This window comes from Chiloscyllium punctatum, chromosome 1 (genome assembly GCF_047496795.1).
Source record: "Chiloscyllium punctatum isolate Juve2018m chromosome 1, sChiPun1.3, whole genome shotgun sequence".
Taxonomy (NCBI): domain Eukaryota; kingdom Metazoa; phylum Chordata; class Chondrichthyes; order Orectolobiformes; family Hemiscylliidae; genus Chiloscyllium; species Chiloscyllium punctatum.
The window spans coordinates 72,290,790-72,434,968 of NC_092739.1; positions in this window are offsets into that span (position 1 = coordinate 72,290,790).

The following is a 144,179-nucleotide window of genomic DNA, read 5'->3' on the forward strand; positions in this document are numbered from 1 at the left end:
GAGAGGGGGCAGCCTTACCGACTATTCCTACCAATCCTAAAATTCACAGATTTCACCCCGTTGGTGATGACTGCGGCCAGAGAGTGGCGATGATAAAACCACCCGGGATACGGCCATTCCACCCGGGATACCGCCATTCCACCCGAGATACGGCCATTCCACCCGGGATACGGCCATTCCACCCGGGATACCGCCATTCCACCCGGGATACGGCCATTCCACCCAGGATACCGCCATTCCACCCGGGATACCGCCATTCCACCCGGGATATGGCCATTCCACCCGGGATACGGCCATTCCACCCGAGATATGGCCATTCCACCCAGGATACGGCCATTCCACCCGGGATACCGCCATTCCACCCGGGATACGGCCATTCCACCCGGGATATGGCCATTCCACCCGGGATACGGCCATTCCACCCGGGATATGGCCATTCCACCCGGGATACGGCCATTCCACCCGGGATACCGCCATTCCACCCGGGATACGGCCATTCCACCCGGGATACCGCCATTCCACCCGGGATACGGCCATTCCACCCGGGATACCGCCATTCCACCCGGGATACCGCCATTCCACCCGGGATACGGCCATTCCACCCGGGATACCGCCATTCCACCCGGGATACGGCCATTCCACCCGGGATACCGCCATTCTACCCGGGATATGGCCATTCCACCCGGGATACGGCCATTCCACCCGGGATACCGCCATTCCACCCGGGATACGGCCATTCCACCCGGTCAAATACTTTCTCTGCATCTAAGGAAATCACCAACCCCTGAAGCGATCGTTGCTGACAAATGTGGACCATATTCAGCAACCTTCTAATATTATTAGAGGACCTACTGTCCCTTATAAAGACTGTCTGGTCCTCTTTAACAATATGGGGCAACACCTTTTCCAATCTCAGCGCCAGAATCTTCGACAGAATCTTGAAATCTGAATTTAATAGACAATGGGCCTGTATGAGGCACAATCCTCAGGAACCTTCCCCTTCTTAAGAATTAAGGAAATATTAGCTTCTCTCAAAGATGGGGGGAGGCATGCATGCATATAAGAGTGATTGTACATCTCCAACATCAGCCTGACAGAATCCCGATAAACTCCTTATAAAACTCACCTGGAAGACCATCAGGGCCAGGCTGCATTCCTACCCTGAAGTTGCCTCGCTGCATCCTGTATTTCCTGAACTGTCAAGTGGGCATTTAGGAGAGAGGCCTGTTCCAAGGTTACCCCTGGGAGGTCCAAGTTCTTAAAAAAGGTCTCCATTTTAGCCCTCCTGCCCTTGCCATCTTCAAACCGATACAATTCAGAGTAAAAGCTCCGAAAAGCTTCATTAATCTTTTTAGCATCGTATGTAAGGACCCTAGCGCTGTCTCTGATTGCAGTAATGGATTGGGGAGCACGCTTTTCCTAGTCAGGGACACTAAGTACTTCCATGGCCTATCCCCATATTCGAACAGCCTCTGTCGAGCAAAAGCAAGCTCTTTCTTTGCGTTTTGTGTCAGTATTGAATTCAAGGCAGACCGGATGGCCGTGATCAGCTGCAGCATAGTCACCGAAGGCCGCACAAAATGTGCCACCTCAGTGGCTTTCAACCACGTCTCAAGTAGACGCTGCTGTTCCTCCTTCTGTCATTTCCGGTAGCCAAATGGGAAATAGCCAATCCCCTAACAAAGGCCTTAGCGGTCTCCCATAGCATAGATGGACTACTAGCCATGCCTGAGTTGATAGGAGAAAGTGAGGACTGCAGATGCTGGAGATCAGAGCTGAAAATGTGTTGCTGGAAAAGAGCAGCAGGTCAGGCAGCATTAAAGGAACAGGAGAATCGACGTTTCGGGCATGAGCCCTTCTTCAGGAATGAGGAGAGTGTGCCAAGCAGGCTAAGATAAAAGGTAGGGAGGAGGGACTTCGAGGAGGGGCGTTGGAAATGCGATAGGTGGAAGGAGGTTAAGGTGAGGGTGATAGGCCGGAGTGGGGGTGGAGGTGGAGAGGTCAGGAAGAAGATTGCAGGTTAGGAAGGTGGTGCTGAGTTCAAGGGTTGGGACTGAGACAAGATGGGGGGAGGGGAAATGAGGAAACTGGAGAAATCTGAGTTCACCCCTTGTGGTTGGAGGGTTCCTAGGTGGAAGATGAGGCGCTCTTCCTCCAGTCGTCGTGTTGTGATGGTCTGGCGATGGAGGAGTCCAAGGACCTGCATGTCCTTGGTGGAGTCGGAGGGGGAGTTGAAGTGTTGAGCCACGGGGTGGTTGGGTTGGTTGGTCCGGGTGTCCCAGAGATGTTTTCTGAAACCCCTACTCCGGCCTATCACCCTCACCTTAACCTCCTTCCACCTATCGCATTTCCAACGCCCCTCCCCCAAGTCCCTCCTCCCTACCTTTTATCTTAGCCTGCTGGGCACACTCTCTTCATTCCTGAAGAAGGGCTTATGCCCGAAACGTCAATTCTCTTGCTCCTTGGATGCTGCCTGACCTGCTGCGCTTTTCCAGCAACACATTTTCATGCCTGAGTTGATAGTCAAGAATTCCTGAAATTCCTTCAAAAAGTATTCCACAAATTTGGAATCCTTAAAGAGAAAAGGATCCAAATGCCAGTGCCGCAAACCTAACCCTTCACTCTTGGCCTTAACCTTCAAATATACCACTGCATGATCAGAGATAGCTATATTCACAATTCTACAACCCATAATTGAATCCACGAGGGCCAAGGGAGCCAGAAAGAGGTCAATTGTCGTGTGACATTTATGTGGGTATGAAAGCCCCTGCCGGTAGAGTGAAGACATTTCCAAATATCCACCAGCCCCAACTCCTCACATAAGTCAACCACCTGCTTGCCCTGCGAAGAAATAGTTGGGGGCCCACAAGGCATCCTGTCCACTGTCGGATCCAAAAGACAATTAAAATCCCCCCCCCTATAATAATGTACCGTGTTCCAAAAGCACTCAACTTAGAGAAAGCACTAATCAAAAATTTGTGGGGTTGCGCCAGAGGACAGTAGACGTTTAAAATGCTATATTCCTCCCCATGTATCAGAACTGTAAGAATCACAACCCGTCCCTGCTCATCTTTCATCTGCTCTAATAATGTGAACAAAAGGTTTTTCTGGATAAGTATCGCCACTCCCCTACTTTTAGTAGTAAAGGATGAAAAGAATACCCAGTCATAACCCCCCTGCTGGAATTTCAGGTATTCCCCATCATCAAGATGGATTTCCTGCAACAAAGCGATATCAGCCCTTTCCCTCTTAAGGCTAGAACGGACTTTTTTCCTTTTAATAGGCGAATGACTTCCCTTAATGTTCCAGATGCACCATTTAATAAGACACTTAGCCATATCCCCTTTCAGAGATCCTTGAACCCCTCGGAGGGAGAACCCTGCTTACAAAGCGCTGAGCTAAAATAAAGACTCATAGAGTCGAAGAACTATGTATACAAAAACTACTCTATCGTAGCTATAAACGACAATTACTACCAAAAAACAACAAAGAAAACCAACTATAAAACCTTGAATGGAACACTCTTCCCCCTGCCCATAGGGGGCACTCACCCTACCCATCTCCTCCTTCACACCTCCTTCAAACCCGTACTGTGCCCCAGCCTTAGGCCAGGGGAAAAAAAGATGATCCTTAGATCAACAGAAAAAAGACAAAGTCAGGATGAGCACTCCACGCGTCCCTGGCTTCATGTCACCCCTACTTGTGACTAAAAGATAAACAGAACAAACACAAAAAGGGGGCAAACAACAAAGAACATCCACAGCATTTCCCATCGGAAAATCCAGTTATTAATAAAAAAGGAACAACTTATTCCAAGGTCTTTACCCCCTTTCGAAAAAAAGAAATTATAAGGGAGAAAGAAAGGAAGAAAAACAAGGAAGGGAAAACATGGGGAAAGAAGGAAAAGAGAACAAACATTAACCGTATTCTTCAGGCCAAACCATCTATTTTAAAGGGTCTACAAAGTTTTTAGCTTTATCTGCTGTGTCAAATGTATAAACTGAGTCCTCGGGGCTGAAATGGAGTACTGCGGGGTATCTCATGGCGTACTGGATGCCCAGGTTCCTCAGCCTCTTTTTAACTTCATCGAAGGACTTCCTCTTTTGAATTAAAGCTGCTGAGAAATCCTGGAAAAACATGATTTTTGACCCCTTGTACAGCAGTGCCTGTGGATCTTTTCCCAGGGATCTGTGAGCTTCTATGACTTTTTGCTTGTCCTTATATGAGTGGAAGTGCACTAGGACCAAGCGGGGGCATTGCACCAGCCCTGACCTGTGCACTGTAAACCGATAGGCCTTTCAATCTGCAGCCTGCTGGACTCGATGTGAAGGCTCAAAAACTTTGGCAGCCAGCTTTCAAAGAAGCTGACTGGCTGCTCACCTTCCTCACCTTCAGGGAGACGACAGGTTGGAGATTTATCCTCCAGTCTCAATTTTCGAGGTCGTCGATATGGTCTCGCAAAACCTGCACCTCTTGCTCCAGCACCTGGATCTGACTGGATGAGGACTCCATCGCAGCTTCCGAGGCCTTAGTTTGACCCTCCACCTGCTCCAACCTCTCCCTGAGGCCCTGGATCTCCTGCTCATGCTTCTGCAGCATGGATGTGATAGGTTGGACCCGGGCACGAATCTCCCCACAGATCTCCTCAATTGCAGCCCCAATGTTCAAGGTAAGTCTCTCCATTGCTGCAGCCAATCCCAGTGAGTATGTCAGGTCCCTGGGGGAGTACGATAGGCAATAGACAATGGACAATTGGTGCAGGAGTAGGCTATTCTGCCCTTCGAGCCTGCACCACCATTCAATATGATCATGGCTGATCATCCTTAATCAGTATCCTGTTCTTGCCTTATCTCCATAACCCTTGATTCCACAATCCTTGAGAGCTCTATCCAACTCTTTCTTAAATGAATCCAGAGACTGGGCCTCCACTGCCCTCTGGGGCAGAGCATTCCATACAGCCACCGCTCTCTGGGTGAAGACATTTCTCCTCATCTCTGTCCTAAATGGTCTACCCCGTATTTTTAAGCTGTGTCCTCTGGTTTGGCACTTACCCATCAGCGGAAACATGTTTCCTGACTCCAGAGTGTCCAATCCTTTCATAATCCTATACGTTTCAATCAGATCCCCTCTCAGTCTTCTAAACTCAAGGGTATACAAGCCCAGTCGCTCTAGTCTTTCAGCGTAAGGTAATCCCGCCATTCCAGGAATTGACCTCGTGAACCTATGCCGCACTCCCTCAATAGCCAGAATGTCTTTCCTCAAATTTGGAGACCAGAACTGCACACGGTACTCCAGCTGTGGTCTCACCAGGGCCCTGTATAGCTGCAGAAGAACCTCTTTGCTTCTATACTCAATCCCCCTTGTTATGAAGGCCAGCATGCTATTAGCCTTCTTCAATACCTGCTGTACCTGCATGCTTACCTTCATTGACTGGTGTACAAGAACACCCAGATCTCTCTGTACTGCCCCTTTACCTAAATTGATTCCACTGAGGTAGTAATCTGCCTTCCTGTTCTTGCCACCAAAGTGGAGAACCATACATTTATCCACATTAAACTGCATCTGCCATGCATCTGACCACTCACCTAACTTGTCCAGGTCACCCTGTAATCTCCTAACATCCTCATCACATTTCACCCTGCCACCCAGCAAGTATCATCAGCAAATTTGCTAATATTATTACTAATACCATCTTCTATATCATTAACATATATTGTAAAAAGCTGCGGTCCCAGTACTGATCCCTGCGGTACCCCACTGGTCACTGCCTGCCATTCTGAAATGGAGCCGTTTATCACTACTCTTTGTTTCCTATCAGCCAACCAACTTTCAATCCAAGTTAGTACTTCGCCCCCAATATCATGTGCCCTAATTTTGCTCACTAACCTTCTATGTGGGACTTTATCAAAAGCTTTCTGAAAGTCCAGGTACACTACATCTACTGGATCTCCCTCGTCCATCTTCAGAGTTACATCCTCAAAAAATTCCAGAAGATTAGTCAAGCATGATTTCCCCTTCATAAATCCATGCTGACTCTGACCAATCCTGTTACTACTATCCAGATGTGTCGTAATTTCATCCTTTATAATAGACTCCAGCATCTTTCCCACCACTGAGGTCAGACTAACTGGTCTATAATTTTCTGCTTTCTCTCTCCCACCTTTCTTAAGAATTGGAACAACATTAGCCACCCTCCAATCTGCAGGAACTGATCCCGAATCTATCGAACTCTGGAAAATAATCACCCACATATCCACGATTTCTCGAGCACCTCCTTCAGTACCCTGGGATTTCGACCATCATGCCCCAGGAACTTATCAACCTTCAGACCTAACAGTCACTCCAACACCAATTCCTGGCAAATATAAATTCCCTTAAGTTCATGTCCTTCAGCCACTGTTACCTCAGGGAGATTGCTTGTGTCTTCCCCAGTGAACACAGATCTGAAGTACCAATTCAATTCTTCTGCCATTTCTTTGTTCCCCGTAATATATTCCCCTGTTTCTGACTTCAAGGGCTTAATTTTAGTTTTAACCATTTTTTTGCCTTTCACATACCTAAAAAGCCTTTTACTCTCCTCCTTTATATTATTGGCCAGTTTACCTTCGTACCTAATTTTTTCTCTGCGTATTTCCTTCGTAGTAATCCTCTGTTGTTCTTTAAAAGCTTCCCAGTCCTCTGTTTTCCCACTTATCTTTGCTATGTTATACTTTTTCTCTTTTAACTTTATATGTTTCTTAACTTCCCTCGTCAGCCACAGCTACCCATGCCTCCTCCTAGCATCTTTCTTCCTTTTTGGAATGAACTGATCCTGCAACTTCTGCATTATACACAGAAATATCTGCCATTGTTCCTCCATTGTCATCCCTGCTAAGGTATTGCACCATTGAACTTTGGCCAGCTCCTCCCTCACAGCTCCATAGTTCCCTTTATTCAACAGAAATATTGTCACTTCCGATTGTACCCTCTCCCTCTCAAATTGCAGATTGAAGCTTATTGTATTATGGTCACTACTTCCCAATGGCTCCTTCACTTTGAGGTCCCTGACCAATTCTGGTTCGTTGCACAATACCAGATCCAGAATTGCCTTCTCCCTAGTTGGCTCCAGCACCAGCTGTTCTAAGAATCCATCTCTGAGGCACTCCACAAAGTCTCTTTCTTGAGGTCCAATACCATCCTGATTCTCCCAGTCTACCTGCATGTTGAATTCCCCCTTAACAACTGTAGTAACATCTTTGCGACAGGCCAATTTCAGCTCCTGATTTAACTTACATCCGACATCCAGACTACCGGTTGGGGGCCTGTAGATAACTCTCAAGAGGGTCTTTTTACCCTTAGTATTTCTGAGCTCTATCCACACTGACTCTACATCCCCTGATTCGAGGACCCCCCGCGCAAGGGACTGAATATCCTCCCTTACCAACATGGCCACCCCACCCATTCTGCCTGTCAGTCTGTCCTTACGATAGCACGTGTAGCCTTGAATATTAATTTCCCAGGCCCTGTCCACTTGAAGCCACGTCTCAGTTATCCCCACAATATCGTATCTGCCAATTTCCAAAAGAGTCTCAAGCTCATCCATCTTATTTCTAATGCTTCGTGCATTCATGTATAGTATTTTTAATTTGTTACTGCCCTCACCCTTCCCACCAACTCCTATTTCACTCAACCTTATGGCATGATCCCTTCCTGAGTTTTCTGTTTCATTGATACTTGTCTTTCTTGACTTCCCTTGTTCTAACTTTCCCTCCAAATTCCCTCTTAAACATCCAGTTTGTCCCCTCCCTCCCCCCGTTACTTAGTTTAAATGTAGCTGTGTTGCAGTAGCAAACCTGCCTGCCAGAATACTGGTCCCGAACCTATTAAGGTGCAAACTGTCTCTCTTATAGAATTTATGCTTACCATAAAACATATCCCAGTGATCCAAGAATTTAAATCCTTGCTTCCTGCACCAGTTTCCCATTCACACGTTCAAGTCCATTATCTCCCTGTTTCTGGCCTCACCAGCCTGAGGAACTGGAAGCAAACCGGAGATAACCACCCTGGACGTCCTGCTTTTCAGCCTTCTTCCTAGTTCTCCAAAGTCCCACTGTAGTATGTTCCTCCTCTTCTTCCCGACATCATTTGTGCCGACATGTATCACCACCTCGGGCTCTTTACCTTCGCCCGTGAGGATTTCCTGCACTCTGTCTGTGATGTCTTTAACCCTGGCACCAGGAAGGCAACATACCATCCTTAAATCCAGCCTGTTGCCACAAAAGCCCCGGTCAGTTCCTTTCACTATGGAGTCCCCTATCACCACGGCTCTGTGCGATGTCCAACTCTTCCGCTCTGTCTCCACGCCAACTTTTGATTGACAGACCTGGCCGCCTTGCAGACTGACAGTGTCATCTGTCTCTACTGTTTCCAAAAGATTCAACTTGTTCCTGACAGGTACTTCCCCCGGGGTCTCTTGCACCTGTCTCCTCTCTGCCTTCCTCATTGTCTGCTGTCTTCTGGTATGGTCGGTGTAATAACCTCACTGAAGGTCTTGTCCAGAAAGATCTCGTTCTCTCGGATGAGCCTAAGGTCCTCGAGTTCTTTCATCAGTGCTGCGATATGCACTGTCAGTAGCTGAATGTGCACACACTTTCCACACTTATACGAGCCAGATACACCAGAGTCATTGACCTCCCACATCATGCATGTAGCACACTGAACCAGCTGGGCAGTCATGTCTTCACCCTCTTCAACTGTGGCATAATCACTTCACTCAACCTCCTTGTCAAAGACTCCTGAGCTAAAGCCTCACTCTTCAATCCACAGGAACTTCCTTGGACCCTCTTTTTGGGGCAAGTCTGTGGACTTTTAATTTAGGTTAGAGGATTAGATTCCCTACTGTGTGGAAACAGGCCCTTCGGCCCAACAAGTTCACATCGACCCGCTGAAGCGTAACCCACCCAGACCCATTCTCCTACATTTATCCCTTCACCTAACACTACAGGCAATTTAGCATGGCCAATTCACCTGACCTGCACATTTTTTTGGATTGTGGGAGGAAACCAGAGCACCCGGAGGAAACCCACGCAGACACGGGGAGAATGTGCAAACTCCACACAGAGAGTCGCCTGAGGCGGGAATTGAACCCGGGTCTCTGGCGCTGTAAGGCAGCAGTGCTAACCACTGTGTCACTGTGCCGCCCAGGAGGAGGGAAGGAGGGAGGCCCTACTTTGTAGGACCTGGGATCTAGAACACACCCACTCAAATAACAATCACTTATCTTCCCGACCGGCTCTGCGTTCCGACTTCACTTCCACCCAGCTCCTGCCGCTCTCTGATGTGAAAAGGAGAGGCTGCTGCTGCTGTAGTCTCTGGTGTGGTGGGTTCTGCAGGGGAGTGAGGTAAAAACAATAACTGCAGATGCTAGAAACCAGATTCTGGATTAGTGGTGCTGGAAGAGCACAGCAGTTCAGGCAGCATCCAAATAGCTTCGAAATCGACGTTTCGGGCAAAAGCCCTTCATCAGGAATAAAGGCAGTGAGCCTGAAGCGTGGAGAGATAAGCTAGAGGAGGTAACTTCTTGGGGGTAGGGAGAAAGCAGCATAGAGTACAATGGGTGAGTGGGGGAGGGGATGAAGGTGATAGGTCAAGGAGGAGAAGGTGGAGTGGATAGGTGGAAAAGAAGCTAGGCAGGTAGGACAAGTCCGCGCAAGTCAAGGGGACAGTTACTGAGCTGGAAGTTTAGAACTAGGGTGAGGTGGGGGAAGGGGAAATGAGGAAACTGTTGAAGTCCACATTGATGCCCTGGGGTTGAAGTGTTCCGAGGCGGAAGATGAGGCGTTCTTCCTCCAGGCGTCTGGTGGTGAGGGAGCGGCGGTGAAGGAGGCCCACGACCTCCATGTCCTCGGCAGAGTGGGAGGGGGAGTTGAAATGTTGGCCACGGGGTGGTTTGGTTGATTGGTGCGGGTGTCCCGGAGATGTTCCCTAAAGCGCTCCCCCACTCACCCATTGTACTCTATGCTGCTTTCTCCCACCCCCACCCTCCTCTAGCTTATCTCTCCATGCTTCAGGCTCACTGCCTTTATTCCTGATGAAGGGCTTTTGCCCGAAACGTCGATTTCGAAGCGATTTGGATGCTGCCTGAACTGCTGTGCTCTTCCAGCACCACTAATCCAGAATCTGCAGGGGAGTGTCCTTCCTGCTTCTGTTTGCTCACTGCCTTTCCCTTTGGCATCCTTCCCACTCCCAAATATTAACAAATATGTGTTCTGTAAGGTTTTAAACTAATAATTCCACCACATAAGTTGACCAGGAATGGCAAAAAACGCCAGTGTGCCTTGGCTGTTAGGCAGAGCTGTCCACAGCAGTTCCATAATATCGCCCTGAGTCCCAGCTCTGAATATCTTACTATGATCATTTTACATTTCCCTACCTTGCACTCTATTTGTTATTTTCTTATCAATGCACCTAAGCTGCCCAAATCTTTTTGATGTCTTTTTGTGGTGTCCTCACAATTACTTTCCCATTTAATTTAATATCATCAGTAAACCTGGACATATTACACTCAGTCTCTATTGTGAAAGTCATTAACCATAAATTGAAAATAACTGAGGTGCAACATTGGTTTTTGCAGCATTTCATTAACTACACCCTACCATTCCAATAAGGAAGTATTTATTCTCATGTTCTGTTTTATAGAACATACAACATAGAAGAATACAGCGCAGTACAGGCCCTTCGGCCCTCGATGTTGCGCCGATCAAAGCCCACCTAACCTACACTAACCCACTATCCTCCATATACCTATCCAATGCCCGCTTAAATACCCATAAAGAGGGAGAGTCCACTACTGCTACTGGCAGGGCATTCCATGAACTTACGACTCGCTGAGTGAAGAACCTACCCCTAACATCAGTCCTATATCTACCCCCCCTTAATTTAAAGCTATGCCCCCTTGTAATAGCTGACTCCATACGTGGAAAAAGGTTCTCACTGTCAACCCTATCTAACCCCCTAATCATCTTGTACACCTCTATCAAATCACCCCTAAACCTTCTTTTCTCCAATGAAAACAACCCCAAGTGCCTCAGCCTTTCCTCATAGGATCTTCCTACCATACCAGGCAACATCCTGGTAAACTTCCTCTGCACCCGTTCCAGTGCCTCCACATCCTTCCTATAGTATGGCGACCAAAACTGCACACAATATTCCAGATGCGGCCGCACCAGAGTCTTATACAACTGCAGCATGACCTCAGGACTCCGGAACTCAATTCCTCTACCAATAAAAGCCAGTACGCCATATGCCTTCTTCACTGCACTATTTACCTGGGTGGCAACTTTCAGAGATCTGTGTACATGGACACCAAGATCCCTCTGCTCATCCACACTACCAAGTAGTCTACCATTAGCCCAGTAATCCATCTTTTTATTACTCTTACCAAAGTGAATCACTTCACACTTAGCTACATTGAACTCCATTTGCCACCTTTCTGCCCAGCTCTGCAGCTTCTCTATATCCCGCTGTAACCTGCCATATCCTTCCTCACTGTCTACAACTCCTCCGACTTTCGTATCATCCGCAAACTTGCTCACCCAACCTTCTAACCCTTCCTCCAGGTCATTTATAAAAATGACAAACAGCAATGGTCCCAAAACAGATCCTTGCGGAACACCGCTAGTGACGGCACTCCAAGATGAACCTTTGCCATCAACTACTACCCTCTGTCTTCTTCCAGAGAGCCAATTCCTAATCCAAACCTCCAACTCACCCTCAATGCCATATCTCTGTATTTTCTGCAGTAGCCTACCATGGGGGACCTTATCAAACGCCTTACTAAAATCCATATATACCACATCTACCGCTTTCCCCTCATCTACCTCCTTAGTCACCTTCTCAAAGAATTCAATAAGGTTTGTGAGGCACGACCTGCCCTTCACAAAACCATGCTGACTATCCTTGATCACATCATTCTTATCCAGATGTGCATAAATCCTATCCCTTACAATTCTCTCTAAGACTTTGCCCACAACAGAAGTGAGACTCACTGGCCTATAGTTACTAGGATTATCCCTACTCCCCTTCTTGAACAAGGGAACCACGTTTGCTAGCCTCCAGTCCTCTGGCACTACTCCTGTCGACAAAGAGGACACAAAAATCAAGGCCAATGGCTCTGCAATCTCCTCCCTTGCTTCCCAGAGAATCCTAGGATAAATGCCATCAGGCCCAGGGGACTTATCTATTTTCACCCTTGCCTGAATTTCCAACACCTCTTCTCTACATATCTCAAAGCCATCCATTCTACTTATTCATGCCTCAGTATTCATGTCGACAACAATGTCCTGTTCCTGAGTGAATACTGACGAAAAGTATTCATTCAGCGCCTTCCCAATCTCTTCAGCCTCCACACGCAACTTCCCATTACTATCCTTGATTGGACCTATTCCTACCCTAGTCATTCTTTTATTCCTAACATACCTATAGAAAGCCTTAGGGTTTTCCCTAATCCTACCCACTAAGGACCTTTCATGTCCCCTCCTTGCTGCTCTTAGCTCTCTCTTCAGGTCCTTCTGGGCTACCTTATAACTCTCAATCGCCCCTATTGAACCTTCACGCCTCATCTTTACAAAGGCCGCCCTCTTCCATTTAACAAGGGATTCCAACTCCTTATTAAACCACGGCTCCCTCACACGACCCTTTCCTCCCTGCCTGATAAGTACGTACTTATCAAGGACACTCAATAGTTGCTCCTTGAACAAGTTCCACATATCAATTACGCTCTTGCCTTGGAATCTACTTTTCCAATCCACACATCCTAAATCATGCCTCAACGCATCATAATTTCCCTGCCCCCAGCTATAACTCTTGCCCTGTAGTACACACTTATCCCTCTCCATCACTAGAGTAAAAATCACCGAATTGTGGTCACTGTCCCCAAAGTGCTCACCTACCTCTAGTTCTAATACCTGGCCTGGTTCGTTACCCAGAACCAAATCCAGTATGGCCTCACCTCTTGTTGGCTTTTCTACATATTGTGTCAGGAAACTCTCCTGCACACATTGCACAAACACTGACCCATCTAACGAACTTGAGCTATAGCTTTCCCAATCAATATCAGGAAAGTTAAAGTCTCCCATAACAATCACCCTATTACTGTCACTCTTCTCCTGAATCATCTTCGCAATCCTTTCTTCAACGTTTCTAGGACTATTAGGAGGCCTGTAAAAGACTCCTAACAGGGTGACCTCACCTCTCCTATTCCTAACCTCAACCCAAACTTCCTCAGATGGCAAATCTTCGTCCATCTTCCTTTCCACCGCTGTAATACTATCTTTGACAAGCAAAGCCACACCCCCCCCTCTTTTACCCCCACCTCTGACCCTACTAAAACATTTAAACCCTGGAACCTGCAACAGCCAATCCTGTCCCTGATCTAGCCACGTCTCCGTAATAGCCACAACATCGAAGTCCCAGGTACCAACCCAAGCTGCGAGTTCACCTACCTTATTTCGTATGCTTCTGGCATTAAAGTATACACACTTCAAGCCACTCTTCTGTTTACAGGCACCCTCCTTTAAGATTGATGCCATATTCCTCACCTCCCTACACTCCAGGTCCTGCACCCTAAAGCTACAGTCTGGGTTCCCATGCCCCTGCAGAGTTAGTTTAAACCCCCCCCACGAGCACTAGCAAACCTCCCCCCAAGGATACTGGTGCCCCTCAGGTTCAGGTGCAGACCATCGTGTTTATAGAGGTCCCACCTTCCCCAGAAAGAACCCCAGTTATCCAAGTACCGAAATCCCTCCCTCCTGCACCATCCCTGTAGCCACACATTTAACTGTTCTCTCTCCCTATCCCTCGACTCTCTATCACGTGGCATGGGTAACAAACCAGAGACAACAACTCTGTTCGTTCTAACTCTGAGCTTCCAACCTAGCTCCCTAAAAGCCTGTCTAACATCCTCAGCACTCCTCCTACCTATGTCATTGGTGCCAATATGGACCACGACTTCAGACTGCTCCCCCTCCCCCTTAAGGACCCGGAAAACACGATCAGAGACATTATGTTCATTAACCAATCCTCACCTGATGAAGGAGCGTCATTCTGAAAGCTAGTGTGCTTCCAATTAAACCTGTTGGACTATAACCTGGTGTTGTGTGATTTTTAACTAAGTCTACTACATCTACCTTTTGCTTAGTTAACCTGCGAGATGCACCTTCAAAAACTCTAATAAATCTGCTTGATATGATAATGTGTTTGTAATGACTCTGCTCAGCTGTATTTTTGAAGTGCCCTGTTTTCTTGACTCAAACGATAGATCCTTGCATCTTCTTCACAACTAATTGCCATTCATGGCCTGTTTCCTTTCCTTAATTCTTGAACAACAGGATTACATTTGGCACCTTGCAATCCGTGGCAACTATTTTAGAGTTTAACGAATTTCTGAAGATTAAAAGAAAGCAAACAATGAGCTATCTCTCTGTTAACTTTCATGTCAATAGCCCTAGGTTATAAACTAATAGATCATGAAATCGATCAATGTTTTGACCCATTACGTCCTTAGTATTTCTTGTTGGATATTAAATAATTTGGTTCCTCAAACTCATTAGATTCTTAGTTCTCCATTGCTTCCGTCTTTTTTGGCTTCTTCTGTAAACACAGATCCAAGTATTTGTTTAGTGTTGCCAAAAGCCCTGAAATCATTCTCAAGAGGATACAATATCAGAAGTGAGTGGCAGCAATCAAGAAAGGGAGAGAGAAACAGAGATTCAGAAAGGATAAAGTGGTCAGTAACTTTTTAATATATTAATTCTTTCATGGGATATGGGCAGTGCTGGTTAGGCCAGCATTTACTGCCCATCCCTAATTGCCATGGCGAAGCTGCCTTGGATCACAAATTGTATCTAAACGGTTCTTCAGATTTGGCTAAATGTAATTAACAGAAGGCTCAACAACATAAATTTAGTTAAATATGAACATTTATTAAGTAGATAAAACTTGAAAAAGAAAAGAAAAAAAGTCTTACATCCTTCTGTCCATCAGGGACGGCTGGTCTGGAGGCTTAGTCCATTCCTGTCATTGCTCGTGGTCCCAGTCCAAGGGGAAGTCCAACAATTTGGAACAAAGTTCTGTCTCTTGTATCATGTAATGAGCCACAAGTACAGAAAAAACAAGTTGATTGTGCCATCTTCGGCACATCCAGGAATGTGAGTCACCTGTCACAGGACCTAGACAAGGTCAGGCAGCTGCCAAATATAATCAACCCCTGATGATATTTGACAGTGCATGTTACAATTGCAAATGCAGACACACTGGTGAGGACCAGTGGGGTTCTGTCCTGGTGACGATTGGAGTGGTGGGGCTCAAGGGCGGAGGAGCGGGAAGTGGAGGAGATGTGGTGGAGAGCATCGTCGATCACGTCTGGGGGGAAATTGCGGTCTTTGAAGAAGGAGGCCATCTGGGTTGTTCGGTATTGGAACTGGTCCTCCTGGGAGCAGATGCGGCAGAGACGAAGGAATTGGGAATATGGGACGGCATTTTTACAGGGGGCAGGATGGGAGGAGGTGTATTCTAGGTAGATGTGGGAGTCGGTCGGTTTATAGTAAATGTCTGTGTTGATTTGGTCGCCCGAGATAGAAATGGAGATGTCTAGGAAGGGGAGGGAGGGGTCTGAGATGGTCTAGGTAAATTTGAGGTCGGGGAGGAAGGTATTGGTAAAGTGGATGAACTGTTCAACCTTCAACCTCCTCTATATTGGGGAGAGAGGCCGCCTACTTGCGAAACGTTTCAGAGAACACCTCTGGGACACCCGGACCAACCAACTCAACCACTCCGTGGCTCAACACTTCAACTCCCCCTCCCACTCCACCAAGGACATGCAGGTCCTTGGACTCCTCCATTGCCAGACCATAGCAACGTGACGGCTGGAGTAAGAGCGCCTCATCTTCCACCTAGGAACCCTCCAACCACAAGGGATGAACTCATATTTCTCCAGTTTCCTCATTTTCCCTCTGCCAACCTTGTCTCAGTCCCAACCCTCAAACGCAGCACCACCTTCCTAACCTGCAATCTTCTTCCTGACCTCTCTACCCCCACCCCCACTCCAGCCTATCACCCTCACCTTATCACCCTCACCTTAACCTCCTTCCACCTATCGCATTTCCAATGCCCCTCCCCCAAGTCCCTCCTCCCTACCTTTTATCTTAGCCTGCTTGGCACACTTTCCTCATTCCTGAAGTAGGGCTCATGCCCAAAACGTTGACACTCCTGCTCCTTGGATGCTGCCTAACCTGCTGAGCTTTTCCAGCAACACATTTTCAGCTCTGATCTCCAGCAGCTGCAGTCCTTACTTTCTCCTATAAGATAGGCGGTCTATACATTGTAAATATCATTAATTTTGGGGATTTTGAATTGTGAACTAGTGGCATATGGGCTTTCTGTATATCTGAAGAATTTTAATGATTAATTGGTAAATATTTCCATAGCCATGGTGTTTTGTTTTAAATATATTCTTCGAGACAGACTTCCTGTAGAGTATTGCCATTTTACTTACATTGAAAGAGTAACAAATGTACAGAATAAACACTATAATAGAATTACGCTTTCAGTTAGGATATTCTGAAATTGTTTTCTTATGTTTAGGGAAAGCACCCATAGCTTGGACAAGAAGACTTTTGGTTTCAGTTTGGGGTAATCTTGATTAAATCTTATCTGACATTGAATGTACAAAAAAAACTGTGCCTGAGAAAGGGAGGTAGTTTTAGGATTGTTCAAAAATGAATCATTGCCACATAAGAAATTTAGTTTAAAAGGTCCAGACCAGAGGTGTTTAGCTACAACTCTGAAGGATTTATTTGAAGCTAAAAAAGACTAAGCTCAGTTGCATGCAAGCTTCAGAAAAAGTCTATCAGACTCTCAAGATGGGGAATTGAATGTACAGTTAAATTAAGCCTTTCAGATATGAAAGAGGAAGAAATTCTCTCTGATATGTGCACATTAAAGGAGGGTTATTACAATCACTGGGTTTGTATTTTACCATGTGCTTCAACATTTTTAAGTTTGTGCTACATGGCTGGTTTGGTTTATACTATTTCATCTTCATTTCTTTTTTGTTTTATTCTTGAACCCTGAATTTACAGCATTGCTTATTTGTGTTTTTGTGAAAGATTACCTTTGTTGAAACCAAAAAATAAACAAAATAAGATCTATCAAACCAGATTTCTGTCTGGGATCTAATTATTCCAGTATTAACATCTACTGGGATGATACAATACTGACTATATTGCAAATGCATTGAATAGGAGATGTGAAACAAATACTTTAATCTCAGGATCAATGGCAAACATGATGATGTGAGAGGCTCCATGTTATTAAAACCGATCTGACAAGACTTTCAAACCACTCTTGACATCTTTAATTTTGCATGCAAATTATTTTGGAATACAATGAATATTGCCAAAACCAGACTCACAAATCAATCAAGATCTGGTGAGATAAATATTCCATATGTTAAGCATTCCAACATTCTTTGTTGAAGGAGAGATTCTGGAATATGTTGAGCACTTTCTACACTTTGACAGCCACCTCTCTCAAAAAAGTCATCACTACTCAGGAGATCCAATGTTGAATCAGTTGTACAAGCTCAGCCTTCTACAAACTATAGCAGTGACTGCTTTATAACAAAGACCTTCATAAATCAACAGTGCACAGAGGAGCTGCTGTGACTACATTCCTGTACTTCAGCGAGACTAAGAATGTGTATCAATGACACACAAGCGCACTGGAGAAATTCCATTAGCAATGCCTCTGATGCATCCTTCAGATTAAGTGGGATGGTTATTGAACAAACACAATCTGCCCTTCTTGAAGCCAGTTCCACAAGCATTCAGAAAAAAAACTCCTGCAAAATCAACTATGATAGTCTGACACTGCTGACACTGAAAAGAATCTCACCCAGCAAGTCCTGTTTCCTCAGCTCTCTACTGGCCAGTAGCACAGGGAAATCCAAAGAATATGCTTCAAAAATGTTCTCAAATTCATCTTGAAATGTGACAGCATTGACATTAATGACAGGGAGGAGCTGGAAGTTGTTCAGACTGACAATAATTTATCCATCCAGCTTTTGTTTTTGTCCCGATTTGTTAACAAGGGTAGAGTGAAAGCAGAGAAGGTAAAAAGAAAAGGGTTTAAATCCTATACTCTGGATCATACTACATGTGGAACATTTTCCCTCATGTATTCAAAGATGAAGGGGGGCTAGAAACAACCTGTTAAGTAAGATGAAGACATGTAAAAAGCAAATGATCTTGTGTAGATATTTTCTTTGAATTGAAAGACCGTAGACAATACAATATATAACATTCAGCTTAGATTAGCTGAAGCATTTTACACCACAGAAAATTTGTCAACTCTAGTTTAATTGAAGCACTTTATCTTCCTCCATTAAAAGGTGTATGTTCAAGTCTGACCCCAAAAGTATGAGTGCAAAAACTTAAGCTGGCACTCCAGTGTCATTTGAGGAAGTGATACACTGTGATCCTTTGGAAGTTAAAAATCACACAACACAAGGTTATAGTCCAACAGGTTTAATTGGAAGCACTAGCTTTTGAAGCGCCGCTCCTTCATCAGGTGGTTCCTTTGGTAAAGATGCTAAACTGTGGTCCCATCTCCTTTCTCTGATAGATCGGATAGTTCTATTTTCAACATAATCAGGGAAGCCACCACTTGTGTCCTGGGTAGTATTTGCTGTGACCAAGCCCACCTGTACCATCTATAATGCTTTGGGTACATTCACTTCTACCAATCCTTCTCATTGGTTTTAGTCTTGTTTACTGACAGCAAATGGGGAAGGATCCTACAGGAAATTTTGGCAGAAGAGATGTTTGGTCTTGTTGAACAGAACATGTTTATTTTCAATATTTAATAGCGAGTTACATCACAATGCAGTTACATGAGAGCCCTTTTGGGACCTCATGTTAGACTTTAGAGTAGATCATTTTATTATTTCACAACATAAACTTAGTATTGAATGTACAACTTGAACCAGTGCTGCTCTTCAATCTGAGAACTAGTTAAGTCCTCCCTGGAACAGTGCTTTGTATCCTAATGTGTGTAGTGTATTCCATTATATGAACTAACCCTTTCTGGCACTAACTTCTTTTACAACACTGGCCAACAATTAACTCTTTATCACTAAAGCAAGTCACCAGTACATTGCAGAGTGCAAACTGGCGCTCACCTTCCCTAGTAACAGTAACTACATGCCAAATTTAGATCAACATCTTTAGAATGCTCTGGGATGTCCTGAGGTTGTGAAAGTTATTGCACAATCATTTTTGTTCCTTTCAAAAATGTCTTTATCACCTCCTTTTCCTATTTCTCTCTTCCTTGCACTCATTCTTTATTTCACTTCCTCTTTCTCTCTCTCTCTAGTTTTACTTGTTCTCTTCCTTTCACGTTCTTTCTCTCTTTATTGGATCACATTTTCTTTATCTTGCAAACTTTCTCTATTCTTTCTTCTATTTTCTTTCTTTATATCTTTCCCTCTCCATTTCCCTTTCTCTCCCTTTCTCTAGTTCTGTCTTTTTTTCTAACTCTTTCTCTTCCTTACTTTCTTTCCCTCTCTTATTTCCTCATTTTCACTCTCTTTCTTTCTTTCTCTCAGCAGAAATTTGTTTTTAGTCTCAGTGTATGCCACATGCAGAAAAATTCTTTTATGAACACATTTACAACATTGCCACACATAATGGCCAGAATGATATCTTTCTACCTATATGTTTGAAATTATTTCAATTTTTAAAGAAATACATGCCTTCAGACTAGAAAGGGGAAAGATGTCTTCAGATTCCCATTGTCATCCAGCTACCTCAACCAAAAAATGGTAACTAAAGTGAGAGTTATGTTATGTGCAGAAGAGAAAAATTACATGCTAAAGAAACTTAGTTAAATATTGAAAGATTCTAAATGTCAACATCATTCTAAATGTCACCATATTATTGCAAAGGTATTAAACCATGTGACAATATATTGATAGTGTTAAAATTTAGTAACTGTAAACATGTATAATTTTTTAAAAAGCTAACATGCTTAGCACTGCAATGTAATTCAAGCATTCCAGATGTCTTAGACCAGCCTATTAATAATGCCTGCCTTTGTTTTGAGCAGCAGAATTAGCCATAGTAATTATCATCACTGTGCATAATAAAAAATGATCCTCATCACACTGACCAGTATTAAATTATCACCCAGAGTGAGTATGGCAAAAGAATTCAAGGTCCTCTGCATAATGAGTTGGCAAGTTTTATATCTGCCTAATGTTAATTGGATCCACCCTCACTCCAGTAATTGCCTTGTCTGAAGATCTTCACCTCCCAGCTTTAAAATTCTCTTTCCAAGTTAAGTAAATACGGCAAAATGAAAATGCTCATTTTAATTACCAGACAATACACAAATTCAGGTTTCACCTACAAGATGCCAGTCGTTGGTTAATAACTATTACAAGATTTGTATGCCTGAAGTATTTATTATTAACATTAATGAATATTTATAAAATTGTATTGACTTATTTAACTGTACAGGGTTGTATTGACACACTGAGAAACTCCTAAGTACTTATCTTAACAAAGAGCAAATATCTACAGTAGAATGTTCAGTAACTAAATGTTCGACTGAAGTCTTATCATTTCAATGTATATTTAGCAAAAGAAAATAAATGAAAAGTGGTGACAGCCGTTTCTTTGAAAATTGAATGTTTATCAAAGTGATTTCCTCTTACTTTTGTATTAATGCCATATGGACCATCTATGATATATAGAACAGTTGACCTTTTTCTAGCATGACATTGCTGTGATTCTAAATTCAACATCTGGTGGACTTGGTGGGAGTGACTTTTCATGACACAAGTGGTATAAAATGTTGCTCTTAAACTTGCTTACTACTACTGCACCAGCTAACTTTGTTTCTGAAGTTATTGAGTCAACAAATTCCTCAAATAATTTTATATAATCTATGTGTCACATAATGATCATTGTTCTTTCATCTAGAAACTTTGTTGCATGGCAAATTGGAATTGGATTTGTTTCTGACATGTTGTTGTAGCTCACACATCTGGACATTGACTGAACACTAAAATTAAAACTTACAGCAACAGTTTCTTGTACTGTATATAAATAAGGAGCTGATTGTCCGAGGATGGACAATATTTGTAAACTGACTCATCAGGAAACTGTGTACAAGCTTTCTCAACTAGTTCACAATTAAAAGGCACCAAAATAGCACTGAATATTAATATGGAATTCTTCCTTCAACCTCATTAAAACTGGGGATGCTGCAGACCACTGTTGGTTCCTCCCCTGAGTGCTTCCTTCTTCCTTTCATCTTTTCCCAGATGTACCACAGTTTCTTAGCCAGTGTTTCTGTAGAGTGACTTTGCTAACTGCCTACTTGATTTCACTAATAACTAGGTGAAAGTGAGGACCGCAGATGCTAGAGATTATAGTCGAGAGTGTGGTGCTGGAAAAGCACAGCAGGTCAGGCAGCATCCGAGGAGCAGGAAAATCAACATTTTGGACTAAAGCCCTTCACTAATAACTATACAAATTTAGCTTAAATATTTCATACAATGAGTTACCAAAATCCACAAGAACATTCTGAGGGATAAGATATACTTGTGTTTGGAATGGCAGGGTTTGATTAGGAGTAGTCAGCATGGCTATGTGACTCAGGGAAAATGAGGTGAGGCAGAATAAGCTGCAGAATGATGGGAAAACAATGGGGGGAGGAAAATGGACAGGGAAGCAGCTGAATACTTCCTTTCCTTATGTAAGCAGGCTCTGGTTTTAAAGTCTGAAGTAGAACTAAAAGAAGCCAAGTGGATGAAATACTTGCTTTCTGCGGTTTGGTCTCTCCTGAGGCCTCTGTCACTCTCAGTGGAATGTGTCTGTGTGTTTCCCACTGTTGGTGAAAATAAGATTCAGTTCCCCGAGAGGGCGTGAACAAATTTAACCATCTCAAACTTTCATTCATTACGTCATTTGAGATTAAAACATTGCAGGGGAAAATCTCATTAAGATGAACACTTCAAAAGTCAGACTACAGGCCAAGTGTTGGAAACTGGGAATTAGAATTGAGGGATGTTTGATGACTGGCACTGAAACAATGTGTCTTTCTGTGCTGTAAAAAATCAATGAATCAACCATTTGGGATAAAAAACCTAGCTCCAGTGAAAAAAAACCTGTGTCATTAAGAAAGGTTGCAAACCCACATTGCATTATATATGGTGAGCCAGTGATTAGGATTCAGTGTCTCGCAAATCTTTTAGAATCCTTTGATGAAGTGACCAGGAAGGTTGATGAAGCAGGGTGGTAGTCTATATGGATTTCAGTAAGGCCTTTGATATGATTCCACATGGTTAGCTACTCTGGAAGATTAGACTGCATGGAATTCAGGGTGAGCTAGCAAATTGGACACATAATTGGCTTGATGGTAGGAAACATTTAGTTATAGTGGAAAGATGCCTGTCAGAGTGGAGGCCTGTGATGAGTGGAGTGCCTCAGAGGTCAGTGCTGGAGCCATTACTGTTTGTTATCTATATCAATGATTTGGATGAGAATGTCCAAGTGAGAATGGTTATCAGAAATTGCAGCAGGACCTTGATCAGCTGGGGAAGTGGGCCGAGAAATGGCAAATGGAGTTTAATATAGATAAGTGTGAGAACTTGCATTTTGGAAAGACAAATCAAAGTAGGAGTTTCATGGTGAATGGTAGGGCCTTAAGGGGCATGGTGGAATAGAGAGATCTTGGAATTCAAATGCATGGTTCTCAGAAAGTGGAGTCACAGGTAGACAGGGCAGTGAAGAAGGCTTTTGGCACACTGGCCTTCATTAGTCAGGGCATTGAGTTTAGTAGTTGGGAAGTTATGTTGCAGTTTTACAGGGCATTGGTGAGGCTGCACTTGAAGTATTGTGTTCAGTTTTGGTCACTTTATTATATGAAGAATGTTATTAAACTGGAAAGAGTGCAAAAGAAATTTACAAGGATGTTGCCAAGACTCAGTGGCCTGAATTATAGGGAGAAGTTGCACAAACCAGGACTTCTTTTCTTTAGAGCACAGCAGACTGAGGGGGGATCTTTCATAGATGTATATAAGAGGCATGGATAGGGTAAATGCACTCAGTCTTTTTCCCACAGTTGGGGAATTGATGACTAGAAGGCATCAGTTTAAGGTGAGAGGGAAAAGAATAAAAGGGAACCTGAGGGGCATTTGTTTTTACACAGAAGGTGATACACATATGAAATGAGCTGCCAGCAGAAGTGGCTGAGTTGGGTACATCAACAACATTCAAGAGGCATTTGGACAAATACATGAATAGGAAATGACTAGAAGCATATGGGCCAAGTGCAGGGAAATGAGATGAGTTTGGACAGACATTTTGGTTGGCATGGACCAGTTTGGGCTAAAGGGCCTGTCTCCATGTTGTAGGACTCTATAACTCTGTGGCTCGAACAGCATGAGGGGCCTCCAAGGATTTGTCCTTAACCCTCTCTTCTGCCATAAAAGGTCAGTTAAAAGGAATACAGTTAAGAAAGAGCATGGAGCTCGGAAAATTGGTGAGTGAGGGGATTTGGTGCAGTACATATAGCTGCTCCAGTGCAGTATATAGTCATTCAGCAGAAGCCTGGATTTTGTCTGTGTCTTGAAACATATGGACATGGGCAGCTTCAGAATCTGATGTGCTGTAAATGGTGATAAATATTGTGCAATCATCGATGAATATCTCCACTTCTGACTGGCATTGGAGTGGCAAGTCATTAGTGAAAAATCTGAAGATATTTGAATCTAGGGCACTAGCCTGGGAACAGTGATGACCTGGTCTAAGATAATTTGCCTCTTCAAACCCCAATATTCTTCCTTTGTGCAAGGAATGACTCCAGTCAGCAGAGAGTTTTCCCCCTGACTCCCAATGACTCCACCTTTTAGGGCCCCTTGATGCCACAACCACTTTAATACTGCACTGATGTCAATGCAGTCACTTTCACTTCAGCCTCTTTAATCCCTGTTTTAACCAAGACTGTAAAGATCAGGAGCTCAGTAGCCCTTGTGGAATCCAATCTGAGAATCAGTGAACAGGTTATTACTAAGTAAGTGCTGCTTGATAATGGTCTCAACAGCTCTTTCTATCATTTTGCCAATCATTGTAAGTAGGCTGAAAAAACAGCAATTGCCTGAGTCAGATTTGTTGTGACTTTTGAGCACATACATAGTTGGTTAATGTTCCACATTGCTGGGTGGATGAAAGTGTTGTAATTGTACTGGAACAGCTTGGGTAAGGGCATACGAGGGGGCACAGCTTTAAATTATGGGGTGGTAGGTATAGGACAGATGTTAGGGGTAGATTCTTTACTCAGCGAGTCGTGAGTTCATGGAATGCCCTGCCAGTAGCAGAGGTGGACTCTCCCTCTTTATGGGAATTTAAACGGGCATTGGATAGGAATATGGAGGATAGTGGGCTAGTGTAGGTTAGGTGGGCTTGGATCGGCGCAACATCGAGGGCCAAAGGGCCTGTACTGCGCTGTATTGTTCTATGTTCTATATCTTTTCCCAGACTTACCTTAGCTTCTTAGCCAATGTTTCTGGAGCACAAGCCTTCAGTACTATTGTCAGAATGTTCACGGGGTCCAGAGACGTTGTAGTATCCAGTGTGTTCAGGCGTTTCTTGATATCGTGTGTAACAAATCAAATTGGATGAAGTCTAACAGTTGTGCTGAAAGGTACTACTGGAGGAGGCTGAGATGGATCATTCCTTCACTGCTTTCACTGAAGATTGATGAAAATGTCTCAATCTTGAATTTTGCGTGATTGTGCTGGGCTCTTCCATTTTTGAGGATGAGGATATTTGTGGAGCCTTCTCCTCCAGAATATTGTTACATTTTTCACTACCATTCATGATTGAATATGCCAGGACTGCAGAGCTCATAACTGCCCTGTTGGTTGTTAAATTACTTAGCCCAAGTATCATTTGCTGCTTTGCTGTTTGACACACAAGCAGTCTTGTGTTATAGCTTCACCAAGCTAACACCTTAATTTTAGGTTTCTCTGATGCTGCTCCTGACATGCCCTCCTGCACTCTTCATTGTACCAGCTTCATCCATTTGCATGGCAGAACGGTCGATATGACAGGCTGTGCAAGTATTGGCGGAATTTTAATGCAATTCTGATCACTCACTTTTCTCTGTGCTGCTGACTGAACTCACCTGCTCCTTTGAATTTAAGTTCTTAAACCTTCACCCCTCATCACTTGTCACCCCACCAACCTAAGTAGACCTCCAATGCCACCTTCATTCCCCACCTATACTGTCCCATGCTATCCATGTATCCTCCATTATCTAGTATCCAATATGGATACCTCAGGAGCTATGGATTTGAAATAGACATTAAAAAATAAAGTGCTGTATACTACTAGAGCCATTATTCAAAAACACTTCATATGGAACAAACTCTTTGATTCAACAAAGTGAAATCCCCTCAAGTAGTGAATTTGTTGTAAATACAGACAACATCTATTATGCTAACCACATAAAAGACAGATAAAGGTCTAATAGCATCTTAAAAATGCCTGCTGATATAAATAATTATTTAGCCATTGGAACTCAGCTATGAGGTCATAATGGACTTAGGTGGAATAACACTCACAGACAATGAAGCCTCTTGAAACTGCAAACAGAGATGGCTATGATTTGTTTTCTACGCTACTCCAAGTGAAATGTCAATCAATGTAATCAAATAAAAGATGTATGATTTTTTTCCTCCAAATGAAAAGCTTATAGCAGTCTATAGCTTAGTTTATATTTTAAAGAAATGTTGGTTTAAACCACCAGATCATAGTACCAGAGATCCCGGGTAGTGCTTGCTTCGGTTTTGCATGTGTAATGATATTTTTCACATTATAATTCACATTCTAATTGTCAACACTTACACAATGCTGGCAAATACAGTGGTCAGATTTTCTCTGACGCTGAGAGCCCAATAATGAATCAATGTTGTAAAAATGCCTTGCAACACATTATGAAATTATTTTTAAAATTAAAAATACAATTTTTTTTGGAATTTTGAATCTTGTAAGTGAAAAAATTAAAGCAATAGTTTTGCTTATACACCATAGATGAGTTTTCCTGCGCTTATAACATTTTTAGATGCCAGGCACAAATCGTTTTTGGGGCCTCCCCCAAAAGGTAAAGGGGTTTAAACCATCCATTTCTAACATGGAGTCTGAAAGAGCACAAACACAGTTTTCAGGTTTGCTGTCTGTCCTTTATACCACACTGCCAAAAATTGTCAGAAACTAGAATGGGAATGAAATCCTGAAATTTGGTTTTCATCCACCATTTTACTGTGATAACTCAACTTATTAAAACTCCAGGCTGGCTAAGAGAAAGCTATCCAGCCTAGCCCACCTACGTGATTTCGTTTCACAGCTTGGAAGGTTACATTATGTCATGCGGTGGCAGGAGGAGAATTAATGTCTCATTTCCAAAGTGACTTGAAACTTTAAAATCACTTGAAGAACAAGGATAGGCAGACAAGCCAACTAATGATACCAGATGAAGTGTCAATATTAAAGGAGTGAATGCTGCTGAGCAAATTTTGGAACATTTTGGACCAGTTCCTCTTCTGCCATTTTTGGAGTTCCTGCTGAAGACAGGGAGAGATAGAAATACCACCCATCCCATCTGCGGACTGATTTATAAAGGAACTGGTAAATCATTCCCTCTTGCCTTTTTTAGTTGGTAGACCTGGCGTACTACCAGTGTCTTTAACAGCTCCTTCAGAACTGGAGTCAGAATAACTTTGCATGCTTAACTTGTGGAGTGGAATGTAAACTCACAATCTTTTGACTTTTTAATAAGAGTACTGGCAAATGGGTTAAGTTGACACTGCTTACAAATAGGCGAAAGTGAGGACTGCAGATGCTGGAGATTAGGGTCAAGATTAGAGTGGTGCTGAAAAAGTACAGCAGGTCAGGCAGCATCCGAGGAGCAGGAAAATTGATTTTTGACCTGATGAAGGGCTTTTGCCCAAAACTTCGATTTTCCTGCACCTCGGATGCTGCCTGATCTGCTGTGCTTTTCCAGCACCACTCTAATTTTGACTGCCTACTAATAGATCACCAGAATATTGTTATGAACATGAAATGTGCAAGTGACATAAATATTGCTGTTGCACTTGTTGCTTTCATTCAATGATATGTGCATTCTTAACAAGGTCAGTACTTATCATTTATCCCAAATTGTCCTAAGAAGGTGGTGGTCAGCTGCATTCTTGAATATAACTGAACAGCTTGAGAGGTTATTTCAAATGGAGAAAGTGAGGACTGCAGATGCTGGAGATCAGAGCTGAAAATGTGTTGCTGCAAAAGCACAGCAGGTCAGGCAGCATCCAAGGAGCAGGAGAATCGATGTTTCGGGCATGAGCCCTTCTTCAGGAATGAGGAGAGTGTGCCAAGCAGGTTAAGATAAAAGGTAGGGAGGAGGGACTTGGGGGAGGGGCGTTGGAAATGCGATAGGTGGAAAGAGGTTAAGGTGAGGGTGATAGGCTGGAGTGGGGGTGGGGGCGGAGAGGTCAGGAAGAAGATTGCAGGTTAGGAAGGTGGTGCTGAAGGGCTCATGCCTGAAACGTCGATTCTCCTGCTCCTTGGATGCTGCCTGACCTGCTGCGTTTTTCCAGCAACACATTTTCAGCTCTGATCTCCAGCATCTGCAGTCCTCACTTTCTCCATTTGAAATAACCTTTCAAGCTGCCCGACCTGCTGCGCTTTTCCAGCAACACTTTTTCAGCTCAGGTTATTTCCAATGCCACTTAAGAATCAACAACATTTACGGTTGGTTTGAAGATATACACTCAGATCCAGTGTGGAAAGAGAATTCCTTCCCTCAGAAGCATTAATGAAGCCTGAGGGCTATTTTAACAATCTTGTAGATTTGTGGTCATTGTTAATAACATTAGCTTTTTTTAATTCCAGATTAATTTAATTTGAATTCCCTAGTTGCAATGAAAGATTTGAACTCTTGTTGCTGGATCATTAGTCTGTTATATAACAATCATGCTACAGTACCCATTGCATGAACAAAAATTATTTTGAAGATGAATACCAATAGGTTTCAGGTCACAATTATGAATGTTTTTACAGTGTTTATTGCGTGTTACATTGGAAGGTTATTGTAAACAAATTGACTTTTATTGAATTAGCATGAATTTCCACCTAAGAAACAAATAAAGTTTATATGTTGCACAAAAGTCACATGAAAGTTTACAAAACAATTTTTTTTTATCAATTCACAGCTCACTGGTTCTGCATTTTAAACATAAAGCTGACTGAACAAACCTATTAACAGTACACTCAACATGATTTAACATAGCAGCTCAAGTATGCAACTCTGATTAGTACAGCCAACGTTTCGGGCTGAGAGATATGTTCATCATTGTCAAAATGCTTAATATCAAACCAATATTATTTTCCTGAAGAATTTACAATTTAACAATTCTGCATTTCATTGCATATTAACAATAATGTTAAGGTTTTGTTTCTTATATTCTGTGGGTTCATGGGTGATGGTGGAAGTGAGGTGGGGTTCACCAAAGAAACAAAATAAAAGGTTTGGACTTTGATCACTGTGAAAGAAATATGGTTAGTGAATATGATAAAATCACTTTTAGAATCACAACAGAAGATAGCCTGACAATGTTTAGTCATTTAGAGGTAGTTTAAAAAAATGCAATGCATGTAAGAGTTGTTAAGTGTCATGATTAGCATGAGTTAATGGGAGGTGGTATTTTCTGGCCATGTCAGTGGCCGAGTATTCTATCAGCCCCAGGCTGGTGTTCTCAAGTCATGAACTTGAATTCGATAAAATCTGGAATTAAAAACTAGTTTAATGGTAAGCGTTAATCTGATTCACAAATGTTTTTAAGGGCAGGATATTTGCTTTCCTTACCTGGTCTGGCTACTTGTGAATTCAGGTCCACAGCAATGTGGTTGACTCTGAAGTGGTTTAGAGACCTAATCAATTCGAGTGCAACTAAGGGTGAGTGTACCAGCAATACCCAACTCCCATACAAGAATTAACAATAAGTTCATCTTGATTTGTGCACAAGCTATACAAGTAAATTTTAAAGTGGACAATTATAAATTGTTTTTTAATTTATACACTTACTACTCAGATGATAAAATATATGTGGAATTTCAAAAAACATAAATAAACACTCCATGTGAATAATTTATGCTTTTCTGACTTTCTTACCAGCCCTGTCAGCATTTATTTTCATTCTCTAGCCTCCTTGTTAAGGTGATGGCAAGTTTTCTTCTCAAACTGCTGGAATGCATGTTGTGAAAGCTCTTCCGCTGTATTACTGATGTGGGAATTCCAGGATTTTGACATGAAAGGAACTAACATGTTCCCATGCACTTACCTGCCAGAACCATTTCCATGTTACTGCTCTTTAGAAAGATATATATCATAAAAGTATTTCTGAAAATAGAAGCTAACTCATAGTAACATAAACTTAAAATCCAATGTTAGCATGAATGAATAATGGAACGTTGTCTTACGTGTATCATAGGTTTTTTTTAAACTAATTTAGTTTCTATCTCTTTTGGCACTCAAGAAGTTCTTGTTTGTTGTCCTATTTTGCCCTTTTGAAGGAATACATCTTGACTGTGCTCATACCATCTGCTCTTAGAAGGTAGTTCATTGTTCAGCTATGGTTTCATCCACACCAACCTTTGTTTTAATCAACACAGCCCAGCTCTATTCTTATCCTACTGAATTGGTTCTCTGCCAGTTGATATTAGAATTGTTATTTTCTACCATCATTTTAACTGTTATGATATGATGATTATTGTCCTCTGGTATTATGCAGCCTATTTTCCTGTGATGACAAGCAGCAGAGGGATAAAATACATTCGGAGAAAGTGAGGACTGCAGATGTTGGAGATCAGAGCTGACAATGTGTTGCTGGAAAAGCGCAGCAGGTCAGGCAGCATCCTGAAGAAGGGCTAATGCCCGAAATGTCGATTCTCCTGCTCCTTGGATGCTGCCTGACCTGCTGTCACAGATTGTAGCTACCAAACTAAGAACCATAGATAAATAGCATATAGGAAAAGGCAAAAGAGGAACATAGGCAGTAATTTAGAGAGAATGAAGCTAAAAGTCACACAAAACCAGGAATTAGCCCAACAGGTTTATTTGTAAGCACTAGTTGTCCATCAGTCCACAACCACCTGATGAAGGAGCTGCACTCTGAAAGCTAGTGATTCCAAATAAACCTGTTGGACTATAACCTGGTGTTGTGTGATTTTTAACTTTATACATCCCAGTCCAACACCGGCATCTCCAAAACATGACTACCATCGACACAGAGAGAATGAAAGTATTAATTGCAGGAGTGATGGAGCAGTTAAAGAAGTCAAAAATGTTGAGTGGGGCAAGAGGAGTTTGACAATGAATTTGGGAAGAAACTGGTTGAGATTTTCTGGAAACAAATAGTAAGAGAGAAGAATTCCACAGGTAAATGAGATATGGGGGCATGAATGGAGATGAACAAAAGCTACAAAGTTGACATCTTACATGAAATAGTGAAGAAAAAGGATGTGACTATGGGGCAATATATCGCATTTGCAGGTGATGCTGTTTCAGTAACACCTCATAAACGCATGTTGTCTATCTAGAAGGATCAGGACAGTAGGTACCTGAACCAATATCGCACATAGGATTTCCTGAAAATCACATCTGATTTGGATATTACCAATCCTTCCTTGCTGCTGAATAAATAAAAATGCCCAGGAACCCCTTAACTAATAACATTATGAAAGTGCCTTCCACCATGTTTGCACCATGTTTGCAAGGGTAATGAGACTGGAGAAAGGATGGGCAATAAATGCTGGTTTTGCCAGTGACACTCATATTCCAAAGTAAGTTCAGTAAGTAAGGTCTCAAAGGTGGTTTTGGGACATTTAAGTAAACATTAATTGATCATATGCAACAAAATATTTTGAGTTCAGTAATAGATAAAAACTGAGTGAATACCAAAGCTGTAGTCAGCCTTCAAAAACTGCTTCCTTTCTCCAGTTAGTTTATGCAGGAATCTGATGTACATTATTTATTTTTAAAATTCTGTAGGGTAGACAGAAATTAATCAGCCTCTGAGTGAAACACAATTGTGTTTTTAAATTCTTGGGAAGTTTTTATTAAATGTGTCACATTTGCTTCTTTTCATGATTATTCTTAAAACACAAAATGAGTAACTATGGGGAATGAATCTCTCAAACAAGAAAGAAAAGCTATATCTCCTGAGAACCTCTTAGATGTAGAGATGCACGAGAACTGATTATAGCATCTGTTCACTTTGTTTCTGCAGCTAATTAATTTTATATCGGTGCGATTCAGCTTATCCTTTTCACCATATGCTTTGAGATCGCCTAACTGGAGGAGAGATCATGAAGTGTCTTTGGACCCTGCACGAAATCAACTAATTTTAAGGCATTTATTTGCACTAAATTAACTATGAATAAAATATTACGAATTGAAATGTTTTAACCATTTGTTGCTGTGTGTGGTCAACATTGAGTTAATAACTACTTGGCAGAGCTAACAATAAAATATATGGCTCTGTAGTCAGTCAACTGAACCACAAAGGAATGGCTTTTGGCCAACATCTAATCATACTCTAAGTATGTTCAAAGCATGCATAGTTACAGTCAAACTCTGTCAGACGGTGCTGTAAAAAGAATGAAGTGGTAATGACATAATCCATTTAAAAAGTGCAAATTTGCTGGCAGGTTCAGGAGACTGAAAAATATAATGTGAGGGGTGAATCTCCAGAGCTTGCTGGCTGATTTTCAGCCCTACACAAATAGTAACTCAGCCCTTGTCTCCTCGTTATTTTTAAGAATTTGTACGTAACTTGCCCATTAAATGAATCTCAGAAAGTAGTTAACTGACCACATTGCTGCATTGTGCAGATACTTGGTAGGATCGAAGTCAAGTATCACTAGTGAGTTGTGGCTATGTTCAGCAGTCACATGGGCCATGGAAGCTTCTTTGTTGGATAATCTGAACACTGATAATGAAATGCAAATTAGTATCTCTTGCTCATTAAAGAGATATTTTATATCATTTGTTTGATCGCATTGTTGCATGCTGTCAATTGTCTGAGATTTTTCAAAAGAGAATAATTGCAATTTTTTTCTTACTTTTCCTTCCTGAATCTTTTTCTTCCCCACGCTATTAAACCAATCTTTCTTTTCCTATCTTGGATTTTACTTTCTATTCTGATTTTACACTAAACTGTTGAGTTTCTTTGTCACCATTCAATCTCTTTCCCAATTTTTAATTTTAATTGGGTCAAGGAGGTACACGGTTTGTTCCTGAGTTCACTGAGGTTCCAGTTGCCTCATTGCTCTGATTTATTTTTCACAGCTAATTTTCTTAGCAGGTTCTAGCACAAAATAATTTCAAGCTGAATGACAGAGAAGAAAAACTTGATTGGCATCCACCATAAGCTGCCTCAATGCCTACAGATATACAGTACTGCTCAACCACAGGATATGTATCGTGAATGCGTGTTGCGTGTAGGCAGCTTAGATTTTCTTGCTTTTTCCAATCTACTAGCTATAACACTGTGTGGATTCTGCCATAATCCCACTGAAGTAATGACAAAATAACAGAAGAATCTTGAATCCCCTTGGAAATTCAGACTATGAATCCTGAAATCTTCCAAGAAGTCAACTGCTGAAAAGAAAACCTTTAGTTACATTATCCAAAGCAAATTCTAGCAGGAATCTCAAATCTCGATGTTTCAAATTACCCGGGATAAACACAAATTTCAATGCCCAAAGTCTGTATGCCACATTGTGTTCTATTCAATCTGGAGCCATTTTGTGCTTCTGTTTAGTACATAAGGTCCTCATCCCAGGGCAGAGATTATTTCACTAAAATGGCACCACTCAGATCTTCACACCATTCTTACTGTTGAACATGTGCTTGGCACCCAGGGTCAGCCACATAAGAAATAATGGATGGATAGGAGCAGCAGTTAGTAATAGTTTAGATTAGATTAAATTCCTTACAGTGTGGAAACAGGCCCTTCGGCCCAACAAGTCCACACTGACCCTTCAAAGAGTAACCCACCCAGACCCATTTCCCTCTGACTAATGCACCAAAACACTACGGGCAATTTAACATGGCCAATTCACCTGACCTGCACATCTTTGGACTGTGGGAGGAAACCAGAGCACCTGGAGGAAACCCACACAGACACGGGGACAATGTGCAAACTCCACACAGACAGTCGTCTGAGGCTGGAATTGATCTGGGGTTCTTTGGGAAATTTACGGAATGGGTCAAAACAGCTGATGCTGCCTGACACTCTGAGTCTTTTCGGCAATTTCTGTTTTTATTTTTGCTTCCCAGCACCCACAGTGTTTTGCTTTAGCAGTTGAAGAGGGCATGGAGATGTTAAAAAAAATCTAGAAGTGAAAAAAAATTGGCTAAGAGAGTGGAGTGATTAAAAAAAAAGCCTTGTTGATGGAAAGAATGTTAGATTGGAACCTCAGCTCCTGGTTAACTAATTTCTTTAGGTTACATGACATCTATGTGAACATTTAGAGACTAGATGCTAAGGATTTTATCACAATTCAGAGGCATCTGATTTTTGTGGAAATTTAATTCTTCTTCAGCTTCAATTTGAAGAATTCTACTTCTTCATCTATAAAGTGAAATGCTTGGAAGTGAACCATGAAGAGCAAAGGTAGGAGAGAACTAACCAATTAATCAATCAAGTTGTGGAGAGGTCAGAAACAGCAAACAGGAATGAAATGATGTGGTTGTAAACTCATTGTGAAACCCACTCCAAGATTTCGACAGTTAGGACATTGACAGGAGCAGGGTAGAAATCAGTATACTGTGATTTTCAAATTGTAAGTACCCTGTTCCTATCAAAAAGCACACTCAAAACCTGCCCTCCAATATTCTGGGATGATTTGATTGTATATTTGGAGATAAAGTTGTACAGTTGAGAATGTTATAATTGTTCACTTCAGCTCCATGTTTTTGACATAAAAAGTCTGCAGGTCCAATGAGACTTCAGGCAATATGTTCATTCCTGTCACTATCCAAATTTATTCTACATTGACATGACAGAGACAACTTAACCTCACCAACAGTTTCTCACTGATGCAGTGAGAGAGCGTGCCATCTGCTCTGACCTGCTTTGTAGTCAGCAGTAATGCCTCGCAGCCTCTAAACAGAACAACCAGCATAGGTCTCCAAGGTCAGCAGTTCATAACTGTACAGAACTAACAATTAACAAAATGGGGGCATTTTTTTCAGTTAATATTATGGTGTAAATGAACAATTTGCTCATTACTTAGAGCCCACTTGTTATACACATTCATCTTATTGTACACAAGCTGCTCATTATGGACATGACTTTGTTATATACACATTTCACTTTATATGCACTATGTTCTCTATAGACCCACAGCACTTTACATAGACTCTGATTTCCTTACCGTTTATACACATCTGCACTTTACAAGCAGCCATCTCTTTATATACTGTCTCCCATTTCTGAGTAAAATGAAATTTTTCTTCTTAACAATGACAGTGTCATCCTTCAATGCTGGAAACAAGATCTTGAACAATTCCAACATAGTGACAGTGATACTTTACAGGCTATCCCTGAGTACCTGAGTATCCAATTGCCTTTAGAAATTTCAGATACTTTTCTGTACAGTCTAAAGATACCTTGTCTCTGGAAGGATTTCCTTAGCTTCATTGCTTTGTTGGTATTTCAGCTGTAGTCATCACATCTGGTGGTATCTTGCTTACATCAAAAGACTCATCCTATTGATTTAGCAGGACAAACATCCACCCAACCCACCCAAACCTCCCTCCGCACCACCCCCGCCCCCCCACCCCCACCACCACCACCACCACCAATTTCCAATTTCAGCAAAGCAACAAATATAACTAACTGCCAAACTATCTTCAAGAAGGGAGATATAATGCATGTTGTGGAAATAGAGGAACACAGGACTTATGAGCAGAAGTTTGGGTCTTCTTCATCATTGAATAAAAGCTGGACGATCTGGTTATGCTGTCATCACCACCTTCCTGTGCACAGTCCATAATCCTTTTCCTATTAAAATATCAAGGTCTTTTCTTCTTATCCTGGAATATGTTCTTCTGAAGCAACTACTTCTTGAAGCCAAGAAACTCCTCTCAGAGACAATGTATTTTTAGACCTTCCACAGAGATATCTGACAATTGTGAAGGTCATCTTGAGAACATTACCAGGAGCTGTTCATTGTATTTAATGACCTGACCAAAGCACATGGCTCAGTAAATTGTAAAGCTCTGGGCTTCAAAGATTTGAAAGCCCAAAGTCTTTTCCCTATCCTGTAATCATTTCACAATTATATCACAACTGTCATAGAGTCATCAAGTCATAGAAATGTACAGCATGGAAACAGACCCTTTGGTCCAATCCGTCCAGGCCGACTAGATATCCCAACCCAATCTAGTCCCACCTGCCAGCACCCGGCCCATATCCCTCCAAACCCCTCCTATTCATATACCCATCCAAATGCCTCTTAAATGATGCAATTGTACCAACATCCACCACATCCTCTGGCAGCTCATTCCCTACACGTATGACCCCCTGCGTGAAAAAGTTGCCCTTTAGGTCTCTTTCATATCTTTCCCCCTCACCCTAAACCTATGCCCTCTAGTTCTGGACTCCCCAACCCTGGGAAAAGACTTGTCTATTTACCTTATCCATGCACCTCATAATTTTGTAAACCTCTATAAGGTCACCCCTCAGCCTCCGATGCTCCAGGGAAAACAGCCCCAGTCCGTTAAGCTGCTCCCTGTAGCTCAAATCCTCCAACCCTGGCAACATCCTTGTAAATCTTTTCTGAACCATTTCAAGTTTCACAACATCTTTTCAGTAGGAAGGAGACCAGAATTGCACATAATATTCCAACAGTGGCCGAACCAATGTCCTGTATAGCCGCAACATGACCTCCCAACTCCTGTACTCAATACTCTGACCAATAAAGGAAAGCATACCAAACGCCTTCTTCACTATCCTATCTACCTGCGACTCCACTTTCAAGGAGCTATGAACCTGCACTCCAAAGTTTCTTTGTTCAGCAACACTCCCTAGGACCTTACCATTAAGTGTATAAGTTCTGCTAAGGTTTGCTTTCCCAAAATGCAGCACCTCGCATTTATCTGAATTAAACTCCATCTGCCACTTCTCAGCCCATTGGCCCATCTGGTCCAGATCCTGTTGTAATCTGAGGTAACCCTCTTCGCTGTCCACTACACCTCCAGTTTTGGTGTCACCTGCAAACTTACTAACTGTACCTCTTAGGCTCGCATCCAAATAATTTATGTAAATGACAAAACGTAGTGGGCCTAGCACCGATCCTTGTGGCACTCCACTGGTCACAGGACTCCAGTCTGAAAAACAACCCTCCACCACCACCCTCTGTCTTCTACCTTTGAGCCAGTTCTGTATCTAAATGGCTAGTTCTCCGCATATTCCATGAGAATCAGTCTCCCATGTGGAACCTTGTTGAACGCCTTACTGAAGTCCATATAGATCACATCTACTGTTCTGCCCTCATCAATGCTCTTTGTTACTTCTTCAAAAAACTCAATCAAGTTTGTGAGACATGATTTCCCACGCACAAAGCCATGTTGACTATCCCTAATCAGTGTTGAAAAGTGTGGTGCTGGAAAAGCACAGCAGGCCAGGCAGTATCCGAGGGGCAGGAGAATCGACTTTTCGGGCATAAACCCTTCTTCAGTCCTTGCCTTTCCAAATACATGTACATCCTGTCCCTCAGGATACCGTCCAACAACTTGCCCACCACTGAGGTCAGGCTCACCAGTCTATAGTTCCCTGGCTTGTCTTTACCGCCCTTCTTAAACAGTGGTACTACGTTTGCCAACCTCCAGTCTTCCGGCACCTCGCCTGTGACTATCGATGATACAAATATCTCAGCAATAAGCCCTCACTTCTCTAGCTTCCCACAGAGTTCTTGGGTACACCTGATCAGGTCCTGGGGATTTATCCACCTTTAACCGTTTCAAGACATCCAGCACTTCCTCCTCTGTAATCTGGACATTTTGCAAGATGTCACCATCTATTTCCCTACAGTCTATATCTTCCATATCCTTTTCCACAGTAAATATTGATACAAAATATTCATTTTGTATCTCCCCCATTTTCTGTGGCTCCACACAAAGGCCGCCTTGCTGATCTTTGAGGTGCCCTATTCTCTCCCTAGTTACCCTTTTGTCCTTAATATATTTGTAAAAACCCTTTGGATTCTCCTTAATTCTATTTGCCAAAGCTATCTCATATCCCTGTTTTGCCCTCCTGATTTCCCTCTTTAGTATACTCCTACTTCCTTTATACTCTTCTAAGGATTCACTCGATCTGTCCTGTCTATACCTGACATATGCTTCCTTCTTTTTCTTAACAAAACCCTCAATTTTTTAGTCATCTAGCATTCCCTATACCTACCAGTCTTCCCTTTCACCCTGACAGGAATATATTTTCTCTGGATTCTTGTTATCTCATTTTTGAAGGCTTTCCATTTTCCAGGCATTCCTTTACCTGCAAACATCTGCATCCAATCAGCTTTCGAAAGTTCTTGCCTAATACTGTCAAAATTGGCCTTTCTCCAATTTAGAACTTCAACTTTTAGATCTGGTCTAAATGGGCACGTCCTGAATGGGAAATCTGAAACATGTAGTGAAAGTCTGGACTGGGGTCAGATAAAGCCATTTGATAAATCCCATACTATTTACAATCTCTTTCATAATGGCTAGTCACCTCAAAAAACAACTGCCCTCCAGTTTCAGTGTTAACCTCAGTCACCTCCATACCAAGACTAAACTAATTGCCATTGAGTTAAGATTAGAGTGGTGCTGGAAAAGCACAGCAGGTCAGGCAGCATCCGAGGAGCAGGAAAATTGACGTTTCGGGCAAAGCCCTTCATCAGAAATCTCCACTGATGTCATGAGCTACACTTTGCAGATGGCTGCAGTGTCACTGTCCACTCTGCACTAGATTTCCAAATTCTTGATTGTTTTCAGTGCTGTACACAAGAAAAATGGTCATTGAATCCTGTAAATTAAGGTCATTCTTCAACACACACCTCCTTAGACATTTATATGCATTGAGCCCTTTAACATAGGATATATGACACAAAGGAACAGGACATTCAGCCCAACCTTCCAGTGTTCTTGCATCTTTCCACACCTAATCATACCATGTATTCTCTCCTTCCTCAAATGATTGCTTAGCTCTCCCTCAGTCACATCTACACTTTATATACAAACTGCCTTTAAATGCACTCCATCTAAAGCTGAACTCAAGGTAAAGAATAGACAGGCAGAGTGAAAAAGAACAGTGAAGCTGTTACTGTCTACCTTCCATCAACACTGAATGTGAAATCTATCCTCACAATTTCCAAAGAAAAAAAGTGCTTCGTCATTTTCCAATAGAAAAGAATCACAAGCTGAAAAAATATGACTAACCAGTAGGTTTCCCTGGAATCCCTGACATTTTAAATGTGACATATGATGCAATCCAGCCTCCCCATTATTACTAATGCTTATGTGTGAGTGAATTAAGCTGTAAGGGCAAAATAGGGATACACTAAAGAGAATGTAGATGAACATTGAGCCCCCCCCCCCCCCCCCACCGAGAGGTTACTGTCAGCAGGAATCTGTATAAACAACAGTTATTGTAAACAAAATATTCCAAAGGAGGTCAGAAGAGATTTGCAGACAGGGAGGTGACAGATTCTAATAAGGAATGGGGCAAAACAGTGTCAGAGCCTATTATCCTTGAACAGGTAAGACATTCATCACATTAACCCAAAACCTAGAATGGATATCCGTTTCTTACTGTTAAAGAAGCAAGTTTGGAATTTGGATAATGAGATGCCCACGTGGCCAAAAAAATCCTATAAAGATGTCCTTTTCTGTATCTCTCAGAATTATTTTAGCTCGTTCTAGAATACACTCTCCCTGCAGTTCACTTGAACAAACAATCATAAACTTGTAGTCAGTTATTAAAAACAACCACAAAACTTACATGAATTAAAAAAACGATAAGTGGGTACTGGAAATCAGAGACAAAAATGGAAATTACTAGAAAGGAAAACCTCACCAGCACGTGAAGAGAAAACAGATTTAACATTTCAATTCTGAAGAAGGGTCAATGGACCCAAAATGTTAACTCTGCTTTCTCTCCAGATGCTGCCAGGCCTCCTGAGTTTTTCCAGCAATTCCCATTTTTATCACTTACACTCAGTGAATCACTCAGAACATTTATTGAGTATGGTATTGCACATTACATATGCTGGCCATTGGGTCAATCTGTTGCAACATAGCTCAACATCTCAGACAGATATGGCAAGTCTCACTTTTCTATCTTTATGTTCTGATAAAGGGTCACTGATCTCCAATATTAATTCTGCTTCTCTCCTTGCAGATGTTGCCAGACCTGCTGAGTTTCTAGAGCGCATCATGCTGGTGTTCTAGATTTCCAGCATCTGCAATTGTTTGTTTTTATTTTCTCTCTTTGTACTGTACAGGCATGTGGTACTCCAGTCAAACTTTCCAAAATCAACACAATCTACTACATGCTGCGCAATGTTTTCATGCAACAATGCATTCGAGTGCAACCAAATGATGAGAAAAACAATGATATTTTAGACCGAAAGGAAAAGGGCAAAGAAGTGGAAGTGAATGAAGGCAGTGGGAGTGAACAGTTACACGGGGAGGGAGATTGGTGTTCCATAAAAAGTATTTGCAGAAAGAAACACATCCTGCCACTGAAAAGCCGTACATAATTCCTCCCAAGAATATGGCATGTAGCTGGACTATCATTTTTCTGATCTCTCAAAGCATTTACTGGAGTCTATTTTCCTGGATGTAACATCCTAGGAGCATTGAACTGGAAGTTGCAACCAAGTGGAACTTGGGCTAGAAATCCCATAAATGCTGCTCATTGTTCAAACTGGCCTTCCTACAGATCCTGCACTGCTGAATATGAAGAGAACACCGTTACTTACATTGCAGAAAGGCCTGTGTTTATGCGTCAGAATTATCTACAATTAGATTTCCTGTAGCACTACCATTTGCAGGTTTTGAATTTCCTGTGAGCATCAGAGTGAGTGCCAACAGAAAAGGAGTTTTTTGTACACTATCAACTCTCTCAACAGAAAATTAAGATTTCATAAAATGCCATTGATTTGATGCAATTTTAGACCATGAAGAGATAATTTGGAAACTTTCCTTGCTTTGTTTTGGCAAATTAGCAATCTCTAAACAGACAATTCTCCAAAGCATGAAAATCAGCTGGAAATTATTTTCATGGTGTGCATGATTTTAAAATGTTAAGGAGATATGTTGATGTCATAGTAATGCCATGATACACGTAATCGTAGAGCTCCTGTGATGCAATGCCAGTGCCTATGTCTCTAACGGTGAATCAGGAGACCCTGGTTCAAGTCCCTCCTGCTTCAAAGATGGGTAATAATGTCTCTGAACACGGAAAAATATCAGTAGTTAATCTGTTATCTCTTAGTTTTCTCATACTTTCTGAGCTTTCCCAGGTTCTGTCTGCCTAATTACCACTGACCTCATTCACAAACAACAGGTTGCGATCTGGTGAAGTTGCATCTGGGAGTTTCTGGTGTTTGCACTGACAATGCTCTTTGTGTAGGTTTGACTGCAATTTATAATTTATATTGGCAGCCAAGATCGCCAGGTCAAAGGAAGGACAAGAAATTTGTAGGTCTGAGAATCTGGAGAGATTAAACATTGATTTCCACAGATTGGAAATAATGTTGTGTCACACAGAGTTAGCCACCAGATGGCTATCAGATACCTCCTTACATATTAGATGGTCAGCACAGTCAGTCAGTAACATGAGTAGGTAAGGATTCTAGATGCTTGTTTTTGAAATAGCCTATGCGAAGAATTAGGGGCTCGCACATGTCAAGGTCTGATATTCAGGATTTGTCATCCTGCCTTCACCTTTTATATTTCACCTCTCCATGACCTTATCTGGAAAGTGGAACAGATAGGTGAATGCATAAACAAATTTCTTACAATCATCATTTACATCCTTGAGCATTTCCCAAGTAATAATGAAACTGCACTTCACAATGCTCTGGAAAATTAACAGTAAATTGTGCAGCTTGACAAACAGAAATTTTGTTCTGTTCTCTGAGCCATTGAAAGGCTTGAAATCAAATGTATTTATCCATGAGCATAGAAACCACTGGAGGGCAGTAATGGCTCTCATCTTCCTGTTGTTTTTATAGTTACATTCTGGAATAAATAACTCCAAGGATTGAGTGGAAACAACATCCATTCTCCTCCCTCTGCCATACTTCACCACGTTGCCAATGTGTTACTAAATATAATCTAACTGTGTTTTATTATTTGAACGCATAGTTATATATAGTACATTGCTCTGGTTTTCTGGAGCTTTAGGCATCTTCCCTCCTTTACTGATGTTTTGTTGTTTCCTGTCTTCATTGATGCTATACTCTTTGTTCCTAGATGTTAAAGCCAATTTGCTTCTTTCCCTGCCATATCTAACTATTGTGTCCCCAAGGCAGTAATGCCACAGCAATATTTGTTTTGACAGCAATCCTCAGTGAGACTGGTATCTGTATTTCTTTAGCACAGATCAAACTCAGGGCAGACTCGCAATATTATTTGTGATTTGCAGTGTGTGACCACCATACAGTTTCCATCAGTAGACATCTTCATAGCTTGCAAAATGTTCTCCCATACATCCGCTATATTCACCTAACCCTGTCACCCAGATTAAATGGGGTGAAACATGTCCTGTGAATACATTTAAGTTCTTTAATTGAGAACTGCAGAAAAATACCTTTCAGCTGATCAAAGTTGTTTGTAATTGACTGTGATGACCTTTCTCACTCCATGACCAATACATTTATGATCTAAGGAGCCTGAAGGAAGATGGCTGAAGCTTTTCTGGCATACATAGAAAATGTGCACCAGAATCATTGGAAGCCCTTTTGAATCCAAACACAAGAAGTTGTGAACCTAGTTCTAAATTTCTTGGATGGCCAGTGGGACACCAAACAAAACACTTAACATTGTAAAAGTAGAGCAGAAATCAATGACCAGGACACTAGACTACCAGAAATTCTGTTCCCTAGAAAGCAACAGAGAGTGGGTCATTGACTTTATTGTTGATAGACAAGGGAGTTAAAGATATGAGGGACATGTATGAGAGCGGACATGAGACCACAACCATGATCTTATTGAATGGCAGAGCAGTCATGAAGGTCTGAATAGGCTATTCATGATTGTAAGTCCTAGCTTCCTACATTTCAGAAACCCCTTACCTCAATCCTTCATTAGAATCCAAAATACGGTCAGCACAAATTTGACAGCTGAGGCAAAGCATTATAATTCTGACTGGATTTGGGGACTGTCTGGAAATTTATTCCATGATGATGAACTGGAGGTGACTTGTCATCAAATAAAGGCCATTCCTGATGAAGGGCTTTTGCCCGAAACGTCGATTTTCCTGCTCCTCGGATGCTGCCTGACCTGCTGTGCTTTTCCAGCACCACTCTGATCTAAAATCAAATAATCTTTGCTTAATTTTTAAAGTGAATATCTGTTAAAGAAGGGCTGCAGATTGATTCGTAGAGTTGTACAGCATGAAATGGACCCTTCAGTGCAACTTGTCCATGCTGACCAGATATCCTAAATTAATCTAGTCCCATTTGCTAACATTTGGCCCATATCCCTCTAAATCCTTCCTATTTATATGTCCATCCAAATGCCTTTTAAATGTTGTGATTGTACCAGCCTCCACCACTTCTTCTGGCAGCTCATTTCATACATGCACCACCCTCTGTATGAAAAAGTTCTCCCTTAGACCGATCACCTTAAACCTATGCCCTCTAATTCTGGACTCCTCCACCCAGGGAAAAGACTTTGTCTATTTATCCTATTCGTGCCCCGCACGATTTTATAAACTTCTAAAAGATCACTCCTCAACCTCCAATACCCCAGGGAAAACAGCTGCAGCCTAATCAGCTCTTCCCTGTAGCTCAACCCCCCCAATCCTGGCAACATCCTTGTAAGTATTTTATGAACCCTGTCAAGTTTCACAACATTCTTCCTATAGCAGGGAGATGCAAATTGCCTGTAGCATTCCAAAAGTAGCTGAACCAATGTCTTGTACAGCCAGAACATGACGTCCCAACTCCTATACTCAATGCACTGACCAATAAAGGAAAACATACCAAATGCTTTCTGCACTATCCTGTCTACTTGAGATTCTACTTTCAAGGAATTATGAACCTGCACTCCAAGGCCTCTGTTCAACATGTAGCGACTAAACTTTCTTTTGGGGGTGGATTTCAAATTTCCATCCACAGAGCAGTTTTTTTAAAGCATTCACAGGATGAGAGTGTTGCTGGCTAGACCAGCATTTATAGCCCATTCTTAACTGCTTTAAGGCAGTTAAGAGTCAACCATATTGATATGGGTCTGGAGTCAAATGTAGGCCAGACCAGGTAAGAATGGCAGTTTCCTTCCTTAAAGGACATTAGTGAACCAGATGGTTTTTTTTCTAACAATTGACAATGGCTTCATGGTCGTCATTACATTCTTAATTCCAGATTTGTATTGAATTTAAATTCCACCATCTGCTCTGTCAGGATTCAAACCCAGGTGCCCAGAATGTTCTGTGGGTCCCTGGATTAACAGGCCAGTAATGATCTCACTAGGCCATCACCTCCCCATTTACGTTACATTATCAAGCCTTGCTTCAATGGTGAGTGATCAAATGACATCAAATGTCCATCAATGATAATGAATGTAGGAACCTTCTTTGATTCTCTCATCTCACAAACCTTGTTGGAATGTCTCTGCTATCCATGTATATTTGAAATACAAAGGAGAGAAAGAAACAAAACACTGGCACACAGATTATTATTCTGTCCAGTTATGTTGCCCTGTAACTTTCTGTTTTAGTAAGGTGGGGGTGAATTGGGTGGCTGAGGGTATTTGCTTTCAACAGCTGTAGATTCTGCAGTAATGTCAATGATGGGATCACATGGCACCTCTTCCTTCATTTTACCTGCAGCAATTCCAGTCAAATAACTATTGGCTGTGACTGTTGAAAGAATACCTAGGGGCTGGATGAATTACGGATCATCCAGGAGGCTGAGGGAAAGATTGAGAGGATATACAGGGAGGTGGTCACTCCTTAGACACAGGATAAGGACAGCTGGGTTACAGTCAGGAGGAGGAAAGGGAACTGACGGTCAGAGCAGGGATCCCCTGTGGCCGTTTCCCTCAGCAATAAGTATACTGTTTTGGAAACTGCTGGTGGGGACGACCTACCAGGAAAAACCATACTTGTCAGGGCTCTGGCACTGAATCTGGCACTGTGGCTCAGAAGGGAAGGGGGGAGAATAGAAAAGTGCTAGTGGTAGGGGACTCAATAGTCAGACAGACTGACAGGAGATTTTGTGGTCAGGAACGGGACTCCCGGAGGTATGTTGCCTCCCCAGTGCCAGGGTCCGGGATGTCACCAATCGCGTTTACAGGATTCTGAAGGGGGAGGGAGAGCAGCCAGAAATCGTGGTACATATTGGCACCAATGATATAGCCAGGAAAGGGATTGAGGATCTGAAAAGTGACTACAGAGAGTTAGGTTGGAAGCTGAAGAGCAGGATGGCTAGAGTAGTGATCTCAGGTTTGCTACTGGTGCCACGAGATAGTGAGATGGGGAACAGGCAGCGAATGCTGCTTAACACGTGTCTGTGAGGCTTATGCAGGAGGGAGGGCTTCAGATACCTAGACCATTGGGATATCTTGATACCTTCTGGGGAAGGTGGGACTTGTACATGAAGGACGGGTTGCACCTGAACTGGAGGGGCACAAATATCCTGGATGGGAGATTTGCTCGTGTGGTTCGGGAGGGTTTAAACTAGGTTGGCAGGGGGGTGGGAATCAGAGCCACATATCAGAGAGGAGGACAGTTGCAGATAGGGCAGTGACAGTATGTAGTGAATCTGTTGGGAAGGTATCTCAGGCGATGAAACAAAGGGATCGGTTAAAGTGTGTCTGCTTTAACGCAAGGAGTGTCCGAAATAAGAGTGACGAACTTAGAGCATGGATCAGTACTTGGGGCTATGATGTTGTGGCCATAACGGAGACGTGGGTTTCACAGGGACAGGAATAGTTGCTTGATGTTCCAGGGTTTAGAACGTTTAAAAAGAACAGGAAGGGTGGAAAAAGAGGAGGGGGCGTAGCATTGCTAATCAGAGAGTGCATCACAGCTACAGAAACAAAGGTTGTTGAGGAAGGTCTGTTTACTGAGTCAGTCTGGGTGGAAGTTAGGAACAGCAAGGGAACAGCCACCACATTGGGGGTTTTCTACAGACCACCTAATAGCAGTAGAGAGATTGAAGAACTCATAGGCAGGTAGATTCTGGAAAAAATGCAGAAGTAGCAGGATTGTTGTTATGGGTGATTTCAACTTTCCCAATATCGACTGGAACCTCCTAAGTGCAGATGGCTTAAATGAAGCCATTTTTATCAGGTGTGTTTAGGAGGGTTTCCTTCTTCAGTATGTAGACAGACCGACAAGGGGAGAGGCCATTTTGGATTTGGTGCTCGGCAATGAGCCAGGACAGGTGTCAGATCTCGTGGTGGGAGAACACTTTGGTGACAGTGATCACAACTGCCTTACATTTACCATAGACTTGGAGAGGGGAAGGCGCAGTTACCGAGGGAAGATATTTAATTCAGGAAAAGGAAATTATGACACTGTCAGACAGGAGTTGGGAAGTACAGACCGGGAGCAATTGTTCCACAGGAAGGGCACAGCAGACATGTGGAAACTATTTAAGGAGCAGTTGTTGCAAATGATGCACAAATTTGTTCCTCTGAGACAGGTAAGAAGGGGTAAGATTAAGGAACCTTGGATGACAAGAACAGAGGAGTTTCTCATCAAAAGGAAGAAAGCAGCTTACGTAAGGTGGACGAAGCAAGCATCTAGCACAGCTTTCGAGGATTACAGGCTTACTAGAAAGGAGCTCAGAAATGGACTGAGGAAAGCCAGGAGGAAGCATGATAAAGACTTGGCAAGAAGGATTATGGAGAATCCAAAGAATTATATGTGAGGAATAAGAGAATGATCAGGGAGAAGTTAGGGACGATCAGGGATAGCGGAGAGAACTTGTGCATGGAGTCTGAGCAGATATGGGGAAGTCCTAAATGAGTCTTTTGCTTTGGCTTTAACGAAGGAAAGGGACCTTGTTGTGAATGAGAACTTTGAGGAGCTGGGATACAGGCTTGAACAGATCAACATTGATAAGGTTGATGACCTGGAATTTTTGGCAAACATTCAGATTGATAAGTTCCCAGGGCCTGACCAGATGTATCCTAGGCTGCTCCGGGAAGCAAGAAAGGAGGTTGCTAAGCTACTGGCAAAGTTCTATGCCTCCTCACTCTCCACGCAAGTTGTACCGGAGGATTGGAAGGAGGGGAATGATGTTCCTCTTTTCAAGAAGGGTAATAGGGAAATCCCTGGCATTTACAGACCAGTCAGTCTCATGTCTGTGGTCAGCAAAGTTTTGGAAAGAATTCTGAGGGATAGGATTTATGACTATTTGGCAAAGCATAGTGTGATTAAAGACAGTCAGCATGGCTTTGTGAGGGGCAGGTCATGCCTCGCAAATCTGATTGAGTTCTTTGAGGAGGTGACAAGACAGGTTGATGAAGGTCGAGCAGTGCATGTGGTGTACGTGGACTTCAGCAAGGCATTCGATCAGGTTCCCCATGGTAAGCTCATTCATGAAATCAGGATGTATGGGATACAGGGAGATAGAGTCATAGAGTCATAGGGATGTACCGCATGGAAACAGACCCTTCGGTCCAACCCGTCCATGCTGACCAGATATCCCAACCCAATCTAGTCCCACCTGCCAGCATCCAGCCCATATCCCACCAAACCCTTCCTATTCATATACCCATTCAAATGCCTCTTAAATGTTGCAATTGTGCCAGCCTCCACCAGAGCCTCTGGCAGCTCATTCTATACACGTACCACCCTCTGCGTGAAAAAGTTGCCCCTTAGGTGTCTTTTATATCTTTCCCCTCTCACCCTAAACCTATGCCGTCTAGTTCTGGAGTTCCTGACCCCAGGGAAAAGACTTTATCTATTTATCCTATCCATCCCCCTCATAATTTTGTAAACCTCTATAAAGTCACCCCTCAGCATCCGACGCTCCAGGGAAAACAGCCCCAGCCCGTTCAGCTTCTCCCTGTAGCTCAAATCCTCCAACGCTGGTAACATCCTTGTAAATCTTTTCTGAACCCTTTCAAGTTTCACAACATCTTTCCAATACGGAGGACACCAGAATTGCACACAATCTTCCAACAGTGGCCTAACCAATGTCCTGTACAGCTGCAACATGACCTCCCAACTCCTGTACTCAATACTCTAACCAATAAAGGAAAGCATACCAAACGCCTTCTTCACTATCCTATCTACCTGCAACTCCACTTTCAAGGAGCTATGAACCTGCACTCCAAGGTCTCTTTGTTCAGCAACACTCCCTAGGACCTTACCATTAAGTCTATAAGTCCTGCTAAGATTTGCTTTCCCAAAATGCAACACCTCACATTTATCTGAATTAAACTCCATCTGCCACTTCTCAGCCCATTGGCCCATCTGGTCCAGATCCTGTTGTAATCTGAGGTAACGCTCTTTGCTGTCCACTACACCTCCAATTTTGGTCTCATCTGCAAACTTACTAACTATACCTCTTATGCTCGCATCCAAATCATTTATGTAAATGACAAAAAGTAGAGGACCCAGCACCGATCCTTGTGGCACTCCACTGATCACAGGCCTCCAGTCTGAAAAGCAAACCTCCACCACCACCCTCTGTCTTCTATCTTTGAGCCAGTTCTGTATCCAAATGGCTAGTTCTCCCTGTATTCCATGAGATCTAACCTTACTAATCAGTCTCCCATGGGGAACCTTGTTAAACGTCTTACTGAAGTCCATATAGATCACATCTACTGCTCTGCCATCACCAATCTTCTTTGTTACTTCTTCAAAAAACTCAATCAAGTTTGTGAGACATGTGTTCTCACGCACAAAGCCATGTTGACTATCTCTAATCAGTCCTTGCCTTTCTAAATACATGTACATCCTGTCCCTCAGGATTCCCTCCAACAACTTGCCCACCACTGAGGTCAGGCTCACTGGTCTATAGTTCCCTGGCTTGTCTTTACCACCTTTCTTAAACAGTGGCACCATGTTTGCCAATCTCCAGTCTTCCGGCACCTCACCTGTGACTATCGATGATACAAATATCTCAGCAAGAGGCCCAGCAATCACTTCTCTAGCTTCCCACAGAGTTCTTGGGTACACCTGATCAGGTCTTGGGGATTTATCCACCTTTAACCGTTTCAAGACATCCAGCACTTCCTCCTCTGCAATCTGGACATTTTGCAAGATGTCACCATCTATTTCCCTACAGTCCATATCCTTTTCCACAGTAAATACTGATGCAAAATATTCATTTAGTATCTCCCCCATTTTCTGTGGCTCCACACAAAGGCCGCCTTGCTGATCTTTGAGGCGCCCTATTCTCTCCCTAGTTACCCTTTTGTCCATAATATATTTGTATAAACGCTTTGGATTCTCCTTAATTCTATTTGCCAAAGCTATCTCATGTCCCCATTTTACCCTCCTGATTTCCCTGTTAAGTATACTCCGACTGCCTTTATACTCTTCTAAGATATGGCTATCTAGATTCAGAATTGGCTGGCTGACAGAAGGCAGAGAGTGGTTGTAGATGGAAAATATTCTGCCTGGAGGTCAGTGTTTAATGGGGTCCCTCAGGGCTCTGTTCTTGGGCCTCCGCTCTTTGTAGTTTTTATAAATGACTTGGATGAGGAGGTTATGGGGTGGTTAGTAAATTTGCAGATGACACAAAGATTGGAGGTGTCGTCGATAAAACGAGAGCTATTGCAGTCTGCAGTGCAACATAGACAGGATGCAGAGCTGGGCTGAGAAATGGCAGATGGAGTTCAACCTGGATAAATGCGAAGTGATGCATTTTGGAAGGTCGAACTCAAATGCTGAATATAGGATTAAAGACAGGATTCTTGGCAGTGTGGAGGAACAGAGGGATTTGGATGTGCAAGTACATAGATCTCTCAAAGTTGCCACCCAAGTGGATAGGGTTGTTAAGAAAGCATATGGTGTTTTGGCTTTCATTAACAGGGGAATCAAGTTTAAGAGCTGCGAGGTTTTGAAACTGCTCTACAAGACCCTGGTGAGACCACACTTTGAATATTGTGTCCACGTCTGGTCACCCTACTATCGGAAAGATACAGAGGCTTTGGAGGGGGTGCAAAGAAGGTTTACCAGGATGTTGCCTGGACTGGAGGGCTTGCCTTATGAAGAGAAGTTGACGAAGCTCGGACCTTTCTGTCTAGAGAGGGGGAAGAGAGGTGACCTCATTGAGGTATACAAAATCATGAGAGGCATGGATAGAGTCAATAGCCAGAGACTTTTCCCCGGGATAGGATTGACTGGCACAAGGGGTCATAGTTTTAAGATATTAGGAGAAAGATATAGAGGGGAAGTCAGAAGAAGGTTCTTTATGCAGAGAGTTGTGAATGCATGAAATGCATTGCCAGCGGTGGTGGTGGAAGCAGAGTCATTGGGGACATTTAAGCGACTGCTGGAGATGCACATGGATAGCAGTGATTTGAGGGGTGTGTTATTTTATCTTACATTAGGATTAATCCTCGTCACAACATCATGGGCCAAAGGGCCTGTTCTGTACTGTACTTTTCTATGTTCTATGTTCTAATATGCATTTGACTTTGCAGCAGAAAAGAAAGGATGACTGACTACACATGCAGAGCAATTTTATGTGGAAATTGGAGGTGTGCAATACATGCTAATTATGTCAGTTGTTGCTAATTGGAATGATACTACTGAATGGAACAGAACAATTTGCATTGAAATAGCACAGTTTATTGCAGCAAACTGGCATAAGTCGGGTGAGTGCAAGACCTGTTAACTACATTGATATTTCAATATCATTGCTGAACTAAAACAGCAAGACCTATTGAAATAGAACAGTTAATCACATTAAATAATCAAAGTTAATTGCAGTTAAAAAGTCAAATTTACAACACAGTAAACTAACCAAAAGTACAAATATTTGTTTGTATCCTTTTTGTGTTATCAACAACCTACAGTCATGAAACATAGCCAAGTTATGCAGATTAAGAGAAGTGTGTGGACAACCCTTCCAGCTCTGCTATCTGAGGTAAACATTGGTAATCTCCTCTCAAGACAGAGTTCTGAATATCATTATGTACCTGCTGCAAGATGCCCAGCATATTGCCCCCCTCTTAGCCAATGGAACCTGTTGGCTGGGTCATGTGAGTCAAATGGATGACAGCCACTTCCCCAAAGACATGCTCTGCAGTGAGTTTGCTATCATAATGTGTTCAACAGATTGCCTATGTCTATGGTACACTGTCATTTGAAAGTAAGACCTTAAATTGAACAGGATTAGAGTTGATGCACAGAGAGTGTTTGTTGCTGGATAGAGTGACCAGAGAGAAACCATCACTCAGAAGGGCATGGAAACTGCATTAGATAAAAGGAATGACCCGATGGTGGAAAAAAGAGCCCAATGGAAGGGAAAAACATCAATCAACCCCACTGTACATCTGTGTCAGTTGTGGGAAGAACTACCATTCATGAATCATCCTGTACAGCTACACAGACAACTTGCAGTCCAGAAATGACAAACATCTTGGACAAAGTCTATCATCTCCTGAGATAGATGGATATCATCACAGAATCGCAACAAACTAATCTAAACGAGACATGCTATCACAGTGGGGCAGGAAGAAATCCGTGCATGGCTAAGCCAATAGAAAATAAATTAAGAATGCGGTTGTTAATGTTTTCCAGATGACCGCTACAGATAAATTGTGACATTTGCCACCTTTACCAGTATTCAAGTATTAATTCTCCAAACAATGCCACAAATCCACCATTGCCCACCTAGGGCAGCACGGTGGCACAGTGGTTAGCACTGCTGCCTTACAGCGCCAGAAACCCGGGTTCAATTCCCGCCTCAGGCGACTGACTGTGTAGAGTTTGCACATTCTCCCCGTGTCTGCGTGGGTTTCCTCCCACAGTCCAAAAACGTGCTATTCAGGTGAATTGGCCATGCTAAATTGTCCATAGTGTTAGGTAAGGGGTAAATGTAGTGGTATGGGTGGGTAATGTGTTGGTGTGGACCTGTTGGGCCAAAGGGCCCGTTTCCACACTGTAATCTAATCTAATCTAGTCTTTGCTCCTTCTCATTCTCAGTGGTAGAGAAAGCACCAACATACAGTAACTACAGAAGAGCCGCTGCTTGTAGATAACAAGCACATTCTTGCAATATAGCAAAACCGTAATATATTTAGTCATACATACTTATTAGGATCTTAGAACATGGTGGAGATACATCTGCTTCTTCCAAAAGCTTGAGTAGAATTCCTTGCTTCCACTTATGGGTTGTGCGATCTGAGCAGAATGGGTGGAGCCAGTGTAAATATGAAAATTAACCCTTTCAGAAGAATTCTCTGCAAGAAAAACTCTAATTAACCAACACCAATCTTGTGTCCAACTGATTAATTACGTTCAGAAGAGATAGTTCATGATTTTTTAATATATAACTGGGTTTTGAGTATAAAACCCTGAAAAAGATCTTCACAGCAGAGGCTGGAGGAAAAAAATAGAAGTTATACATCAACAGGAAGAAGACAGATGATATGTAATGACAGAAACAATCCCAATGAATTAAGCAAGGAAACTTTGATCTTCATTGTGTTGTGTGGCATTACTACCATGTTAAATGGGAAAGACTTTGAACTGATTTAACATCTCAAAATTGGACATTCGTGAGTCCCTTGGACCATAAACAGCAGAAGTGCATTCAACTGCAGCCGTCAACTTTCTGGCCCACCACAGATATCCAAAGATGTTATGGTTGGTGGATTGGCCAAAGATGTGCATGTTAGGTAGATTTACCATGCTAAATTGTCCCATAGTGTCCAGGGATGTGCAGGCGAGGTGAATTAGCCATGGGAAATGCGAGGTTATGGAGATAGGGTAGGGGTTGGGGCTGGGTACGATAGTCTTTGGAGTGCCAGTGCAGATTCTATGGGCTGAATGGCCTCTTTCCACACTGTGGGGATTCTATGATTCTGTACTTCCAACTTTACCATTAATATGAAGATCGGTAATCAACCCTAGTTCAATGAAGGGTGTATTAGGCCAAACATGCAGCAAGATAAGATGTCAACCTGGTGAAGATACAAAATGGGACTACTTGTGTGCTAGACAGTGGAAGCAGGTTTTACCAATTAGCTATGAAAGTCTTCAACCAAGAGATCAGATTTAAGCTCTGCATTTTTTAGATTAGTGGTGCTAGAAGAGCACAGCAGTTCAGGCAGCATCCGAGGAGCAGCAAAATCGACGTTTCGGGCAAAAGCCCTTCATCAGGAATAAAGGCAGAGAGCCTGAAGCGTGGAGAGATAAGCTAGAAGAGGGTGGGGGTGGGGAGAGAGTAGCATGGAGTACAATAGGTGAGTGGGGGAGGGGATGAAGGTGATAGGTCAGGGAGGAGGGTGGAGTGGATAGGTGGAAAAAAAGATAGGCAAGTAGGACAAGTCATGGGGACAGTGCTGAGCTGGAAGTTTGGAACATGGGTGAGGCGGAGGAAGGAGAAATGAGGAAACTGTTGAAGTCCACATTGATGCTTTGGGGTTGAAGTGTTCCGAGGCGGAAGATGAGGCGTTCTTCCTCCAGGCGTCTGGTGGTGAGGGAGCGGCGGTGAAGAAAGCCCAGAACCTCCATGTCCTCGGCAGAGTTGGAGGGGCAGTTGAAATGTTGCGCCACGGAGCGGTGTGGTTGATTGGTGCGGGTGTTCCGGAGATGTTCCCTAAAGCGCTCTGCTAGGAGGTGTCCAGTCTCCCCAATGTAGAGGAGACCGCATTGGGAGCAACGGATGCAGTAAATAATATTAGTGGAAGTGCAGATAAAGTTTTGAAGGATGTGGAACGCTCCTTTAGGGCTTTGGATGGAGGTGAGGAAGCAGGTGTGGGCGCAGGTTTTGCAGTTCCTGTGGTGGCAGGGGAAGGTGCCAGGATGGGAGGGTGGATTGTAGAGGGGCGTGGTAGTCACGGAGAGAATGGTCTATGCGGAAGGTGGAAAGGGGTGGGGAGGGAAATATATCCCTGGTGGTGGGGTCTTTTTAGAGGTGGCGGAAATGTCGGCAGATGATTTGGTTTATGCGAAGGTTGGTAGGGTGGAGGGTGAGCACCGGGGCGTTCTGTCCTTGTTACGGTTGGAGGGGTGGGGTCTGAGGGCGGAGGTGCGGGATGTGGACGAGATGCATTGGAGGGCATCTTTAACCACGTGGTAAGGGAAATTGCGGTCTCTAAAGAAGGAGGCCATCTGGTGTGTTCTGTGGGAGTAGGTGGGTTTGTAAAAAATTCAGTGTCAAGTCGGTCGTCAATAATGGAGATGGAGAGGTCCAGGAAGGGGAGGGAGGTGTTAGAGGTGGCCCAGGTAAATTTAAGGTCAGGGTGGAATGTGTTGGTGAAGTTGATGAATTGCTCAACCTCCTCACGGGAGCACGAGGTGGCGCCAATGCAGTCATCAATGTAGCAGAGGAAGAGGTGGGGAGTGGTGCCAGTGTAATTACAGAAGATCAACTGTTCTATGTAGCTAACAAAGAGACAAAGAGACAGGCATAGCTGGGGCCCATATGTGAGCCCATGGCTACCCCTTTGGTCTGTAGGAAGTGGGAGGATTCAAAGGAGAAATTGTTGAGGGTGAGGACCAGATCGGCCAGATGAATGAGAGTGTCAGTGGAAGGGTACTGTTGGGGACGTCGGGAGAGGAAAAAACGGAGGGCTTGGAAGCTCTGGTCAAGGCGGATGGCGGTATAGAGGGATTGGATATCCATGGTGAAGATGAAGTGTTGGGGGCCGGGGAAACGGAGGTCTTGGAGGAGGTGGAGGGCGTGGGTGGTGTCTCGAACGTATGTGGGGAGTTCCTTCACTGGGGGGATAGGACAGTTTCAAGATAGGTAGAGATGAGTTCAGTGGGGCAGGAGCATGCTGAGACAATGGGTTGGCCAGGATGGTCAGACTTGTGGATCTTGGGAAGGAAGTAGAACCGGGCAGTGCGGGGTTCCCGGACTATGAGGTTAGAAGCTGTGGGTGGGAGATCTCCTGAGGTGATGAGATTCTGTATGGGTCTGGGAGATGATGGTTTGGTGATGGGGGTGGGGTCATGGTCAAGGGGGCGATAGGAAGAGGTGTCCTCGAGTTGGCGTTTGGCTTCAGCAGTGTGAAGGTCAGTGCGCCAGACTACCACTGCGCCCCCTTTATCCGCTGGCTTGATGGTGAGGTTGGGATTGGAGCAGAGGGATTGGAGGGCTGCGCATTGTGAGGGTGAGAGGTTGGAGTGGGGGAGGGGGATCGACAGGTTGAGGCGGTTAATGTCCCGGCGGCAGTTGGAAATGAAGAGGTCGAGGGCAGGTAATAGGCCAGCGTGGGGTGTCCAGGTGGATGCAGTGTGTTGAAGGTGGGCGAAGGGGTCCTCGGAAGGTGGGCGGGAGTCCTGATTGTGAAAGTAAGCTCGGAGGCGGAGGCGCGGAAGAAGTGTTTGACGTCACGGCGTGTATTAAATTCATTAATGCGTGAACGGAGGTGGATGAAGGTGAGTCCTTTGCTGAGGACTGCAGTCTTGCCATATCCAGTTTCAAGTGATAGTTGACAATTAACTATCTAACAGGAGGTGAAGCCTCCACAAACATCCACATTCACAATCATGGGGGAATGGGGGAACCAATCACATCAGTGCAAAAGATAAGGCTGACGCTTTTGTAATCATCTTCAACCAGAAGTGGTAAGTGGATGATTAAGCTCGGTTCATCCGAAGATCCCCAGCATCACAGGTGTCGGTCTTCAACCAATTTGACTCGGTCTACGTGACATTAGGAAATGACTACGATAGTGGACAGTGCAAAGGCTCTGGGCTCTGACCATATTCCAGCAATAGTAGTAAAGACTTGTTCTCCCAAACTCACTAAATCCCTAACCAAGCTGTTCTAGCATTGTTGCAACTATGGCAGCCACATGAAACCATGAAAAATTGCCCGGGTATGTCATGTGCATAAAATAGGCAAATTCATCATGATGTTATTACTGCTTAATCAGTCTACTCTCAATCATCAGCATAGTGACAGGAGGGGTGGTAAATAGCTTTACCAAGTAAGAATGAGCAAAATTAATACATTGGTCATTGACATCAGTTGGTTTCATTACAGCTGATTTCCAGAGGAGAAGTAGCTACCCTTGACATCAATATAATGTTTCTCTGTGTGTGCACTCAAAGAGCCCTAGCAAAACGAGAGACAATGGGAAGACTTTGATATCGTTGGGAAGGTTGGCCTCCAATATAGTTGAACACAGGCATCATCTGTAGATACTGGTTCAATACAGAGGATGAGATAACCTTGAACTGGCCTGCAGCTGATGGATGTTGAACATCTTTCTGTTCATTCTGTGGTAAGTTCCATTTCAGGAGAGTGAGGTAAATGATTGAGAAGAAAGTTGGAGCAATGTCATAGATGTGGACTCAATGGGTTGAATGGCCTATAGGGATTCTATGATTCTATGATATATTTTTGTACCTTCAATGCATCCTTTTCACAAACTTCTGTCTTACCTATCTTTTTTGTGTTCAGCATATTTGGCAGCCATGCCTTCTGCCCCTTCATCTTAGTCCTTTGTATAAATTGTAAAATGTTGAGATCCAGCCAAACACTCTGTGGTACATCATTCAGTGCATCTTGCCAACCTGAAAAAGTTGCATTTATCCCTACTTTACACTTCCTGTTTACCAGTCAATATGCTACTCCCTACATCATGAGGTTTTATTTATGCAGTAACTTTAGATCTAGCATGTCAATGAAACACCTTCTGGAAATATAATTATGGCACATCCACTTCCCCACCACCCACACCCCTCCCCCATGCCACACCACTCTTATTCACAGTCCAAAATTCTTCCTCAAAGATATCCAAAAGATTGGTCAAACGTTATTTCCCTTGACAAACTACATTAGCTCTACATGATTGTTTTGTACTTACCCAAGTCCCCTACTATAAATGGGGAAGCCGATGGTCTAGTGATATGCTCACTCAATCTCAAGTATCAAGCTGATGTCCTTGGGCATGAATTCTAACCCCACCATGGCAGATGACACAAAAGTCTGAATTCAATAAAATTAAACAAATGGGACTAATGATAACAATGTAATTATTGTTAAAAACTCATCCATTTCACTTTCGGAAAAAATCCTGCCATTTTTCATGGTCTGGCCGATATGTAACTCTGGACCCACAGAAATGTGTTTGAGTCTGGGCAATTAGCGATGGACTAATTGTTCCCTAGCCAGCAATGATTACATCCTCGAAAGAATATTTTGTACTTCCAATGTTTTTCCTACAAGAGATATTAATCAAACTGGCCTGTAGTTTACTTTACCTATCCAAACCCATTTTTTTAGAACAAAGGGATTATTTTTGTGTTTTCTAATCTAATAAATCCTTCTCAAAATCTCAGGAGGTCTGTAAAGTTTAACCAAACCCATAAACTATCTCATTAGTCACTTATTCTAACACACTAGGCTGTCATGACTGAATAGCTAAAATAGCCGTGTGTCCAAGACATGAGTACTATACTCCAACAATGCAGTCTGTGAAGGTGAGGTGATGCACATGATTTGAATTCTTGAACACTGATTGAATGGGATTGCTGAGAGATGGATGATGGGATTGCTGAGAGATGGATGATGGGATTGAATGGGATTGCTGAGAGATGGATGATGGGATGCTGTGAATTGAACAGACTATCGAGCAAAGAGTAGAGTTGGCATGATGTACCATTCGAAGTTTGAAATCATTCCCTTTGGCAACTATTGTGAGATCTTTGACCTCCTTTCTGCACTGCATTCATGTCCTTGGAGTAATGTTCCTGTTATCGATCTACCCGACTACTTCTTACTACAGCATCCTGAACATAGGTCTCGAAGGCTTCCCTTCCACTTTTCTCTAGCTATTCCAATAAGAGCCAGTTACCAGCTCTGCCCCCACTCCCAGCTCCAAACCCACACCAGATCCCAGCTCCCAGCCCCCAACCCTGCCGAGTTTTCACCATCCCTCCAGACCTCCCACTCACTGAGGACGAACGATCAGTCCTCAGCAAAGGACTCACCTTCATCCCCCTCCGTCCACGCATCAATGAATTTAATACACTCCGTGACGTCAAACACTTCTTCCGGCGCCTCCGCCTCCGAGCTTACTTTCACAATCAGGACTCCCGCCCACCTTCCGAGGACCCCTTCGTCCACCTCCAACACACTGCATCTACCTGGACACCCCGCGCTGGCCTATTACCTGCCCTCGACCTCTTCATTTCCAACTGCCACTGGGACATTAACCGCCTCAACCTGTCGACACCCCTCCCCCACTCCAACCTCTCACCCTCACAACGCGCAGCCCTCCAAACCCTCTGCTTCAATCCCGACCTCACCATTAAGCCAGCAGATAAAGGGGGCGCAGTGGTAGTCTGGCGCACCGACCTCTACACCGCTGAAGCCAAACACCAACTCGAGGACACCTCTTCCTACTGCCCCCTTGACCATGACCCCACCCCCATCACCAAACCATCATCTCCCAGACCATACAGAATCTCATCACCTCAGGAGATCTCCCACCCACAGCTTCTAACCTCATAGTCCGGGAAACCCGCACTGCCCGGTTCTACCTCCTTCCCAAGATCCACAAGTCTGACCACCCTGGCCGACCCATTGTCTCAGCATGCTCCTGCCCCACTGAACTCATCTCTACCTACCTCGACACTGTCCTATCCCCCCCAGTCCAGGAACTCCCCACATATGTTCGAGACACCACCCACACCCTCCACCTCCTCCAAGACCTCCGTTTCCCCGGCCCCCAACGCCCCATCTTCACCATGGATATCCAATCCCTCTACAACTCCATTCGTCATGACCAGGGCCTCCAATCCCTCCGTTTTTTCCTCTCCCGACGTCCCCAACAGTATCCTTCCACCGACACTCTCATTCGTCTGGCCGAACTGGTCCTTACCCTTAACAATTTCTCCTTCAAATCCTCCCACTTCCTCCAGACCAAAGGGGTAGCCATGGGCTCACATATGGGCCCCAGTTATGCCTGTCTCTTTGTTGGCTACATAGAACAGTTGATCTTCCGTAATTACACCAGCACCACTCCCCACCTCTTCCTCTGCTACATTGATGACTGCATTGGCGCCACCTCATGCTCCCGCGAGGAGGTTAAGCAATTCATCAACTTCACCAACACATTCCACCCTGACCTTAAATTTACCTTGACCATCTCTGACACCTCCCTCCCCTTCCTGGACCTCTCCATCTCCATTAGACGACCGACTTGACACTGACATTTTTTACAAACTCACTGACTCCCACAGCTACCTGGATTACACCTCTTCCCACCATACCTCTTGCAAAAATGCCATCCTGTATTCCCAATTCCTCCGCCTCCGCCATATCTGCTCCCAGGAGGACCAGTTCCACCACAGAACACACCAGATGGCCATCTTCTTTAGAGACCACAATTTCCCTTACCACGTGGTTAAAGATGCCCTCGAACGCATCCCGTCCACATCCCGCACCTCCGCCCTCAGACCCCACCCCTCCAACCGTAACAAGGACAGAACGCCCCTGGTACTCACCTTCCACCCGACCAACCTTCGCAGAAACCAAATCATCTGCCGACATTTCCGCCACCTCTAAAAAGACCCCACCACCAGGAATATATTTCCCTCCCCACCCCTTTCCGCCTTCCGCAAAGACCGTTCCCTCCGTGACTACCTGGTCAAGTCCACGCCCCCCTACAATCCACCCTCCCATCCTGGCACCTTCCCCTGCCACCACAGGAATTGCAAAACCTGCGCCCACACCTCCTCCCTCACCTCTATCCAAGGCCCTAAAGGAGCCTTCCACATCCATCAAAGTATTACCTGCACATCCACCAATATCATTTATTGTATCCATTGGTCCTGATGCGGTCTCCTCTACATTGGGGAAATGGATGCCTCCTAGCAGAGCACTTTAGGGAACATCTCCGGGACACCTGCACCAATCAACTACACCGCCCTGTGGTCCAACATTTCAACTCCCCCTCCCACTCTGCCAAGGACATTGAGGTCCTGGGCCTCCTTCACCGCCGCTCCCTCACCACCAGACGCCTGGAGGAAGAACGCCTCATCTTCTACCTCGGAACACTTCAACCCCAGGGCATCAATGTGGACTTCAACAGTTTCCTCATTTCCCCTTCCCCCACCTCACCCCAGTTCCAAACTTTCAACTCAGCACTGTCCCCATGACTTATCCTACCTGCCTATCTCCTTTTCCACCTATCCACTCCACCCTCCTCCCTGACCTATCACCTTCATCCCCTCCCCCACTCACCTATTGTACTCTGTGCTACTTTCTCCCCACCCCCACCCTCCTCGAACTTATCTCTCCACCCTTCAGGCTCTCTGCCTTTATTCCTGATGAAGGGCTTTTGCCCAAATCGTCGATTTTACTGCTCCTCCGATGCTGCCTGAACTGCTGTGCTCTTCCAGCACCACTCATCCACAATAAGAGAGGCAGTCCAGTGTTACCAAACCTTCATGCTGTCTCTCTTACCAGAATGCGCTCTTGTTGAATGGTCTGTCGCAAACTTTAAAATTACCCTTTATTGTTCCAGAAGTCACAAACCCCTCCAGTTTAAAAGGCTCATGTTGGTCTTGTTGTGGAGAAAATCACTAGTCTTGGAGTCAGAATCAGGTTTCAACGATAGAGTTTGTTGTACATAGAAACCGGAGCTCCTGGGAGAGAGAGACGTCCGGCAGCACGGCTGTCAGCTGCCAGCCTTCTTTCACCCTTGGAGCACGTCACAATATTTTATACATTTCATGGTATAACGGTCCAAGTATCTAGTCGTTGTTTGCGTAGCATGATTTGTTTACAGAAAACATTACAGAGTCATTGTCAGTTTTAGAGGAATATCACAGAGTTATTGCCAGTTTCAGAGGAATATTATAGAGTCGTTGTCGGTTTCGGTAGCTATGTGGAAGTCCATTGCTGCAGTAATTGATTGTGATCGTTCTTCCTGAGAAGGAAGATAGTTTTCCAATTCTACAAATCTAAGGTATTAATGCTTGTATAAAAGCAGTCTCAGGTAGTTAACATTTCTATTGAAGGTGGTGGCTAGATTAAGACACTTCGGCGGGCAGTAGACGTTACTGATGTGTATTCTCTCCCCAACCTGCCTTAAACTAATTATCTATGCTTTGTGTCTATTGTGCTGGTATCCTGTTGGCCTCAGGCAGTATCTGTGTTTGCTTTGCTATACTTTTCCATGTAATGGCTCAGTGGCCATCTTGTGTGCTAAGTGACTAACTTATGGCTCCCCGGCCATCTTGTGTCTGTATATCCTGTGTCAGCATGCCCTGTGTCAACTCCCACATCATCTTTAAGTAGTGCTCAGCACACATTATAATGGACTCCCTGCTGACATTAAGTGTCAATCAATAGAAAGGGGCGCATGGACTATATGCAGCAATCTTCTGAAACAACAGACAACACAATCTCTTTATTCTTTTTTGTCCTCAAACACCCACACTACCGCCTAACTGCGGTAGTGCTTATTTTCACAATCTCTTTATGCTGGCTGCCTTGCACAGCTAATAGCTGATTACCATCATTGCCGTCACCTCACTCTGTTTAATTGACAATGGTTGAAGGATATTTGTTGACCAAGACACTTGACACACTCTGTGGCAAATGGAGTATGTTTTTACCTTCACCTGAGAGTGTGAGTAGAACCTCGGGTTAATGTCTTATCCAAAAAACAGCATCTCTGAGAGTACAGAAGTCAATCAGGACAGAAACGAAATGTCAGACTTGAGTAGATTTTGAACTCTGAGGTAAGAGTGCCACTACTAAATCAAGACTGAGACCTGATGCTTAAAAATGATAAATGGTCACTGATTTCATGGGGCGGGTAGTAAATTACTGAATCAACAAAGTGAAATAAATAACATTTCCTTAGTCCACATATTTACACAATCAATGAATTCAGCTCACATATTGTACTAATAAAGCTATTGAATTAGTTGATGCTCAAACCTCAAGTCAATTAGTGAGCACTTTACGAACAGGTATTGCTCCATGTGTGGGACTTACCATTAATTTGTTTTCTCTCTGTCTGTCACCATATAATTGTTCATTTATTTTACTGTTTACCCTAAAGCAGTTTACTTGTGTTTGTCCAGCTAAAGTGATTTTTCTCATTAGGAAAATGACAAGACAAAGTCACTTTTTTTTTGTCTAACTGAATGAGTTCTGCACAGAATTAGAAACTTATTCAATCACGTTTCTCAGTTGCCTCCTTGACCAATTCTGCACTGATGGGAGGCCCTTTTCCATCCCATTATTTCTCCTTTCCATCACTGTCTGTTTTACTGTACATCAAACCAATTCTTTTGATAGCTCATTAGCTACTTCAGGAGTGGTTCAATCAGAAAGCTTGACCTTTAGGCCCGCTTGCTCTCACAATAATTTGCGGCAAGTTCACTCAAGTGTAATATTCTCAAAGTTATTTTCTGTCTAGTTGCCTATTTTAGCTTGAACAAGAATAAAGCACAGGAACAGGCCTTTTGCCCTCCAAGTATGCACTGACACACGATACCTTTCGAAACCAAAAACCTTTTGTCTCTAACAATCTATATCCTTCTATTCCCTGCCTATTCGTATATCTGTCAAGATGCCTCTACCGCCACCTCCAGGCACTTGCCACACTCTGTTTAAAAAAAAAGCCTGCCTCTCATATCTCCTTTAAATTGACTCCCATTCAACTAAATCCTATATCCCATTGTAATTGACATTTCTACCTGGGAAAAGACTCCAACTACCCATCCTCTCCATGCTTCTCTTAATTTTGTAAACTTCTATCAACATTCTTCAATATTCAAGTGAAAACAAATCAAGTTTTTCCAATGTCTCCTCATAGCTAATACTCTCCAAACTAGGCAAGATCTTGGTGAGCTATTTATGTATCCTCTCCAAAGCCTATTCCAAATGTAGCCTAACTGCAACTGTGTACAACTTTAATGTGATTTGGCAATTTATATATTCCATGCCTGACTGATAAAGGCAAGTATACCATATTCCTTCTCAACCACCCTATCTATTTGTGTTGCCACTTTTAGGGAACTACAGACCTGTATACCTGGATCCCTCTGTATATTGATTCTTCTAAGGACTTGACCATCCACTGTACGCTTCCCTCCTCCATGAGATCTTGCAAAAGACATCACCTTGCATTTGTCCAGATTAATCTCCATCTACCATTTCTCTGACCAAGTCTCCAACCTGTTTAAATCCTGCTGTACTCTTTGACAATCCTCTTCACTTTCTATAGCAACACCAATCTTTGTGCGTTCACAAACTTACATATCAGGCCACCTACATTCTCTTCTAAATCATTTACATGGAGTCCCAGCCATGATCCCTGCAGAACACCACTAGCCACTGATCCAGACAGAAAAGCACCCTTCTGCTGTTACTCTGTCTTCTGTGACTAAGCCAGTTCTGTATCCATCTTATCAGCTCCCTGCGGATCCCATGTGACTTCATCTTTTGTGTCAGCTTGCCATCAGGGACCTTGTCAAAGGTCTTGCTAAAATCCAAATAAACAGCATCTGCTGCTTTGTCCTCATCAATCATCTTTGTCACTTCCTCAAAAATCTCATTCAAGTTTATGATCTACCCTGCACAAAGACATGCAACCTGTCACAATAAATCCATATTTTTTCAAATGTAAATTAATCCTATCTCTAAGAATTTTCTCCAACAATTTCCCTACCACTATTGTAATGTTCATTAGCCTGTGAAAGGCAATTTTCCCCCAATGTTCCTATTGGTCTTCTTAAACAAAGGAACACATTGGCTATTCACTACTCCTCTAGGACCTCCCCGGCGACTAAACAAGATATCAAGGTTTTAGATAAGGCCCCAGCTCTCTCAGCATTTTGGGATAGATCCCATTGGATCCTGAGGTCTTGCCTACCTTAATGTTTTTTTCAAAACATCCAACACCTCCTCATTTTCTATATTGACACCCCAGAATACCAACATAACCCTCTCTGACTCACTATCCATCATGTCCATCTCCTTCGTGAATATCGACGCAAAGTGTCCATTAAGTATCTCAACCATTTCCTCTGGTTCCATGTATAAATTTCCTCATTGGTCCTTCAGAGGACCCACCCTTTCCTTAGTTACTCTCTTGCTCTTTATTTATATGAAAACACCTTGGGATTTTCCTTAATCCTGTTTGTCAAAGACATTTTATGACCCTTTTTAGCCTTCCTAATTCCTTGTTTAGTTCATTACTGCCACCTTTGTATTTTTCAAGAGCTCTGTCTTCTTTAGTTTCCTAAAGCTTACATATGCCTCCTCCTTCTTTTGACTGGGCTCTCAATTTCGCTTGCCATTCAAGGTTCCTGAATGTTGCCATCTTTAACCTTCATTTGCAATATGCTGATCCTGAACTTGAATCAACAGGTCTTTCAAAGATTCCTACACTCCAGATGTGGATTTACACTGAAACAGCCATTCCCAAATCGATGTTCCCCTGCTCCTGCCTAATATTATGGTAGTTAGCCTTCCCCCAGTTTCGTACTTTCACCTGAGGACTACTCTTATCCTTATCCATAATTAACTTAAACCTTATAGAATTATGGTCACTATTTCCAAAATGATCCCCCCCACTAAAACTTTGATCACTTCGCCAGTACCAGATCTAATATGGCCCCCTTCCCTACTTAGAGTATTTACATATTGCTTCAAGAAAGCTTCTAACAAATTCTCCCTCCCCATCCAAACCCCTGGCACTAGATGAGTCCCAGTTAACATTCCGGGATGTTAACCTTTCCCACAATAAAAGCCCTGTCATCCTTACCTGTTCCTGTGATCTGTCCATATACCTGATCCTTTATTACACAGTACTGTTGGGGGCCTGTGGTACAACCCCATCAAAGCGATTACACCCTTAGTATTCCTGAGCTCTACCCTTATGGTCTTGCTGGATCAGCCGTCCAAGGTATCATCCCTCAGTATAGCTTTGATACTATCCTTTATCTGAAACACAACTCTTCTGTTTCTTTTACATCCCTCTCTATCTCACCTAAGCATATAAATCTGAAAACATCAAACTGCCAGTCTTGTCTGTCTGTCTCTCTCTCTCAATCAAGTCTCTGTAAAAGCTATAACATCATAGTTATATGTATTAATCCAAGCTCTAAGTTCATCTGCCCTACCTGTCATTCTCCTTTCATTATAATGAATACACCTCAAACTGCCAATCCTGCCATGTTCAGTAACCTCCCCTTGCCTGTTCTTCCTCTTAGTCTTGCTGGCCTTGGTCTCTGGCCCTTCCTGGTCATTTCACTTGCTGACTTGCTGCTCTGGTTCCCACTCCACTGCCACATTAGTTTCAACCCTTCTGCATGACGCTATCAAACCTCCCTGCCAAAATATTGGTGTCCCTCCAGCTTAGGGGCAACAAATCTTTTCTTTTCTCAACTGCCCTAGGCAACACCCTAATGAAGTCCTCCATTCTATACCGGCTCTTTAGCCAGTACATTTAACTTTACTATCTTCCCATTTCTAGCCTCATTGGCACATGGCACATGGCACATGGAAGGAATCCTGTAATTACAATCCAAGACGTCCTGATTTTCAAATTCCTACTTAACTCCCTTTGAAGGAACTCTTCTTTTTCTGCCTATGTCATCAATACCAAAATGGACCATAACTTCTCATTGCTCACCCTTCAACATATTCTGTACCCACTCAGCAACATCCTTGACCCTGGCACCAGGGAGGCAACACCCTGTCTTGGAGTCTCACATGTGGAGACAGAAATGCCTACCTGAGCCTCTTTCTATAGAGTGCCCTATCATCACCACTCGCCTATATTTTGAACCTCCCAGGTGTACAATAATGCTAGTTGTAGTGTCATTTCTTTCGCTTGAAAGGCCATTCCCCACGATCTAAAATAGTAGATTAGATTCCCCACAGTGTGAAAACAGTCCAACAAGTCCACGCCATCCCTCCGAAGAGTACCCACTCAGGTTCATTTCCCTACATTTTATTCTGAGTAATGCACTTAGCACTATGGGCAATTTACCATGGCCAATTCACCTAACTTACACAGCTTTGGACTGTGGGAGCAAACCGGAGCACACCCATGCCGACACAGGGAGAATGTGCAAACTCCACACAGACAGTCGCCCAAGGCAGGAATCAAGCCCAAGTCCATGGCACTGTGAGGCAGCAGTGCTAACCACTGAGCCACCATGCCATCCTCTAAGTATATCCGTTTGAGAGGGGAAATGGCCACAGGCGACTCCTGCCCACATTTATGTCTTCCTGGTGGTCACTCAACTCTTCTCTGCCTGTGTAGCCCTTACTGGTTGGGTGACCAGCTTGCGTAAACATGCTGTTCATGATGTTCCCAGCCTCACGGATGTTCCATTGTGGATCCATCTACAACTCCAAGTGCTCCATGTGAAAAATCAGGAGCTGCAGCTGAATACCTTCCTGGATATATCACCATGAAGACTGGAAATGCCCCTGGTTTCTCACATATTGCAGAGCAGCATTCCAAGAGGCCAGGTTTTCCTGCTGTTTCCAAACTTATTGACTAAAGCAACTTCATTAACGACGGACAACAATCCAAGAACTGATGACACAACCACTCATCCATTTGCCGCTAAGCTCAGCTCTCTCATTCCCAGTCTCCATTCCTAGCAGGCTCCAGCTACTGAAAGTAAGTACTTTACCTCTGTTCAGAAACTGTTCACTCAGTTTGCAAATCTGGTTGCTGAGCAGCCAAGTCTCGGTCACTTTTTGAGTTGTGATATCACCTCTGTCCTGTGATTCATCCTCAGGTTCGATCTGACTGACCCTGTTCCTCAGGTATTTATTCTGCTGCTGCTGCTCACTCCCAGGTTCACTCTCGTTTGCTCTCTCATTGGTGCTGCCACTGCTAATACTGACTTCCATTCAGGTCCCACTCCTCAGATACTTATCCCACTGACTCTGCTGCTATCCACTGCCATGGTTTACTTTGAATAGAAGTTATTTTATCAAATTGCCTTAACAGCAAATTTTATCCTCCACCTGTACTTAACACATGATCAGGTCAATCTTGGTGTGCACTTCACCTGCATCTCAGGTCCAGGACAGGCACTACCAAGTTTAATTTTGCAGAATGGCAGCTCATGCAGAAACAATAGAATATGTGATAGTATGTTGGTTAGAGTGTCATTGGTTGAAATGCTTGTCACATGTTTGACTGCAAACACAGACATAATTAAAACATGCTAATAAAATCTGTACTTCCCTCAATCATGATCCTTTCAGAAGTTGTTGTCTGTGAACACATAAAGCATCTCTACATGAACCTACCATTAAATCATGGTAGGATCAGTTAGGAAACAATCCTTTTAGTTACTACTTGAAGAGATTCTCACTGCCATTAGGTTTCTGACTCTGGAGCTCATTCATCGGGTATTTCAGCATGTCTTTAAATCTAACAACCTATTGATAGCTGTCATAATCATACGAAATAAATGAAACTTACATGTATAGGCATAGAGAACTCTAAAGATTTACCATCCTCTGACAAAACAATTCACCACTTCTCAATTTTCCACTCTCATTTGAGATGGTGTCTTCTGGTTTGGCCAGAAACAGCTTTCCTGCCTCAATCCTGTCATGCCCTGGAATGTTTTTGTATGTTTCTTTTAAGTTACCTCTAATTCTTCTACGGCAATGTTTGCTGCCATCTGCAACTGCAGACAACTACATATGTACACTGGACCAAAAAGCATGTGTGCACGATTCCTGACACAACACATCATCACGTAGGATTTACAAGCAGCGATGCTTTTTAACATACATCCTGAACCAGGGAGTGGTGAGCGCCCAGGCACTCTCACCATCTTCCCTCCCTCCTCCTGTGTTTCTCCCTCCTCCCCTCTCTGTACCACCACACCCTCCCCCCTCTGGGCTCCCTCCTCTCGTTGATCCCCGGCAGTACCCCCTAAAACTGGTGAATGCTCATGCGCTAGTGTCAGCAAATGTAGCTTTCTTCGAAACTCTAAAACCCTGAGGGGGAATTGTTCCACTTCACAGAAAAATAACACAGTCGTGGACAACTAAAGGGAAAAGGGACCGCATAAAACTAAAAGAAAGGGCTTATAAAAATGCCAAAAAAAGCGCAGGTCCTGCCAAATAGGAAAGATACAATGACCAGAAAAAGGCCACAAGAGCAGTTTATAAGAGATACTAAAAGGGATTATGAAAGGAAACTTGGTGATCACCAAGATCACCAAGAAGAAAATTTATAGTTACACTAAAGGAAAGCAGAGAGTCAGGAGTAATATTGGCCCACTAAAGACTGAAAGTGGGGCTATTGTCAATGACCATCGGGAAATGGCAAATATGTTGAATAATTACTTTGCCTTAATATTTGCTGTAGGAAAGGAAGATAGATTGCTGGAGCTCTGAGGAAATTAATAGTGGATCGGGGACAGGGACTGAATAAAATTAAGTAAAACATCAGTAATAAGGAAATTAATTAACTAAAGAGTGACAAATCCCCAAGGCCTGACCATTTCTATCCAACTTTTTAAAGGAAATTGGGGGAGCACATTGTAGATGCCCAAACTACCATCTGATTTCAGAGTTATCTAGACACATGGGTCGTTCTTCTGGACAAAAGAGGATAACCAGAGAATCACAAACCACATAGCTGTGGTGGGGAAACTGTTGGAATCTATAATCAAGGATGGGGTAAATGAACACCTCAAATTTTTTCATTTAGTCAGTAAGATCCAACATGGATTCATGACTGGTAGGTCATGTCTGATAAACCTCATTGCATTTTGATGTAATAAATAACACAGTAGACGGGGAAATGTCTATGGGTGTCGTTTATATGGACTTCGAGAAGGCATTTGATGAGAAAGCCATATATGAGACTTAATTCAGGTAGAAACCTATCGGTTTGAAGACACATTACTGACATGGCTGGCAAATTAGTTTAGTGGCAGGCAGTAGAAAGTAGGAATGACAAGTAGCTACTCAAATTAGCAGAATGTGATCAGTGGTGTCCCATGAAGATTTTGTAATACCCTCAGTTATCCACATTATTTATTAGTGACTTGGATAATGGCATACAAAGTCATACATCCAAATACATACATTTGCTGATAATTCAAAACTGGGTAGCACTATAGACATTGTAGGAGCTAGCATAATATTCCAAAGGGATATTGAGAAACTGGGTGAATGGCCAAAACTTGGCAGATGGAATTCAATATAAGCAAGTGTTGACTTCTACATTTTGGATCAATAAAGGATAGATCAGAGTACTTTCTAGATGATGTAAAATTAAGTATAGTGGCTGTCCAAAGAATCTTGGAGTTTTGGTGCATAGATCTTTAAAATGTCACAAACAGGTTCAGAAAATAATCAAGAAAGCTAGTGGGATGCTGACCTTTAGATCTAGAGAACTGGAATATAAGGATTGAGAAGTTCACAATTTTCAATATTATGTTCCATCTTGCCCACTCACTTCGTCATTTAGCCTCTTTGCATCCTCCACAACTTATATACTTAACTTACTTTGTGTTGTCAGTGAACTTGAAATATGGATCCCACACCCAAATCATTGATACAGATTTTAAATAACTGGAGCTGAAGTATTGCTTCCCCTAATGTCTCACTGGTCATAGTCTGGCAACTGGAAAATGACTAGTTTATTCTTGCTTTCTATTTACTGTTCATTAACCAATTCTCAGTCATTGTCAGCATATTACTCCAATCTCATGTGGTACCTTATCAAAAACCTTCTAAAAGTCAAATACACCTCATCCATGTGTTTTCCCTTATCTATTTTTCTTGATATATTCAGAAACAACTCTATTAGATCTGTCAAGCATGATTTAACTTTCATAAATCCATTATTCACTCTTCCCAACCCTACCACTATATTCTAAGTCTCCACTTTCACATCTTTTTTAATCAATGCTAACACTTTCTTCCAAATTCATTTAACATCCTACCCACCTGTACATGACTTGGAGTGACGCAAAGACTCCCTTTTGTCTTCTTGAAGTAGCCATTTCTCTCAACCATCTATATTATTTAGATGATGTCCAATCAGGCACAGAAACTGATCTCCAAGCACAGGTTATTAAGCTTCTGGCATTCACTTGAAAGGAGAAATCAATTGCAGCATCCTTGAGGATGATTCTTTTCCATAAACAATATTCTTAGTCCATAAATTTGTAACTGTTGCCAACAGAACCTCAAGATAAATGCAAATCACTAATTGCTGCAAGGAACACACCTAACAAAGTAAACACTAATGCCAACATCGTGTCTAACTATATTGCTAATTATGAGTGCATAGTTATTTTAGATGTTCGTTTCAGCTATCAGGTCTTACAACAGTTTTCCACTAATTGAGGATGTCGGATATTGATTTGCTTCTGTGATTGCACATGAACAAATAAATATCTGAGATGAAATAAGTGGCAATGAATCTTCAAAGAAATTTCAATGGCTGAAAAGAATGGTATTTAAGAAGCAAACCTTTTGTTACTGGAACATGCTGCTGTTAATAGGAAATCCATCAATAATATTCTCCAAAAGAAACTTGTACAATTGCAATTAAAATTGTGCAATCATGTTTTAGAAATCAAAACCACATCACCAAGATGAAAACATATTTAAGTTACACATGTCTGAATAAATATGTTGTAAGTAGCCAACAACATATTTGATGACTATTTGATAGCTATTTGATACAAGAGGCACAACAACAAATATGACATAAAGTAGAAGGCAGATCTTAAATCAGAAGGGTTACTTATATCTCCCATTGGAAAGCTAGCAGGCATGGATGACAATGGCATAAAGAGATATGAATCAGTATAAAGTAGAATTTAATTACTGGACCTTATCTGAAAGACAGCAATTATTTACTTGCCCAATTTGGGCAGTAGGCAGAGAAGAAGAAGAGCATGAGGCGGGGGGGCATTCTTAACTATTGGGGACTGGAGAATATACCTACTCCACCCAGCCTTCAGAAGGAACTATCTTTGACATGCCTCAGAACAGGAACTATGCCAGGGTGAATAGCCACAGGCCTTTAATTTAGCAGGTTCTCAAAATATAACTTGATTTTCTTGGATCTTTTCTATTCTCTGTGTTTGTTCTAATTCTGGTTATTTAACGGATTATCTAACACATTTTAATAGAGTTGTATTTAAGAACATAAGCAAGGAGTACAAAGGATTTCGTGACACAGGAAAAGAAATGGAACTTTGCAGAAACTGTCTCACAAGTGTTATCTCCAAAGCTAAATACAATCTAGGAGAGCTGTACAGTTTAATATGCCTAAGGGTCTGTAAGTAGAACAGCAGCAGAAAATGTGACGAGCTGTTTTTGAAAACTCCAGAGATATTTACTGGCAGCGCTGTGCAATCTGTTGACAAGAGCTGTATCAGGAAGACTTGCAATTACTTAAGATTGGCTTTTCTTGGCTTAATTTCCACACTGCAATAAATAAAATTGCTTGATGCATTAACAAGTTATCAAAATAAGTAATTTGATGGGATAAAGATTATAGGTGCCAACTGAGTTTTCCTTGTTCAATTGTGGATGTAGCATTACTGGCTAGGTCAGTATTTATTAGTCCAGGATTTTGACTCAACAACACTGAAGGATGGTGATATATTTCTATGTCAGGATGGTGATTGGTTTGGAGGGGAACTTGCAGGTAGGTGGTGTTGTCTTTGTCCTTCTGGGTAGAAGTAGTCTTGGGTTTGGAAGCTGCAGTCCAAGGATCTTTGGTGAATTTCTGCAGTGCATCTTGTAGATAATGCTGAGTGTCAGTGATGGACGCTGGGGCTGTTTCTGGATCTGGTGCCGATGAAGATGACTGCTGTGCCCTAGATGATGTCAAGCTTCTTGACTACAGTTGGAGCTGCAATCATCTCGACAATTCATTCATAACACTCCTGAATTGCGCCTCATAGATTGTGGGCAGGCTTTAGTGAGAGACGAGGAGAGTATCCCTCGCCTCTGACCCAATCTTGCAGTAACTTAATTTGCTTGGTGGGTACAGTTTGTCAAAAGGAACCTCCAGGACCTTGCTAATACCATTGAATGTCAAGGCATGATGGTGAAATTGTCTGCTGATGACACGAACAAATGGAGCGTTTTCCCCCGGTTCCCCTTGACTCCAGCTTTGCTAGACCTCCTTGATGCCACACTGAGTCAAATATAGTCTTAATGTCCTAGGCAGTCACTCTCCTCTCACCTCTGGGTTTCAGCTGTTTTGTTCATGTATGGACCAGGCTGCAATGAGATCAAGACTCAATGGCCCTGGTGAGCATAAGTGAATGGAGACAGCAGGTTATTCCATTGTAAGTGCTGCTTGCTTGCACCGTCAATGAACCTTTCATCTTTTTGCTGATGATTGAGAACATAATGATAGGGCCTGAGTGGACCTGTCCTGCTGTGCACAGGACATACCACATTAGTGAGTACATGCCAATGTTGTAGCTGTACTGGAATAACTTGTTTAGGATTGCGACAAATTCTGTAGCACAAGTTTTCACTATGATAGCCAGAATGTTGTCACTGGGAACAGTAAGTAGCAGGTCAACACAAAGTCACTTGATCATGGAGATGCCCTCAATTACCTGCACTGATGTTATAATGATGGTGTGTTGGATTGAAGGGAAGGGGAGACCCTCTACAAGCATATTTAAAGATGGGATTGTAGCCATCCAAGTACATGGCCCCATATTCTTGGATGAAGCCCTACACCCTGTTAATGTGATTGGGCTAAAAGCTTCCATACTTAGAATGGAAGGGTGTGGAGGGCACTCTGACATTGCAAGGTAGCTGTGCCGGTAAAAAAAAGGCCCCGGTCAGGGCCATAATTGGACTAATTTGCTGAACATCTTCATGGAGCAGACAGCTGGCAGTTGATCCCAGGCAGCAAGACATTGAAGAGTCATCTTGAGGCAACTACCTGCTCATTTTCAGCTTCGACATTTCAAACCCAATTTCCATGGAGTCAGGACACTTCAGTCCAGTGCATCAATCAGCAATAAAATATTATTTTTTTTCTGGAAGGACTCCATAATCAAAACATGACTCCCAGAAGAAGTTGCTCAATAATTGCACGTGAATTTTTTTTCTTCCCGTTTGTCTCAGAAACTGCACTTATCAAACTTATCAAAGCTCAAGAGCTTTGAAATGAAAATTGAACTGATAAGGCACTGCAGGTGCTCATGCCCTTTTACTTTACTGGGAGAGCAAAACCTTACACAGCCCTCTGAATACTGTCAGGTTTACGGAGGACAGCCTATTAAATGGACTGTGTGAGAACCAGACAGAATCATTCAGAGTTGAGGGAGGCCATTCAACCCATCATGTCTGACTGGCTGTTGAACTGACCAATTCACTGCATCCTTCATTGAACAGCAATTATTGCCACAATGTAATACCTGTCTCAAAAATCGCAGTCCACAATTCTTAATTTAACTCTTCTCCAAAACCTGTAATGGTACCAAAATTGAGATACATGATCCAATTTAATATTTCAGCAAATTATTTTTTAAAATTATTTAAAAGTGATTTTGAGTTTTGTATAAAAATAATTATAATAATGAAATATGCAAATAAGTAAATAAGTAATCCAGAAAGCCTTTGACAAGGTGCCACACAGGAGGCTGCTACATAAACTAAGAGCCCATGGTTTCAGGGGCATGGTACTGGCATGGATAGAGGATTCACTGACTGGCAGAAGGCAGAGAGTTGGGGATAAAAGGGTCTTTTTCAGGTAGGCAGCCAGTGACTAGTGGAGTTCTGCAGGGGTCAGTGTTGGGACCACGAATATTCAAGTTTTAAATTAACGATCTGGATTAAGGAACTGAAAGCACTGAGTCATCTGAGATTGGTCCACCTCAGCAAAAATTGGTGGAGGCACAGGCAGTATTGAGGATACAGGGAGGCTGCAGAAGGACTTGGACAGGCTAGGAGGGTGAGCAAAGAAGTGGCAGATGGAATATAATGTGGGAAAGTGTGCGGGCAATGCACTTTGGTAGGAAGTACAGTGGCTATTCGCTATATGGGGAAAGGCTTTGGAAATCTGAAGGACAAAGGGAATTAGGAATCCTAGTTCAACATTCTCTTAGGTTAACATGTGGGTTCCGTTGGTAGTTAGGAAAGCAAATGCAATATTATCATTCATTTTGATAGGGTTAGAATCAGAAGCAATGATGTACTGCTGAGGCTGTTTAAGGCTCTGGTGAGACCACATTTGGAACACCATGATTAGTTTTGACCCCATATCTAAGGATGAATGTGCTGGTTTTAGAGGGATCCAGAGGAAGTTTACAAAAATGATTCCAGGTCTTGTCATATGAGGAGCGGTTGAGAACTCTAGGTCTGTACTCAATGGAGTTTAGAAGAATCACAGAGGATCTCAATGAATACCAAGATGCCTAGACAGAGTGGACATGGAAAAGATGCTTCCACTCATAGAAGAGACTAAGATCCAAGTGGCACAGTCTCACAGTGCGGAACTTAGAACTGAAATGAGGGGGAGCTGTTTCAGCCAGAGAGTGGTAAATCTGTGGACCCCATTACTGCAGATGGTTGTGGAGGTCAAGTTACTGAGTGTATTTATGACAGAGATAGATAGGTTCTTGATTAGTAAGGAGATCAAGGGTTATAGGGATAAGGCAGGAGAATGGGTTTAAGAAATATATTAGCCATGTCTGAATGGTGGAGCAGGTTCAATGGACAAAATGGTTTAATTCTGCTCCTACATCTTGTGGTCTTATGGTCCTATGAATAAGTATCAGAATTCCACTTATTTATAAGAAATATTAATATGATAAGTGGCATTTTCATATTTCCACAACAAAATTATACTTACACTGCATACAGTATAATCAGGAATAGAGAACACAATCTATTTCTCTGGAATCTTTATTGTACTTAGTTGTGCATGAATATTACAGCTCTGCTTTATGTGTATCAATCAGAATGATTCAGCGCATTCTTTTTATGTGCTGGGAAGAGAAGGAGATTTGCATATATATGTGGAAGCGAGAACAGAAATCATCTGAAAAGAACGGCGGGGTCTTAATGTACAACTCTTAAAAACTGTCTTTCAGAATCGGCTTCAATCATTTTGATCTGAGGGTTAGTAACCAACAAGGATTTGAAGCAATATTCCTGCATATTGAATAATCCAAACCGTATCCATTTCCTTCAGCTATAATCATGGATGGTAAGTATGTCAGTTGACTTCTCTGTAACTGAGTCTGAAACAGTTTAAGCTGACTTAGAAATGCAAAAACACTGCATGACTTCAAGGAACATCTTCATCTCTCCTTGCATTTATACTTTTAATTTGCCCTGACTTAGCCACAGTTGTACTGGAAAAGCCAAATTCTAAGCTGACTGAAGGTCCATCAAGGCAGGTTTTATTTTGCCCTTTTCTGTCATGAATACTTTCATGGAATCAAGCAACTTAAAATAACAAAGGCAGTACAATGAAGCATGAAGTCAGAAGGGACATTTTCATCATTGAGTTCTTCAGTTAGATTTTTCACTCGCTGCATTTCACTACATGGTTTTCACTGCTGTTCACAACATCCAAAGTAGTTGTCAAGACTCACTTCTGGCTTGCAAATTCAAAATTTGCTTTTGTACTGAATTGCTATTTGGACACAGGTAACTACGATATCAATCTGTCAAATCCATTTCCATAGTAAAGGAACGTAAAAAACCATTACCTTTCTCATGCAATCCTGCTGTAACAGCAATGGAAATGTGACAAAAGGAACAGAATTAACTGAGCCTGGATAGATTAGGTCATGATTTGATTTTGGGGATTGAGTGCATCTTGCTAGTGTTTCCTTTAATAATAAAACAGAAGTTTATCATCAAAATAAAATGAAACAAACCAAGCAGTATAAATTAAAATAAAACATGTTTTGAAAGATCTTAAAACACATGGCAAAATAAAGTCTCATCTATTCCTCACTTTACAGTAAGTGAATTTCACATGAGTTACTACAGAAGACTCTGAAGGTCAAGCCATTGAGTGTATTTAAGACAGAGATAGATAGCTCTGAAAGCTAATGCTTCCAAATAAATCTGTTGTACTATAGCCTGGTTTTGATTAGATTAAATTAGATTCCCTACAGTGTGGAAACAGGCCCTTCAGCCCAACCAGTCCACACCGACCCTCCGAAGAGCAACCCACCCAGACCCATTTCCCTCTGACTAAAGCACCTAACAAAATGGGCAATTTCGCATGGCCAATTCACCTGACCTGCACATCTTTGGATTGTGGGAGGAAGCCAGAACACCTGGAGGAAACCCACGCAGACACGGAGAGAATGTACAAACTCCACACAGTCAGTCACCCGAGGCTGGAATCAAACCTGGGACGCTGGTGCACTGAGCCACTGTGCCACTCTGTTGTGTGATTTTTAACTTTGTACTCACCAGAACAACACCTGCACCTCCAAATCACAGAGATTAGTAAGGGGACCAAGGATTATGGAGACAAGGCAGGAGAATGGGGTTAAGAAACATATCAGCCTTGATTGAATGGTGTAGCAGACTCAGTGCGCAAACCCTTCAATAGCAGGTCTTTAAGTTGACTAAACTATTTATCCACAGTTTTCTTCAGAGAACTGCGAAGCCTTTTTACATGAATACTTATCAAATTGAATGCTTACTCTTTCTCAGCCTTTGAATAATCCACAGGTTTTTAAATAAACAGTCCCATTCTGGAAGCTTCACAATCCAATTTTCTTTTGTATCACAAGTAACTCTGATTTCTTTGAAGTATCTTATGTTCATTTCTAGGAGACTACGTTTATTTACTTCTAACCCCAGTCAGGTCTCCTCCAGATACTGGTACATGCCTGCATGCATGCATTTTGCAGTCTGCATTGACAGATTAGGGTTTTCATGGAAATCCAGGCCTAACAGAATACTCGGGCACTGCTGGAAATGGGTGCAGACCTGCTCCAATTATGGGGAAGCAACAGCGTAGTGGTATTATTGCTGGACCATTAATCCAAAGACCCATGGTATGTTCTGAATACCTGGATTTGAATCCTGCTCTGGCAGATGGTGGAATGTAATTTCAATAAAAATGTGGAATGAAGAGTCAAATAATTACCATGAATCCATTGCCATTGTCAGGAACAACCTATCTAGTTCACTGATGTCCTTTAGGGAAGGAAACTGCCATCCTTACCTGGTCTGACTTACACGAGAATCCTGAACCACAGCAATGTGGTTGACACTGAGCTGGCCTCTGGGTTATTAACAATGGGCAACAAATGCTGGCCTGATCAGTGATGCCCTCATTGTGAATGAATTAAAATAAATTTAGCTATTTTCACTCATCATCAGCAGCAAGGTGAGAGGGGATTGAGGGAACGTGACGCCATTTCAGGTGCCCCTTCCTCTCCATAAGACAGGGTGGTGCCAATCAACACCCAGATAGAGATGGAGCCATATACAGGCCAGCAGTAGTGTCCTTGCAGTGCACACCAGAAATGCCAGGCCCCTCTGCTCCCATCCTACCTGCAATCTCCAACTCTGTATAAGTTGCACTCAAGGAAGTTGAATCTGCATCTAGGCAGGATAGCCTCAGTAAGTCTGTACCATCTTGACCCTGTGCCATCTGTCCAAATCTTCCAGGCAAACTTTATCCTCTGTCCACCAGGATCCTTTCACTCTGCAAGTGCACCAGGAAGTAATGAGTGGGTATGGAGAAAAATATGGTAGCACATCGAACACGTCATTGTGAATATACTTTTAACATCTCTAAATATAAATGTAATTTTAAACTTTGCATTAATCAACTGTCATTTTAACTGCAGGACCTGGTTAAGTGGCTCCATGTCAGAGATAAACAGCCTCTCTATATCAAGGGTAATATAGATATACTCGTGAAGAACTGCTCCCGTCTGATGAATGTCCACAGTTGCAGCTAACATTTAACACTTTAATGAACATTCTAATGAAGGCAAATGTAATGTGATATTTTGTAATATGGCTTTACAAGTTCAGCTTGTGTGTGAGATGATTGCACACGTCTCTGGGAGCAGTGGTTAATACTCTCAAAGTGTTTAAAAGAGACAGTACACACTCATTCACAGATGGGTGATGACCAGTTACCATCCAAACACTGTCTCATCATGCGAACATGACCACCCTGCCTTGCAGACAAATTCCACTCACTGCAAATGTGCTAGCAGCCTTTCTCCTTCCTTCAAACACAATCGAGGTTTGGTCTGAAATGGCATGGTGTCCCAGGCTGTACTCCTTCAAATATGTTACTGGCTTAACCTGATAGTCAAGACTCCCCCTATAATGCCACCCTTTCTGTTTTGTGTTGCTGTCACTATCGACACCATCAGCTTTCAGGTGTTTTCCTATATTCCCAACTGTTCTGTTTGACAGTGAATATTGCCAATTTTCCCTCTCTGTCCTTGGTGATATAGCATTGCCATGCCCATTATAGCAATGCAATTCCTTCCCATTGAAGGAAGCGGTGGTCACTTGTGAAACTATCTCCTCCCGTGATCCCCAATGTCCTCCCAATCCACCCCTACCCCACCCCACCTCTATCAGATTTCACCCTTAAATTTGGAGTTGTGCCACTTCACTCTCATTATCACCTCAGCGTTACTGCATAATGCAGCTCATCCCCAGACCTGAGTTCCCCATTTTTAACTGGACTGTATGGACTGCCCTTACTAAGCCCCATTGACATTTACTGCCAAAACCTCTTCACTCCATTAAGGACTGTTCTCTTTTGACATTCAGGCTTGGTTATTTTCTTAAACCGTATGCAATGTGCTTGTCATATAGGCCTGTGGCACAAGCTGTAGATGTACATTGACATAATCCAAAGCAGTACAGCAACATGAACATTCCTTGGACTGCTCATTTCTGACCTTCATGACAAGCTATGCACATTTCTGAAGGCGCAAAAGGCAAGGCAAACAGAGAATGCTGTGAGTGTCCATGTGAGCACTAAGAAGGCCAACAACTATAGAATGCATCCTGTGCTAATGCATGAAATGCATGTATTTCCTTCCACACAGAGCACTCTAGAACTCGCATTTCAATGTAAGATGTCTCTGAGTTCCAAAGTGCAATAATCGTGTATGTTATAAGTTAGTCTCCAATTAATCATGTTCACGGGCTGAGGCTGGTGTTTTGCCAATGCCAACATCTATGAATTCAAAATGGAGGCTGATGCTTCCCATGGAGTGTGCAATGAGATGTTGGTGATTGGATCTTAAGATAGATGTCCAGGGAAGCAAGTGGCAAATTGCAACTGCCAGGTAACTGACTGTTATTCAAGTCAGGATTTGGCACCATCCAGTGTATAAGTGAGATGATAATAGTTAATAATGAGAGGCAAATGCTTGGAAGTAAGACAGTTGCTGCTTGTTAGCGAGATTCATAACTTGCAGTTGAAACTTTAAGGTGACACAGAAAGCCACAGGAAGGAATTGAGGTCGAAACATTGAATGTTTTCAGGAAACTGTTAGATAAATCTCTTAGGGCTAATGGAATCAGAGAGAATGGGGAGAAGTGGGAACTGAGTTGAAAAATCAACCACAATCATAATGAATGGCAGAGCTGGCTCAAAGGATTAACTGGCCTACCGATATTCCTCTTAGCTATATTTTTTTGTGACATTTGGACCCTGTATTCTTCACTTTCAAAATCAGATTTTTCACTTCTTCTGCCATATTTTCCAAACTTTTTTGCCATTATTCATGCTTCTCAAAGGTTGGGAAAGCTTGACCTAATGTAACAGTCTATCTATCAGCTACACAAAGAGGTGTAAGATTTACATTCAATGAAGCTGGAGCATTTTGAATTTGAATGTCATGTTTTCTAACTTGCTGTCACTTAAGTGATACAATGAATAATAAAATATATTTAGAAAAGAAAACAAGCTATAATGTGTTTTTTATAGTCAGGAGTTTATAAAGAGATGTTGATTATTAATCTTATATTACAAAGAAGTTAATGTTTGCGACAGTTAAACATATATCTTCATATAAATATAAAGAAATTAGAAGTTTTACTGTTACATTATTTATAAAGTGCTAGAAATGAATTGTTATGTTAATTTGCATCTCAGGGTGTCACATTTATTGTCAAGTTATTACCATGAGCCAAGTAGCAATCTATCAGTCCTCCAGCCACGTGGAGAGATGTGAGAAAAACACTCAGTAATGCTCCAGCATTCTGGCCATGAAGTGTGAACATTTTTAACTTCTGTGAACTGGAAGACACAACAAATTGATTCTGATTGGTTATTAATAACAGGTGCATGAGTAGTGAGGCTCGTTGCCATCCAACCTTTCTGATTGTACCTGCAATTGGTCAGGTTTCTTCAGCCTCTGGAAACCTGATGGTGACATCCAGCTGAGGAGCTGCTGAATCCATGAGGTGAGTGATTTCCAGAGTCACCAACTCTGGGTGAAGAAAATAAGGGGCTCTTTCCTACACGGTGTTGCTGGTGAAACCTTGAAAACTGTGGGAGGATGGGGGAGTGGTGGAAACAGTGCTTGAGACACACCCATTATTCAATAATGCTGATTCAGTAAATTGTGACCCCCGGACTACTGCTGAAAAATCTCTGACACAAAACAATAGTTTCCAGACTGATACACATGCAGTCACAAGCCTGTGGGGACTGACAAATCTGGGACAAAATACATGTTGAATAAGTCTGACCCAGGATGTAGGATTATCAGCCAAATTACAGGATGATACAGGAAATTTTGGGATTGTAAGTGACTCTGATATCTTTGAATCTATATCTAAGTAGGAGAAAATGAGGACTGCAGATGCAGGAGATCAGAGTCAAGAGTGTGGTGCTGGAAAAGCACAGCAGGTCAGAAGCATCTAAGGAGCAGGAGAATCGACATTTTGGGCATAAGCACTTCATCAGATTTCTCCTGCTCCTCGGATGCTGCTTGACTGCTGTGCTTTTCCAACACCACACTCTCAGATCTATATCTAAGTGCCCACTTCTGGAACCTTTACAATACGATTGGATTCAAAATTAACTTGACAGTAGAAGACAGAGGGTGCTGGTGAAGGGTTGTTTTTCAGACTGGAGGCATGTGACCAGTGGTAAGCCACAGGGATTGCTGCTGGGTCCATTGTTGCTCATCATTTATGTAAATTATTTAATTGAGAACTTAAGAGGTATGTTTGGTAATTTTGCATGTTGTGGACAGTGAAGAAGGTTATCAGGGAATGCGGTGAGATCTTGATCAACTGGACCAGTGGTCTGGGGAATGGCACATGGGGTTTAATTTAGGTAAATGTTAGGTATAGATTTTTGGTAATGCAAACCAGGGCAGGACTTACACAGTCAATGGTAGGCCCCTGGGCAGTGTCATAGAGTAAAGAGAGCTGGGGGTATAGGTTCATAGCTCCTTGAAAATGGAGTCATAGGCAGACAGGGCAGTGAAATAGGTATTGGCATGCTAGCTTTCATCAATCAGAGCATTGTATCTAGGAGTTAGGAAGTCTTGTTGCAGCTATACAAGACATTGGTGAAGCCACATTTGGAGTACTGCATGCAGTCTGGTCACCCAATAATAGAAAGGATATTATTAAACTAGAACAAGTGCAGAAAAGATTTACTGGGATGCTACCTGGACTGAAAGGTTTGAGCTATAAGGAAAGGTTGGATCAGCTGGGACCTTTTACCCTGAAAGGAGACTGAGAGGCAACATTATAGAGATTTATAAAATCATGAGAGGCATAGATTAGGTAGATAGCCGACAGCTTTTCCCCAGTGTCTAAAACTAGAGAACATAGATTTAAGGTGAGAAAGAAGAGATACGAAAGAGTCCAGAGGGGCAGTTTTTCCACACAGAGAGTGGTGAGTGTCTGAAACATGCTGCTAGAGGAAATGGTGAAAGTGAGTACAATTTCCTCATTTAAGAAACATTTAGATAGGTATATAGATGGGATAAGATAGAGGGATGTGGAGCAAATGCAGTCAGCTGGCCCTAATTTAAATTGTGAAAACGGGGTGACATGGGAAGGTTGGGCCGAAGGCCTGTTTCTATGCTATAGACCTCTATGACTCTACAGCTTTATGGGTATCTTGCATTGCCAACAAAGCCTACCCCTCATCCCTCCCCTCCCTTCCTCCAAGGTCTTCTTTCCCATCCCACTGAAGGCTCTGCCTTCCTACAAAAGCTTTGACATGCCATACATGTCTCCAATTCCCTATTCTCCTCAGATTTCTGATACAGCCCCCACAATTCCCAAAATACCCCTCACCATTCCCCAACCTTCACACCATCTGGTATCTCCTCCTGCCCTCTACCTCCAGCCCATCCAAACTCCAATTCAATCCCTTCCACCACCAACTGTTGATTTCAACCTGGCTTTCCTACAGCCCTAACCCTCCCACCAAAGATCCAATCCTCACCAAGCCACCAAGTCCAACACAGCCCAAGAACAAGTGCATTTTTACTCCTATGAAAACAATCTTTTTGAAATTGGCACACATCAACATAAAAATCAAAGTCCCTAAGGTTGCACCTTCTGAAATATGCTGGTCAAGAGTTTCCACACTGATTGAAATTGAAACTTCACATGCTTGCCAAGGTTGAGTTATTTTTGAAAGTGTTTCTCTCATTGTTAAATTTCTATACAACAATTTCTATGCTCACTTTGCATACAATCCACCAGAAAAAGGGTAGCATTTTATGATGTAATAGTCAAAGAATAATATCACATTTAAAAAAAAGAGTTCTTGACATAGTTAAGAATGGTAAATTGAAAAAAAAACGTAGTTGTAAACAGCTTTGTCTGCTTACAAAAAAGCATATTTGAATAGACTTTTTGTTGTATAGAAATTGAGTAGTTTTGGAAAAAGACATGTTTTTGTCAAAGTTTTCATCATGCCCTTATCAGGACACTTTTCAAGAATACCAATACAAAGGTAAAACTAACAATTATACTACATGAAAGAGTACTGTTTATTTGGCAATTGGAGGAATTAAATCATTTCTGTGGAGATTGTATTAGTTAATGATTACTGACAGTTTATTGTCAGGCTTTGTTTAGAATGTAATCCAGGCAGATTGGCTCTGATGGGTCAGGACATAGCCCTGAGATGTAAAACAATGAGTGGCTGTCACCAGTTTGGTGAGTAGAAAAGAGTTAAGTGCTTATGTATATTATTTCTTTTGGCAAATACCTGTACATTTTTACACAGTTTCCATAGTAATTGTGATGAGGTCAGCCAGCTGTACCTCATGGAATACGATTTCCCTGATTGAAGTTATCAGTCTGGTACGATCAGGGAGCCCTGGCTGACATATACAAAGAAGAGTGCCAGAGATGCTGACACTGGTAGCTGACTCTGAATGAGATAGTACTAAAGTTAAGGACTGTTCATTTGTAAATAAAGAGTGACTTGGTGACAGTCTCTGTGGAGTTATTTCAGTTTCCAGGACAAATAAGTGTAACACACCACAAGCCCAAGTGACAATCCTAAATTGGTTGTCAACTGTACAAAGAATAACACTGAATCATCCGGATTAGTGTGAGATGAGAAGCCTTAACAAACATGTCCCTTTTCAAAGGCATATTTAATCAAAATGGCTTGTCAACCACTTGTGAATAATCTGATTTTAAGTAACTGAAAATGACTCTGAAAACTATACTAAATAATCTCTAGTTATGTTGGCATAATTTTCTTTATAGTTTTAAAACAACATTAAATACTTTGAAAAGGTTAGTTCTAGTGTTTTTGCAGCTAAACAAAATTTGATTCTGAGAGAGTCCTTGAAGTTCCATAAATAGTTGGATGAAGCTACATCCTGTGGTTAATTCACTCTGCAGACACAAGTAGATTTGTAAGTGGGGTCAGTTTCAAACATGATGTTTTTAAACAAGAGGACTGGTTATGGTTACAATGTAGTTAAGGGATTAGAGATGATCAGGAAGACCAAGGGAAAATTATCAGTTAGGAACTGGAGGAGACATGTACAGTCAGATCTTCTATAACATGATGGATGTGTTCTTGTACAACCCTGTGTTGTAGAAAAATCGTGCTTTAGAAACAGCGCTTAAAGCTTTGGTGATGCAATCTCGTTACAGCCAACATACGTTTTAAAAGTTTGCACTTTAGAAGCAGCATTCCCAGTTTATCAATCGCGTTACAGCAAATTCACAGAGATAAAATACATTTTTTAGCAGAATGATCTCTAGTCATGTTAGAAAAGATGTTGGTTTCGGTTCAGGACAGAGTCAGAGATCACAGTTGGTGACAGGGGTTAGTGATCATGAATAGGAACTCAGTGATCATGAGAATGAGTCAGTCTGAGCGGTCTGGGAAATATCAGCCAAGGGTAACAGTAAAGTCAAGTTGTGCTTATGGGTTATCTCATGGTGCCTGGAGAAAACAGTCCCCACTCCTCCTTCCCCAAAGTTGTGCCATAAAGATGCTTACCTTATTCAGCCTTCTTACTACTTTGACATTTCCTCAGGCCCAGGAAACCTTGATGACATGGATTAAAATTACAATCCTGTTAAAATAGAAGTCCACAGACTTGTTAAAATGCTTCAATGACTGGCCTTTCTTCGGTGCATGGATTTGTCAGTGTCATCAAATGAGCAAGTTCATGGCTAGCTGAGTTCCTGTTTCAGAGTTTTACTATTTAGAATAATCAGCTGATTTAAACCCATTGATATCCAGGGTAAGCTACCTTCTTTATGTCAATGCCATCAAATAACCAAGTGGGCCAGAATTGAGCACGAATAGAAAATTTGATTCTTTTTACGTTTTTCAGTATTTGTTCCTTTTGAGTTCACAAAACATGTTACCTCTTGTTTTTTTAAAAAAATTATAGGCCGGTCAGATATAACAAGTTAATGAGTGTGATGCTGTTGATGTGGTGTAGATGGACTTTCAAAAGCTGCTGAATACAGTGCTATATAACAGACTTGTGAGAAAAAAAAATAACGCTGATAGAGTAAAAAGGCTAGTAGCAATGTAGACACAAAAGTGGTTAAAAGATAGGAGACAGGGTTCAATTCTGGCACCCTTGCATTTGCTGAAGTATAATGATCTAGGTCTTAGTGTGCAAAGTTTATGGATGATATAAAACTTGGAAACATTGTAAACTGTCAGGAGTACAGTAGAGAACTCAAAAGGTTCATGTTTGTGGAGGAGATTGAAAGCTAATGATGCTCAGTGTGGAAAGGTGTATGGTGTTGCATTTTGGCAGGAAAAACATAGACAGACAATACAAAAATGGAGATACTACACTTAAGAGTATAGAAGGACATAGGGATCTGGGTTTGTAGATCACTGGAGATAGCAGGACAGATGCACAGAGAGCAGATAATAAAACATTGAGTGTCCTGGACTTTATTAATAGTGGCAGGAAGAACAAGAGACAGGAGATTGTGCTTGAACTTCAACAAGAACTGCATATTTTATACTGTTTTGCAAAACACTAGGAAAGATGTGAAAGCATTGGAGAGAATGCAGATGAGATTTACAGAAACCGTTCCAAGATTAAAAACTTCAGTTATGAAGGCTGATTGGATGTTTGGGGTTGTCTTATTCTCATTTGACAGAAAAGAACTAAGAGGAGTTCTGAAAGAAGTCTAAAAATTCATGGGAAATCTGGTTAGAATAAATAAGGAGAAATTGTTCCCACTCATAAACAAATCAAGAACAAGAGGGCAAAAATTTAAAGTGATATGCATATGTGAAGTGAGAATATACTTTTTTTACACAACAGGTAATTCAGGTCTGGAATGGACTGCCTGCAAATGTGACTGAGCCACATCCAATTGAGACATTCAAGATGATTATTTGAACAGGAACACGCTATAAGGATTGTGTGAAAAAGTATATTCTCACTTCACATATGCATATCAATTTAAAATTTCCCCTCTTGTTCTTGACTCATTTATGAGTGGGAACAATTTCTCCTTATTTATTCTAACCAGATTTCCCATGAATTTTTAGACTTCTTTCAGAACTCCTCTTAGTTCTTTTCTGTCAAATGAGAATAAGACAACCCCAAACATCCAATCAGCCTTCATAACTGAAGTTTTTAATCTTGGAACTGTTTCTGTAAATCTCATCTGCATTCTCTCCAATGCTTTCACATCTTTCCTAGTGTTTTGCAAAACAGTATAAAATATGCAGTTCTTGTTGAAGTTCAAGCACAATCTCCTGTCTCTTGTTCTTCCTGCCACTATTAATAAAGTCCAGGACACTCAATGTTTTATTATCTGCTCTCTGTGCATCTGTCCTGCTATCTCCAGTGATCTACAAACACAGATCCCTATGTCCTTCTATACTCTTAAGTGTAGTATCTCCATGTTTGTATTGTCTGTCTATGTTTTTCCTGCCAAAATGCAAATCCTTTTCACACTGAGCATCCTTAGCTAACTTTCAGTGTCCTTCACAAACATGTCTATGAACCTTTTGAGTTCTCTACTGTACTCCTGACAGTTTACAATGTTTCCAAGTTTTATATCATCCATAAACTTTGCACACTAAGATCTAGACTATTATACTTCAGCAAATGCAAGGGGGCCAATAGTCGTGACTCCTGGGGAACTCCATTACAACGCTTCCTCTAGCTTGAAAAGTATCCATTCACCAGTACTCTGGTCAGACCATATTTGGAGTGTTGTGTGCAGTTTTGGGCCCCATACCCCAGGAAAGATGCACTGACCCTGGAGCATGCTCAGAGGAAGTTCATAAATATGCTCCCAGAAATGAAAGGCTTAATATATGAGGAATGTTTGAGGACTCTGGGGATACTGAATGGCCCTGGACATGTTTGGAAGATGTTCTCACTGGAGGACCTGAGGGCACAGCCTTCGAGCAAAGGGAAGACCTTTTAGAACAGAGGTAAGGAGAAACTGCTTCAGCCAGAGAGTGGTAAATAATGGAATTCATTGCCACAGAAGGCTGTGGAGGCCAGGTCATTCTATATTTAAGAGTGAGATAGATAGGTTCTTGAGTATCAAGGGGATCAAGGATTATGGGGAGAAAGTGGAAGAATGGGGTTGAGAAACTTTTTAGGCACGATTGAATAGCAGAGTAGACTTGAGCTGAATGGCCTAATTTCTGCTCCAATGTCTTGTGCTCTTATAGTCTTATCTGGGGAAAAGGCCGGGGAATGGCACTAAGTCATAATACTCATAGGGGGAACTGGTGCAGACACAATGGGCTGAATAGTCTTTTTCTGTATCATAAGAAGATGATGATTCAGGCCTTTTGGGAAATTATACACGAGGGAGTAACTACTGCCTTTTTATTTTTTACATTTGCATTTTCTGACACAATCCTTTGCCAAAACAAATGAAGTACAAACATAATATCCCAAATTGTCTGTCACAGATGCACTGAAGTGTCATTCACTTACAGCAACTGAAAATCACAGAGGTTGTTTTTAGCAAAAAGCATGTCTTTAAAGATTTTGATAAACAACTTCTGCTCCAGCAAAACACACTTTTCAACCTGGTGGCCATAATAAAACATGCCTTCTGTGATCATTTTTCATCTTTAGCAAATTTACTATTTCTTTGCAATGTGTCTTTTTTCAATACTGAAATTCTTGAATTTTAACCTATTCACTTGGGCTTTTAAGCATCTCATTTCACAATTTCCATTAAGATCTATTTGAAACATTTTATATACCATCTGCTCCTTGAAGAAGCAATGCAAAATCAAATCCTGAAGGTTTGGAGATTATTTATACATACCATTGATAATTAATCAAATACTAACATGAAAGTGATCTTTCCAAATTTCCTCCTCAAACTTCAGCTTGTTGCTCATCTCTGATTTCCTTCTATCCCATTGGTTGCTATGTTTTCAGTTGCCTAGTGAAGGGGAGGCAATGATCTAGTCGTATTATCACTCAACTATTAATTCAGATTCTCAGCTAATGTTCTGGGGACCCACATTGGAATCCCACCATCGCAGATGGTAGAATTTGATGTCAATTTAAAAAACCCTAAAATTAAGAATGTACTGGTGATCATGAAACCATTGTCAATTGTCAGAAAAAGTGACCATTGCTAATGTCCTTCAGCGTAGGAAATCTTCCATCCTCACCTGGTCTGGTCTAAATGTGATTCCAGACACACAGGAGTATGTTTGACTCAACAATTAGCTGCTAGACTGGGTCTGTGGCAGGTGGTGAGGGAATCAACATGACCTCACCCTTACCAATCTGTTCACTGCAGATGCATCTGGCTATGACAGGAGCAGCATTTCAAAGATCCTCTGAAGACTTCCCTCAAGAATTGCACAATAGATGTTACCGCATAGGAGACCCTCATTCAGAAAAGACTAACATGGAGAATGAAGGGATACAGTTCTTAGAGAACACCCGGCAGCAAGAGAAAGTCGGAAAAGGAAGTGGACAAAGGAATGCCGATAATCTCAAGGCCAAGGACCAGTTCCATCTCTTGGAAACAATTGCCAAATAGGCGGTCAGGAGATGTGGCTCTAGGATCAGGCTGGTCAGGCATGTGGGACCCACAGAACCCACAACCAGTGACATGGAATTTCCCAGGTAGACAATCGTACTCATCACCGATGATTATAAAATCTTGGGGGATATAGATACGGTTAATGGTAGGTGTCTTTTCCCTAGGATGGGGGATTTCAAGACTAGAGGCATATTTTTAAGATAAGAGGAGACAGATTTTAAAAAAAGACATGAGGGTCAAATTTCTTACACAGAGGGATGTTCACATGTAGAATGAAGTGGTGGATGTATGCAATTACAACATTTAAAAGATGTTTGGATATGTACATGAATAGGAAAGATTTGGAGGAATATGGGCCAGGAGCAAGCAGGTGGAGTAATTTAGTCTGGGATTATGTTCAGTTTGGACTGGTGGGACCGAAAGGTCTCTTTACATGCTGTATGACTCTATGACTCATCCCTACATTGATATCTTGCTTTATTAACAGCAGTAGACTTAGTCCTTTCTCTTTTTGCCTATTTCTCTGGAATGCTGAATGTCAAATGCACTCAACTGAACCCTCCAACCACTAAATTATTTAAAGCCCTATCCGCAATCACAAGTATATAGTTTTAAGGCAGGCAGTTTGAAAGTCAGACAGAGCAACTGCCATCAAGAGAGTAACTACCATTGAGGAAGACTGCCATTCAAAAGCACTCTCTGTCAAAGGTATGTTTTCCATATAAAAAATATTCGCGGTTAAAGAAAGAAGACGACCCAGGGAGGTCTTTCACCAGAAGAAGAGAAACACCGATGATGACAGCCGCTACATTGTTTTGAAATGAAGTTGATGTAATTTTAATTAGTGTTCTTATTGGAAAAGTGTGTTGTTATAGAGTTGGAGGCAGATAACAAGTAGTTAAGAGAAAAGGGGGGCTTAGAGTTGTAAATAGTTGTTTAATTTTCACATTTCGAATTAAGGAATAAATTGATATTATTTTCTTTAAATAGTGGAATTTGGGAGTTCTCTGACACTCATACTTTAACACATTACGAGGCGAGGTGAGTTTTTCTGGGTGTTTGGTTTTACTAACGGAAGGGTTCACCGCCATGTCATATCAAGATATCCTGAACTTTGGCTACTTTCAGGACACTGGCTTGGCTACAGAGAACAATATCTATACCCTAGCTGTGCTATCCTCAGTTATGACTACATTTCTCTTTTCTACCCTGACTAAGTGATATTCTGTAGCATCACGCTGTGTTCAGTTCACTCATCTTCTCTGCAGTCTACATCCTCATCCACATTAGGAACAGGAACCCTATGCCTCTTGGAAAAAGACACTGGCTGAGGCTCCTCCAAAGCTAAACTCTGAATGCGCATACCTGACTGAGTCAGAGTCTAGCCTTCCGGTCCCAGACTACAGACCAAATCAGATGTAACGGATAAATGGAGCAGTATAAATTTGACCTTATAACTTCTGAATAGTGCTCGTGGATCCTTTGGAAACCACAAAGTAATAAAAATGCAACGTTAGGGGAACCTCTATCAAAACTGCCAAGTTCATTCAGTGAAAATGACTCTCAAGCTATTAAATATATTATAAAATATTAAGCACATGGTGGCTGTTTATGACCCCATAAAGTTGGCAGTGCCAATATTAATTCTGCTAATGTTAATTAACCTAATGTTTTCTACAGTCGAAAACAGTTTTTGTTTTAATTCTTCACTGTAAACTTAAAGTTTGTCCTTAATAGTTCAAGTTTTGCTTCTAATTGTGGCGCATCAATCTTTGATGCTTTCCATCACATTACTGAATCATTTATGCACTGAAATGCACAGTGGATTGATTCACCTCCAAATCGTGGCAAATAAATGCTACATTAAAGCCAGATGAAATGCACAAACATCTGGCCGTTTCCAGAAATAGAAGCTGTGCCTTGATCTCAGCTTTTGAGGGGAAGATTCCTTATGTTGATTTTGACTGAGGTTTGTGTTTACCTCCCATCATCATACAGCAACTTCCTTCCAATCTGCCCAGGAAATCTGCTCTGACCTCTCTCGTTAAACAAATATTAAACCAAACTTTGAAGCATTTTTCTTCATAAGTTTTCTCCCATTCAGCTCCTCTAAAGTTGTGGGCTGAAAACAAACTGTACTTGTTCACAGAATCCTTGCACTGTGGAAGCAGATCATTCAGCCCATATCGACCCTCTGTAGAGCATACCACTCAGACCCTATTCCTGTAACGTTGCATTTCCCATGGCTAATCCACCTAGCTTACACTTCCCTGGACACTATGGGCAATTTAGCATGGCCAATCCACCTAACCTGCACATTTTTGGACGGTGGGAGGAATCCTGCACAGACATAGGGAGAACGTGAAAACTCCACACAGACAATCACCTGAGATTGGAATCAAACCTGAGTCCCTGGTGCTGTGAGGTAGCAGTGTTGACCACTGAGCCACTGTGCTGTCCAAGCAGTGCTTTTGGTCAATTCTTGACCTGGCTGTGCTTGGTCCTGTTGAGGCAGGTGAACTTTGTGCTGTGTCCTCTTTTTCATGTCCTCCTTGTGCAAGTCAGAACATGCCATGTTGCTGGTTGACTGCACATACATCAACAGCTCAAGTAGCCTTCAATTCTTAAAGCTGGTCTGTTCCCATGAAATGGAATCTGCACTGGATCTCAGGGTGCTGCTCCTGAATGAGATTGTTGCAGTTTTACAGATAGGAAACACAGCAACAGTGCTTCCAGGTTTCTAGATGTGGTTCTAGGGGCATTAGACAATGAGGATGATGAAAGAGCAGGACTAGGAGGCTCTCAAGGCAAAATTTCTTAAGAGAATAGCAATAGATAGCAAATGAAGTAAATGCGCAGTGTCTACCCCAAGGAGTTAACAGCATTGCTGGTAGAAGCTTAATGAGTTTATGCAAGTCACTAATGTATTGATATCATGTCTGTGCTCTGTGTTTCTTTGATAGAAGAGAGTAGGAAACCATGCTACCAAAAATTAATGAACAATTATTGACTATTTATACCATTTCCAAAGGTAAACTTTTGAAGACTTTCATTAGAACCTTCTTTCCAGTCGCAGTTAAATGTAATTTAATATCATTTGACTTCATTAATGATGTTCACTAACTATTCACAGAACAACAATTAACTCCTTACGCTGCAGTTAAGGGCAGTACATTCTCATTTGGTATTTCTATCGGCAGGCTACCAGTTTTTCATGCTGCCAAAACACACAGCATCCCATCACTTATTTAGCAACCATTCCTAGCACTCAGTGCTCAGGCCTAATGTTCGTACACTCCACACATTCTTGCGGACTTGGTAAAGCTGACAGCTTCAAATCTACCTTTTGCATCCTCTGCAAAATGGAAGTGGGCTTTTCAGCTTTGGAGTCTAACTTCCAGGTGAGCTGTAGACCAACGTCCTGTCTGCTCATGTAATACTTTATCCATTTTCCTTGAGCCATCCAGCTAATTATTCTTTGTTGTTGACATGAGTTGGAACTTCCCAAAAGCTGCTCCCACAATCACAAATTTTCCTTAAGTGTGATAAGAATCTGGTTATGTTTCCCAGAGGTTTCTTAACATGGTGTCCTGATGTCGTTTCGGAGTCTGGACCGTGACGGGGCTGGGGTACGTTTGGAGTGGTACTCTGGCAAATAGTGGCAAGGAGGCAGCAGGGAGAGGGACCTTGCATCAGCTGCTATGTTGGCAGAGATGACATCAGCGAGGTAGGCCTGAGGGTGAAAGATGGTACCTGAGGAGCAGCGACTTCAACTTTGGTTAGGTCTTGTACTGGCAATGACATTGTGGTGGTGGAAGGGTTATGGACTCTCCTTAAGCTATTACTTTCTTAAATTATTCTTAAACTTTTCAAAATGGTGCCGGATCATGGAAAGAGTGGAAGCTTTTCATTGTATTTTACTGGATTTTCATTGTAAAATGCATGTGACAAAAAAAATCATTCATCATTCAAATTGGTTTCTATGTTTCTTTGTCCTAAATCTCTTCCATTTAAATTAATTTCATAACTAGGTCTCCTCATTCTTCTATATCTCACTAATCAGCAGAAACCATCCCTATGTACATAGTTCCTGTCCTTTGTTGTTTTAACACTTCTGTCACCTCGAACATCTGTTTTGAAGAACATATCCACAAACTTTCAAGCCCTTCTTCATTGTTCAATTTTTGAAAACACTGCCCAGTATTGTGTCACAATAAGAAAGCATGGTGGCTAGCCGTGCACAAAACTACTTCCTCCCTCAAAGTCCATTGCACTGCAGTCGTTGAATGCCATAACTACCTAGAAAAATCAATATTCCTAACTTTGTTCATCCAGCATCTGACTTTCAAACTGGGTAACTAAGTCTGAATGAAAGTTGTTCTCAATCATCAAGGGACTTACTGCAAAAATTGACTGATTTCCAACTGCACAATAGATAAGAAAATTGCCAAAACTGCACCCAGAATGGGTGGATGAATATGTGAGAGAGGAGTGCAACACTCACTGATTGTGAAAACATTATGCACTAATCACAAGGTTCCCTGTCTCTCTTCTGCTATGCATTTGGTCATGGGGACAAATATCTGAGGTGACAGAGTGTAGATCTGGGCACATATCCAGTATACTCTGGCTCTTCATGACTCTTCATCCATGCTTAAGGCAGCCTAGTTCCTCTGGCATAGCTGCATTTCTATAGCTTTTGGGTTAGAGGAACATTGTCTCCCACATCCCTGTCTTTCATTTCTCTTCTTCCTTTTGCACATGTAAAAAATTCCAGATTGCTGAGATCACACGTTCCTCTCCTACCTGAGGCTGAGCAGGGGCGGGCAGTCCTCTGTCGGTGCTCTGTGGTGTTTCCTCCTCTGCCATTTGCGGAGCTGTTGTAGTGAGGTTCTTACCAGCTTGTGCTTGTAAACTCACTCAACCTGACCTTCCCAAAACCATGGTTGGTGGCATAGCAGGAAGCACTCTTGCTGATGTGCCGCCAGAGGTCTTGGAATCCTCTTTCTTAGATGTTGGGAAGATTCCTTCAGGTGGGGACCAACTTGTTTCTTCAGTGGGGCTGTTAACATCCTGCGGGAATGTCCAAGACATGGTGGGGAGAAGGAATTATGGTCGATAGTTAGAGGTGGCATTGCTCGCAGAGTTGTTGTGTGAGATTCAGTGAAATATAGAGAGCCGCATCCTCAGTTAGTCAGCTAAGGACGTCTTACTGACTCCACAGGTGTGATCCCAATATTCTCCTCCAAGGGCCATAAGAGGTGAGGAGCCTGATGTTGGGTGTTCCTCAACCCGTCCTGGCTCTTTCTGCCCTATTGTGGAGAGTGTTCTCCTAGAAGGGGAGAAAGGGGTGAATTAAATGAAGCGAAGGTGGCTGCCATGAATTTTAGTGCTGCTGCAGGTGGGCATTGATGGTGAAGTGTCCCAGGTGAGTGAGAAACCTACAGAGAGGGAATGCAAGTTTATTGATGTGGAACAAGACGGGCGAGCGATAGTGTGGGGAGAGAATGGGGGTGACAACAGTATGATAGTGAGTGAGGGAAGGTGTTGCATATTGATGGTGAGAGCAGCAGACCCTTGATGCGAAGTGGGTGCAGTAGGAAAGATAGATAGGCATGAGGTAGCAGAGAGTGGGCACATACCCAGGCAGCGCTGAGGAGACCATTGATTTTTTTTTGCAGCACAACTGGCCATTTCTCCTTACTGTAGGACCAACATTGACCAAGGCGTCAATCTCTGAGCTGGTTAGAAGGAGTAGCAGCATGGCATCCTCTGTTTGTCCTCAGGTGGAGAACATCCCTCCTCGGGAAGAACCTTTCCACCTTTTGTGCAATGGTACAGGCACACACTCCATGCTGATTTCCCTTTCCCTGAACAACTGTCCATCACCGAGCACAGCAGCTTCTGCTTGTCAGTGCTTGTCCATGTGCACAGCAGTCTTTTCAAGATTGTGCAGGGATGTTGGTTCTTTGGGGACTATCTCGTGAATGAGGTATATTTCCAGGAATGGCTGCTTATAGAATGAGGCTAGTATTGAATGAAAGTGGTGCCACAGAGGTGGGGTGAGGTGAGTTTGGTAACATATGGCAAGAAAATCCATTAAGCTTCATGGAAAGTAACTCTTCATGTAACAAGATGAAACTGGCATTTAGCCAGAACACTGTAAGACTCAGTTCATTGTGTCCATGCTGGTTTACTGCAATAGTCCCAGTCTCTGTCTGTTACATCAGGAAAACAGTCTATTTTGGTGCTTTCACTCTGTGAGTCCTAACAATTGCAAAAGGACCTTACATTCCTTCATCAGTCAGTGTCAATTGAGGAGCAGCAACCACAGGAGATGAGTTTTGGTTTTACTTGTTTTCTTACCGATCCATTCCTGCAGGCTAAAAAGAAGCAGAAACTCTTCCTAATTCCATAATAATCCAATTAGCAATCCCTCCTGATGCCATATAAACTGTTTCCTTGCAGGACTCAACTTTGCTATTGACCTACCAAAAATTGGAAAGACTTTGGTGGAGTTAGAACAGCCACCAGAAAATTAATTTGAGGCTCATTCTCAGATTTCTTTTGTGCAATGCTGCAAGCACTCATCTATGCACAAGATCCGGCTAAATGAATGTGGGACCAATGTCTTTGTGTGTATTTGAGGCTGAGATAGATAATTTCTTGATCAGTCTCCTGGTGTCAAGCACTATAGGGAAAACATAGATGTGAGGAATGTGGATCAGCCCTGATCCCATTGTATAACAGATGAGGCTCAAGGGCTGAATGGACTATTCCTGATCCTATTTTCCATCGTTTTATCATTTAATTATGATGAAACACTCTCAGTACATTGATGTGTTGTTTTTACATAATGGTTATTTTCAAAAGATAAATATGAGAATTCTTAATTTTATGAGAAAGAGAATGTGCAAAAATTCTACATATGATATATTCCATAGTCACAGAACACTGAGGAGAAAGAAGCTCATTGGCATCATGTATTGCTATAATCTTGTTAAAGTCTTTTATATAAAATATTTGAGACACAGAAAAGAAAAGGTTTCTCTGATTACAATTCACTCATTGAGTGTTATATTTTTGTTTATTCTGAGTTACACCATGGAAGACAAGAAGAAGATTGAACACTTAGAGGTAATTGCCACGCAAATTGCAGAAGCCTTCTTCTCTGGCCTGTTCACCGGTTCTAATCCCTCCACCTTCCCGTGCTATTTACAAGTTACATCAAATCCTTAATCCCCCGGAAGACAGAAACTCATATTCACTGCAGGCAATAATCAAATAACCAAGCACGTCTACATGGACAGAACATTTTTCAAGAGAGCAATAAGGCGTGCAGCATGTATATTAGATACTCAGCGAAACTATCAGCAGTAGACATAAACTGGTAATGGCAGCAATCCATCTTCCCAGTGACAATGGGTTTGTGCCCTACAAGTCACAATAATGCGTTTCCCTTGAGGTATTCTACCAAAGCATAAAAGAAAAATACCTTCGCACATCCAGAGAAAGACAGGCATTTATTTCACATGCATCTCTTTCAGTGTTTTGTTTTGAAACACAAATAAAACTCAACAGTTTATGAAGCACTTTGTAATTTCTACGGACAGAAAGAAATATTCTATATATGTGCAGATAAGGGTACAAAATATATAAACTAACTACGAAATACATTGACTTTAAAATAATTACATGTTTCAATATTAGGGAAAAATGGGATACAAATCTTAAATTAAAAATTATTGGTAGAGAGGAATCAAACTTACTTCTTGACATACCTGTGTGTTGAGCATACACTTTATATAAAGAAAGAACATTTTACTTTTATTTATACTTTTTTTAACCAAATTTCTCTACTGCAGAGTTCCTGGCATAATTGAGGGGCACATGGCATTGTTCTTGTGCCTGACTCGTGAGGCTCAAGTTACCTGTGACAACAAGCCTCACATCAATGGAAGCAGGGAGCAGAGTTGAGTTGTTTGCAAACTTTCTGCCCTGTAGAGGCTCTCAGGTAAGTTTCACAGGATTGGACTATAAAGGCAGCTGTAGACAGTGGCTTACAGGGAGTAATTTTTGGAAAAGTAATCAGTAACTGGACTGAGGAAACCATTAGCTAGGAGTTAGGTGTTGTACAAAGATGTTGAGGGCAGAGAGTTGGGTGTGTTCTTTAATTTGGAGTTTGAAAGGTGCATTCTTGTTCCTTATTCAGATACGTTTAGCCTTTCTATATTATGTGACATTTACAAAATGAAGCAATGAGGCATTTGAAAATCGAAACAGGTCATGCAAGAACAAAGAACTTAATTTAAATAGATTTTATGCACTTAAAATGCTACCATGTGGTCCAGCTGTCAATGTAGCTTTCTTAGCCAATGCTTTACACTGTGATGCACCCTTTGCAGGAAATCTGCTCATGCTACCCATCCACGCCATGAGAGCATTATAGGCCTTTTACCACCTAAGCTTTCAAGGTCATTCTTTCCATACAATTGCCTTGTCTCAATTTTGACAAGTTTCTGACACTGCACTACAGTCTATAGTAATGACCCTGTCAGGAAGATTTTCATCACACCACATGTGGTAGATATACAGTAAAATGGACTGGTTGAGTGAAAAAGAAAATATTTTTGGATCATATAAAGTATTGGTTGAAATCAAAACATGATAAGAATAACATGTTAAATTGCTGCTGTGACATCAGCAATCAAAACTGAGATAGATCAGACAGTGTGCGTAATAGTCCAAATAAGGGTTCTGTTCAGGAATCTATGCAAAATATTATTACGAGTAAATTATGACAAATATAACTTAAAAGTATTAAACCATAGCCGGAATTAAGTCCTGAATACAATTGGGAAGCAAATATTCCAGTGTATATGATCTTTAAATATGACGAAGTAACTTGGAAAGGATGAAGAGCTAGCAATATTGATAACAGATCCAATAAAAGTATTCAAGTGAAGATATGGAAGAGTAATAAAATGTAAAGGATGCATAAATTGCATAGAATTGAGTACAGACTCATCGATGGTATTCTGGTAATGCACAGATGGAGTGGAATAAAAATATACTGAGATCAAAAAAGCATGTAGTAAGAATATTTTGGCAAGAATTTATTTGTCACATGGATAGGGAGAAGCAGAACAGCATGAAAATGTCAATAAATCTCTGAAATACATTTTTCTGAAATTAAAACAATTCAGGGTCTCTGGATTTGGTTTTAAATAATAAACCAAAATTATCTGCATAGTGAACAAATAAGATTGAATTTGGTATTAGATTCAAGAGAATGTGCAGAAAATCTTAAAGCCTAAGACTTTAAATATAAGTAAGGCAAACCTGCAAGGACAACTAACATATTGATCACCGAAGGCAGAATCCTGCAAACAAGCAGTATCAAATAACACATGGGTTTGTGTGATAATCAAAAGAATTAAACAACACCAGTATTAAGTAATAATGGGTGGGCAGTAAATGTGATGAAGGGCTTTTGCCCGAAACGTTGATTTCGCTGCTCGTTGGATGCTGCCTGAACTGCTGTGCTCTTCCAGCACCACTAATCCAGTAAATGTGACTTCCACAGTGCTCCACACCTTGAGAATTATTATTGTTTAAAAAATAAAAATACTATTAACTGTCTGTAAAATGTGCATATATTCGCCTTGGCGAATGGTGAAGTGGCACATTCATCCCAAAGAGTAATTTTGAACACTGAGACTCTGGCTCAGGCTCTCTCCAAAACCTGGAAACTGATCCTGTCTGGTGGCAGGCAGAAGTAGAAATGGGAGTGGGCATCGAGAAACCACTAACATCACCAATAGGATAGGGAAGGCCAAACGAAAGGAAACTGAATGGTTTTTTTTGTGGAGCTCAGTGTTGTGGCATTTTAAAGAATTAATATGCCCTTTCAGAGTTTTCTCTGGCCCTCAGAGGTTTGGCTTGGCTGGGGTACATCTCCATTCATGTTCCAGGTCAAAATCACCTATTGGGCTACGGTAGAGAAGAACTTCCAAATCTGGATGAAGTAGAATTTAGAATAAAGCATTTATTTTAAAAGAATAGAAACTGCTATAAATGAAAACAAAACGGAAACAGAGAGGAGTAGTGAACTTTTTTTGTATTGAAATGGAGGAGGGATTGTACTGGAGGTCCACAGACATTGATGTTGCAGTCCTTCCATTTCTCATTTAAATGAATAATGTAGACCATGTACGCTTCCCCAGATGTGAGTGTACATGAGCTGAAAATGTGTTGCTGGAAAAGCGTAGCAGGTCAGGCAGCATCTAAGGAGCAGGAGAATCGACGTTTCGGGCATGAGCCCTTCTTCAGGAATGAGGAAAGTGCGTCCAGCAGGCTAAGATAAAAGGTAGGGAGGGGGGACTCGGGGGAGGGGCATTGGAAATGTGATAGGTGGAAGGAGGTCAAGGTGAGGGCGATAGGCCGGAGTGGGGGGTGGGGGCGGAGAGGTCAAGAAGAAGATTGCAGGTTAGGAAGGTGGTGCTGAGTTTGAGGGATTTGACTGAGACAAGGTGGGGGGAGGGGAAATGAGGAAACTGGAGAAATCTGAGTTCATCCCTTGTGGTTGGAGGGTTCCTAGGCGGAAGATGAGGTATTCTTCCTCCAACCGTTGTGTTACTATGGTCTGGTGATGGAGGAGTCCAAGGACCTGCATGTCCTTGGTGGAGTGAGAGGAGGAGTTGAAGTGTTGAGTCACGGGGTGGTTGGGTTGGTTGGTACGGGTGTCCCGGAGGTGTTCTCTGAAGCGTTCTGCAAGTAGGCGGCCTGTCTCCCCAATATAGAGGAGGCCACATCGGGTGCAGCGGATGCAATAAATTATGTGTGTGGAGGTGCAGGTGAATTTCTGGCAGATATGGAAGGATCCCTTGGGGCCTTGGAGGGAAGTAAGGGGGGAGGTGTGGGTGCAAGTTTTGCATTTCTTGCAGTTGCAGGGGAAGGTGCCGTGAGTGGGGGGTGGGTTGGTGGGGGGTGTGGACATGACGAGGGAGTCACGGAGGGAGTGGTCTTTTCAGAATGCTGATAGGGGAAGGGAGGGAAATATATCCCTGATGGTGGGGTCCGTTTGGAGGTGGTGGAAATGACGGTGGATGATACACTGTATATGGAGGTTGGTGGGGTGGTAGGTGAAGACCAGTGGGGTTCTGTCCTGGTGGCGGTTGGAGGGACGGGGCTCAAAGGCGGTGGAGCAGGAAGTGGAGGAGATGCAGTGGAGGGCATTGTCGACCACGTCTGTGGGGAAATTGCGGTCTTTGAAGAAGGAGGCCATCTGGGTTGTACGGTGTTGGAACTGGTCCTCCTGGGAGCAGATGCGGCGGAGATGAAGGAATTGGGAATATGGGATGGCATTTTTACAGGGGGTAGGGTGGGAGGGGGTGTAGTCTAGGTAGCTGTGGGAGTCGGTCGGTTTATAGTAAATGTCCATGTTGATTCGGTTGCCTGAGATAGAAATGGAAAGGTCTAGGAAGGGGAGGGAGGAGTCTGAGACTGTCCAGGCGAATTTGAGGTTGGGGTGGAAGGTGTTGGTAAAGTAGATGAACTGTTCAACCTCCTCGTGGGAGCATGAGATAGCGCCGATACAGTCATCGATGTAGCGGAGGAAAAGGTGGGGGGTGGTGCCAGTGTAGCTGCGGAAGATGGACTGTTCCACATATCCTACGAAGAGGCAGGCATAGCTGGGGCCCATGCAGGTGCCCATGGCTACTCCTTTGGTTTGGAGGAAGTGGGAGGATTGGAAAGAGAAGTTGTTCAGGGTGAGGACCAGTTCAGTCAGTCGAAGGAAGGTGTCAGTGGAAGGGTACTGGTTGGTACAGTAGGAAAGGAAGGAGCGGAGGGCTTTGAGTCCTTCATGATGGGGGATGGAGGTGTACAGGGACTGGATGTCCATGGTGAAGATAAGGCATTGGGGTCCGGGGAAGCGAAAATCATGGAGGAGGTGGAGGGCATGGGTGGTGTCCCGAACGTAGATCGGGAGTTCTTGGACTAAGGGGGACAGGACCGTGTCGAGGTATGCAGAGATGCGTTCGATGGGGCAGGAGCAGGCTGAGACAATGAGATAATGAGTGTACATGGGCAATTTCAAAATATTTGGATAATACAAACCTTGTGGCAGAATCTTTTGAACTTTGGAGTTTCCTGCTTCACCACCCCAAGAGTCAGCGAGGGATGAGGAGTGAGAATTGGCTGAAGATTACACTCCACCTCTCACTCAAGATGATGTTTTGAGAGGTATCAGCCATTCAGATTGGCCAACAGCTCTGTAGTTCCAACAGAAACAGTGGATTGACTCTCAGCTGTAATCAGATTCAAAGTCCTGGAATCCAGGACCGGTGATTCAGGATCTTGTGCCAGAAAAGAGTGGTGAGATCTGGGGAAATAGGCAGAGAGAGGTGAGGTTTTCAGGGACTGGGTGGGGTCATGGGGATTTAACCAGGGTGGAGAGGGAGGGCCCACAGGAAGCAGGCTTGTGTGGAGAATGTCAGCTCATTATGGTAAGAAGGCCTTTCTATCTGAAGGTGCCTGGGACACTGCTGCTCCTGAACAAAATTGAAGCTGGGTGGGAAACACCCTCTTTCATGGATTCTTCATTGCCTACGTGAGGGCCTCAATAGGGGCAAGAGTGGACATGCCAGCCTAGGCCTTTTCTGACCCCTGAAAAATAGCAGACAGGGCAAGGATGTGAAAGGATGGCCAACTAGAGATGTCTATGGTCCTCTGTTGCTGTAGCCCTGTTGACCTGGGAGTGTAAAGTTTTACCCTGAAGTGAATTGTGAACAATGAAGAAGATGGCATAGAGTAGAACTTCAAAATAATATAGATAGGTTGACAGAATGCGTAAAGAGGCAGAAGATGTAAGTTAATGCAGTTAAGTCTGAAGAATGCAGAGATGTGGTATAACATAAAAGGACAATTCTAAAAGGGAGTACCGATGCAAAGGTCATTTTTCAAAAAGAAGAAATTTGCAGGAACATGTGAAGATGCTGGAGTAGCACCAGGTGAATTGTTCCTTTGGAGGGTCAACAATGATAAGATGAGTCAAATGGCCTCTTGCTATAACCATTTCTAAAACTTCCACTTTAGAATTAGAGATTCTATTCTACTATTAACAGTTAGACAGCTAAATATCTAAATTTTTTTAGGTCAGGACTATTCTTGAACTATTCAAACTTGGGAAGCATCCATTCATTCTTGGTATCCTACACTTAACAGGGTTGTTTCAGAAGGCATGTTGGCCCATGGGCTGGCTGTTATCTGGAATGACAGATTTGTTCAAATTACTTTTTGGCTAAGACAAAAAGGCACGATTAATGGGTGACCTTCTAGATGAAGAAGGATAGGTACAGAAGTGTATTTTTAGAATCCTAAGAAAGACATTACGTGTGGATGATTAAACTAATCTTGGAGTAAAGCTAGAAAATTTCAAGAGCAGACTTGACATGGGGAGTCTTTCATGTTGGATTCTTGTGATGTTTGATGAGTTGTGTTTCAATGGCTAAGCACTATTTATCTGTGTAATAAGTCTAATCTCTATTATAATTTTTTCATGCCACATTGCAGTTTGTTAAATAAGTATATGCACTTTGGAACAAGGCTCCTTCTAATCTCCTAGTGTCTCAGAGCAGATATAATACAAATTGTTCATTAATACAAACTGTCAGTGAATTTGAAAAATTATTACCCATACGTGGAGCCAACATGTTTCTATCCAGTTCCATTGAAAAGAGTTGATTGGATCCCACCTAGACCCTTTCAGAATGTTAAAAAAAAGTATAAAGCACAGCATAATTTAAGATTAAGATGATGATTAATGACATAAATAAATTGAGGATCAAAGTAAGAAATTGAGAAAATGTTGTTTTTAAGGAGATGAAATGGAACTAAGGAAAAAAAACTGAAAAAAAAATCACTAACAAACAAAGAAATAAAACAGCAGTGGGGAACATCTAAATGCTGAGAAATTGAATCCAGGAGGAAATATATCTCATGAACAGACAAAACAAACAAGGCAGTAATGACACACTATGGATTATTTTTTAAAAAGCACAAAATTGAAACTGAAGAAAAAGACATGCACTGAATACCCAGACAACAAAGGATAAGATGACAACAGAGAATGCTTAAATGTCGGGAAAGAAATCAAAAAAGAGTTAAGAAACCGCCAGAAAGACTTCAAAATCAAATAATAAAGTACACCGCAAATAGATAAATAACAAAAGAAAATCAAGGTAGGATAGGAACACTTACATGGACTTGGGTTGGATTCCTCTGATCCTAGGCGAGAGTGTGGTGTAGAAAAGTACAGCCAGTCAGGCAGCAATGGAGGAGCAGGAGAATCGACATTTCGACATAAGCTCTTCATCAGGAATGAGTTGCAGGTAGATAGGCTAGTGAAGAAGGCATTTGGTATGCTTTCCTTTATTGGTCAGAGCACTAAATATCAGAGTATGGAGGTCATGTTGCAGCTGTACAGGTCATCGGTTAGGCCACTTTTGAAATATTGTGTGCAATTCTAGTCACCCTCCGATAGGAAGGATGTTGTGCAACTTGAAAGGGTTCAGAAAAGATTTGCAAGAATGTTCCCAGGTTTGGAGGATTTGAGCTTCGGGGAGAGGCTGAATAGGCTGGGGCTGTTTTCCCTGGAGCATCAGAGGCTGAGGGGTGACCTCAAAGAGGTTTATAAAATCATGAGGGGCATGGATAGAATAAATAGACAAGGTCTTTTCCTTGGGTTGGAACTAGAACTAGAGGGCATAGGTTTAGGTTGAGAGGGGAAAGATTTAAAAACGACCTAAGAGTCAAATTTTTCATGCAGAGGGTGGTGCATATGTGGAATGAGCTGCCAAAGGAAGCTGGTACAATTACAACATTCAAAAGGCATCTGGATGGGTATATGAATAGGAAGGGTTTAGAAGGATATGGGCCAGGTAAAAGGGACTACATTAGGTTAGGATATCTGGTTGGCATGGACAAATTGGACTGAAGGGTCTGTTTCCATGCTGTACATCTCTATGACTCTATTCCTACCTTTACTTTCAATGTTTCTTCGATTAAGAAGGAGTTGGATATAACACTTTGGGGCTAAAAGGAACAAGGGATAGGGTGAAAAGTAGAAACTGTCTATTGAGTTGGATGATCAGCCATGCTCATAACGAAAGACAGACCAGGCTCAAAGGATGAAATGGCCTATTCCTGCTCCTATTTTCTATGTTTCTAGGTTTCTGTGGTTCCCTTTGAAGCTTCATTTTTTTTCTTTCTCAATCCCTCTTGCTCTTCATCAGCTTTCTGTCATCAATCAACTTCCAAGCTGTGTCAATGATCCATTGTAATTTGATGGTTCCTCTGCTCCCTACAATGGTGTCCCTGCATTCTCCTTAATCCCTCCTTAGAAGTTATCACACTGCCCAACAAGACCCTGTCCCTCAGCTTCACTGTGACAAATGAGGGTTTGACTTTGTAGTTGCTTTTATGAGCTTCAGGTGAATTTTTCCTAAACAGTGTTTTCTTCAAACAGAAGGACATTCCCAAAATGACATGGATGTCTCCAGGTGGCAACACCTTGAAGAAAATTGTACATGTCTACAGCAATAGCCGGTAGATAACATCCCTACAAGATTCTGAACTTGCTGAAGCCCTAAGGAAGGATTAAACCATCACCTTGTGTCAGGTAAGGTTCACATGAAGCTGTAGGCACAGGAAAAGGTATTTAATAAACCCAATGGTAGTGACAGTGAAATGGGTGAAATATTGAAGGATTACTCTCCCACAGTACTTCCCAAGAAAACTGGTAATGTAAACATAACATGAGGGGAAAACAAATAAAAAAAATTACCATTTAAGCAAAATCGTGGGGAACAAATTGACAGTCTAATGAAACTTGGACAGAATAAAACCACTAGACTCCCAGCCCAACTGCTTGTTCTGTGGCGCTGTGGAGTCTGTGGACCATGTATATATTGGGTGTGGGCATTTGCACTCCCTTTTTGATTTTCTCAAAACCTCCTTCTCTGCTTTTGGTTGCACTTCAGTCCCACGCTCCTGATCTTCGGGCAGCGGGCCGTTGAGGGGTCGTTAGGGCCGACTGCCTGCCCCTCTTCCGCGGTCATGTTAGAGCCCGGGTGGGAATTGAATAAAGATTCATGCACCTTGTGTGTGTCTCACACCTGCACACACACAACATGGGTGCTAGGGAAAAAATAAGCACTACCACAGTTAGGCGGTAGTGTGGGGGTAAAGGAGAAAAAAAATAAAGCCACTAGATTGAATGGATTGCATTCATGCATATTAAAAAAAAGACAAGGATGAGACACCAAACTTTAAATGTATATAAAATTTATTAGAAAAGAGAATATTGCCAGAGGGTTAGTGGACAATGAATGCAATTCCAATGTACAAAAAAAAAGAGATATGGAACAAGGAACTTTAGAGCAATTAATGTAAACCAGAGGTAGAAAAGACAATAGAATCTTTCATCAAAGATCTAATATAAAAGCATCAAGAAGCTGAACTGTCAACACAGATTCCAAAAGGAAAGTCATGCTTGTTTATTCATTTTGATACTTTGAAGAAGGAACAGAAATAAAAAAACTGCAACCAAAAAAAAAGTCCAGGGCTGGCTTTTAAACCCTGTCACTGATGGATCTGATGTTGGGAGAGCTTGTTACATTCAGTGGGGAATCCGACCGCCATCCACCAATTGTCCTCACTCTCATTTCCACTGCAACTGTACCAGTTATAAAGTTGGCATCGGACGACCAATTCTTCAGCTTATCAAATGAAGATCTTCGTGATGAGGAGGAATTTATTTTCTCATGGTAATGAAGCCGCAGAATTTTTTTCCTCAAAGGCCTGTCAAGGCTGAGTCATTAAGTATATTCGAGGCTTATATAGACAGATATTTAATCCATAAGAGAATCAAAGGCAATGGGGAAAGTACAGGAAAGTAGAATTACGAATTATCAAATCAGCCACTGAATGGTGGAGCAGACTCAATAGGCTGAGTGGCCAATTCCTGCTTCTCCATCTTATGGTCTTAAATTGGCAATTAATAACCACTTAAAGGCCACACCCCACTGCCATTGGGATTTAGACAGTGGCAGAAGAGGTCCATGTCAAGTGCCCAGCCCAGAGAAATTTTCCTGTGTGGGCTGGTGGTGAGTCAGGAGGATAAGGTATTTCCTCATCAACCTATGGTCCATCAAAGAACATCCCAAGCTGTCACCCAACCTGTTTCCCCTCTCACCATTACCTTTTAAACTTGGAATCAGAGAGTGATGCAGGACAGAAGAGGTCCTTCAGCCGATTGGGTCTACTCTAAATCTAGACTAATCCCACTCTCTTGCACTTCGCACATAACCTTTAATGTTATAGCATTTCATGAGCTCATCCAAGTACTTGTTAAAGGGTGCTATGTTACTTGCCACTACTGCCCTGCCAGTTAGTGCATACTAGATTCCCACCACCCTCGGTTTGTTTTTCTGGGAAAAAATACATAACCAATAATTAGACAGTTCCTTAACTTCTTGTATTTGTAATTTGAAATACAAGACCATTCTGCAAAATGGAGCCTTTAAACACAACAAAGTGGGAAGGAGAATAATCCAGGCAGTCATGTGATTTCGTTTATCTGTATCAATGGAAGGCTCATTTCCTTAAAGATTAGATTACTTACAGTGTGGAAATAGGCCCTTTGAAGAGCAACCCACCCAGATCCATTCCCCTACACCTGACATTGCGTGCGATTGAGCATGGCCAATTCACCTAACTTGCACATCTTTAGATTGTGGGAAGAAACCAGAGCACCTCAAGGAAACCCACGCAGATGCAGGGAGAACATGCAAACTCCACATAGACAGTTACCTGAGGCGGGAATTGAACCTGGGTCTCTAGCACTGTGAGGCAGCAGTGCTAACCACTGTGCCACCCACAAAGGGGGTGGGAGTAACAAAATGGTCTATGTAAAGGTGAAGATCTGATGGAAATGCTAGGCCTGTAATACAAAGAAAAGATGTAAGTTACACTGCATCTTTATGTTTACCAAAAGCTAGCAAACATCTATAATAAAACTGGAAATAAGCAGATAAATCTAATGTTCTTTATCCTATTAAATTCACCACTGGAGCTCAATCACTAAAATGATTCAGACTCATTTGAAAATGTTCAAGTATATCACTTATTATAGCTTTTGTGCTCTTTAATTTGAAAACCGTCCTGGCTAGCATCTACACACACAATTCCCTTTGTTGCTTTCTGATTCCCAATTCAGCCTGACTGAACTGTTGTCATTTTCTAAAAATCATTTTTTTGTTTGTTTTATGTTATGGATAGAAGAATGTTATCAGAATATTCTAGTTCATAAAAGTTAGCAGGTTTGGCAGCATCAGTGGAGAGAAAACAGAGTTAACGTTACGGGTCCAGTGACCTTTCTTCAGGCTCAATAACCCTTCTATGGGTTTTTGTTTTTGTTTCAGTTCTCCAGCATCCACAATTCTCAGGCTTATTCTAGTTTGTAGTAACTTTAATTTCAATTACATTATTTAATTTTTATCTAGATATCTTTCAAAAAATTCCTATTGCTATACTAGCTGGTGTTTCTTTCATGACTGACTGGAATTTTAAGTATATTTATAGAAAGGAGAACATTACAGCTATGAACGATTACAATTTGATGGATACAACTTGAGATACAATCATCAACAAGCAGGCATAAATTTCTGAATTCATGTTGGTGTCTGTGATTATCCAATTCCAATGTGAGCTACAGAGTTTCTTGCTGCCAATGTCAACTTGTCGTTTTGCTTGTCTTCATTAAGGGATCAGAAATCTATGACCCTTATGTGCTTCCCTGCCAAAAGCCGTGGCGATTCCTGATATTGAGGATTATACCAATACGTTTCTTCCTTCTGTTACTTTCATCCTTCCTGTATTAGTGACTTAGAATGTTTATTTCTATTTCTTGATTAGGGTCACATATTTAATATAAAATATTTAAATGAACATATTTAATATAAAATATTTAAATGAACAATTCTGTATCCCATTTAGACTTGTTCTCCATTTGTGTAGGGCAAACTTTATGGATGCAGAAGCTCATAAATTTCAGGATTTTATGTAATTCTGCAGAAGATTTATACTGCGATAATCTTAACCATTTTTCCATATCTCTCTAGTTTATAGGAAAGGATTTATTTTTGAGAATATACTTGTGGCATACTTCATCATCATTTAGGATAATATGAGTTTGAACCATTTGAAGTCACAGTGTAATTTGAAGGAAGGCTTGTTGAGGAAAACATTCTGCAGCTCAGGAATCATCTGTCAATGATGCTTTTATTCATTCGCTGGATGTGAGATAGCATTTATGGTCCATCTTTGATTTTTGGATAAAATGGCGATAAACTACCTTCTAAAGTTGCAGCAATCCTTCCAGTTTAAGTACACACATAGTGCTGTTAGGAAGGGATTTCCAGTATGTTGACCTAGTGACAGTAAAAGAACAAAAATTAAAGTTCCAAGTCAGGATGGGGTGTGGCTTGGAGGAGATCTTTTACATAGTGATTCTCCCATACATCTGCTTTCCAAGGTAACTGCCTTTGTTTACATCAGATCAATCAGACAAAGTTTTCTCATCTCTCTCAAGAATTTCTGCAGTATTGTTCTGTCATCAGGATGCCATTACTAGTAGCTAACAAGATCACCAATGCTCTCAACTGTTATGCCTGTCAATTGTTTTTGTCTAACACCTTCAATAATAGTGACTATACTGGCCAGAAATATATTGTAAAGATATTCAATATGCCAGCTAGTATAGTTATCACTTTCATCTCCTTTCTTCCTGAACCCTAATTGATGCATTTCCTAAGTGCTGCCATTTGTTCAAACACAAGTTATTGGATTATAAATGTGGCAAATATTTTATTTTTTATAATAATTATAATCAAAATGTAGGATGAAGCACAGAAGAATAAATACTTTTTTGCTTTTTTGGTAAAGAATGGCAATAAACATATAAACTGGAAAAATATGATTGGTAATGGTAGCCTGGATGAGGAGTATATAGTCAAAACAAAACAAAGAATTGCAGACATGTATTATAGACAGTAGGCATCACGTTTGCACATACATGCTGACCATTTTGATGTTCTAGAATCATTCTATCCTTAAAGCAGAATGTTTTATAACTGATCAAAGAGCAGGTTATACCAGGATTGTTAATTTGCCAGGACTAAGCGATGACCTCAGGACAGAGGCATCCCTCATTTGTAGCCACGAGATAAAGTAGGTTTGAATTTTACATTCAGTTTGAAAGGAGAAGAGCAGAACTACGATTTTTAAATATTGATTTCAAACATGGTCAACTACATGAGCATGAAAGTTAAGATAGCTAAAGTGAATTGGGACTCTTGGCTCAGGAGTAGGTCAATGAAGTTACAGTGGCAGATTTCAAAGGGGTTCTTTCAGAATACTTCGAATATTCTTACTCCGAAGAAAAAACCAAAGAGAAGCTTCACTATCTGTTGTTAACCGAAGGGATTAAGACAGTAATTTGGAAAAATATAACCTAGGAATAATCGAACAAACGTACAAAGATGTGTGGCAAATCAGATTATTGAACTGGTTATAAAGAATGGAGGAGAATGACTAACAGGTTAAAGAGGAGATGGAATTTGGAGCATGAGAAAAAGTTAGCTCAAAATGTAAAAACAGACAGCAAGATTTCTCAAAGTATATTGGAAAGGAAGAGAGTAAGTAAAGTGAGTGCTAGTCCTCTAGAGAGTGACAATGGAGAACTTATAGTAGATAGTAAGAAAAAAGGCAGATGGAATTAACAGGTATTTTGCTTCTATCTTCACCTTACATGATTAAAAAAGTGATAGTCGTAGTGATAGCTGCAAATCACAAGGCAGAAGGTAAATGGGAACTGAATGAAATTTCAATCACTTGGGGACTAGTACTGAGAAAACTGGTGGCGCTGTAGGCTTACACATTCCTGGATAGACCTAATCCAAGTGATTTAATAGAGTGGGATTATGAGACAGTCGATACATTGAAGTAGATTTTCCGAAATTTACTCGATTCTGGAAAGATTGCAACAATGAAGGAATGCAAAAATTATGAAACTGTGGTGCGAGTTGTCTTGACATCAGTTTATGGGGAAGTTTTTTTTATTCATTCATGGAATTTGGATGTCTCTGTCTATGCTATCATTTTTACCCACTCCCACAGGAATTCCTCAGTCTTTGGCCCAAAGATGATGAAAGAATGGCAATATAGATAGCGTGAGGGTTGGAGGGAACTTGCATATATTTGTTGCTCTTCTTCAATGTGGGAGAGTTTGTGGGTTTGGAAGAAGGATTTGCTGTGAGTTACTGCAGTGTATCTTGGTACACACACTTACCTCTCTGTACATTGGAGTGAAGGGAGTGAATGTTGAACATGAAGAACGGGGCACCAATCAAGCATGCTGTGTTGTCCTGGATACTGTTGTGCATTTTGATTTTGTTGGAAGTACAAATGGAATGTACTTGTGGGGAGTAGACAGGCACTGTGAAACAGAAGGTGGGTTACTTACCTCCAACCTTCTCCTGGTATTTAAACAGCTAATCCAAGTCAGTATCTGGTCAGCAGGAACACCCAACATGTTGATATTGAGTGATTCAGTAAGAGTCATACCAACCCTAACTGCCTTGGAGACCGACGGGTTTATTTGGAAGCGCTAGCTTTCGGAGTGCTGCTCCTTCATCAAATAGCTTTGGAAGAGGATCATGAGACACAGAATTTATAGCAAAAGATTACAGTGTCATGCAACTGAAATGATACATTGAACAAACCTAAGTCTTTCATCTTTTAGAATGGGTTGCAGGTTTCGGTTCATTAATATGTAAATCCCAGTTCTGGGATAAGGGGAATGAGGGCACAGTAGCTTAAGAGAAGTATGATCCAAAGATAGGTAGGAAGCTATGATCTAAAGTGAACAGAGGAGGTGACAGATAGGTTGAGTGCGTGGACAAAAAAACCTGACATTTTTCTCCTTGTCAATAAGAACAAAAAAAAGCAGGGTATTACACAAATAGGAGTGTAATATTCTGAACTACAGAGGGATCTACGTGGTTGAGTGTATGAGCCACAAATGCTTGTGCACACATTTAGCAAGTAATTATAAGGCAGTGTAGAATGCTTTATTACCAAATGTAAGGCACTAAATGTAATAATAACGATGTTAAATTTCAATTATAGAGGGCATTGGTGAGACCACATCTTGAATACTATGTGAAATTTTGATCTCCTTATTTAAGGAAGGAGATTGGTTCAGAGGAGTTTGAATAGAATGATACCTGGAGTGAGCTCTTGTCTGTTGAGGGAAGGTTGGATAGACTGGACTTGTTTTCAATGGAGCTTAGAAGAATAAAAGTTGACTGGATGAAGTGTATAAGATCCTGAACAGTCTTGGCAAGGTGAATGTGGAAAGGATGTTTCCTTTTTTCCTTGAGTCCAGACCTGGGGTGCCAATGTTTCAAAAAAAAAAATCAGGGTCACCCATTTAGAACAGAGATGAGAAAAAATATTTTCTCAGGGTGTTAGGTGATTTTGGAAATGTCTGCCTCAGAAGGCAGTAAAGATATATTCTTGTTAAGGAAGAGAATCAAAGATTATTTGGGGTAGATGAGAATGTGGAATTTGGAACACAAACAGATCTGCGACAATCTTATTGTGGTCTATTTCTACCCCTAATTTGTTTATTTTGAGTTTTGTATTATGTTATTACTTGACAATGTGCCATTTTGAAAGGGGCTTGGATGAGCTGAAATTAAAGTTAGCATTGATGACCAAATTAAACGTTATCCTTGATCATTCTTTTCCAGCAGTTAATAACAGCAAACATCTTGCTGGGCCATTTCAGAGGGCTGTTAAGAACCAACAATATTGCTGTGGGATTGGAGCTACATGTAGACCAGACAGGTAAGGTTGTCAGTTTCCTTCCCTAAAGGATGTTCGTGAACCAGATGGGTTTTTAACAGTAATTAACAATGATTTCAAGATAATTGTTAGATATTTAATTTCATATTTTTGTCGAATATAAATTCCACCATCTGCTGTGGTGGGATTCCAACCCAGATCTCCAGAACATTAGCTGAGTCTCCAGAGTTACTCATCCAGCAATAATTCCACTCAGTCACTGCATCAACCAAATGGACCTTAGTGGTTTAAGAAGTTGGCTTGTTATCATCTTTCCAAGGGCAACAAGGGATAGGCAATAAAAGCAAGCCTCGCCAGCAATGCTCACAATCTGTGAATGAATTTTTAAAAAGTGAGACATTTTGAAATACCAGAATTAAATAAATCAAAATATTTGATGAATTCAATTCACTGTCTCTAAATTGAAAGTTGTGGAATGAACTGTTTGTTAGTTACACATCGTTCGATTCCTTGAAGTGTGAATATTCTTCCTCATCAGTCTCCCTTGTCAACTTTCCTGGTGGTGAAACTGCAATAGTGTGGAAATAGCTAATTGTTGAGATAATTTCCCTGCTCACAATTTACAATAAAATTGAAAAGATGAAAGTAATGGGGGAATTGATATAATGCTATCTATTGTAAACAGAGGATGGTTGTTGTCCTTTGTTTAATGCTGAGCTGATTTTAAGTATTTTGAAGGTATTATGCTTGAAGGGTTTGCTGCACATACAAAGCAGCTTATACTGTCACAGCCAGCTTTGCAAAAAGTGAAGTCTGTACTTGTATCTGTCAAAGGCACACAATTTGTCAAGGTGTTAGGATGGGTCTAGTTGTCAACAGAAGTCCTAAAAATAATCTAGTTCAGTAACAGCTGAGTGTTTACTGTTTTACAGTATGTCATTAGGGAGTCCCTCACCATTTGTCGGCTCTATAGAATGTGGTATTATTAGAAAGTGAGTAATGGACATATGAGGAATATAGCTTGCTCACATAGTTCTGGTGTTTCAAAGTTAAACAACTTTTCTCTTCACGGACTTGGGAAATAACAATCTCAGAAGACACAGTAGCCCATTGACTGTACTGTATCCAATTGTCGGAAATCAATTGAGCAAGTGAGGTTTGTGCTGTGGGAGAACGTCTGGTTAATAGTGGATGTCATACAATTAGATTGCAAGAAGTTTTAGAAATAGATAGAAGATAAACAAGAAAATATCCATTGGAAGACCGCCAAATTCAATGATTTGAAAGGAGTATATGCAGAAGTACTCTTGACCTACTCTTGGGAAATAAGGCAGGGCAGGTGACTGTGTCAGTGGGGGAGCACTTTGGGGCCAGCAACCGTAATTCTATTCATTTTAAAATAGTGATTGAAAAGGATAGACCAGATGTAAAATTTGAAGTTCTAAATTGGAGAAAGGCAAGAACTTTCGAAAGCTGATTGGAGGCAGATGTTCACAGGTAAAGAGATGGCTGGAAAATGGGAAGCCTTCAGAAATGAGATAACAAGAATCCAGAGAAAGTATATTCCTGGCAGGGTGAAAGGAAAGGCTGGTAGGTATAGGAAATGCTGGATGACTAAAGAAATTGAGGGTTTGGTTAAGAAAAAGAAGGAAGCATATGTCAGGTACAGACAGGATAGATCGAGTGAATCCTTAGAAGAGTATAAAGGAAGTAGGAGTATACTTAAGAGGGAAATCAGGAGGGAAAAAAGAGGACATGAGATAGCTTTGGCAAATGGGTTAAGGAGAATCCAAAGGGTTTTTACAAATACATTAAGGACAAAAGGGTAACTAGGGAGAGGATAGGGCCCCTCAAAGATCAGCAAGGCAGCCTTTGTGTGGAGCCACAGAACATGGGGGAGATACTAAATGAATATTTTGCATCAGTATTTACGGTGGAAAAGGATATGGAAGATATAGACTGTGGGGAAATAGATGGTGACATCTTGCAAAATGGCCAAATTACAGAGGAGGAAATGCTGGATGTCTTGAAATGGCTAAAGGTGGATAAATCCCCAGGTCCTGATCAGGTGTACCTGAACTCTGTGGGAAGCTAGAGAAGTGATTGCTGGGACTCTTGCTGAGATATTTGTATCATCGATAGTCACAGGTGAGGTGACGGAAGACTGGAGATTGGAAACATGGTGCCACTGTTTAAGAGGGTGGTAAAGACAAGCCAAGGAACTATAGACTGGTTAGCCTGACCTCATTGGTGGGCAGGTTGTTGGAGGGAATCCTGAGGGACAGGATGTACATGTATTTGGAAAGACAAGGACTGATTAGGGATAGTCAACATGGCTTTGTGCGTGGGAAATCATGTCTCACAAACTTGAGGCCTGTGACCAGTGGAGTGCCACAAGGATCAGTGCTGGGTCCTCTACTTTTTGTCATTTACATAAAAGATTTGGATGCGAGCATAAGAAGTACAGTTAGTAAGTTTGCGGATGACACCAAAATTGGAGGTGTAGTGGACAGCGAAGAGGGTTAGCTCAGATTACAACAGGATCTGGACCAGATTGGCCAATGGGCTGAGAAGTGGTAGATGGAGTTTAATTCAGATAAATGCGAGGTGCTGCATTTTGGGAAAGCAAATCTTAACAGGACTTATAGACTTAATGGTAAGGTCCGAGGAAGTGTTGCTGAACAAAGAGACCTTGGAGTGCAGGTTCATAGCTCCTTGAAAGTGGAATCACAGGTAGATAGGATAATGAAGAAGGCATTTGGTGTGCTTTTGTCTATTGGTCAGAGTATTGAGTGCAGGAGTTGGGAGGTCATGTTGCAGCTGTACAGGACTTTGGTTAGGCCACTGTTGGAATATTGCGTTGGAATAATTCTGGTCTCCTTCCTGTTGGAAAGATGATGTGAAACTTGAAAGGGTTCAGAAAAGATTTACAAGGATCTTGCCAGGATTGGAGGATTTGAGCTACAGGGAGAGGCTGAACAGGCTCGGAGTGTCGGAGGCTGAGGGGTGACCTTATAGAGGTTTACAACATTATGGATAAATAGGCAAAGTCTTTTCACTGAGGTCAGGGAGTCCAGAACTAGAAGGCATAGGTTTAGGGTGAGAGAGGAAAGATATAAAAGAGACCTAAGGGGCAACTTTTTCACACAGAGGGTGGTACGTGTATAGAATGAGCTGCCAGAGGATGTGGTGGAGGCTGGTACAATTGCAACATTTAAGAGGCATTTGGATGGGTATATGAATAGGAAGGGTTTGGAGGGATATGGGCTGGGTGCTGGCAGGTGGGACTAGATTGGGTTGGTATATCTGGCCAGCATGGACGAGTTAGACCGAAGGGTCTGTTTCCATGCTGTACATCTCTATGACTCTATGACTCTAAGTAACCTGGGAATAAAGATTGGCCAGGAAAACACTACATGAGCATATTTTTCAAATTGGGAAACCAATTTATCAAGATCTATCCTCAATGGACCTCTGCAGCAACAAACTCCACTGATTCACTACCTTCTCAGTAAAAGACTTTGCTCCATCTCTGTCTTAAATGGGCCATACCCTTACTCTGAGATTATGACATCAGAGCCTTGACTCTCCCACGAAGGGAAGTAATCTTCCTGCATCAACCTATCAAGTCCCCTGAGAATCTTACAAATTTCAGGAAGGTCTCCTCTCATTCTTGTAGACTTTATTGAGTATAAGCCTAACTTAAGCAACCTCTCCTTATTAGAAAATCCCTCCATACCATGGAGTAATCTGGTGAACCTTCCCTGGACTGCCGTCAATGACAGTGTATCTTCTCTTAATTAAAAAAAAAATCAAACTGTTTGTGATATTCTTACTGTGATCTGTCTAGAGTCTGGCATAGTTTTAGCAAGGTCACCTAATTTTCATAGTTGAGAGTGTGTGGTTGGAAAAGCACAGCAGGTCAGGCAGCATCAGGATTCCTGATGAAGGGCTCCAACCCGAAACGTCGATTTTCCTGCTCCTCAGATGCTGCCTGACCTGCTGTGCTTTTCCAGCAACACACTCTCAACTCTGATCTCCAGCATCTCCACCCAACTTTTATACTCCATTCCTTTTAAGATAAAGGCTACCGACCCATTTGTCTTCCATATTACCTGTTGAACTTGGTTGCCAGTTTTATTTGTGATGGATGCATGAGGATCTCCAAATCCCTCTGTTTTGCACAAGAAAGGACGGGCATTGAAAGCTAGATGTTCCTTGAAGGCAAATAAATAGCAGTTAAAATAAAGCAGAAAAATGTTTCAGACAAAAACTCAGCATGGAATCCAATTAAAGACCAAACAGATTACAGAGGGCAGCAATAAATTACAAAACAAAAATGAGAGCAAAGGGAATGTATGAGGAAGGTTAAGGTGAGTAATAAAAAAAGTAACACGTAAATCTTTTATAAACATAAAAAAAAGCTAGTGTCATAGGAGAATCAACTAGAAATTAAAAAAAGAAGTATTCTTGTGAAGACAGACTGAGATATGGGGAAGAATTTTACCAGCTCCTAATGAGGTCAGGTGGAAGAAGCTGTAAGCTTGCGAGGAGTCATGTCAAATCAGCTTGGCGATCATGTCCTGCCACTGGAGAGATTAATCGGGTACAGGATTGGACAGGCAGCTTCAAGACAGGGGACCAATTTAAAAATGCAAAAGTCCAGTCAGAACCAGTTTACCAGGCCATTAGGATTTTGCAGATGGCACATCAACCCCCTATAAGTGGGAAGCCATTACCTAAATGGAGAAGTCCTCCCTGTGTTAAGAGTTTCTCGGGGAAAAGATGTTGAATCGAAGAGAAAGTCACAGGTTTGAATCACAAACTCAGTGATTTCCATGGTGGGCTTTGCCCTCTATATCCTTTTCCTTTTATAGAGACATGAACTGCGCATAATATTATGATCTAAATAAAGTTCTAAATACATGTAAATAACTTTACTGCTTTTAAATTCTATTCCTTCATAAATAAACGTCAGTGTTTCATATGCTTTTTCATGGCCTTTTTAGCCACATTACGACATTTGGTAATTTATGTATCTGTTTGACCACCATTTATTTTTCATGGATCAATATTGTTTATTTCCAAGCTGCCAAAATGTGCGAATTCATAAATAATTATGTTGTACTTTCTTGTCAATTACATGTCAAATTGCAAACTTATTAAGTCTCTCTGTATTGTACAATGGCCTTAGTCCTGGATAGTTGAAGTTTTCCTAAGACTCCAAGGATTTCCAAGGATCCAAGATTGGGATCTCTGAGTTGGGCCTACTGGCAGGCTTTACCTGGCAATCTTAAATTAAATCTTATCTTTGGTGAAGTCATAAACACTCTTGAACATCAGATAAGACCTGTATAACTATCTAGTTTTCAAGTTATTTAAATTCTTAGTTCTTCCCAAATTGAAAAAAATAGACAGACCACCTTCATTGTTGAAAGAAAACTATCTGTTCTTGCCGTCCCAATATCTGTTTGTTGGCATGACTTTAATTCTAATCATTATATCATTAATGCTTGGTTGCTTTCCACATCCTATAATTATCACAGTGGGGATAGAAGAAGAAGAGTATGGTTGCAAGCTCACAGCTTTAATAGCAGCTCAGTGAGATTAGTGATTCTCAGCTCAGTATCTTTTTTGTGGAGTTATGATGATAAATCTGTTTGTTTTGAATAAGGGATTAAAATATTTTGCATGTGTTTTCATGAATGGAGAGCTTTAAGTTTTATGATTCAATGACTCTTTGAAGCAATCTCTGTAATGGATACTCAGAACTTTACTGGAACTTATTTCATCTCAGCTTAGATCCAGAGTGGAGTCTGCAAACTTGGAGATATTACATTTACTTCCCTCATCTACGTCATTAAATCATATATTTTATGAATAGTAGGGGTCTAAGCATTGATTCCTGTGGTGCCCCACTGGTCACTGGTTGCTATTTGGAAAAACACCGATTGATTCTTACTCTTTATTTCCTGAAAGCCAGGTCTTTATCCATGTCAGATTGTATCAGTCAATCAAATATCAGTGAACTCTATGCATATGAATTTGATAATTTCCTGTAGAATTGTAAATAAATTAATCACTTTTAACACTTTTGCTGAAATATTGCATACATGCTTGTTTAATCAAAATAATAACTCAAAAAAGAGCAATCAAAATCATAACTGACATTATAGTAAAGATGTGTTTGCTTCCATTGTTGTTAATTTGATAATTAGCAAAGCACCTCCATAAACTAGCTCCAACTTTTTTACCTTTAACTGTTCATTTCCCCAGTAAGTAATTCTTGGGTCTTCCGCATTTGTAAGTTCCAGATGGAGCTGGTTTTCTGAAGTCTGGCTGCTCCAGGGTAAAAAGAGTTATCGATTTGGATTTTTAATAGTCTTGAAGCTTTCAAAAACTTCAGTTGGCCTATTTAGGAGTGTGAGTGACTTCAGAAACTCTGGCTGATCCCTGCCAATGGGTATATCATTGACTCTGGATACTGAGGAGAGATACCTGGCTGTATGGCAATGCCATGATTCTTCTTTTCATTATTCACCTACCTCAGCTGTGTCTAATTATGCTGTGAAATCTGACCTCTGGGGTTAAAGGTCATGAATAAACTGGTAAAATTTAGGATATTTTGTTCCCTAAAAATTGGTGCTGATTCCATCATTGTTCACCATTTCCATTTCATGTTTTAAACTTAGGAATTGGAAGCACAGTGTCAAATTTCCAGAATTGTAGTAAATGGAGATAAACATTTGGGTTTTTTACTCCCAAATCAGATAACGGAAGTCCTGAAAATTTCACACAAACCATACTCTGTCCTGCCTCTTTAGGAAGAGTTCCAAATGGTGAGATTTTAATTCCTAGACAGTTGGGTGTAGGATGGAATCAAATTCATTACCTCCACAAATTAATCAGAGCTGGTACAAGGGGTGTTGGGTGTTGAGTGCTGAGGCAGGCTCCATCTTAACTATCTGGAACTGAATTCCAGATTCCCTTTAAAACCTTTAGGCTTTCTGGCCGTTAGTCTCTATCACTCCACAATTGCACCTAATGTCCATTCATGTCAACTCATACTGACCCATTGTCCACACCCACCTCCAATGACATCTTATACCCTGCATGTCAATACATGCCACTCCACCCATTCTCATGGACCCTTATAACCCCAACTGAAGGTGTTGAACTCAATATTGCGTCTAGAAGGCTGTAAAGAAATCTCACCATTTGAAACTCTTCCTAAAGAGGCAGGACAGAGTGTGGTTTGTGTGAAATTTTCTGGACTTCCGTTACCCAATTTGGGAGTAAAAAACCCAAACTTAGGCTCATTCCTGAAGAAGGGCTTAAGCCCGAAATGTCGATTTTCCTGCTCCTTGGATGCTGACTGACCTGCTGCGCTTTTCCAGCACCATACTTTTCAACCCTTATAACCCCAATGCCAATTTACTGCCAACTCATACCAACTCTTATCCCTTATCTACCACCTTTTTCATTTACACTTTTTATGTCAACTCACTCAGTATCCAGATTGCACACAACACACAGCTGGGTGGAAGCATGAACTATGAGGAGGATTCAGTGATGCATTAGTATGATTTGGATAAGTTGATTGAGTGGGCAAATGTATGGCAGATAAAGTATAGTGTGGATAAATGTGAGGTTATCCACTTTAGTAGCAATGGCAGGAAAATTACTTAATCTGGGGATAGATTGGGAAGAGGGCAGTACAACAAGACCAGTGTGTTCTTGGACACCAGTCTCTGAAAGTAAATATGCCGGTGCAGCAGGCAGTGAACAAGGCAAATGGTATTTTGGCCTTCATAACAAGAGAATTTGAGGACAGGAGTAGAGATGGCTTCCTGCATTCATATGGAGCCTTGGTGAGACTACACCTGGAGTATTGTGTACAATTTTGGTCTCCTTATCTGAGGAAGGATGTTCTAGTTATGGAGCGAGTCTTAGCCTCACTCCCTCTGTCTGCATTTCAGAGAGATCATTCTCTCTTGGACACCCTAATCTGTTCATCAATCCCCAAACACTAACACCCACACCCGTCCCCCTTTTCATGGCATCTTCCCATATAACTGCAGAAAGTGCAACACCTGCCCCTTCATTTCCTCTCTGCTCACCATCCAAAGGCCTAAACAGTCTTTTCAGGTGAAGCAGCATTTCACTTGAACCTCCTTCAATCTTATGTATTGTTTTCACTGTGCCCAATGTGGCCTACTCTACGTTTGAGAAACCAAACGCAGACCGGGTGCCCGCTTTGTGGAACACCTCCAGTCTGTGTGTAGACAGGACTCCAACCTTCCTGGAACCAGTCATTTTAACACAGCGTCCTGCTCGTGTGCCCACTGTCTGTCCTTGGCATGCTGCAGTGATCCAGTGAATCACAGTACAAACATCTCACCTTCGGACTAGGTCCTTTACAGCCTTCTAGACACAATATTGAGTTCAACACCTTCAAATTGTGAACCAATTCCATTCCTTCCCTTTCCTTTAGCTTTACTTGTTACATTCTCTGTCACCATGTCCTCTCTCCACTTCTTCCACCCCAGTGGGACTGTCTATTCTTTAGACACACCATTGTTCTGCCATTCTCACATTACAATATCTTAATCTGAACTATCAACATCCTTTCTCCCCCAGCACTCTATACGTCAATTGCACAGCACCCCTCCACCCCACAACCCTCCCTCCCCCTGTCCAACTTCCTTTCAGCTCGGATGCAGAATCACCTGGACTTGAAACGCTAGCTTGCTCTTTCACCGCAGGTGCTGCCTGACCTGCAGTGATCGGCAGTACTTGTTGTTTTCAGTTTTTACCAGGCTGATTCCTGGGATGACCGGACTGAGGTACGATGAGAGGCTTGATCAGTTAAGCCTTTATTCACTGGAGTTTGTAAGAATGAGTGGAGATCGCATAATAACCTGTTAAATTCTAAAAAGACTAAACAGGGTAACTGCTCCTGATGCTGGGGAGTTCAGAACAAGGGATCATAGTTTAAAGATATGGGGTGAGCCATTTAGAACTGAGATGAGAAATTTATTCACTCAGACAGAATTTTCTCTTACAGAAAGCGGATGAGGCCAAAAGATTGAAAGCTTTCAAGGAAGTGTTAGATATAGTTTTTAAGGTTAATGGTATCAAAGCAGAGCAAGCCTTATACACTTAATGGTAAGGCCCTGGAAAGTGTTGCTGAACAAAGAGACCTCGGAGTGTAGATTTATAGTTCCTTGAATGTGAAGTCACAGGTAGACAGGGTAGTGAAGAAGGTGTTTGGTATGCTTTCCTTTATTGGTCAGAGCATTGATTATAGGAGTTGGGAGGTTATGTTACAGGACATTGGTTAGACCACTTTTGAAATATTGTGTGCAATTCAGGTCTCTCTCCTATCGGAAAAATGTTGTGAAACTTGAAAGGGTTCAGAAAAGATGTACAAAGATGTTGCCAGGATTGGAGTGTTTGAGCTATAGGGAGACGCTGAATAGGCTAGAGCTGTTTTCCCTGGAGCATCGGAGGCTGAGAGGTGACCTTATAGAAGTTCATAAAATCATGAGGGGTATGGATAGAATAAATAGACAAGTCTTTTCCCTGGGGTTGGGGAGTCCAGAACTAGAGGGCATAGGTTTAGGGTGAGAGGGGAAGGATTTAAAAGGGACATAAGGGGCAACCTTTTCAGGCAGAGGGTGGTACGTGTATGGAATGAGCTGCCGGAGAAGTGGTGGAAGCTAGTACAATTACAACATTTAAAAGGCATCTGGATGGGTATATGAAATAGGAAGGGTTTATAGGGATATGGGCCAAGTTCTGGTAAATGGGACTCGATTAGGTTGGGATATCTAGTCGGCATGGATGAGTTGGACCGCAGGGTCTATTCCCATGCTGTACATCTCTATGACTGTATAATAGGGAGAGAATGGGAGCAGAGTAATGAGGTGGATGATCTGCCATGAACATATTAAATGGCAGAGCAGGCTTGAATGGCCTACTTCTGTTTCTATTCTCTATGCTTCCATGTTTCTATTTCTGACACACGTATACCCATTTCACCTATACACAATTGCTACACAAGATTAAAACTTGAAGAGTGAAGTATTGCAACCAACATAGTTTTCAAGATATTCTGAGTCAGCTGTTACTGGCCCTACCAAACCTTTGTACAGTCAGGGGTTACATAAGTCCCTATAGCTGAAATCTAAGTCATGCGCACATCACTAGGCACACATTGTTGGATAAGGACTTCAGGATGCTGGTGTAATCTTGTGAAGTTATCACATCATTGAGCATGAAAAGCCCAAAATGGGTGAGTTAGAAAAGACTACACGCATTAAAACACACTACACTAAACAACAAGAAACGTAACACTTTAGGATCAGACAGAGTCTTAAGAGCACATAGACATGAACACACACAAGACAGATGATTTCTTACCTAATATAAATATGAAGTCAGTGCTAGATATATCTAAGATTACTATGTATCAGAATATTTACTATGAATGTACTGTAACTTACATTAATTTGAAGTCAAAGTCTGAAGACTGTTCTTTACTTTGCTTCTTCTTGATCAAGCTGTCTTGAAACCCAACACATGCATCAAACCACATGATAACTGGACATCTTGGACAAATGGACATCAAAAGGGCTGCATACTGGCCTTCTAGGAGAAGCTCCCATTTAAATGATAAAATGACCTTTGGGGATTTTATGACTATACCATATTGAAATAATTTCTAAAGATTTCTCATCTATGTTCTCTGAAGGTCTTGCTCATGTTATCAGACAAGTGCTCATAAGCAAGTTTTTGTTAGCTCGGTATGACTGATCCCATTAGACATACAGCTATAGATAATCATCTAGCTGTTTCCATGGCCTGAGACAAATATGTTTTAATGTTGAGAGTCCCTACGATTAGCCTCTAGTCTTTTCATTGCCCACTGAATCTTTAGTGTAAAGTTGGTGTACAGATCATATGTATGACTTACGACAAAATGATACAATAAAATCTTCTTATCTGGTTTGCAGTATCATTGTTGTGTGGTTTGACACTCTTGCCTTGCTTCAAGAAGAAGAAAAGTCAAGAACAGGCTCCATACTTTGACTTTAATATAATACTAGTTATTTTATTCATTATATATTAATTTCACTGATCCCAATCTCACCATGGGGGAGTTGGTTTTGAAGGATTGGTAGGTCAGAGAATCAGAGCTATATTGTTGACCTCTGACTACATATTCTCTCAACACAGATGCCTGCCCAAAGCACAGGATTACTGAATAATGACCAGAGAAAATCTTCCCTGCAAAAAAAAGGCATCAGTGTTGTTTTTTTTTTGTAAAACATATTTCTTCTTCTAACTATATTAAACAAATTTCCTTTTGTACCAATGTTCAGCTATTACATCCACACTGACACGCAATTAAAGGTAAAACAGGATGTCGTGGTTCCATGATCAAATGAGAAAATATATCTGCAAAATATTCCCTTTTTTTTGTTAAATAATTAATGAGAAATCATGACCCTTTCTTTGTTATTCTGTGAAAATCTAAGTACATCTTGGTCGACTTAACTATTCTAGATTCTTCTGTGTGTCAGATCCAATCCTTTGCTGAAACATAACAAAATGAAAGTGAATTATGCAGCTGGCATGATAGGAAATCGAGAAAAGAGCTTCAGGGAATTGAAGCAGTTCAGATCTTTCATTCTTCATTCAGGTGACTGTTCACTGAGCAGGTGGTTAACTTTGATAAGAGGTAGAGTCAAGTACTCCACGTTATGTCGTCCTTCCTATTGAGGCTTAAATTGTTGAGTCCCAGTCCATTTATTCAGCTGTATGTCTTTCTTCTGTTGAAATGGAGTAACATGTAAGACAGTATAAAGGCAAATGTAAACTCAAATACCAGATTAAAACTTATGCTAATTTTGTGTCCCTTCTATAACATAGTATGTGGTCTAGGATACCAGTTTAAGGTATTTGCAAATTGGCCATAGATTTAATACTAGCGCTAATTGCTAATTAAATAATTACAACTGTTACGGTGTGATGGCCTTATCGAAATGTCACGCATATAAATCAGCTCCGACTGTGCATTGCTACTTGTTCATTGGTGTGGTTCAAAACTGTGTTATTCCAAACTCTTTTATTCCATGGATACATGTCCCTTGACTTGGCACTGATGAAACTTTCTCAGCAACCAGTACAGACAGAATGGGCTGAATAGGCTCGTTCTATATCATAACAATTTTGTCATTCTGCTTTGCGTTTAAGCAGACATTGTATCGGCCAAATTAACAATGAATTGGTGGATTTGACAACACAATTTGGTTGTGCATCATTTCAAACTGTGAATTCGACCTCAAATGTAACTAATCATTTTGAGAGAAATAAGTCATGTATGCCCTGAAAACAAATTTTAAAATTACTTAGACAAACTAATAATTGCCAGTGTATTGATGAAGTGCAAGGTACTTGTGCCTTATAACTCTATCCTTTACCATAGCTAAAGGTTCAGCTTGACATGGTTCTGAATATTAAACATGCAGAAAACAGAGAGACAGTACTCCAAATTCGCATGTCTGGATATGGCTGTCCAAAAACCAAGCCTTTCTTTATGGTTGCTCATTAATGCTCACAATACTCCTTTACTTTATCCATTTAATTGAATAATTATTCTATTGCGAAAGTGAGGACTGCAGATGCTGGAGATCAGAGCTGAAAATGTGTTGCTGGAAAAGCACAGCAGGTCAGGCAGCATCCAAGGAGCAGGAGAATCGACGTTTTGGGCATGAGCCCTTCTTCAGGATTCCTGAAGAAGGGCTCATGCCCGAAACGTCGATTCTCCTGCTCCTTGAATGCTGCCTGACCTGCTGCGCTTTTCCAGCAACACATTTTCAGCTCTAATTATTCTATTGCACCTAGTTATGAAGATCACCACTTTCCTCATTTTTTACATAAAAGGGTCTTTTCAAATAGCTATTAGTCATAAATAGATAGGTAAAAGTATGCATCTCCCTTCAGAGTCCTCCAAATTTCCCTCCTACCCTTGGCTTTTCTCCCAACTTCCCTCAGACCACATCACCCCTCCCAACTCCACCTTAACTGTGCCCTCCTCCCTGCTCTTACACTGTGTCCACATTTGCCTCTCTCTAGGGATTGGGCAGGGGATTTCTGGTGAAGACCAGAGAATAACATATTCTGTGGTCACTACTCCTGATAGTAAAACCAGGATTGGAGAGCTGTAAGCTTGCTAAATGCAACTTCCAGTTCCTGGGATAGGGAGACCCTCCTCAGTGTGTCAATGGTCATTCAGCCTTGAAGTAGCTGTGGGCCAGCTATGTTTTTCTGGGCAGGCTGCACCTCTAACTTTTCAGTTGGTTCAACTGTGGTGTTGCCTAATATCCAGCCCTTGGTTTGTGAAATATATTCATTTATCTTTCAAAAAAAATTGAATGTATGATTTATTGGTTAGCACCGTTGCTTCACAGCACCAGGGTCTGGGGTTCTCGATTCCAGCTTTGGTGACTGTGTGGAGTTTGCGTATTCTCCCTGTGTCTACGTGGGTTTCCTCCGGGTGTTCTGGCTTCTTCCCACAGTCACAAAGATGTGCAGGGGTTAGGTGTTTTGCTTTGCTAAGTTGCCCTGTAGTGTCTAGGGATGTGAGGGCTGGTAAATGTGGGATTACAGGAATAGGATGGGTCTGAGTGAGATGCTCTCCAGAGGGTCACTGCAGTCTTGATGGGTTGAATGGCCTCTTTCCACTCTGTAGGGATTCAATGTGTCGTGTAAACTTTTAAGAAGAGCATTGAAAAATGAATTGATTGTTTGTTTTATTTAGCACCTACAGTTTAATTAGGATTCAGCAGCAAAAGCTTTCATGGTAATAGCATGGTCTGACAACCATATACACAGTACTTAGATTAAAAATAGCATGACAGTTGTTATAATGAATGGGAATAAAAATACATTCTGCATTAGACTTAGGCAGGTACCTTCTGAAGGAAAAGCACAAACTGAAATTGTAATGCTTCTTGTTGAATGTCCCAATTCAGATGATCTCTGAGCTTGTCATTTTATCAAAATGAAACACAGCCACTTAAGAAACAACTCCAATGTTACAGAAAAAACATATACTTAAAAAAATACAAAAAGGAACAAAAATTGATGATGATTTTATTAAAGACATAAAAGCCCTGTTTCCCTCTGAAAGTTTAGAAATTCAAGTTTCATAACCTTACTGGAAAATTAAAAATCACACAACACCAGGTTATAGTCCAATAAGTTTATTTGGAAGCACTAGCTTCCAATGGGCTCCTCCTTCTTCAGGTGGTTGTCAGGATAGTGGTTATGAAAGGGAATTTTTGACTTCAATCCCCCAAGGGTACCAAGAATACAGAATGGCAAGTGTTTGGCTTCAATGTCCATCGCCAAGAGTGACTTCACGTCTTCTTTCCAGGATTTGGACCCAATGATAATGAAGGAATGGTGATATATTTCCAAATCAGGATGGTGAGTAGCTTGGAGGGAAAAATGCAGGTGGTGGTGTTTCCATCTACCTGCTGCCCTTGTCCTTGTGGTGGAAGTGTCATGGATTGGAAGTTACTGTTTGAGAATCTTTGGTGAATTTCTGCAGTATACATTCTTGATAGCACACAGTACTGCTCTCAGTGGTGGAGGTAGTGGATGCTTGTGGATGTGGTGTTAATCAAGTGGGCTGCTTTGTCCTGGATGGCGTCAAGCTTCCTGACTTTTGTTGGAGATGCAAGTGGAGAGCATTCCATCACACTCCTGAATTATGCCTTGTACATGACGGAAGGATTTGGCGTGTCAGGAGATGAACTATTCCTAGCCTCTGATCTGCTGTTGTAGCCATTGTGTTATGTGGTGAATCCAATTGAACCAATTTATCCAATTGTCAATGGTAACCCTCAGGAGGCTGATAGTGGGGAATTCAGTAACACCATTGAATGTCAAGAGGTGGTGTTTAGATTATCTCTTACAGTTAATAAGAAAGTTAGTTGCCACTTGTCAGCCCAAGCCTGGATATTGTCCAGATGTTGTTGCATTTGAACATGGACTGCTTCAGTATCTGAGGAGTTGCAATTGGTGCTGAACATTGTGTATTCATTGGCTTACATCCCCATTTCTGTTCTTACGATGGAGGGAAAGTCATTGATGGATCAGCTGAAGATGATTGGGTCTGGACACCATCCTGAAGCACTCCTGCTGAGATGTCCTGGAGCTGAGATGATTGACATCTAACAAACATACTCATCTTTCTATGAACCAGGTATGACTCCAACCAGGGGAGAGAGTATGTCCCCTGATTCCCAACAATTCTAGTTTTCCTGGAGCTCCTTGATACCATATTCAATCAAACGCAGCCTTGTTGTCATGGGTTGTCACTTTCACCTCTAGACTTTTCACTAGTTTGTTCTGATTTTATCAGTGCAATCTGGTTGAAATCTGTCATGCATCAACATCAACAATTTTTTTGTAATGTAAAGAAGAAGATGAACAATTATATTTTACCACAGTATTAGCTCATATAAATCTGCTGTTTGTAATTATGCAAATTAGATTAATTGATAGTTTAAGTATATAACTTCACTTTGGGAAAAGATGCTTTTTAATTTATTGCTATTGTGGCCAGGTTGCAAACTAAGCAACTGCAAGTAGAAATTCTCCATTAGGATGTTTATGATTTGCATTGTCTGAGAAAGTGGCACGATACACAAATGTTCTGGAAAAACAAACCTTATCAAATGGACTGTACATCCATTTCTAAAATTAGATGCAATTTTTTTATTTTGGTTCGTCCAATTATTTGCTCCCGGTATTCCTTGCCTAGGGAGAAAAAAACCATGTTGTAATATAGGCAATACCAAGTGGCTCACACCATAGCCATTCCAAAGCAAGATAAACCTTGTTTATCTGCCTCTTTTCCTTCACCAGAACCCTCATGCATAAATGTACTATGAATGTAATTCTGTGGGCCAGTCATATTCCGTTAAACAATACTGACACAGTTCACATTAAAATCTTGCTGTTTTTTGAAAAGATATTTTACTTGCTTGTTCTTTTCACATATCAAATATAGCAGGTAGCAAAAATGGTGGATTATTTGATAAGAAGCTGAAATTTATGAATGTTCAATGAATCGAATTCCACATTGAAAGATAATTTTCCACATTTTTTCATTGGCGTGTTCAATTAAGAGCAGGCATTTGTTTGGCAGTCTGAAAATATATGCTCATTATGCATTTTTTGAATTTTAGTCGTTCCATTTTCATTGTGGTAATTTTCAGAAATGTCTTTTAAGTTATGAATCCATTTCTAATATTTTTCCAGCACGCCCCCGCAGATTTCTCTTGTCAGCCTGAAGGTTCTGCTTGCTTCACCTCCCACTCTCATTCCTCCGGTGTGAACATATGCGTGACATTTCCTTGCAGCTCAGCTCGAATGACAATTTTAACCATTTGGAAGCAAGTGCTGATTTCTGAGGGCAGAAGTGAGAAGAGATAAGACAAAGATGAAAATATGGTGCTGGGAGGTGATTGTAACCAGGAGGAGGAGAAGATGGCACTACTATGTTAGCAGCTAGAACAAAAATATAATCTCAGCGAGCAAGCTCATATGGTACAAATACAAAGACCAGGAAACCAAAATGTGAAACACAAACAAGAAGTACTTTGAAACTAGCAAGACAATGCAAATGTTAGAAATCCAAAAATACTGGAAACATTCAGGATACTGGATCACCCACTATCAACATCCTAGGGGTTACCCATTGACCAGAAATTGAACTGGCTCACTACATAAACACAGTGGCTACAAGAGCAGATCACTGGCTAGGAATGCTGCAGCAAGTAAGCCCTGGACTCCCCAAAGCCTTTCTCTCACGTATAAGGCACAAGTCAGGAGTGTGATGGAATACTCTCATTTGCCTGGGTGGGTGTGGCTCCAACAACACTCAAGGAGCTCCAGACCATCCAGGTCAAAGCAGCCAGCATGACTTGTACTAATTCCACAACATTCGATCCATCAATACTCAGTAGCAACAGTAGCAAATTCTGCAAGTACCTTAGACAGGGTCAGAAATCATACTACACCAGGTAATAGTCCGACCAGTTTATTTGAGATCACAAGCTTTCAGAGCGCATCTCCTTCATCAGGTGAAGTGAAGAGAAACACATAGGCACAGCATTTATAGGCAGGGAGATCAAAAGATCATACAAATGGTGTGAGCGAAGTGTTGACAGGTTGAATAACAAGGTAAAAACAATGATTGCAGATGCTGGAAACCAGATTCTGGATTAGTGGTGCTGGAAGAGCACAGCAGTTCAGGCAGCATCTAAGGAGCTTTGAAATCGACGTTTCGGGCAAAAGCTCTTCATCAGGAATAGCTTTTGCCCAAAACGTCGATTTCGAAGCTCCTTAGATGCTGCCTGAACTGCTGTGCTCTTCCAGCACCACTAATCCAGAGGCTGAATACCAAGTCTCTGCAGGTGATCAAAAGTGTCAGACAGTGTGAGTAAAGTGTCTACAGCTGAATAGCAGGTAAAGGAGGACCTATGATTCGATTAACAGAAGCAGAGACATAATTAAAAAAATAAAAATAAGACGGTGCTGGAGACAAACCAAACGGCTGGAATAACATGATAATTATTAGAGTCACATGCAAGGGTCTAACCAAAGTAACAAATAATCCAAAACGGTACAAACTAATTAAGGTAAAGGTTAGGTAGTTTGCTACGACCGATGGTCTGTTTAAGGTTTGGCACCTGTTTGAAGGAGAAAAATGGATGAATAGGGATGATTTCGGTGAGATATTCATTGTCATCAAAGGCATATTGAAGGCTGCAAACAACATGCCTTAGACAGTACTTTGCAAGCCCACGTCTACTTCCATCTCGGACAAGGGCAGCAGATACATGGGACACCACAATTTGCAAGCTCTCTTCCAAGCCATCCACCATCCTGGCTTAGAATATATTGCTGTTCCTTCAGTGGTATTGTCCTGTGCTGTAACTTCCTCCCTAACTGCATTGCAGCACATGGACTGTTAAAGGTTGAAGAAGTCAGCATAACACCACCTTCTCAAGTGTACATATGTCTGAACAATAAACACTGGCCTAGCTTACAACGTCTACAAACCATAAATTAATTTAAAAATCCTCAAACTTTGATGCTACATGCAGTCTTGAAAGTAACTTGAAATACTAGACACTGTCTTTGCCTGCTTATTGTAGATTACCTTGGAAGTCAAACAGGGAAGTGCCAATCTTTGTAGACTCTGATATGGTACCTTAAAGGCTCCATTACCAAGAAGGCATTACTGCTGATGATGAGAAAATGAGAGTAGTGGTCCCAGCCTAAAGCTGAAAGGGAATCAGGTGGCTTCCTTGGTGTCATAGATTACTCTAGAAGGCTTATGCTTGGGTATCTGTGGTTGCACCACCCCTTAACGAAACAGCCCATTTTATGGTTTGGTGAGGAAATCAGAGAATGCTGCAGGAGTGATTAGGAAATGTGATAGTTCACGGTTCATCACAGGGAGTTAGACCCAAGTGCATAAGACTCCTTTGGTACACTCAAGCAGACGCTTATGTCTACCTCCTGTTCTTGGGTCCCCAGATTTCAACTCCCTTTCTCACAGGAAACTAATGCCAGCTTTCTTGGCCTCAGAGCAGAGCAGGTTCAAGGGCAGAAAGGAGTAGCTACCACATGCCTTCCCTTGTCCACGCAGATCATTCCCACAGTGACTAAGAGGTCTTACCAATAACCTGAGTTTTGTATATGACTGGTTTGACTGTTTCAGTATTCCACATTCAGATTTAAAGAGATCAGAGGCACGACTTTGAGAACACAATATTGTATGAGATTTCCAGGATCTATAGCATAAACATGATCCACAGTACCTCCTATAGCCCAGTGCATAATGGACAATGAAAATGATTCGAATGCATTCTGCATGATCATCTAATCACCTTGCCTCCTCAGAGTGATGGAAATTGACCTGAGTATCTTCCAGCACTGGTTTATGCTTATAACAGCACCTGGCCTCATCCACAGGCTATTCTCCATACTCTCATCTTTGGACAAGACCCAGTTCATGCCGTGAACCATTTCATGTGGTCATCATGCCATTACGTTGTCACACATTAGCTAGGCCAATGAGTGGAGAGAGCCAAACCTCTTCGAAGGCCATACCAAGCCTTCAAGCTGACGGCGAGGAGGACTGACAGAGAAACTCTGAAAAGACAAACATTGATTGATAGCAAGACTGACAGGAATGGCTTTCCAAATAGCATAAGGATATTCCTCCAAGTTTGGGGGTAAGATTTTGAACCCTGTAGAGTCATCAAGCATCCAGATACAGATGGCTATACAAGATGTTGAACTGAGGGCAGCCTCAGAAAACAGTTCACAGGGAGGAGGTGCTTGAGACTGGAATTTGGTATATGATGTAGAGGGAAGCAACTCACTCAAGTGGTGTTGTAGAACCTGGAGTGTTCAAGCATTTTGTGACTCAAGTGTAATGGAGCCAGATAGCAATGAATGAGTCTGAAGTGACCTGTTTGTGTCGTGATCCAGGAGGTGTTTTCAATGTGTATAGGAGGCTGATTCCAGGCCGGGAAGTTGGCATAGGGATGATCTGCCATGAATTGAAAATTGAAGCATCAAGTGCTGCCAATTATACAATTCCTGAAGATCTGACTAACCTGGATCTCAAAGCAGGTGATCTGAAACAAAGCCTGGATCCCATGGAAGGTATCAGTATAGTTAAGAGGTTTAGAGCTCCTAGTTGAAATGTGTGGGACTGGAAAAGTACAGCAGGTGAGGCAGCCGAGAGCAGGAGAATTGACGTTTCGGGCATAAGCCCTTCATCAAAGCTCCTGTCAAGCACATGTTTAATATCATCCCAACTCTTACCAATTGCCCAGTTTGGTGATACAAGAAGAGATTGTTGCCATTAAAGTGGACCAATCACAACTGTTTTTATTAAATGTCACAATGTGTTCTGTGTAATTGTCGTGCTGATAAATCTCTCACAGGGAAGTGTGTAACAGGACCTATAGCAACAAGCGACAATGGTCAGGGAGTGCTCCGAGTAGGCAAGCTTGAGAAGTTGTATCAGGACTTCCAGCAGCAGGTGACAATGGTGAGGGAATACATGGAACAGGGCAGCTTGAGCAGTCAAATGGACCCTTCCTGGGAGAAAGAAGGCCTGTTGGGGAAAGGATCAAAAAGTCAAAGGAATTCATCAAATGTAAACCACAAGCTTAATTCCTTGTTAACCTTAATTTCCTTCATGTGTGTACTGACCTGATGCCAGTAGAATAAGGAATCCCTGCTTGATAATCTTTTGGATAACTGTATGTCCCAATCCCTCAGAAGGGCAGATCATAATCTTCTGTTGCTGTTGAATAAAGAAGGATCAGGACAGGACAAGCTTCTCCATCTATTAAAGAATACCGCTGATTAGAAAACACTTACAGAATGTCCCTAAACTCACTAGCAGTACAGCAAAAAGTATAACATGCAGCAGTCCCTTCATTTCCACTGGACCTCCCAGTTGGATGTTAGAGGATTGAAGAAAGTGAGGCTTGAACCATAGTACAGTATTGGGAAGAGCAGACATACTCACGCCCTGTATCAAATCAGAAATGAGTTTACTTAATTTAACACTTGCTGACAGAATGGTGGGGGACCATTAAATTGAGGTATTCAGAAGAGGATTAGAATGTCATTTTAACTGGAAAAATGTGCAGGGTATGAGGAGAAAGCTATGTGAGGTGTTCATTTGAAGAACTGGCACAAACCTGACAGGCCAAATGGCATCCCTCTGCACTGTAACAATATTGTCAGTCTAATCCTTGCCATTAAGCGAAAACTATCTGACTGCCAAAAGACATCCTGAAGTTTTATCACGTGATCCCAGTGAAAACAAAAATCATCTTGTTCTTCATTAGAATCTGCTTTCTGACCGGGAGTAGGTTGTTGATAGTTCGGTTTGTTATTTTAACCTGCTGCTGGGACTGCTGTTCCTCCACCATTCTGTCAGGGAGTGCAAATCTGTTAAATTAAATAAACAGATTTCTGATTTGATACAGGGTGTGTGTGTCTGCTCTTCCTAATACTGTACTATGGTTCAAGCTTCACTTTCTACAAACTGACTCGTTTCATTACAGTCATGTATGCTGCTTAAATAACTTGGCAGTTTTCTCTCCAAAGGGGATAATTCCCATTACACCATCATCAAGAAGCAATGGCGGTGGCAGTGCTCTCTTCCCATTGCTTCCAGTCTCTAAATGGTCAAGCTGGCTTGTGGTTAACAAACCGGAAACACTCAGCTGTGAGCTTTCAGGGATATTTTTTGTGTTCAGTGAAGGGGCTTTTTCTGCTTATGCATTTCAACTTGTTGGGCTGTTGAACAGCTCTAGACACCATGAGATCCTCCTTGGAAGATCAGAGAGAACCTTATCTGTGATGTCAACTATAATATGCTCATGGATAAACTGTCCTGTAGGGATCTGTCATTACAGATAGAAATTAGCTAGAAAACAATTCATACTCTTTCCTGGCACCTGATTGTACGCATTGAACTTAACACAGTGGGAAACTGCTATCGTTTCGACGAAGGCAGGTGTCGGGCACCTCGGCTAAGTTTTTACTTTCATGTTTCTTTTCTAACCTGAATCAAGTTAATGATGGTTAATTAAAGCACACTAAGCTAGGTTTTATCAGGTTTACAAGCAGGGCCTGAGACAATACAGTATCAGGTACTCAAACCTACCTAATCCACTTACTGACCCAATTTGATTCAAGCTCATAGTCCAAAGGTTTGAGTAGGGGGAGGGATATATCTGACCTATGTTTGTATCCTTCTTTCAACTTGACTTTCCACCTATTTTTGTGTCATCAGCAAATTTGGCTACAGTACATTCACTTCATTCCTCCAAGACATTAATGTACATTGGAAAGGTTTGCAGTCCAAGCACTGATCTCCACTGGTGGAACTGCACTGGTCGCTGGTCATCAACCTGAAAAAGAACCCTTTATCCCACTCTCTGTTTCCTGCTCATTACCTAGTTCTCTGTCCATGCCAAAGTATTATCTCCACCACCATGGTCTTATATCTTATGACGTAACCTTTTGTGAGATACCTTATCGATGGCCTTCTGAAAATGCTGGTTCCCTTTTACTGTAATTGAGACTTCCTTGAAAACTGATAAATTAAAAATCGTACAACACCAGGTTATATTCCAACAGGTTTAATTGGAAGCACTTTTTAATTTCAAAAAATATTTTGATGATCTGTACAATTGGTAGTGCCATTCATAGGCGCACCTTGCATTTCTTTACATACAGGGATCGGAATTAATCATTCATGTATACAGGTCTGTATGTTCACCATCCACTTACTGAGTGGGCCCCCTGTTCTTCTTTGGCAGGCAGGCAGTGGTCTTTCTCCACTGTGCCTTGGCAGCAGTTGCCCCAAGCTTCAGCGCGTCTCTCAACACATAGTCCTGGACCTTGGAAAGTGCCAATCTGCAACACTCAGTCAGGGTCAGCTCCTTTAGCTGGAAGATCAACAGGTTTCAGACAGACCAAAGAGCGTCTTTGATGATCCTCCAGGCACAGTTGATGTTCATCGCGGTGTGCGTCCCGGGGAACAGACTGTAGAGCACGGAGTCCTGTATCACGGAGTTGCTCTGGACGAACCACTGCATTCTTCTCCAGACTTGCTTTGCGTAGGCACATCCAAAAGGAGATGTGTGATAGTCTCGTCCCCTCCACAGCCGCTTCGAGGGCAGCGTGCGGTGCGGCAGAGAGTCCGGGCGTGCATAAAGGATCTCACAGGCAGAGCCCTTCTCACCACCAGCCAAGCCATGTCTTGGTGCTTGTTGGAAAGCTCTGGCGATGGTGCATTCTGCCAAATGACTTTGACAGTCTGCCTTTAAGCACTAGCTTTCAGAGCACCGCTCCTTCATCAGTGGTTGTAGAGTGCACGACTGTAAGACACAGAATTTATAGCAAAAAAGTTAACAGTGTAATGTAACTGAAATTATACATTGAAAAATACCATGATTGTTTGTTAGGTCTCTCATCTGTTAGAATGACTGTGTTAGTTTCTCTTCTTTCATATGTAAATCGCAAAACTTTTTTTTAAAAAAAAGTTACATTCTCAAGTGAACTTTAACAATTGGTGTCAGCCCTGATGATATATTGGGTATTAGCACCTCTGTGTGCTGCTGTCTGTGCCATAATGTTTAGACTGATTCTAATCTAAAAAATGAATTAACAGAATCTTACATGGATTCATGCAGTTTTTGAGCAAAGTACAATGTTACAAATCATGTAATGAATTAGTCAGCCTTTATTTCCTTTTCATGGAGTCATGTTGACTTTGCTTGATTAATTACAAGTTCTGCTATTACTTCTTTAATAATTGATTCCATTTCTTTTCCAATGATACATATTAGGCTAATCAGCCTATAGTTACCTGCCTTTGGTGTCCCTCTCTCTTGAAATAAGGTTGTCACAGTGGAAATTTCCAATCCTCCAGTATTTCTCCAGATTCCAAGATGGTTAGAAAATTACACTATTTCAGTAGCTACTTCTTTTAGGATCCCAGGATGTAAGCCATCTGGACCAGGTTTATTTGCCTTTAACTCCATTAGCTTGTCTAATATGTCTCTAGTGACAGTGATGGCACTTAATTTCTCCCCTGTATTCTCTTGCATTATTGGGATGTTCAAAATATTTTTCACTATAAACGCTGATGCAAAATATCTGTTTAACGCCATGTTCCATTAACTATCTCCCTAACTATGTTTTTTAAGAGGCCTTTATTCTCTTCCTATTCTTTTCTTTAGAATTAGAGATTTATTGTCATGTATATTGCCGTTACAAAAGAAATAAGGAAGAAAATTGATAAAAGATCTTTATATTGATTTCAATAAGGCGTTCAACAAGGTTCCTCATGGTATACTGGTTAGCAAGCTTAGATCTCATTCAATACAAGGAGAACTAGCCATTTGGATACAGAAGTGATTCAAAGGCATAAAACAGAGGGTGGTGGTGGAGGGTTGCTTTCTAGGTTGGAGGCCTGTGACTAGCGGTGTACCACAAAGATCAGTGCTGGGTCCACTGTCTTTTGTCATTTACAGAAATGATTTGGATGTAAACATAGGAGGTGCAGTTCGTAAGTTTGCAGATGACACCAAATTGCAACTGTAGTGGACAGCAAAGAAGATTACCTTGGAGTACAGCAGGATCTTGATCAGATGGGCCAATGGGCTGAGGAGTGGCAGGTGAAGTTTAATTTTGACCCAACCAGTCCACACTGACCCGCCAAAGAGTAACCCACCCAGACCCATTTCCCTCTGACTAATGCACCTAATACCATGGGCAATTTAGCATGGCCAATTCATCTGACCTGCACAGGTTTGGACGGTGGGAGGAAACCAGAGCACCCAGAGGAAACCCATGCAGACACAGGAAGAATGTGCAAACTCCGCACAGTCAACTGAGGCTGGAATCAAACCTGAGATCCTGGTGCTGTGAAGCAGCAGTGCTATACACTGAGCCACCATACCGCCCTAAAGCAACAACCAAGCCTGACACAGCTCTGCAAACATCACACATTTGCCAACGTTAGGATGACCCTTGGGCAGCGTCGGGATTGAACCCATGACCTTGGCGTTATTAGCACCACGCTCTAACCATCCGAGCTACGATGTGCTACATTTTGGAAAAGCACATCAGGGCAGGACCTATACAGTTAATGGTAGGGTCGTAGGTAGTGTTGCTGAACAAAGAGACCTCAGAGTGCAAATTCATGGTGGAGGTGGGTACAATTACAACATTTAAAAGGCACCTGGATAGATACATGACTAGGATGGGTTTAGAGGGATATGGACCAACTGCTGGTAAATGGGACTAGATTCATTTGAGATATATGGTCAGTATGGACAAGTTGGACTGAAGGGTCTGTTTCTATGTTGTACATCTCTATGACTATAACAATAATATAGTGAAAAGTGTGCAATGTCACCAAAACATGACACCATCTTAGGTTTAAAAAAATAGAGAAACGGTACTTTACATTACAGATATTCATATAAGTTGGGAAGATTGGAAATAAAGTTAAAATGATAGGCATTACAGTCAGCTTCCATGTGGTCTGCTTCACTGGTTCCCAGTCAAGAGCTATCTTCTCCCTGGAGTCACTGGCCACTCCCACTCCACTCCAGGCCCCTGGCCTCTGTCCCTACTCCATTTGAAGCTGCTCACCATTGTCCTCACACTCTGGTCATTGGCAGATGAGGAAAAAGACAGAAGGTAGAAAAAACACAAGAGAGAAACAAAAATAGAGAAAAAAGAAAAGAATGATTGGAGTGGATGAACTTGCTACTCCACTGCCATCTTGGGATTCTATAGCTCGGATTCTATATCTTGGATTCTTGGATTCTATATCTTGGATTCTTTCTTTTTGTATATTTAAAGAAGCTCTTATTGTCGGCTTTTATACTCCTTGTGGATTTTCCTCGTAGTTTATTTTCTTTCTTTATTAATTTTTGAGTATGTTTTTGCTGGATTCAGCATTTATCCCAGTCTTCTTATTAGCTATACACTCACTAGAAACAGAATTAGGTAGTTGGGAACATTTCCAACATCTTGCTGGCTCAATCCTAGCACCAAGCGTGTCTCAACATCGATATGCATCACTGATGACGTATTGCACTTACTAGTATATAGGAGCTTAATCATTATCCACATTGCTGAACTATATATTTACACAATATTAACACAAGTACTGCAATGATCCGAGGAAAAGGATCACAGATAAATAGTGATGAACAATAAATGAATCTGTATTAACTTCCCCTGCATCATAAAAATAAATTATAATAGACCAGACTTATGAGAAGAGGAGTGGGAAAATATTGTCAAGTCTGTCCCATTCAACAGATTGCTCTCACACACTTTCCACAAAGCTTTCTATCTCCCAAGAGAGACAAAACAATGCAGGCAAAGAGCTGTAGCCATTACAGAAAAACAATAAGAAATTCCACTCCAATTTCCTGAGGCAGTCAAGCAAGATTACGAGGTTATTTATGGTGGATCACAATTTAAATTGACTATTAACTGAAAACTCCATAATGAAAATGTTCTTCAATGTTAGGAAATTGTCAGGATTCCTGTTCCTATGGGATAGATTCTGAGATGCTGACGTTGGCACCAAGTGTTAGTCCTGAATAAACAATTCCAATCAGCAAACTCTCCAGTGCAATCTCTCAGGAGGCAGACTCCTAACTGGTTGCCTCTGCATTGGTTTTTGCCTTAAAGGTGGTAGGCAGGCTCATGAATCTGTCAGCTCAATGACCCCCAAATGGCCTTCGAGCCTCGGCAGCCAGTTCAGGAGAGGCAGGTCAGGCAGTGTAACGGTGTCTCAGCATTCAGGCTCTTCTGAGATGAATATTTGTTTTAAAAACAAAGATAGCTGAAGACTTTAGTGCCCTCTGTGCAGATAGGAAATCTTACTGGAGGAATTATTTGACCAAGAAGTGCAAATTTTCATTCCCGTTGCCTGGATTACTGAGCCTGCAGTCTCTGCCTGCAATGGCCACCTGCCACGTGGAGGCTTTCTCCATTGTGTAGGCTGCAAAATTACCCTATTAGTTAAAGTTCTAATCATCTCAATTGGTTGCCCACATACTTGGTCTCATTTTCATCAGATGCATCTGTCAGTGGGGGTATTGGTAGGACAGTCATATGGAGATGAAGTCTTGTCTTCACTATGAAACTATCCTCCATCGTGTTGTGTGGCACAATCACCAGTCTAAATGCAATAGGCTTTGAACATAACTAGCAACTCAAGACTGGGCATCTACGAGGCACTGTGATCCATCAATAGCAGCATAACTGTACTCCAACGCAATCTGTAACCTCATGGCCTGGCATATCCTTCACTTAACAATTACCATCAAGACAAGGGATCAACCCTGGTTCAGTGGAGAGTGTAGGAGGGGAAGCCAGCAGCAGCATTGGACATAACTAAAAATGAGGTGTCAGTCTGGTGAAGCCTCAGGACGTATCTAGCTGTGTACCAAACAGCATAAGCAACTCGTGAAACAGAGCTAGGAAATTGCACGCCAACAAATTAGATCCATGCTCTGTAGTCTTGCTATGTCCAGGCCCATGGTGGTGGACAAATAAACAACTCAGTGAAGGTGGATGAGGTTCCACAAACTATCCCAGCCTTGATGATGGGGAGCCCAGTACATCAGTGCAAATGATCAGACTGGATGTTCCCATCATCACAAATACCAGTATTCAGACTATTTGATTCACTGTACATGATATCAAGGAACCGTTAAAGACACGAGAAACTGCAAAGGCATAGAGATATTGAAGCATGGAGGGGAGGCTGTCTGAAGCAAGGAGGCAAGGAAACAAGAAGGAATTCTGTCTGAGGTAAGATGGGAGGCTGATTGAGGTATCTGAGAAGGCAATGTTGCAGGGTTACACAGAGAAGGAGGGGGCGTTATTGGTTCAAAAGGAGCATTCAAGAGTTCATGGTTTCTATTTAAATAATTGTCCAATTAATAGGATTACGGGGAAAATTCTGGAGATTGGCACTACATTAAAATGCTCAGAGAGCCAAAGCAGACATGATGGAATGGCCTCCTTCCAAACCTCCCAATTCCATGATTCTGTGATTCATCATGGTGAATCTGATGTTAGAGAGGATTTTCAAACAGGAATGGTAGTTAAGGAAAGATAGTTCTAACGACTGGTATCAGTGTTGTCAATGATGGAGTCTTGTGGGTAATAAAGGGTACAGTCACTGCATTTGAGAGGATGGGATATGATAGACTTTCAGATGGTGGCTGGAGCCATGGAGCTGTGGTGGTATTACTGAAGTGAACAGAACAGCTAGTGTGGATAAGGAGAGAGGTCAGTGTGAGCATGATGATAGTAACAAATGTAAGCTCAGTCAGGAGCAATGACATATGGAGGTGATAGGTGAAGGTCAAGGGTAAGGGGAGAAAGTTCATGGGTAACTGAAAGGATAAGGAAATTGAGTACATTTCAAGGGGTTCAAGTGTGATGGGGAAAGTTAGTGTGTGACAAGTTGAAGGTTGTAGAGCAGGCGTGGATTGTGATTGTTTACATGCACTTGTGTAAACTTGAAAGTGCATTATTTCAGAGCTGGAGGGCAGCTGCTTTGAGTGGATGCAATAGATGGTGAATGGTTTAGGCCAACTTCAGCAACTCCCTGATAATCATGAGATTAATGACTGAGAACCATGCTCAATATATTCTCATCCCTGTGGTTACCCTCTGAAAACATTAGCTTTGCTGCCTGACACATGGGTCTCACTCATCTGAGATCCAATGGGACTATGCCAGTGAGTCTTACCAGGGTGCCTTTGTGTAAAATATCAGTCACCAGCTCAGGAATGTAACAATGAGGTGTTCAGAAGGAAAATAGATTTGCTAGATTCCCAACAGATCCTGAGAGACCAGCAGCCGGAGTGTAGGATTTTGTTGCCATCACACAGGATTGCTACAAGAGCAAGGAGCAAGTGATTGCACACATGCAGTGTTAAAAGCTCCCTGGGAGCAGCGAGCAATGCTCATAACCTGAAAGGGATTTCAAGCTTGGAATGTGCAGTTAGCCTGTAACCACGGGTAAATAAAAACTTCTTCGGGTACTCACAACTTCCAAGGACCTTCTGTGGAGTGAGGAGTTAATGTAAGTTTATCAGTAATGTCACTGATGGACTTACATCAGTTGGACATGATGGTGTGATCATGACATAGCAGAATCTACACTGTAGAATCAGAGTTGGAGACTGTTAGAAAAGCAACACTTTCTATAAGACTAGAGTAATGTAAACAGTGTGGACATGGAGTTGGAATGGCTATGACCAGATCACTGATACAGTTATAACAAATACAGTTCAGCACTAAGGGGATCAATAAAAAAATGAACAAGTCTTAGCCTAAGGGTAGGACTGTAGTAAAGAACTCCATTTCATGCTCAACCCCACCATAAACTATTCTTTGCAATTTCAATATCCTCAGTAATTCACAGGTACCATAGATGTTTGCTTCCCACCATCAGTTGGCAAGAAAGTTCCTTGGGAACAGGGGATACAAACTGAAGACTTGGCAAATGTCACTAGAGCAGAACCCACAAAATGCAACTAAGGAAAGACATGATGCCTCCTAAATCTCACCAAAGATAACAATAGTGTGTAATAATGGACTACTAAAAATGAGGCTGTATGACAAGGCTGCTTAAATAGAGTGCAGCAGCATTAACTAGAAATAAAGTCCACTTTATTGTAGCCTGCAGAGTTATATGCAACTTTGCACAGCAAAAAAAGAGGAGGCAAAAAGAAATGGATAAAACAATATTTACCTAGAAATTCAGTGATGCACCTACTAACAAGCCTCCTAAACCTTCAATATGGCAGAAAGGAAGTGCAAGCTTATTGTGGCTTGGCTCAATAGGGCATTTCATCATCAGGGCAATTACAGATAGGCAACCCATGCTGGCCTTGCCAATGAAGCAGACCTTCCCTGAAATAATTATAAAATGGTGGCATGTAAGTCTGTTCCTGCATCAGAATAGTGATGATGGAGAAATGCCAGATAACTGGCCTCTTGGCTCAATATATACAACAGACAAGTTTTAAAGGGCAGCAAACAGATCACAGATTAAGAACAATCAAAGAAGAAGGAAGGTTGGCCAGGTTAGAGTAGTGTTGGCAATTGGTAGTAGTGAGGAAGTGGAGGCTATGAGTAGGGTAATAGAACTTGGCAGAATGTTGAGTGGAATGAAGTAGTTATTTAAACATATTTATAAAATCTCATTTAATTGGTGCTGGCTTGCAGAGTCCCCTTAAGGGCTGTTTATTCACCCACATAAAACTCTGTTATTCTGAGTACCTTCGTCATCCTTAAAGTGTGAGCCTCAAAAAGATTTAAGGGTATCCATTTATAGATGTAAAGGTTCTGATGCCTGCATCAAATATTTTGGTCTTTTTCAGTATGATGAACCGTGTACTCCTGACTCACAATAAGCTTGCACTTCCTTTCTGCCATATTGAAGATTTAGGAGGCTTGTTAGCAGGTGAGTAACTGCTGCTGCATCACTGAATTTCTAGGTAAATATTGTTTGATCTTCATTTTCATTTCCTGTTAGAGTGCTCTAGTTTTATCAGTCTAGAATCTCTGCTGGTGATATTACTATGACAATTCTCTGTTTGCACTATCCTTACTCTGATAAACCTAGCTCCATATCTCATCCAGTATTAGGATCACATCCTATGGTATTTACAAATTATTTTTGGTCAGATTTATTGGACTATTTATTCACATTGCCACAAGGATCATTTTGATTTTGTCTCTCTAGCTCTTCCTTAGCTTTATCAATGATGCTAATTTTATTCCTGTCAATTTATTCTCGGGATGGTGAGTCCACACTGGCCCAAAAAAGAACTTCTTTTTGTGCCAAAGTTAATAATTTGCTTGTGAGAAAATGTCCACAGCAAATTGTCTGCCATCTCCTTTGGCTGATCCTTTTCCATGCTCATTCATAGTTGAACACACTGGGGAGGCTTCAGGCCCTGATATTGTATACTTTGAAGGGCCAGCAGCAAACTATCCAATGATTTATGATACATTGGATCTCCAGATATATCTCTCTTGTGCACAACAATGGGCGGCACGGTGGTTAGCACTGCTGCCTCACAGTGCCAGAGACCTGGGTTCAATTCCTGTCTCAGGCAACTGTCTGTGTGGAGTTTGCACATTCTCCCTGTGTCTGCGTGGGTTTCCTCCGGGTGCTCAGTTTTCCTCCCACAGTCCAAAAATGTGCAGGTTAGGTGAATTGGCCATGCTAAATTGCCCGTAGTGTTAGGTGAAGGGGTAAACATAGGGGAATGGGTCTGGGTGGGTTGCTCTTCAGAGGCTTAGTGTGGACTTGTTGGGCCAAAGGGCCTGTTTCCATACTGTAAGTAATCTAATCTAAAAACTTGATTGACCTCTTAAACACCAATAATGGTGGGTCCACGAATTTGCGATATTAGGTACTGTGTTAATTTTGTGAACTATTTTGTGGGCGGCACGGTGGCACAGTGGTTAGCACTGCTGCCTCACAGCGCCAGAGACCCGGGTTCAATTTCCGCCTCAGGCGACTGTGTGGAATTTGCACGTTCTCCCCGTGTCTGCGTGGGTTTCCTCCGGGTGCTCCGGTTTCCTCCCACAGTCCAAAGATGTGCAGGTCAGGTGAATTGGCCATGCTAAATTGCCCGTAGTATTAGGTAAGGGGTAGATGTAGGGGTATGGGTGGGTTGCGCTTCGGCGGGGCGGTGTGGACTTGTTTGGCCGAAGGGCCTGTTTCCACACTGTAAGTAATCTAATCTAATCTAAAAAATGCGCTGACACACACTACTATTTGCAGATCTTTACAATCACAAGATTGCAAATTGTAAATTTCATGAAATGAGTGGGTTTAGATGAAGATGATCGAAACATTTTTTAAAAAGAGGATGTAGGTTCCAGGTGAATGGGGAGTGCTCTCAACAAACATCCCTGCCAATCCAGGGTCTTCAGAGAGCAGAACTCCAGCATTCATATACTCAGAGTAATAAATGAGAAGATTGAGAGGTTGTCACATAGGCTGCTCTTCTATTAATGACAGAAAGAGGCAACTGGTGGCGAGTTTAACCTCAGGTCCTCCTTACTTTGTGTGAGGTCCAAGTCTGAGAATGCATGGCCTTCATGGTGATCTCAACAACACAGGGATTAGTCCCACACTATTGACATAATTACATTACAAATCTGTTGTTTAGCCTATTGAGCTGACCCACCCTAATCAGATAGTCTATGTAGGAAAGACTCAAATACTATAGCACCTCATTACTTACAGAAAGAAAGGTCATTATAGCACGTAATTTTATGCAACTTGAACCTTCCCAGCTACCTCAGGAGATATCAGCCACATCTTTCAATTCAATGAGTCCTTCTACTTAAGGGAGGTTTCTGCAGCTTTATACACTCTGAGGAATGGCTCAATATCATTACCAGGGAAGGCCAAAGGTATGGTACATGTAAATGTAACAGGATTGCATGGTTCTCCATGGCATTGGAAGCAGTCATTTACTGTACATGTGGCCAGGTGAATCTCTTTTTCATTTGGAGGCATTCTTTCAACGTAACCACAGCAGTGCATCAAACAGTGATTATCAAGTGAGCAGGAACAGTGTGACTATTATGGGATAGTCATCTATCCCACAGAGCTTTGAGCCTCAACACAAGGTGCATGGCTCATTCTCGTGTGCTGAGAAATACCTCCTGATGTCACAAATAATGATTCTGCTAAGAGACCACCAGAAACTGGACGAATACTCACAAAATAAGAACCACTCAGTTACTAGAGATAGCTTGAGGAGAAAATTGGGTTTTCAAGCAGATACTTAGATTCCTTGACTGGCTAGGGCTGCCTTATAGTATCTGACTGAGGAAATCTCCCAATCTCTGCTGATTTGCAGTATCCTTTACAACTTGGAGATCATGAAAGGTCAATCACCACCAGCAGTAATTGTGCCAGAAGGTAAAGTTTCAGAATCACAAGAGGAGGGTGTTGAGGCCGAAGAAGAGGGAGACTGTGAGATGATAGAGATTGGCAGAGAATCAGACCTCACCTGGATGGGAGGCTCACCACCATATGGCAGACTCCAGATTCCTGCAAGTTGTGCTCCACACTTGAATTCTGGTGCATTAGTGCCACACGATGTACCTTCCATTCTTTATAATCAACTAAGAAGGCTATCATTGGAATCCAGTCCTATCAACCCTTGTCATGAAATCTACAATGAACACAATGACTACGTCTCCCAGTATTCAATGACCATTCTCATTGATTTTATAAAACAAAAGCAAATATAGAAACATAACAATAGAAATTAAATAATTATAAATATTAATCCACCCACACTGATGCTTAATCCTAGTGACTATCTATAAGAGCTGTGTCTAAACTGGTACTTCTATGAAGTGCAGCTTCAGTTGTAGCAGCAGGTGAAGTGGACAAAGGCTGTTTAAATATTTTCCTGGGACGTCCTAGAGAGGCAACCTCTTCAGCAGTCAGTGCTGTTTGGGTCATGGACAATATAGTAAGGGCAAGACTGGAGTGGCAGGAGATGCACCAATAATGTTGGGTTCTATGATTCCAATACTAATTCCAATTCTGGGGAT